Source organism: Strigops habroptila, chromosome Z, assembly GCF_004027225.2.
Source record: "Strigops habroptila isolate Jane chromosome Z, bStrHab1.2.pri, whole genome shotgun sequence".
NCBI lineage: Eukaryota > Metazoa > Chordata > Aves > Psittaciformes > Psittacidae > Strigops > Strigops habroptila.
In genome coordinates this window covers 61,877,405-62,021,583 of record NC_044302.2, presented here as the reverse complement: position 1 = coordinate 62,021,583, position 144,179 = coordinate 61,877,405, and the positions used below count along the sequence as shown (strand labels likewise).

At 40.8% G+C, this 144,179-nt stretch overlaps 1 protein-coding gene across 6 annotated transcripts; it reads left to right on the top strand.

Annotated features, from left to right (window-relative positions):
• The first annotated feature begins 28,885 nt into the window (after positions 1 to 28,885).
• LOC115619717 (transducin-like enhancer protein 4) lies at positions 28,886 to 129,526 on the top strand. 6 transcript variants are annotated; one of them, XM_030512456.1, is made up of 20 exons: positions 28,886 to 29,841; positions 30,287 to 30,384; positions 31,474 to 31,537; positions 32,935 to 32,979; positions 60,530 to 60,592; positions 69,750 to 69,824; positions 83,456 to 83,660; positions 84,088 to 84,104; positions 114,850 to 114,969; positions 115,596 to 115,649; positions 116,308 to 116,460; positions 117,722 to 117,854; positions 118,074 to 118,264; positions 118,455 to 118,531; positions 122,215 to 122,464; positions 123,543 to 123,790; positions 124,758 to 124,905; positions 125,597 to 125,747; positions 126,049 to 126,125; positions 127,799 to 129,526. In XM_030512456.1, exons 1-20 carry the CDS (start codon positions 29,797 to 29,799, stop codon positions 127,904 to 127,906), a joined length of 2,322 nt encoding a protein of 773 aa, XP_030368316.1. In that variant the 5' UTR covers positions 28,886 to 29,796; the 3' UTR covers positions 127,907 to 129,526. The 6 variants fall into 6 exon arrangements, with proteins under 6 accessions (XP_030368316.1, XP_030368319.1, XP_030368320.1 ...); XM_030512457.1 differs by having other exon boundaries at positions 28,916 to 29,841; positions 83,459 to 83,660; XM_030512461.1 differs by lacking the exon at positions 28,886 to 29,841 and adding an exon at positions 30,839 to 30,954 and having other exon boundaries at positions 30,318 to 30,384.
• The last annotated feature ends 14,653 nt before the right edge of the window (positions 129,527 to 144,179 follow it).

Genomic DNA, 144,179 nt, shown 5'->3' with positions numbered 1-144,179 from the left:
TGGTATGCAAATGTCTGCCACTGGGATTGTCTTTCTGTCTTCAGCATCACTTATCTGCCCTACCAATAGCATATTGTTAATTCATTCCCCTGTTTAAAAATGAGATTACATTTTGTGTTGGCTACGTGATAATCACAATCCCCTTTTGTGTTTGGTTTCAACAGACATTTGAATGATTGCCTTTTACTGGCACAAATGGTCATAGAACACATGCTCCCCTATCACATGTAGAGGTATTCAATGAAACTAAATGTCATTTTCGCAAGTGTAAATAATTCTTCCAGAAGTATATGTTTGTTGTGTTCCAGTCCATAAATAGAAAGAATATCTTGTGACTTATCTGGCTCATCACAACTATCCAGCCCAACCAAGTTGTCAAATATCTGCAGATAATGGATTTGGATTAATCTAGAAGGGGTTTTTTTTTTTGTTTGTTTTTTTTTTAATAATTTCAAATAACAAATAAATCTGAAAAACCTATGAGCTGTTTGCAGGTATTCTGTTTGCAAGAAGAAGGAAACGTGTCTGATGAAATATTCATTGCGATTTATTCACCAGTCTCAAACTGCAGTAAATGTTAAGACAAAAGATTTGTAAACTCATCAAGCATTCAAGAAAATTCACCAACCCTGCTACTTTTTTTTTTTTTTTTTTTTTTTGGGTCATGGAATTTCTGTCTATGAAAATATGTTCGTGAATTTGAAAGATCCTACACACTTTACGTTTACTTTCTGAATTAACAATTATTCACCCGTTAAAGCAAATCTATATTATCGATAGATCTGTGCTGCTCTGGTTTACTGCTTCACTTCAAAGACATGTTAGTGTTGCACATAGCTTAATACTTTCCAGAATACGCAGCTTAACTTCTTCCTAACACACATTCCAATAGGAAAGGAGAAAACTATCCAGCGCTTCTGATTTTCAGTAAAAAAAAGAAAGTAGAAAGAAACATAAGCATCAATTTAGTTCAATCATTCTGTTAATTTTTTAGGATGAATTTGCTCTTTTATTTGACAAAAGACAATTCCAAGGTACATGTAAAAGTTTTGTTAATTCTACTGAGTCATGATTTGAGGATATGACCTGTACTCATCCAGGGTATTTGACTATTTTCTTTGGGTAAAACTGTACTGAAGTCGCTATGATTTACATATGTAAAGATAGCTGGGAACTTTCCTACAGAATCTAATAGTGTAAAGACTCAACTACAGAGATAATCCCTATTGCAAGCAACTTAGGTGCACTGTACTAAGTAGAATAGCTATTTTTGGTGATTTTTTTATATTCAAATAGTAGAATATAAAACTGTTGACATTCCACATCTGAAACAGAACTCACAGGTTGTTTTCCACAACAACAGTTTCACCACAAAAAATCTGGCTAAATAATTTCCAGAAGTCTTTATAGGAAGTAATTGTAGTTTACGATAGGCTAGAAAAAGGTTTATGGGGGGTCAGAGACCCTCCTTTAGGGAAGAAATCCAGAAGATCATTTTGAAGATTACTTCTTTAAAAAGAAATCCTGCATGTGGTGAAACACTGACAGCAAACACAGCATTAATTCAACAGAGTAATATCATCCTTTTTTGTAAAACATGCAAAGAATTGTACTGTTTGTCCTCCAGTATTAGTGAATAGCAAATAAAATGTGCTACAGTATATGGAAATATATTCTTAAAAACAATCCATTGTGAATACACATATTTTTCAAACCCCACCCTCAATTCTTCAGAAACATGACTGCTGAAGTCCGCAAATTAAGAGGCAGGAAAAAAAACACTAACTAAATTTTTGGATAGATACTGATAGCGTGTACACAAATCCTAATGCAACAGTAAGTACCTTACCAGATGGTGATAATAGAAGGGGGCTTATCAGGATTGATCTATTGTGTTGGGTTATTTTGTTATTGCTTTCACTTGTGTCTGTCGAAGATGTTCTAACATTTTACTTGCAATGACAACAGCATCCTGGCATCTGGGATCACTTTAGAATTGTTTGCATTTACTAGGACAGATGCAGGCCACATTCCTAGATACATCCAGGATCTCTAACTGGTAAAAGCATCTTTCCTAGCCATCATAGTTACGTGCCAGTGCCAGCCGCACTGTTTCCAGGCACTTGAGCACAGAGTGGATTGGTCTCCTACTCACCCATGCATTCAGATGTATTTATTTGATTACTGTCATCTATAAAAATGAAGCGTTTACCAAGTGCATGTGGAGATCTCAGGTAGGATGAGTCACCTTTCTCCTTTTCCACCTTCAGTGATTCTGCTATTTGACTCATGATAAGCCCCAATTATGAAAATGAGGCATTTGAAAATAGGCATCTAATGATACAGAAATGTGTCTTACTAATTCTGGATTCAAGGCACATGCACATATATGAACGATCATTTCAGCTACACTTACTTTCACTAAGGCTGACTGCTCGTAAATTAAGAAAATGTTGTTTCAAGATAAAAATAAAAAGCTGAATGGCACACTCAGGACCACTCGTATTCTCTGGCTCACCACATCATGTGGCAAGCACCATGGAATACGCTTCAGAGTGTTACAAACAACGTATCCTCCCATCAACTGCATTTCAATGTACTACAAAAGACTTGCTGCTAAGACTACACAGGACTAAAATGAACAGGAAATGTCCTTACAATTATTAGGGTGTCATGGTTTAAACAGAGCCAGTAACTCAGTACCATACAGTACCACGCAGCAGCTCACTCCCTCTCCACCATCTCCACTCCCTCTCCCTGGGGAGGATAGGGAGGAGAATTAAAAGAATGTAAACCCTACAGGTTGAGATAAGAACAGTTTAACAACTAAAATAAAGTATAATACTAATACTAATACTAATAAAGGAAATAACAAGGGGAGAGAATATAAAACTAAAAGGAGAAAGGGAAACAAACAATAAACACAAGTGATGCACAATACAATTGCTCAGCACCCAACGACCGACACCAAGCCTGACCTGAGCAGCAGTTGGTTTTAAAAATGAAGTTTTAAAAATGAACCAAACTCAAGGAAAGATAAGCCATGTCCATGCTATAGGCTGCATGACTATAAGTCTTTTGATCACTACCTGCATGCACAAAGTTGTTGAGTTCCCTGTCATTTTAAAGGCCACATTGCAGAAGTCTCATTAATGCAGTGCGTGGGACTACAAACCAACCTGAGCAAGGGAAGGGTAAGAAAAGATGGACTGGTTTCTCCGCATTTTAGGGAAAAGGGTAATTTCTGGTGCTGGAGGGCTTCTCTCGGGGGCAGTACAGTCTGAGGGTATTACCAGACAAAGACCTAAATGCAGCCACTTCATTGAGCTTGGGTGAATCTGTACGGACAACTGAGAAGACTAGCTCAGGCTGCGGCACAATAGAGTGGGAACAGGAGGATTTAATGCAAGGCCATGAGGTGGTTGCCTCCTCGAGGTGGCATCACAGATGAAATGTCCAGCATCAGAAAACCTTTCGTTAATGTTTCATGTGAGTCAATGGGAAAATTCATCTGCTTTAATAATCAGCAGTTCCTTAAATCCTCTCTTGAAATTGGGTCAATGGATACAGGGAATAAAGGACATGTGAGAGAGAATAAATGGAGAAACCACAGAAGAAATTATTCAATGCAATTATATGCTTTGGTTATTTTATCAAAAGAAACATGCAAAACCAAAACACCCTAAAAATACGCTGTATTTAATTCTTTATGAGTGAGTTTTGTTTGTTTCTTATAGAAATAGGCTGTCCTGCACTATTATTACTACTAGTTTATTATTATTATTTTATTTTTCTTGGAAGAGCACATTTATTTTGTCTGATCCAGGGGGAAATATACTTAGAGGTAAGCTATTTTTGCAATGTTTAGCCCTTTTCTTTATATTCTTCTACTCTGCTGATATTAATGTAAGTATTTAAGCTGCAAAAGGATTTTAGTAGTATGCATATAAAGGTTTCTAGGCTCACAATAAAGATTTCTACAATCACAATTAATCTAGCTCTCAGACTTTCATAACAGCTCTTCTAAGTAGAAAATTTGGAACAAAAAGCCCCCCTGCCCCAAAAATCTTATTCCTAATAAAACACAAAGGAGGAAAATATCACCACCACCCTCCTCCTCTCTACACACCTTATTAGACATCATCAAGCTGGTTTTACATTCTATTTACTTATTTTTCACCAAATCTCTTGGTACTTGTGAATAATTATCTTCAATGAACAGGACATTTAAGTGTATTTCTGTTGTTCTGGCTTTTTGCAGTTGTTTACCTGATTGGATCACATGCTGCTTTGATCACTTAAAAGAGAAAAGGTTTTACAGCAAAATATGCTGGAATGCTTTGCAACAGCAAACTAAGGAGACACACGTATTTATTGTGTCTGTTTTCTTGCTAATGTATCAGTTTTTAAACATCTTGGAGGTTGCAGAATCCCTCCCCACACATGCACACCTTCCAATCTTCTTGACTTTGAAGGTTCAAGGTTAATCACTTCCATTGCATAAAGAATAAATTTTTCCTTATGATGAAAAATCTTCTGAGGTTAATTTGAAAGGGCACTTGAGTTAGGGCCTGCCATGGAGTACTTCAAGTTACACCAGACGTGATCTTAAACCATTAATGTGTTAGTTTGCTGCTAGTCTAGAGTAAGGCAATTTTATTACTGATACCTACAAACAAGACTGGTGCTTTCTGCTTTCTTGGTGGTTTTATACCTTCAGGCTGATCTTCTGGTTTGAGTGCGAATATATGGTTAATTTGATGGAGTTTGCGATAAGCACAGTAACTTGAAAACTGCCTTAGAAATTGAAAGAAACAAAGTTTTGAGCATAAATCCAGGCATACTTTAGGTAAAACAACAGATCGGGATGCTGAAAGCTGTGAAGGCTGGTTGTTTGTCCTGCTTTCAGCTGGAACAGAGTTAACTTTCTCCCTAGCAGCTGGTTCAGTGCTCTGCTTTGGCTTTTGTCTGAGAACAATCCCAATAACACACGGATGTTTTTAATTGTTGCCAAGTAATGCCTACCCTGATCAAGGACTTTCCAGTCTCTCATGTCCTGCCAGTGAGGAGAGCACTCACTGCTGGGAGAAAGCAGAGGCAGGACACCTGACCCAAACTAGCTGAAGGGGTATTCCATACTAAAGAACATCATGCCCAGTATATTAAACTGGGGGGGAGTGACCGACCACTGCTTGGGCCAGGCTGGGTATCAGTCAGTGACTGGTGACCAACTGTATTGTGCACCACTTGAGTTTTCGGAATTTTCGTTTCTCTTTTTTCTGTTGTTCCCTATTATTATTATCAGTACTGTTATTGTTGGAATTATTTCTATTACCACTACATTTTACTTTATTTCAATTATTATATTGTTCTTATGTCAACCCATGAGTTTTACATTCTTTCTATTCTCCTCCCCAAACTGCACGGGGAGAGGGAGAGGGAGGCTGAGAGAGTGGCTGTGTGGTACTTAGTGGCTGGGTGGGTTTAAACCATGACATTGTTATACACCATATAGGGATTTCTTTATGTCTCAACATATGGGAGTGGAAATTGGATTAATTTGGGCTGCTCAGTCTAAAACAACATGCCAGTAGCAAAGGGAAGAGAGCAGAGTCATCTCCAATCTACCATTCCCCCCTCATTCCAATTAATAGACATAGATATTAGCTAGCCATATCCCATAAAATTGCAATCTATAAGTAAGTGTCATGATACTACTTTTCCAACTTGAGTTTTCTAATGAATCATAGAATCATAGAATGGTTTGGCTTGGAAGTGACCTTAAAGATCATCTAGTTCCAAACCCTTTGCCATGAGCTGGGACACCTTCCACTAGACCAGGCTGCTCAAAGCCCCATACAACCTGGCCTTGAAATGAAATAATGAAAATTATATTGCTTTTATTTTAGAAAATTGTTCCACAATCCAGAAGAAGTGAAGGTCAAATTTTAATAAATAGAAGTTGAAGGATCATGCTTGAGAGGTGGCCAATGCAAACCTCATGAAGTTCAACGAAACAAAGTGCAAGGTCCTACACCTGGGTCTACACCTACACCAGGCACAACTACAGGCTGGGCAGAGAAGCGATCCAAAGCAGCCCTGCTTGGATCAAAGCAACACTTGGGGGTGTTGGTTGATAAGAAACTAAACATCCAGCTTCAGTGTGCGCTTGCAGCCCAGAAACCAACTGTATGCTGGGCTGCATCAAAAGGAGCGTGACCAGCAGGTTGAAGGAGGTGATCCTGCCCCTCTACTCTGCTCTCATGAGACCTCACTTGGAGTATTGTGTACAGTTCTGGTGTCCTCAACATAAGAAGGACATGGAGCTATTGGAGCAAGTCCAGAGGAGGGCCACGAGTATGATAGGGGGCTGGAGCACCTCCCAAATGAAGACAGGCTGAGAAAGTTGGGGCTGTTCAGCCTGGAGAAGAGAAGGCTGCGTGGAGACCTCATAGCAGCCTCTTACAGCCTCATGCAGACTTTTCATCAGGGTCTGTAGCAATAGGACAAGCGGTAATGGGTTTTAACTTAAACAGAAGTTCAGCTTAGACATACGGACGACATTCTTTACTGTAAGGGTGGTGAGGCACTGGTACAGGTTGTCCAGAGAAATTATGAATGCCCTATCTCTGGCAGTGTTCAAGGCCAGGCTGGACAGGGGCCTAAGCAACCTGGTCTAGTGTGAGGTGTCCCTGGCAGGGGGGTTCAACTAGATGATCTTAAGGTCCTTTCTGACCCTAACCATTCTGTGATTCTGTGATTCTACGAGCAATGCCCACTTTTTCTTTTGTATGCACGTGGGCATATGGCCACCCAATTGGTACTTGGAGCTTCAGTAGCACAGACAGGCGCTCTTCAATCAGATGTCTGTTTTCACATATGCTGACTCGGAGCCCCCTGCTATGAAATTCTGAATGCTCAAGCATTTTTGATTGTACTCTGTGTATGTGGATATACAACTAATATTAATAATGGATCACTTGAGATTTCTCTTGGGTTGATTCTCTAGGGTGTTTTGTGCGAGCTCTGTATCTAAGCGCAGTGAATCTGAACAATGCTAACAAAACCAGATGGTAGCTTTTTACACTAATTTTGCTCGGCTAGAAGCAACTACTCAAGACAGAGCCAGAGAGTGAATACCAGTGGAATTAGGCCCTCTATATTAAGCCTTCTTTCTCATGGAGTTTTACAGCATTAATTAATTCTCATCAGCCTGCTGTGTGTAGCTAAAAATTTTATTATCCCCATTTTACAGATGGATAAAATTAGTCACATAAAGGTTAAGCAATTTGTGCAAGGTCATGTAGTAACTCTGTAGCAGGGCTGAGAACAGAATTAGAAGTCATAACCTCTGTTACCTTGGGCTAATGATGAGTCCACATGCCACGTGTTATCCTTTCATGAATGACACATATTCAGACAAGGGCTGATTGTAAATTAAGTATATACGAGATTCTTCATATGTCTCTTCATACTGTATGTATCATAAAGGGGTTCAGGTGCACCTGATGAAACACTGGATTCTGCTTTAGTGTGGAGAATTAGCCTTACCCTCTTTAGGTCTATACTTTTCAGCTGGTAACATGCATAGCTGACCAAACGTCATGGGCAAAATGAACTCTATACCAAACGTTCAGTTTATCTGAGAGCTTGTTGAAAATGTCCATGTACAAGAGCCTCGGGAAGAACAAATCAACTGGAATAGAACAGTAAAAACAATTTCCCTGGGAGCGTCTGAAATTAAGTTCTTCCTTGTGTCCTTGAGTGACTATGACTGCCCTGTGCACAACAAAAAACAGCAGTTCTCTCAGGGTCTGCAGTAAGAAGCTTTTCCAAATCTCTGAAAGACTGCAAGTACGTCAAGGAAGTTGTCCATTGCTGCAATACACTTTTTCCTGCAGTTGCCAGCGCTGCTGAAGCAAATGCAACTCTCTGTGGCTATCTCACCTATACAATTCAGCCGCATTTGTATAGCTTTGGGATACAGGTTACACTTCTTGTTGCTTTGGCTTGTCACAGAATAAAAAATGGGTCTGTGTTAAATGACATGGCCCTGACTGGGCTTGTGGTTGCAGGATGGGGAAACCATGACATTCAAGGCATTCATTTATGAAGAAGAGAAATTAGGTTTGTCAGGTTCAGATAAAGCTTGTTGTTTCAACCTTGAGAGAACAGACAAGATACAGATCCCTAATAAATCGGCAATTTAAAGTAAAACAAAATGTGAAGGCAGTAAAAACAGGAAGGAAAATTTCCCTGCTTTAAAATTACTTAAATTGTATTTAAATGCATTTTAAATTAATCATATCTAAAACTGGCTGAATTACTAATTGCAAATAAAGTGCCAGATAGCACTATTGAGTGAGTTATTAGTCAGAAATTAATGACGTGTTTATCTAGCTTGCAGTCTGGTGGTACCCAAAAGGCCATCAAAATAATGAGTGAGTGATCATTTTTCTTTTTTTTTTTTCCTGGTGTGTATTGTATCAGGCACTACAAAAACACACAAGAAGAGCAGCCCCTGCCCGGAAGACCTTACAGTCAAAAATGCCATTAGAGAGAAAATGAATGGGCAAAGTAGTATCTCGTTGGTTCAATTTCCTTCACTTTTAAAAATTCATTTATTGTCATTTTTATTACAGTAACAGGGAATGAAGTAAGTTGAAAATGGCTGAAGGAGATGAAGAAACAGCAGAAAGTTAATTAGGAAGGAAAGAGGACACCAGAGCAGTGGTGTGGAAAGAAGACTGAAAGGCAAAGGCAGAACAGGAGAGAAAGGATGGAGTCCAGCTCAGCAGGCAGGGAGCAAGCTGCAGCTAGAGAAGCATTTGGGAGCAGGTGTGGGGAGGGAGCTTCCCTCTAAAACTTAAAAAGGGCAGGGGGTCTCAGAGGTCTATCTTTCTTTTGTCCGAGCTGCTTCGTCTTAGTGACCAACACCGCTGAATCTGCAACACCAATTAGCAATGCGGGAGAGAATGGCAGAAGCTCTGGATTAGTTCCGATGCTGATGTTTTTGTTCTGCTGGTTGCAAACTACTTTGACCCTTCCGGCATATATACCTATCCCCAAATCACCTGCTTCGACTATTTTTAATGATTGCAGAGATTTTCTATTGTTGAGGTGATTTTATTTTCTTAAGCGGATTTGGTCAAAAATGGTGGGGGGAGAATGGAGTATGATGGGAGAAGGGATGCATGCATTTAATATATTGATGTGAGGCCTGTAAGATCTGAGATAAAGCACTACCATTACCTTCTCATACCTTTGCATTACTAGCCATTACTGAATGACACGGTGCAAAAAGGCTGTTAGGGAAGGCTAATGCCTATACAGCTGGTGTAATGAAGAAATGGAAGGTTTAGGTACAGGAAACCACAGCTCTAACAGAAGGAGCTGAAAAGATATAGATAAGATTAGTGACATATGTAAAGGCATCGATAATGTGTGACAGTCTGCCCAGCTGAATAGGCTGAAGCCAGCAGTAATAGGAAGCCCATGTTCTCCCTAATCCTCCCAGATAAGCTGTTCCATCCAGAATTATCAGCCAACAATCTTCAGGGTATCAGGCTGAAAATGAAGTTTCAGACTGCTTTGATTCCTCATCCATAAATGAGAAAGTGCCTGAAGGATCTTTATTTATTCTCGCTCCCTCCGAAACACTCTTCAAAAAGTGCCAATATACTAGCAACAGATGCATAAAGCCTCGCTTACTTTGATTGACAGAACATGATATAAAGCAACTCTCACTTGACATTTCAGTTTCATAAGGCTCCAAGCAAGTGCATGTGTATGGGGAACTCTAAAACGTCCCAAGAAAATAAAAAAGGGATATATGCAAACTTTATGAGAATGTTTTCTGAATAAGAGTATAACTCTTCCCTTGTTTCAAGATCTTATATGACAAGCAGTTTTGGTATATCATTTCCTAACTATTGTATGATTCTATGATTTCAGTCCTGTATTTATTAAAAGCTTGCAATATTTGTACTGTTGGCTTTTGTAGACTTACAAAATAATTCATATGTATGTCCCCAGGAAATGTGTTTAATTTGAAGAGAAAAGTACTTTAGAACAAACTTTCAAAATATGAATGAGTATGAAAAGGAATACAGGTTCATAACTTCTTTCAAGTAAAATTATCAAAAAGGTGCAAGAAGAATTTTTTGGGCGTTTGTATTGCTCTTCTTGACTATTACATGCAGGGATGAAGGGAAAATACTGGCACTCCTCTGCATTATGCGTGTTTTCCTGATGTAACTCCTTTACTCTTGAGGATGTTGGCAGGGCAATGATTATGAGGATTATTTGCACTATGTCCTCATTAGCCTTTAAGCTTTAATACATTTTTTAATTCTTACATATGGTTTGCTTTGAGCTTCCAATGACACTGTGTTCTGTATACATGAACACTCAGAATACTAACAGTGCTTGCGAATTAAACAATTCATACCTGGAGAGTAAGGAAACTGCTTGAAAGAATCTGTAACCCTCAAGCTTCTACGACAGGATGCATTAGCTCTTCCTAATGAGGAATGCTTTTCACCTCTGAAGGAAAGGAAAAGAAAAAACTCTTGTGTGTCAGTTTCATTGCAGCAAATAATAGAGCCATGATCAAAGGAAACTGGCAGATTTCTTACTTTTTATTTACAATGGACAACCAGGATATTTAACTAAAATACAACTAGTGGAAGAACATTAGAACAAGGAACTTGTTCCTGAATATTAACATGACACTTTTAAAAGAAAGGGGTAAGAAATGTAGAAATTCCTATTTTACTTTCTTGTTCCATTTCCCCTACAATAAACTGTAAATTACCTGCCTCCAAACCTGAAAATGTTTGAAAATGCTCACACCCGTTAATCAAATGTCCAAAAAAGCTACTGATTTCATAAAGCTACTAATACTTCAGAATACTAGTTATGTGATAAAATAACAAATGGTTAGTCTTTTGAGAAATGCTGAAGATTTTAAATTATGGAAGATTTTTTAAGGCACTAGGTTTTCCAATGCTACAAGCACAATTTTCTACTTCCTTGCATTCCTACCCGACCTGACCGATTGAAAATATTATGTATATTTGTTTCCCTGTATATTCTTACAGGGAAAAGAGTAAAACAAAAGAAGTTTTCTTTTAAAGACTAATTGTCAAAATAGTTACATTTTCAGAAAGTCTATGTGAATTTTGATAGTAGTAAGTACAGCCCTGGTTGGTTCTTTCCAGTGTTTTGCATTTTACATTTTATTTTCTTCTATTTGCATGACTGTAAAGAAATTCTATTTACCATATCTACCGGTTAACATACGCTGAAGAATGGTAGCAGGTCATTGCCAAATGAGCTACAAAAATACATACTAAAACCAACACCCACGTCACTGAATGCAGGGACAGGGCTAACAGCAAGGAATCTTAGGGAGAATCTGGGCATTGGGGAGTGAAGCTCAGCTAGTGCAGAGTTGGAATATGAAAGATGGAAAAATTAAAAGACATGTAGGTTGAGAAATGTATGCTTCATCTTCAGAGGCAGATGTAATATGCCGTTCTTGTATTTTCTTCTTTCCTGTCCTTGACTACTGGAACATGCACAACTTTTCTGAGTTCATAAAACTGTTAAGCTAGAAAACAGGAGACCTGTGCCCATCTTTTTATCACAACATGTAGAAAAATGGAAATGTAGTTTTGTTCTTGCATTCTTAACTATAAGAGAGTAGGATAACTCTCCTGTTACTGGATTTCTGTTTGCTGAAAAACAGTAAGAAGCAAAATAAACTAATATTTACATACTTGGAGTCATGAGACAAAATAGGTCCTGCAATGCAAGTCCCACCAAGGTCAATGGGGACTGTCTTACTCAAGCAACATTGGAATTGAATTCTTTCCATGTATCTTTAGCCATGTTATCAACCCAATCAGTGGACTTGAACAGATGTTGACCTTATTAATTCACAGGTGGCAGCACTTGTGAGTGGACTAAAGACAAGCCTGTAGGCATCGCTTTAAGTTTTCCTCAGCCGTAAACGACCCCACGTACATTGCAGCTACACATTTGTCTACGGAAATAGAAAAATGCCTTCAAGTACTGTATTTATTTTCAAATGAATAAAGCCATGTTTTAGAATGGCCTTTGACTACCTTAGAGCAAAGCTAAGCACAGTTGGAAGATGGATTTTTGGGTATCAGCGGGTCGCTACTTTGCCTGTACATCAACATGTTCAAGCGTGTGAGAGAGGACATAACAGAAAAAAGTGACTGAGGGGAAAACGTGCTGAAAAGGATAAGTCGTGTTGACTTTAAACAGCCATATCAGAGCCATTATTTTGGGGACAAATAGGACATGGAAAGGATTAAGGAAACTGTTGTGCTTTTCAAAGGTTTAGGGCAAGGCTGTTTCCTTCACCCATTTGGGTAAGTTAGACAACGAGGTGAAAGCTGGTAAACCTCCACCTGTTTGTACTGCCAAAATTTAATTAATGTAACTGATGTCTCCACCACCTTATGTGTACTGCAAAATGCTTACTTTCTGGAAGTGCTGATGTGCTGGCACAACCTGTATTCCAAAGAGGGAAGAAAAAAAAGGAAAAAGAGGAAAAAAACCCAAGGAGACACTCCAGTGAAGAGCTAAAGAGTTAAAATTATTGGAAATGCCACACAAAGTGCTCCCACAGTTTTAAAATGTTAATCAGTTTTGAAAGTGTAAGTCATCCCCTGCTGGTAAAGAAAATGAACACAGGAACAGAGGAAAAATTGGAGTTTCTGAATTAAGAATTTTTGTGGCTTTTCATCAACACTTGGTAGGCAATCCAAATACTCAAGCCTGTCATCCAGCAGACTGCTGTACAACTCTGCATGTTATATTATACATGCACTTAGAGCCTGGATGTCTACCTGTGTTACTTCAGTAGCCATTTTTATTATGCATGTACAGGGAATGACAAAGGAGAGCACTGAGACGTTCAGAGGTGTCTCTGAACGTGTCTGAACTCACTGATTGCTTTCATTGCCAATTACCATGATTCTAATGTAGATATTCCCAATGGAACTATCATCTACTCTATATCCTTTCCTCTGGCTAATAGGAGTAAAGTGGATTAAGAATGAAGAAAAATGGGAAGTTGTAACTGCTCTGTGGGTATTTGCAGAGAGAGATCCTGGCTCCCTGTCCTGCCACAGATGCTCCAGTGCAGAATGAAGAGAGGATCCTTTAGGTTGTATGTTCCCTAAATGACACCACCTTTACCTTGCAATACAGGTGCGAACAGAGGCTTTGCCACTATTTTGTGAGAGATGGGATTCATGTGGATTTTTTCAGGCTGAATTTGTCTTGGTATTGTTTCCAGGACTTTATAAATTACAGCATGAGGACTTAAGATGCTTAATGCTGCACGGACCAAGCTGATGACAACCATCACGTAAGAAGATCACGGCATACTTCTTTTGATTTGATCAGCTATTATAACAAAGGTGGGAGGAAGGATAAGAATCAGCAAAGATTCAGCACATTTTTCTTCTTTTATTGTAGTCAAGAAGATGCTTTAAACTCCTTACACAAACAGTAATATACACAAAACAGAATTTTTCTCATCTTAAACTGGCATTTGCCTTCTGCTTGTTTATTTTAAATACATTGCATTTTATAAATTCAGAACTTGTAAGCTCAGAGCGGGATGCTTCTTATGGCCCCAAGCAAACATCTCTGATTTTAACATCCTATTATGCATGGATGAAAAGCTAAACTAATAACTAATTTTCACCCTCACAACACAGGCATCTCTGACAAGATTAAAAGCGATTGTCTTTAAGGAATGTTTACTAACATCAGCCCAAAGTGGACAAACGGGCAAGTGAGGAAGCAAAGTATGATCCTGCATTAGAAACAGGCAATTTTAGTGGTGCAAGCAAGAAAATACAGGTTCAAAAGAGAGGAAAAGACACAGGCAGAGAACACATATAAATGCCACATAAGATCCACTGAGGAAAATACTGTGAAGGAAATGCCTAAATGATTGAAAAAATGAGCGTTTAGTTTCATGCTGTCTGTGAATATTACACGATCTTTCTCTGTCTTTTATGCCGAAACTGGAAGTGTTGTGCATTGCTATAGTATATCTGAGAATACATGTAACAAATACACAGCAGAGAGCAAGTGGTGTATCTTTCTCTTCTTCCAGGCATAATGAGCTCAGATACACAAGTTTATCTCTTTATAATGAAATAATGTAACTACCATTTTTCATCTTGATAAACATAAGCCTTTAAGGAGCTATCAATAGAAACTGAAAGCTGCAGGAAATGGTACAGCTGGCCATGTAAACAGTTCCTTTGTTTAACATCTTAACAGTTGCTTTGGGTGAACTGCCTTTGAGCTGAGAGAAAATATATATATTTGTGGTCACTAAAGATATTATGGTACTTTCCAAGGAGATGTTTGTGAATGTCTGTGTCATGGCTAAATTGCAGCTTGGGTATCGAGGTCTACCTAAACTTCCCCATGTGGTTTGCCTGATGCTGTCATACGCTTCCTTTTCGCTCCTGGATTTCTGTGTTCAACTCTGTGCAGCCTAATAATTATCACATTTTGTCTTGTGCTATATGTGGCTGATTTCAGTGGAGAAACTAAAGATTAATAATATCATCCCTCCATGTTTTTTCTGTTTGCTTTGTTTGGTTGATTTTTTTGTTTTGTTTTGTTTTGTTTTGGGGTTTGCTGGTTGGTTGGGTTTTTTTTTTTTTTCTGAAGTGCTGTGCGCATTTAGAAGCCCACCGAGACAACTGGGCTGTAAAAATTCCACTTTCTTTTACTTGTTATCATTACTGGCAACATCAAGATGCTGTTTACATGTAAAGTGAGGCTAAAAATTGTGAATAAGAGAAAATACACCAAGAAATTCCCCTGATAATTAGTGATGACTGCAGCAAAGATTTAACTGTAAGGCTGTCACACAAATTGACATGGGCATTACCAGCCACTATGTGAGTTGTGATGTATCTCTTAGCGGCAGAATAGATAACAAGATCATTTGTGCATTTCAACTGAAGAGACAAGAGGGGTCTCACAAAAAAAAAAAAAAAAAAGGCTGGATATTGTATGACCAGTCCTGAGTCTACACAGTACAAGATGCGACTGCAATTTGTGTCAATGTGGTTAAGCTAGATTTAAATTAACTCTGATTTCAATGGCAGTGTAGCTGCAGCAATGTGAACTTCCAACAGGCTAACGGCATTAACCAGATTCATTTGCCCCTGGTTTGCACCCTTCACCGAACTCCAGAGAGCCACTGCAACACTATTTGTTCCCCAAGCAAGTTTACTCCAAGCAGAACTGTATGTTTCTGCAAATGCTGCTGTCACACCTGGACTGTGACATTTTTTGCCTCTGTTCAAGTGGTATAAACCATCTGGAAAACTAATCTAGCTGGCTTGCTGGATTCCCCATTTGTTAAAGCACCTTTCCAGGTGCGGTCCACTATACCTGACCTTCAGTTATGAGTGATCCCACAGAGTCTCAGGTAGTCAGCAATGACAGAACAGTTTTAGATGTCTCTAATTTATGCCAAACACAGTCTGACTCCTGCCAGTCCCAAAGCCACAGGAGTGCAAATGCAGATTGAAGCCACATTTATCCCACCTTTCCTTGAAGTTCAAAAGGCTTATCCAGCAATTGTGTAGCTGCACAATAACTTAGAGAAGTCTCTTCTTAAAGGATTTAGAAATTGGATTTAAAACTAAAAGGAAAACATTTTATAGTTAGACTATGGTAGCTGGGAACAGAACTCTGAACGCCTAGGAACAGCTAAGACTTGACAGCAACCTTAAATGTACCCTTCTTCCTTTGTTTATTTTTCCTATTACTGAAAGAAGAATCATTTCTCAGGGAATAAACTACACTTACTTATAACACAGTATGTAATCAGTTCAATCTATCCCCTACCCACAGCAACAACAAAACTTCTACTCAGAACACCGAACAGGAATATATTAAAAACATGACATGATCCCTTCAGAGGTTTCCAATTATTAGTTTTCTTGCATTGCACAAAGGTACAAGCTGTCATTGTATAGTGGCTTTTTAAAATGCAGAGTGAAACGGATGTATTTCTTCCACATACAGCCTTCGAGCAGAACCATTGCAAAATTTAAACTCTCCTTCTTTTTAATCTCCTTCCTTCTCTAATAACTCCTGGCTACTACTTAATTCAACAATCAAAATAAAAAAATAGTTTGCATAGATGGAAAATATAACAATGAAAAGCAGCAGAGTCCACAGGGTAGGATATGGACCTCTGGGATGCTCCATTTCTTTTCCAGGCTATGCCATTAGCTCCCTGTGTTGCCACAAGCAGGTCATTCTGTTTGGCTACTGCTGGTTCCCTGCTATGCAAACAGCAATACTCCCACTTGCCCATGTTTTAAAATCTTCTGAGGAAAAAACTTGGATTTACTTGTTAAAAACTTACACAGATTCCCAAATTTGAGACAGAAATCCGTACGAATACCTCTACTGCAAGATAATCCACAATAATAAATATTACTGCTAATAAGAATTTAAATGTGGATAATTATCTACAATTTATTTAGATTAGCACTTCTCTTTAAGTGTATAAAAGACTTATACTACATAACTTTATTTAAAGTTAACAGTAGAGCCAAAGAAACTCATCATCAAAACTTGCTCCTGTTGAAAGCTACATGTCTTTGCAATTCTGCTAGTGTGGTAATGGATTCTAGAAATTGCCTGTTAATACAGAATGTTGGTGATCTTCACCCTGCACATTATTACTTACTAAGGTCTTTGGACTAGGGGGAATAATATAAAAATGAAAATAACCTACAGTCTTTAATAGAGTCACATACCACACTATCATACAGAGAGTCTGGAGATTCTCGCTATGTCTTTAAAGTTGAACAGGTAAAGATGTCCTTAATCACAGTGACTGAGAACAGTCTACTTCTTCTCACTTCCACAGGAGTTTGTACCTCCAGCATAAACTTTTCCAGAGATCGCATAAAAAGGGATTTATCTTGAACTTTTGTAGTCAGCCACTCCTGGGAATATGGTATAGGACATATACCCTGTTTAAAACTCATAAGCTGTATTTTACAAATGTTGCTTTGCCATTAGTACTTTCTGCAATTAGCAAGCAATTCAATGTCACAGAAGTTTAAAAAATTGTATGATGACAGTAGACTACTTAAAAGAATTAGTTCTTTCCAAAACTGTCACAACAGCAAATAGCAAAAATATGAACAGTTCAATACATTTTGTAAAATAATAGCAAATATGCTTCAGGAAAATTCAGTAGAAATTGGTGTAAAAACAGAAGTACTATACTGATATGCTTTCAGCCATATGTTATGTTGTTTTATTTTTCAGCACGTCATCAACAGTTTTCTTTTGATATGATCAAAGAACCATACACATTCACTCAAATAAGGTATAAAGAAATCTGTGCTTCTATTTTTCTTTAGTTTTCAGTCCTTCATTTTTGTCTATTCTTTAAACAAGAAACCTTGAGTGTTCTCGTGGCTAAGATGTGTATCAATTAAAAGTGAACTATTTACTGTGGGAAAGCTAAAAACCTCAGGACCTTTCAGATGTGCGTATCAGTGGTAGAAATCTGATTGTACTCCAGGGAGATACTCTCAGTTATCACAGAAACACTCAGACTTAGTGCTCTAGTGATTAGTGCAGAAAAAGTATATACAAAGATAACTGGATTGAATGTAAGCAACTAATTTTGTCCTAATGAACGAGCCTGTGACATACATATTCTGGGCTTTTGTTAGTGGCTAGAGGTACACGTTATTATGTAGGCCTGTGCTCTTCTGCTACAGGGCTGGGCTACACAATAGTAAATCAAGATGAAAGGAACTTTGATTTTTAAAGGACTTGCAGTAATGATGTAAAAGCTCCTAGCCTCTACAAATGCCAAAAATATTTTGATACAATAAACACACAGCCAGCAGACATGCTGTACCAACTTTTTCCTGACCCCGTCAACTCTCATAAGATGGGAAAACTTTTTAGGGATGCTTACTAGTGATGATATTCATTATAGCCAGTTTGCCCTGGAACACCTCTACCTTCTGCTCAGGAAGAAGGAACAGCCTCATAGACATAACTTCCACATTTTGTGTGCTAAGCTCTGAAAAATCATGACTCGGGCCAAAAGGCTATCTACTTGAGTTAAAAATAATATTTTTTTTTTTGCCTTTGCTTAAATGCCTAATTTAGGTTCTTTTCAGATGCCCTGTGAGCTTTGTCCTTAAGAGGCTGCATGCAAACTTCTTCTCTGCAACTAGAAAATCAAAGCTTAATCTGTGAAAAAATTGAAGACACACTAGCAGATCCACAGCTCTGGATCCATTCCCTAGTGTCCAGTGGAGAAGGTTAGAGGAAGGGAGCGTGAATCTCCCTACTTTAGCTGTACTCGGCACAGTTCAGAACTCTTCAAAAGCACTACTAGAGCTGGATTTGTACTGTGTTCCCTTATATGTCTAGTTCTGGTTTGGCATGGTGACTGTTTCTGTGCTTACAGTAGGGATGTATTTTGGCCATAAAGATGTTTACAACAGCCAATATGATAAAGCAGCCTAAAATAAGCTAGTGGGAAATGGCCCAAATGTCCTGAATATTGCTTTTCTTGGTAATTTACAGCTCCAGTTACTTTAGAAACTTTCAAGTTTAGGTGGAGAATGCACGTCAGCTTGTCTAGCTCTTCCATTACAGAAGTACTGCTTGGTGCTTCTGGGAAAAAACTGTGAGCAAACTGAGAGTATACCATGGCCAGCGCATCCTGGGGACCTGAGGCACCTCCTGCTTTAGCTATGCAAGTGCTCAGCTCATTGCAAGTGCGGACCTTGGTGACTAATGGGGGAGCAAGATATAAGGTGTGGTTGTCTAAAATCAGGATCCACAAAAGTGTCTTCACAGGACATCAAATCTTTTAGTCGATCTTTAGTAGATTTGACCCTGGCACAGGCTTTCTAAAAATGAAGTTGGAAGTTTCACGACAAACAAGACTCAGAGCTGAGAGTATAATAAAAATGCCCAGTACTGCAAGATTGGTGCTAAAACTGTAGGCACTGACAATGTCATGCTGAAGTCCTCCCTTCACCAAGTCAGTGAGAGTTTTATCGAGGACCTGACTGGCTAAGGACTTCATGCCATGTTTTTACGGGCAATATAAAACTATGTAAGTCTTGACCATATCTACTCATTTCAGCCTTTCTACTAGCGTTCTGGTAACTTCTTAAACTTAACATTTTTAAACTGGCACCACTGTTTCAATACAGGTTGCTTAAATGCTGAAGACCAAGCATACCTACATGTGCTTAAATTTTCATGTCCAGCCACTGAAACTACCGTTTTCTTTAACCAATAAGAGGAAAAAAACCCAAAACCCAAAACATTTCAGAATTAAAAAAAAAACCCAAACCAAACAGAAACACAACAACAAAAAAAACCCCACATCAAGTGTACAGCAAAGGCAGACAATAAATGGGTTCTAATATATAGCTTCTAATAAGAACAGGGAAGTTAACCCAAGGATCTTGGCCATTTTCCAGTTCTAATAATTGCATTTTAGCTCTCTAAATTCCCTCTTTAATTTCATATAGGTAGAGCATTCTTCAAGTCCTGTCCAAAGCTGTTGTGCAGATTTGCTATTCATTAATGAACAATGTCATTTTCCAGCCGGGCAAAGCTGAAGTCATACATAAACTATTTGGATTTTATCAAATTAACTATTAAGAAAATGCCCTAACTTCAGTTTACTCACCGCTAACTTCTCAGGTTACCAGTTTTGCTGGTAAAAAGATTTATGGTTCTCTAAAGTTGTACTTCTTCTCTTCAGGTGAAATATCCAAGATTTTAATATTACAATACACAGCAGTGGTATCTTTGAATGCTATACTTCGAATAAAAGAAGGTACCTTATTCAGATGACCACAAAAGGAAATGTATAAATGGCTGTCAAGGTTTGTCAAAACCAGAACATGTATGTGTAAAATGTACATCACTAATGTTCAGCAACATGCATATCTACCAATGCAAAACCAGAACAGCTTTTCCTGAATTTTACTCTGTCATTTAAGCACATTTTTTCTGATGCTTAATCTTTGCTGAGTGCATTATGGGCTTCTCCAGGGAGCAGAAAATGTGTTTTTTAAGTAAATATGAAATGATTTGATAAATGAAAACATTCAAATGAGATTACTATCGGGGAAAAAAAAAAAAAAAAAATTCTTCTAACTGGTGTTCTATTGTTTAGTATAATAGTAAACCCCTTTATTCCAAAAGACTGAAACAGATTTTTATTCATTGTGGCCATACTGCACATTTCTTAAAAACTAAATTGTCATATCAAATGTAAATAGCATATTCCCATAAGCTAATCAGAAAGAAGTAGAAATTGCCTACAGCATACTGAGTGATTGGTATTTTAATGTGATAATTAAAAGAAGCAGCACCTTTCCTGTACAAATACTCCTGTATCATAGCCATTCAGGGGTCTACACTTTTACCTATTCAATAGGAATCAAAGCAACCCACAGTGCAAGTGAATCACCTTTTGAATATTGACCTGTGATAGTAAATTTCAGACCACTGTTTGGAATGGTGCTGGGTAAAACACCAGAGGATTGCTTTTACCTAAAAAACCCCAAACACTTCTTGCTACTTATTACCTTCTATTGTTTTAAATTACTCCTTGGAATGTTACAGCTATGCAGAGATTTGTTTTTATGGAGATAACCCCCCAAATACCTACTTTAATGTAAAAGCCTTATATTTCAGCTTTAAAATAGAGATTACAAGCCTGATACTATAGGCCATATGCACTATTCAGGAAAGCCTATTGAATGCAGTAGGCTCTTTGCAATTAATTTGAGACTGCTCCATAAGTCAAAGATGCAGCATATATTTCTACATAATACAGCACTATAGGTTTTAGCCTTGCTTTGAGAGAAATAAAATGACTAAATACAAGCTACAAGAGTATGAGTCAGACACAGTAGCATTCGGTAAGTTTAGGTTACTAAACAGAAACTTGTCAATGTTTAGATATTTAAAAGTACCTGTGAATACTGCGAAATCTCTTGCCCATGACTGACCTTCAGAGAAATCTAAGTCTACCACTATTTTCAGATGGACCATTTTAAATCAGGAGATCTGATCTCAGCAAGTTTAAGAAAGATATCTAAATCATAAACCTAACGATCTGGTAGAAGTCCAGCAAGGCATTTAGGTATGAGCTTAATTTTAATCTAGTGACTAACTCCACTGAATTGATAGCACAAATCATGGACTTGAATTAAGCAAATGTTTAAAGCATTTTATTGACTTAGTTGCAACTATCAGATCAGCGTTTCTTGGGGCTGCTTCTCAGACATTGCCAGATTTGTAGTTTGTGTGAGATTAAAACAAGTGTTGATGTCAAGGAAACCCCTGCAATTCTGTAAAAGCCAAGGGGCACATGAACTGCATGTTTTTGCAGGGTTTCCTGGACTTACACGTACTAAACTTGGATCCTGTTCCTGAAATAAAATAAATAATTTACAGATTCCTCAGCCCTGTACAATATTAATTACAGCACACTTCTCTAACACACTTCTCTAGCAAAAGTGAAAATAAATTGTCCAAAGCCAGGCAGTGAGTGGTGGAGCTGGTAACACATTTCTAATACCTATTTATTTGCTAACTACTTTGATTTGATATATGATTTAAAGAGCTAGACACTCTGTTTGACAAATCAGACTTTGGGCTGAGGTTATTGCATTTAAGTTAATCAATCCTAGGTGGCGGAGCTGTGAAATTCTTTTTTATTCTTTTTGGGCCTTTAGTTTCCAGGGAGGGGAGCACTTCTTTTTCATTTAGAAAGATACTCTCTGTAAATTTATAGCTAAAAAATTCCCTAAAGTGAAAGAATGGGTTAGAGACAGTGTGCGAGTACAAACTCCCCCCTCACAGATCCACAGACTGCATGCACATCTTGTTTGAAGGGAAGGGTCTTTCTTTATTCAAGTATGCCCCTTCTTCTCTGTTACCAGAACTGCATGTCCATCCTCTTCTCTGCCTGCTCAAGATGCTGTTACCGCTGTGGTGTCAAGAGTACCTACATTCTTCTCAGTACACAAGTTGTGAGCTCTAGCACTTTATAATATGAAAAAGCAGTCTAAACATTAGAATCCAAAGCACTTCTTTATGAATTAATTGGCAGCACAGTACTTGACCTCTTAACTAGATTGTGGTCTGTAATTTGAGGGTTATCATTAGTAGCCCCTGTAAAATTGGTACAATAGATCTGTGAACACTGTTCAGAGTAATAATCTTCCTGCAATTGTGTTCATTGTTGTTCTTTAACTGTGTGGGAAAAAAAAGTATCAATTCAATTAAATGAAACTAGTATTTATCTCTCCCTTGCTATCTCATATTAAGAAATTAAAGAGCATTGTTCATAATATCTGTTTGCTAAAGACAATAGTAAAAGGTTGGTGTAGAAAAGCACATTTTAGTTGGTGTTGGTATAGGACCTTTTAACAAAAATATCCATGACATTTGGTAGGTATAAAGCTTTTATAAACTCCGGTTTCTGCTACGTTACTGTATTAGGAGTCTTAAAGCTTCCTTCAGTTAAGGGTACTTTATTGTTTGTAACAGTGCATACGCCTCAACAATGTAAAGAGCATTTCCCACAGATCAGTTAATAAGATGCAGCACAGAGAAAGGGCCAATGAATCTGTTTGTTACAGTCTACTTAGTGAATCTATGACTACAATACTCAAGTGCTGAAGTCAGTGAAAAGACACCAGCACAACACAATCGAAGGAAAATGCAAGCTGATACAGCACAAAAGAGTCTTTGTTTAAGCGCAGCAGAAATTTCCAGCAACTATCTGTACAAAAATGCACGATAGCAGAGAATGTAATTAAATCACAAAACAAGCCCAAACTAGAAGAGAACCATTATAAACCAGGACAAGGACACTTTGTTTTTAAGTGCACACAATGAATTTTAAAGATCTTTCTTCAGAAGGGGCAATAAAGTATTATGGAGGAGTGACACATTTGATGGATGGGTGGGTTCTGAAAAAACACATTATCAATTACTTTTTCGTGTTTGGCTCTGGTCCAGTAATTTTTATTTGAACAGGCCACACGATAGCATGGTTTTGATTGCAGGAAGTGACTGACTGCTGTTAAAGGGAGTACTGTTCATTTGCTATCTTCAGCTTTACTCTATTCCTTCTTTTTCTCATAGTGACTCTGTTATGGCAGGCACTGTTTCAATACTTCAAAAAAAAAGTTTAATTAGTAAACTACTCCTTGTTTTGTTTTCAGCCAGCTCACATCAAGTTCAACCCAATATATCTTGCATGTTGTTGAGAAAACAAGCTATTTGATTGCCCCTCAAGTTTATTTGCCAGTCAGTTTGACCCTGTGTGTTGTATCTCTTCTCTCTTTTATACCAGTATTCATTCAAAGCAGTGCCATTAAATCTGATGGAGTCACTTGAGCTACAAGCAATTAGGGAGTAAATGCCCAGTGACTGTTCCCTTAAGTAAACTTTACAGAGGTTGGTGAGATTGTCTCATCAAAAGGATTAGTTATCAGGAACAAAACAGCATTGTTTACCTTTGAGACAGGTGTAGGTTAAAGGACTGGCTGATACCTAGACTACCTGGAGTGAGAATCACTGCATGCATATGTAGTTACACAGACAGAAACAGTCCTTCAAATAACAGTCATTTCCCCTACTTTCCTTAAATGTGGATTGTGAAGGTCCATACGCCAGCACCCAGTGAAGAGAAATGCATTGTTTGCACTCAGTTTTCACAGAGACCAGGCTGTGACCCCTGTTATAAACCATACCTAGAACATGGGACAGAATCTTATCACTTCCAGAATCCATTTTGTTCCACTCCAGGAGACTCACAGTAGCTCTGCATCCAACGGAAGGTACCCCTGGACTCCCAGTTGGGCTCCTCTCTGGTATCAGGGGCAGGAAAAGAAAAATATATCAAGGACAAGAACAGCAAGGCTGCACCACGATGATGTAACTCATGCTAGCAGAGCAAGAAGTCTCAGCTCTCCAGATCCAGGTGAACAGGGATAACAGAAAAGTAACCTCATATGCTGCTTTGACACATCTGATGACTTGGCACTACTTTTCACATCAACTCAAAATATGCATATGATCCACAAAAGCCTAATGTTGACCATTTTCTGAAGAAAGGATTGATGACTCTATGGATGTGTCTATGTACATATATAGGGTCACTGTACATTAATCCATTAAACACAGAAACAGAAGCAGAATGTATGCAGGGGTTCTCAAAATCCATTTACAGTTTAGAAGCTTCAATGCTGAATACGCTAACAGTTCAAAACTTCCTGGACTCCCATAAGACAGCAGGAAGTTTACAATGCAACTGATAAATTTACTTGAAGCACACCATCTCGACTATTTCCATTCTGGAAAGGAATTATTCTTCCCACTCCTTGGGAAGGAAAAGTGTATTTAGAAAACGACCCTAGTTGTTCATCGGTTGGAAATACACTACTGTCAAATTAGAGCTTTCCATTGTTTTAGAAGAATAGCTGTATCTACAACAGCTATTTTTTTTAATCACTCTCTGCTAATCACATTAATCTTTTTATGTAGTAATTCCATAGCTACTAGAAGAGGTGTGTACATCTTACTCACGAATGTTGCTCTTAAAAAAGGTGCAAAGAAAATAAAACTGTTTCACAATACGCAGTATTAAAACTCCTGGTTCCCTGTGTTTGCTGAGTCTGCAATATAATGACAGCATGCAGGTTAATTTCAATATATAATTGAAGATTATGAAGATTATTATTATGAAATGGGACTTTGGCAATGTTAAAGAAGAATGTAAAGGCTTCATTGAAAAATAGTTTGTAACATGCAAAACTCTTGCTTTGTGAGAGAGCTACCTATAAATTGACATACAGATTGTTGTATTATACATAGTATCATAAATTCTCCTAATGTGCTTACTAGATACAACATATCCCTAAGGTCACTAATGACTAATTTAGAAAGTTGTAGGGAGGGAGTGTTTTAAAAACATACTGAGACAGGGTCACTTGATAGCACTTGCAAAACATGAGAACATAAACCGTGTGTCATGCTGTTACATTCTTCTACCAGTAAAACCTGGCTTAACACCATAATTAAAAAGTTTTAAGCAGAAGGAACTTGATGCCAATTCAACTGAAAACCTGAGTTTATATTTCTGAAGGATAAGAAGCGCGTTTGTTTCACAGTGCACTTAAATATGCCTACTGGTGTAAGAATGAGGCATTTTGAAATGATTGATTTATTAGTTTAACACTTCATTTTTGCGAGTGAGTGTATGTGCGGAGCACACAGCTGACAAAGCATGGTGACCTAGTAACTTGGTCCCAAAATAAACCGTAATAAGTTGCAGTGCTGGGCACAACTCTCTCGGTCTTCAGCTACAGTCATTCCAGTCAGGAAAACCATGGGGTTACATACAAAATGGCCTCAGGATTGGACCCTTTATTAAAGGTCCTCTGGCACTGATAAATCTCTGTATTAAGGTTATGACTTGACTTAAAAAAAAAAAAGAAAAAAATAAATAAAATCACCAGAGTCTGGAAGTGAGTTAGAAAATCTTAGCTGGAAAACAGTTTCTTCTTCACCTATCCTGTAAAATACATACATAAGCACACATTGTTCTGTTCATTTCAGACCTTAGACTTTGAATGTAAACATAAGCAGATTAGTTATGAATTAGTAGGACTGAAATAATCAGTTGCTTTTCTTGGTAACAGGAGAAAAAGAATGGATATGATGTTTTGCAACCCCTGGCTCCTCTGTGATATTTCATACGGGTTTTTTTACACCAGTCAAAACTCAGCACACTTACGGCACATATAAAACTGCCTAAATATTTCTTGCAGTCGATTCACTTATGAGAAATCTTTAGCAAGATGTGTAAAACATTTAAAAGCTACCTTCTCTACTTGGTAGATAATAGTATGGGTTATATAACCTACCATAAAAGATTTTTCATAAAAGAAGGAAAAAACAAGGAACTTCTTTAAATACAAACCAGCCTATATTTAAAGACCCATCAAGGCTGTGTCAGAAGTGACAAAAGATAGGAAAATAGAATGACATTGACATTCTGATCTTAATTCACATCATTTAAAAGTGGCAAGTTATAGCACACTTTCTCTTAAACTTCTGGGTTTTATGGATCTTGCCAGAATGCTGCAAAACCATGCACACAAATTCACTGAAGACCAAGGGGCAAGCAAAAGTGAACAGTGCTGAAGCTTCAACAAACAAATTGTCCTTCAAAAGAAGAAGGCAGACCGCTTTGACAAAAAACCTGTTTGCTTTTTGCCTTCCAAGGTGTTGAATACTTTTCCATTTGGAGCCCTGTACCTCATGCCAAACTCATGCAACGCAACAAGGAACAACGAATCCTGCTGTTATTTTTAGAATTCAATTTCTTCAGATGTAGTGTCTAATTTATAACCACACTCGTTCTTCTCCAGGTTGGGGATTCCATGAATTCCATAAAATCCACTGAGTGGTGTTTTCATAATTAGGCAGATGTTTTATCTCCAAATCTTGAAACAATATTTAGAGGTTTAAATCCCACTGGAACACTGATTAAGAACTTGGCAAATACGAAAATTTCAGCAGAAACAAAATATGCAAGTGGGCTGAAGGCAGAGTACTGCATACCCAACATGTAGACATTTTCGGTGGTATGAAAACAGAAGGTGACAAGGACACGTTTTGGTGAACCTCCCACACGCCATTTTAGGCAAAAAATCGTTTCAAAAGGATTCAGTATCAGTTGCCACAACCCACTCCAGATGCTAGCAGTTATAGCACTCACCATGGAGAAAGCAGATTTTGGTCACAAACTCTACTTCAGCAAGAGGAAGGATTTCCATCCTGCACCTACTGCAGCTCGGTGTCCTAGGTAGTGCAGAAGTTGTATGTCATTACCACCTTCATCAGCACCACCGCTGCTCTGCTTCAGCCCTGCGCTCCTGACTACTGTACCAATCCTCAGAGGCCAGGTAAGCGAGGCAAAATCTCTACGGCAACACCTCAGTGGCACGTCCCACCAAGGCCTCCAGGTACTCAGCAGCTGCAGGCCTTTGCCAGATATCTGCAGGCAGTAGAAAGAATTTATGACCAAAAATCTAAGTATATATAATTGAGCCACCATCGTTAGGGTATTAATTGCCGAGTGGAAGTTCCGGGACTACAGATTTGGAATACAGGCATCAAAAATGACATGACTAAACCACCATCTATTCTGCATGGAGGTTTAAGCTGCAGCTCATCAGGAGTACAAACTGCTTGAAGGCAAATCTAAGCATGACACGCACAGAGAGAAAAAACTACACAGCCTGAGCCTATCCCTCACGTGTGCGCCACTGCACGGCGTTGCCTGCGGTGGGGCTCGGCAGAACTGTTGTAGGGTCTTTTTAGGACACGGAACCACTAGACGCAGATGCATCTACCTATTTATTTATTTAAAGGTAGCCCTCCCGTTGTAGGTAGCCGGTCGTGGTGGGGCAGCGGTGCAGCAGGCATGCAGCGTGCGGGCCTGGGAAGGCACTCCGGAGCCTGCTCCTCAGCCTGCAGATCATAGAGGCTGCGGCTGGCGTCGCCTGCCCCTTCTTTTCCACGGGTAATTCCGAGGAGCGCTTACCGCCCCTTCAGAAACTGGGCCCTTGGCTCCCGGCCGCCCTCCGCCCGCCCGGTGCCCGCAAAAAACGCCCAGTCGGACGCCAGCGTACCTGTACAGTACACCACGTAAAGGTCAAGCCTTTATGCCTTACTCTGGCTAGTATCTCACACCCGCTCCCTGCAACCGCTTCCCACAGCAAGCGCTGCGTCCCCTAAGCAAATCCAGCAGGGAAAAAAACCCTCACACCGCGCCGCATTAACCGACTATAACGCGGCACCGCTCCCCTGCCCGGGCCACGCCGCTGGGCCCAGGGCATGGCGCGGAGGCGGCGGCGCAGGACACTTCGAAGGGCTGGGGGCTGCCCTCGTTTCGGCGCCTTCCGGGTGCACCGGCGGTACGAAGGGACGCCTGCCCCGGCTCCGCGCGACCAGGGCTGCCCGGCCCGCCCCGGCGAGGTGAGGCGAGGCGGGAGGGCGCCTGTCTCTTTAAGGAGACATTGCCCCCTAATTAGCGCGCGGCGCGGGCGGCCGGCGGTGGCCGCGGGCGGGGCGCGAGGCAGGGGAGGGCGCCCCCCACCGCCCCCCGCTCCCGCCGTGCCACCGCCCCGCCCGGAGGAGGGGGGCGCAGCAGCGGCGGCGGCGGCAGCGACAGCCGACACCATCCCACGTTACTTTGATTGACGGCTGAACAAATGTTTCCCCTGTTCGAACGCCGGCGCCGCGGAACGCCGGCGATCTCGAGGCTCCTCCTCGGGCGGCGGGCGAACGGGCGCAGCGAGGCAGGGGGAGCCTCTTGATTGGCTGCGGGCCCGCGTCGCGTCAGGCGCCCACGTGGGGGCCGAGCCCGGGGCCGTCCTCCCCTCCCTCCACCCCCGGGCCCGCATGCCCATTTGTCAGCGGCGAAATGATGGGCATTAATACAGAACGGCGATTAATGTGCGGCCGCCGCCGATTGGTCGCCGGCGACGCCCTCCATGGGCGGAGCGGCCGAGGGGGCGCGGGAGGGGGGGTACGGGAGGCGGCGCGATGGCCGCCGGGAGTTGAAGTCCTGTGCTCGGTGGCGGGCGGGCAGAGCGGGGAGCGGTGCCGCCGGGAGGACTGCGGCTCCCAGGGTGCCCCGCGGCGGCGGCGGCCCTTCCGGCTGCCTGAATATGTATCAGAATGTTAATGACGAGTCCCGGCTAAATTTGGTCAAAGGAGTCACCGCGCCACAGCCGGCTGTGCGAGCGGTGCGGAGCGGCGGCGGGCAGGGCCCGGACGGAACGGACCGGGCAGGGCTGCGCCGGGCGGGGCAGGGCTGGAGCGCACCGGACCGAAGCGGACCGGGCACAGGGCTCCGTCCTGCGTGGCGCTGCCGCTGCCACTTACCGGAGTTTCGAAAGGCGAGGAGGGGGAAAAGAAAAAAAGACATTAATAAAGCAGCCCGGAGCGTGTCTTCTGCTTCATCTTTCCCGCTCTCTTTATATATATATATATATATATATATATTTTAATTAAAACAACAAATAAAAAATCGACAACAAAAACAACGGGAAAAGAGCGGCCCGACAGCGCTGGGGGAGATGCGGTCCGGCCGGTAGCAGCGAGGACCAGCCCGCCACACAAAAGCGCACCGCACCTCCGGGCAGTCGCCTGAGCTGCCCGCCTGAGCCGCCCTTCCCCGCCGGGGCGGCCGCTCCGCCCGGCACCGGCAGAGCCGCCGGCAGCAGTAAAAGTTTGCAGAAGGGGAGAAAACTGCCGGCGGGGATTTCCGCCGGAGCGCGCACCGGCGCCGGCGGAGGGGCTTTCCCCGCCCTCCTCCTCCTCCTGCGCCTCGTCGTCCACCGCCGCACGGGGCTCGCCGCCCGCCGGAGCCCGCGGAGCGGCGGCGCTCGGGAGAGCCGGTCGGCGCCACCCGCTGACCGCCCCCGGGGGATGTGGCAGCGACCCCTGCGCGCCGCGGACGCCGTCGCCGCCGCGCCCCGCTGCTGTCGGCGGTGCCCCGCCAGCCCCCCCGGGGCGGCGAGGCCGGGGCGTCCCTGCCCGCCACCGCCGCGCCTGCAGTGCTGATCCCTGCCGCTCCGGTCGCCAGCGCCCCCCGAAGCGGCGTGGATGATCCGCGACCTGAGCAAGATGTACCCGCAGACCCGGCACCCGGTGAGTGGTGGCGGCGGCTCCGCCGGCAGCGCTCCGGCGCCGGCACCGCGGAGTTGTAGCCATTTTCTTATTGTTGTCCGCCGCGCCGCCGCCGCCCCGGACCGGGGTTGACTCGCCTGTGTTGCCCCCGCCCGGCGGTCCCGGCGACGGACCCGGCGCCCGCCCCGCGTCCCGCAGCGGCGGCCGGTGCAGTGGGTCCTGGCGGCCGACGCCTGCCTCCTCCCGCACAGGCCCTGCTCCGCCGGCAGCCCCGTCGGGGCAGCAGCCAGGGGCGCTTCGGGCATCGCGTCGCCGGCCCGAGGCGGGAGGGCGGCCGGGGACCCGGGGGGAGCTGCGCTTCCGCGGAGCCGGGGGGCAGCGGCGGGCGGGGGGCGGCGGCCGGGCGGGGGGAGCCACAGGCGGGCGAGAGGGGGCGATTAAAAGACCCGCTATTGCTTGCTTGCAGGCTCCTCACCAGCCAGCGCAGCCTTTTAAATTCACCATTTCCGAGTCCTGCGATCGGATTAAGGAGGAGTTTCAGTTTTTGCAGGCTCAGTACCACAGGTAACGCAGCCTACTTTCCCCGAGCCCCGCGCGGGATCGCCGCTCGCCGCGGCGCCGGGATCCCCCAGCGGATCCGGGGCGCGGAGCGGACGCAGCGGAGCCGGGCGCCGCTCCCAAAGCCCCATCCATATGCCGCCGCCGCTCCCGGCTCCCGGGACGGGGGCTTGCAGAGGCCTCGAGCGGCGCGGGGCAAGCGGGTTTTCTTGTTTTCCCCACGCTCCAGTTTGTGATGTTCGGGGTTTTTTTGTTTTGTTTAGGGGTTTGGGATTTTTGTGGCAGGGAGGGGGTGGTGTTGGGGGTTGATGAAAAAATGTGTGGATGTCCTCTCTGCTTTCCTTAAAAATGCCTCTCAGGACACGCATCTTGTCTGGGCTCGGCCCCCTCGCGCCCTTCATTGACATGTCAAGTGCTGATAACCTGGAAGAGAGGCGGCGAGCTATTTCATTATCCTTAGGTGGAAAAGCCTGTGTCCTCAAAGTGACAAGTGACTTCTGGCAGGATTGCTTAGCGGGCTTCCGAAAACAAGCAAACAAAAAAACCCCAACAGCGGAGGTGTTCGTGTTTACCATGGTATTCCATAAATTTCCTGCCGTGTTTTCCTTGCAGTTCTGTCGTCAGAAAAAAAAAAAAAAAAAAAAAATCCATCAACTTTTTGCTCCTTGAAGTGGTGATACGCGTTTTGATTCCTCTGTGGGTTGAGTGAAAGCAAGAAGTGTCTCTAAAACTCTTCCCAATAAAAACTCCAAACCCCATATTATGGATTTGTAAGTGGCTTCTCAAGCTTAAGTGTTGTAGGTGTGAACCCCTGCGTGCTTCTTCTGTGAACTAGTGTTGGGTTTATTTAGTTGGAGAAAAATACCCTCCCATGTACTGTATGCAGTTTGCTTAGATGAGGATGAGGATATTGCACAGTGTCTCTTGAAAGAGGAAAAGTACAGACCCCACCCTGAACTCCCAAGCAAGAGCTGGAATGTGCGTTTCTGTTTGTGTGTTGGAGAAATGCTTGAAAAGGGGAGTAACCTGTGTTCAGAAGAATGTCGGGTTTGTGTTATGAAGTACCCATGCTTTTCCTTTTTATGTCTTGAACAGTTTAAAGCTAGAATGTGAAAAACTGGCCAGTGAGAAGACAGAGATGCAGCGACATTATGTCATGGTAAGCAAGCTGCATAACAAATTCAAAATGTCTATTAGCTTGGTATACTGAGACCGAAATACGTTCGCATTGCTGGAGGCGAACAGAAAGATTATAGTAGCGCTGCTGTTGTTCAGGTTACATCAGTGCTTCCATTATAAATCCTTAGTTTCAGGGGTTTTTAACTTGTTTGCTGCAGTTAGTTTCTGTGCGAAACCTGCTTTTTAGCCTTTCTCAGCAACTGGGAATGTCTCTTCTGGATGCTAGCAGATTACTTGTCAGCCCTTTAAAGCTGTGAACAACTTTAGTAGTGTACCTGGGGATGATGTTTTCACTTTTGCTGACTTCTCCCAACGATTGTATCTCTGTAAATCGGTTTGGGATAATATTTTTTTCTGTGAAGGGAGTAAGCCAAAATTGCACTTGTACGGATAAAAACCCAAAGCCTACTTCTCAGAAGAACTGCTGTACCTGGGCAGCTGGTTCATTGTTTACCTGAATTCAGAATGGCAGGGATCTCAGCTGTGAAAGGGATTTCCTCAATGGTTGTGGTCTGCCTGGTTAAATAATGTGCATAGGAAGGTATCTCTAAATACATAATTGGATGATGGATCATGATGACTCCAGAGGAGCTCTTGCTCTCTGTTCTCCTGTACATCTATGAGCGATTAGCTGTTTTCCACGTGTACGTGATAAATAATGCTCTTCGTATTCACAAGACGAGTAAATAACCTTGAAAAATTCTTAACCAAGAGCGCAGGCAAATGTTAAGGCTCACAGTTGTCTTTTTGATCCCTAATATACCTAAGTCTTGGGGATTGCTTGGTGCGAACATTACACACTGAATGGAGATCCATGCAATACTCGAGCACAACAGGGCATAGTTAGATTGGTGTTATCTCCTTTGGCTCTGACTTTACGTGCTCTTATTTTTTTTGCAACTTCACTATTTAATTGCAGAATTTTGTGTGTTTAATTTAAAATACTGAATAACCGGTCTGTTAGACATTGCTGATTTATATGTGTGTCTGGCTTCAAGCACTTTGGGTGTTTTTTTGGCATCTTTTATGTGTGCTAGGAAATAAAATCTTGAGCATTTTCTGTGTGGCTTTTTTTCTGCTTCTATCCTTAACTCTGGTTGTGATTACTTTTTGTGATTTTTTGTTGTCTGGGTGTTTTTGCTTGTTTTATGGCTGTTTTTTGTAAATTTTCCACAAAACAATGTAGATAAAGCAAAAAAGTGTGTGTGTGGGGAAAAGGTTGCTGTGAAATGCTCTTTTGAATTCCAGGAACTCTTCAAGGCCAATAAATGTTTGTAAGTCTGTATGTCCTTGTACAGATGATGTTTGATTCAAAGTGATTTTTCGCATAGTTTTCACAATTGCAAGGTCTAATAAAGTAATTTTCTTCTTTCTTAGTATTATGAGATGTCATATGGGCTGAATATAGAGATGCATAAACAGGTAGGTAGATAATTTGTTTTGTGTAAGAATGCTCTATATAATTCTCCTGTCAATCTTAAAACATATGTCTGTTCTGTGTGACATGCTTTAATTGCATGCTTGAGTGTACTGGATATTTTTTTGTACTTAACATGGCGCTGAAGCCTCAGCCTTGTGCATGGTGTACGGGCTCTGCGTAGGTTATCGTCTTGGCTACGAGTTATGTGTTACTTGGTTGACTTTCCATATGCAATCTCCACACCCGCAAGGGATCCTGTACTGCATGGCGAGGGTGTATATGTGTGGGTTTGGGTATGTGGGTTGTGCCTTCAGATCTGTCTGACCTTGAACTTCCAGGCTTTACTTTTTGGGATGATAACGACATGATGAAGGCATATTAGGTGTCAAAGGAGTTGCATTTGTGTATAGAAAAGACTGTTCGCTTTGGTGAACCTGAGCTGATTTAAGCTGGAGCTACAAAAGCAATTGATGCACAGCTATGTTCTTGTTTTCCTCAGGCTGGTACTTGGATCTTTGTCCAAAACCAGTGTCTTGGCATCTCAAACACAAGAGTAAATGAGCTTTCTGCAAGGACATTAGCATAGCATCATAGAATGCTTTGGGTTGGAAGGGACCTTAAAGATCATCCTGTTCCAACCCACCTGCCATGAGCAGGGACACCGTCCACTACACCAGCTTGCTGAAAGCCCCGTCCAGCCTGGCCTTGAACACTGCCAGGGATGGGGCATCCACAATTGCTCTGGACAACTTGTGCCAGTGCCTCACCACCCTCACAGTAAAGAATTTCTTCCTAATATCTAATCTAAATTTACCTTCTTTCAGTTTAAAGCCATAACCTCTTGTCCTATCCTTACAGGCCCTTGTTAAGCAGTCACTCTGCAGCTTTCTTGTAGGACCCCTTTAGGTACTGGAAGGCTGCTCTCAGTTTTGTCCCTCGAAGTCTAGCACTTAGACCAAGATGAGCAGGAGATTAATCAGATGGAACATGGTAGTGTAAATCAGAGTTTATTATTCGATAATGTGTGTTTTTAATCTCTCTAGAGGAGAATTAATTAAATATCTGACCTCTTTTCCAGTGAGGGAAGTTTTTATATGGTGGAGTTAATAGTGACAACTCATTTTAGTGAACCGTTGAGCAATTTGCCAGCGTTGCTGGGGAGTATAAGCTGCAGAAATAAATGGTTGGATGGGAGAAGAAAGACCATCTGAAAATTGGTTCGTATACGTTTCTGTTCAAAGTTAGGGATTTGGAACTTCTCTGGGTTGTGGAAATAGGATTTCATTGTCTTGTTGAGAGCAGACATAGAAGTCAAATGTGGGGGTTTTTCATGTTATTTATTATTTATTATATTTTGTATTCCATTAGCATCCCAAATGCCAGAGTACTGATTAGGGTCATTTGCGCTAGATGGAATACAAATATGAAGACAGTGCGATTTCCTGCCACAAAGCATTTTGCATCTGCAGCTCCAAACTTAGGGGACCGTGTATATATGTGTTATTTTACAGACATGTATGTAGACCTGTTGATTTCAAATGCCCACCTTACAGATACCGTGAAGACTCCACAAGAGCGTTTAACAAATAGTTGAGAGGAGGAGGCTGTGACTGCAGCTGATCAGATTGTACGTACATGATGTCTCTCTGGACCTGATTCAGGTCGCGGGTGTTGGTGGAAAGACTTGTCACTGACTCAGAGGTGTTCGGTCTGTTCTCAAATGAATAGCCAAGATTGTTTCCGGTCCCATTAAAAATAAATACATAAAATCACTAAAGTTGGAGATACTGAAACAATTCCCAAAGACCAGAGTCCTTACAGGCCACCAATGTAGCAAATTCTTACAGGCATTTGAAAGCAAGCATTGCAGTCAAACTTGTTTATATTTCTAGATACCCTGTTTTTACAGCAGTTAGATATATGTAGATGTACGTTGTCTGCACAAAATTGGGTCGGACAAAATCAGCTTGAAAATGCAATGTGGAATTAAATTGTTTTAAGCAGGAGAAAAAAACCCCACAGCAAAAGCCCGTTTAACTTTTAATTTCTGAATGGTTTACTTCAGGAATTGTGTGTGAAGTTATGATGATGGAGTCATCAGTGATATTCTGGAGAAATTAAATACTTAGTTACAACTAAGTGTGGGGATTACAAAGGACTGAGTTTTAATTAAACGCCCTTTTTCATTACTGTTCAGTCTGTTCAAATTAGTAGTTTAAGTTCGTACTTTCATGCAGAGCGCTTAAATATTTTGTCAGATGTTGATTCAAATTAGCTGTGGCTAAGAAACTTGTTCTCTATCATTCTTAAATCTGATACCAATTTCCTATCTCTCTACTCCCCTTCTATTGCCACAGAATTGTGGTTTTTTTCATTTCTCCTCTTGCTTCAGCAACTGCAAAATGTTTCCCATCTTGCCTTATGATCACAGTGTTAGCGTCCAGTTTGGTATATTACATAGGTAGCGTTGATTGCTTCATTTGATTGTGTATGAGGCTTTCTTAGTCTTCCACCTTAAATTCCCCTCTCTTCCTCTTCCATCCCTGAATTTTACTCGGCTGAAAATGAGCAATTCACCCTCTTTTTTTTTCCTATTTTTTTCTTTCTTCTTTTTTTTTTTTTTTTATTTCTCCTCCCCCCAGCTTTCTAAATTCAATCATATCCAAAATCCTGAGGGCAGTTTATCACATTATGAAATACAGACAGCCTTTCAAACCACCTACTTATTATATTTTCTTTCTTTTTTTTCACTTTAGCACAGAGGCATATCTGTCTTTCTTTGTTTTTCTGGGCAGACAGCCTTGGTTCCTCTCAGGTTCTTTTCCAGATGTACTCGCTGGATGCCCTTGTAATGGAAAGCAGGCAATAATGCAGTGAAGTTGCCCTTCGGCGTAATTGGGCCTAGTTCTCAAGATCAGGTTAGGCTTATTCACTTATTAGATTTGCGTCTCAAAGGGTTCAAGAGCCCGACTCCCTGGAGTCCTTGGAAGTACCCTAGTAATTGGTGGCCCTGATATTTGAAACCTTTGTGTATTTTTCTGTTAAAGCTTCTGTTCTTCTTGGCTGCTCCCAGCCAAAGAGTATTTATTTTTAGAGAAATTTTTCACTGGAACAGAAAATGATGGCTGTGATGGAGTCATGACTCTGTGACTTAGCAAATTGATAAAAGGATAAACGTGCAGAGAGCAGTGGTAGTGAGTGTGCCTATGTGTCTGGGGGGCAAAGGGGAGGAGGGGAAGAGCATTTCTTTTCCCACTCCTCGTGTGATGCTCATCATCAGTCATCCTGTGTTGATTTTGATAGAAGACTATTAAAGTGAAACCTATGGAGAATTTGTCATTCTGAAAGGAAAGCTAATGTGATTAGTACCAATTAAAGTACATTTAGTAAATTGGATTTAATCTTAATTAGGCCTGCATAATGTTGCCAATTTTTAACAATTATGTTTGAGAACATAATTAATTTAAATTTTGGTAACTGAGTAAATAGCATTAGACTGGTAGAATTAGTCACTTGTATTTATTTTTTTTTTTAAAGACAAGTGTGGGGTATGTTATGACATGTGGTGTTATAGCCTAAAATACTAAGCTAATTTTTGGTATTCTGTACTAGGATCAATAGAGCTTCAAAACAGAGAGAGTCTGGAAAAAAAGGCAGAGTTGGGGGTTTTGGGGCCGCAGGATGAACAGATACTTCCCTACAGTTTCAAATTTCAATATTAGCATATATATCAATGTTTGAGTGTGGTCTGAAGATGCCCATTTCTTACTAAGTTGCTTTTTTAATGTTCGTTTTTAAGAAGCTCAGCTGGTAGTTTATGAATGAATAGCTGACGTGCTGGTTTGTGTTTCTAATCTACTGTTGCTACTTGGTGGTGGTCATTTGGTTTAATTTCTGAAATAAGGCTGTGTTAATGTTATGGTAAACAGTTTATTTAAATTGCTGTAATCAAACATGCTTGCTGAAGGTTTTAATTCAGCATTGTAATTATAAGTGTCTGTATTTGGCTACAGACAACAGGTATTTGTGGATGGGATTGATGGAAAGCATAAATAGGATACAGCATTCACTTTTTACTTCGATTAAGGTTTTTCGGAGGTGGCAATGCATGTATTCTGAGTTGCTGTTTTTGGTTAGACCTCTGTCTTTAAACTAATTCACATGCTAGAATGTTGGATTTCAGCATTTTTGGGAAAATTCAGGTCTTTTGAGAAACTGGGTATTAAAAAATAAATGAAATGACTTTTTAAGATCACAGTAAAAAAAAAAAAAAAAAAAAAAAATCAGTCCAGTCCATGTAAATTTTATTACAAGACTTGGGCAACAACCATTTGAGTGCTGCTAAAATATTAATTGTATAGAAATGAAAGGGCTCTGCTAGCTGATAGGATATCATAATCATACCTGCAGTAGTCGATGGTAAATGATGATAAATGGCATTAGGAACCTTTTAGCAAACTGTAATAACTACGAGGAGGGAAGCAGTATGGATTTGCATTGTATCTGATACCCTCTAGCACCAAGTGGATTGCCAATACTGCTTGTTTAGCATTTTCTAAGTGCAATAGGATATTGATTTCTGACTTACAAGGAACGGCTCTATTTTCACCATTGAAAAGTATTGCAGGTTGTTAAGAAGAAATTGACTTGAAGAGGCCTGACTGCTGCCCATCATGAACCAAATAAAGCAAAACTGCCGAAGCATGGTGGAGCAGCAAGATGGGGCCCTCAGCAATTTGTTGCTATTAATTTACCATGCTCGACAGCAAATCAATCGGCATCTACTTCATCTGCTGGAGAAGATGCTGTCCAGGGCAGATAAAAGGCCCTGCATGGTACAGGGAATAGACTGGATTGGCCAAACGGAGGCTGCAGTTAACGTGTAAATAAGTGAAATCAAGGCCACTGTTGCCAAGAAAGCTGTTTTTAATTAGGTTGGGGCTTTATAGTGAGCTATTTAAGAAAGTAGTATGGAGAGTAAGGGCAGATTTATTGCTGACTTAGTTAAGATATGGGCTGTATGACATCCCAGCCTTGAGCCTGCTTGCTGCTTAAGCCTTAGTAAATTATTTTGGTAAAGGGGTAAAGATGGGAATCAGTTCATTTAATTTAGGGCAGAATTTTGACCGGTTTTCATCTTCACGGCCATAAAATGCATACATCACAGAGAAGCGGTTTGTGTATGCACTACCTCTGTAACGGAAAAATACTCTTTTTTTCTCACTTTTTTTATTTTTTTTCTCCCCAATGGTCTGGGCTTGGCATGAATATGTTTGCATGCATTTGTGCACATTTGTTTCAACCCATTCAGTAGTTGAGTGTATATTGTCTTCCATTTGAAGAATAGCTGGAGAGCCAGCTAAAATTATACTGGATGAATTTGCTCTCCATTATAAACAGTATGAAAGATTTAATAGAGATACAGGCAGTGGGTAGTCAGAACTGAACTGGAAATCTTCAAAATGAAAGAGATTAGAAGCGAAATTTTGAAGACTGCAGCTCACACAGGACTATTAAGGAGGAAGAGGAAAACAAGTGGCTTTTCCATTAAAGTCGTAAAATGTAAAAAATAGGCCGTCAAATCAGTTTGACAACTGAGGCTTGTTTGTCCCAGTTTTAGGTTATTTAGCCTCTGAAGCCAGCAGAAAAGCTTAGAAGCTTATGAATAGTTAGAAAATGTATTATTCTGCAGTTAAAGCAGAAACCTTTTACTTGATAATAACTGCGAAGTTCTGAAACAAGATTCTGCGGTTTCTTTTTCCTCATGGTACAGATATTAGATAGCCTTTGTGTGGAGAGGTCTTGTTAATTACTGTGGAGTTTGTTGTTGACGCTTCTCTGCGAGTTACTGTTGAAATAACCTTGTTCCCCCTGCAACTGTACAATAACATGCATGTGGACAAGGACTTCCATTTCGCCCTCCTTTTGCTGTTCATAAGCAAAGTGTCGTTTTCTCCCACTTGTTTTGGCAATTCAGACAGATGCTTAAGACACAGGAAGTAGCACAAAACATGCTGAGCAAACTTTTAAATTAAGACATATGCTCTGTTTTTACTGGCAAAAGGCTGTGCTCTACAGTGCTTAAACATAAAAGCATTTCCCTGTCTTTGAAAGAGGCTAATTGCCGTGATGCTGCCTCACTGACTGTGTTAGTTTATGAGTCCACTTGTAATTACAGAGAGGGCCAGTGCTGACTCTGCGGTTAGAGTTGCCTAACACCTTCCCCCATAAAAAGATCTTGCAAGTTGTTTTTTCTTTTTTTCTCTCTCCTTTCTTTTTTCTTTTTGAATGCCAGAAGCTCTCATAAGTGACACCGTTGAGGTGAAAAGCCCCAGCCCCTCTGGAGCAGCGGTGGGGTGAGGGAAAGCAGAGGAAGAGAGAGGTGGTGTGGACCTCCGGGGCGGGAAGCCTCCTCCCGCCTGGCTCGGCTGCTGGCTCTTTGGATTAGCCAACCCGGCTGGAAACTCAGTCATAAGGCTCCCGCTGAACAGTCAGAACTTACTGCCCTCCAGGAGAGGGAAGCTGTGTCACCATTTTGTACATTGTAACTTCTGCACCATTTTGTGATGAGAGATTTGCTTGCCTTTTGAGCGCAAAAAAGAAGTGCTGAGGTCATTCAGCACAGGAAAAAAAACTAATTAGCAGGTAGATTTCAAAGTGAGGTATCAGGATGCTGGGATGCCCGAGCCTTACAGTGTTTGCGTAAGGTTGATCCTGCCCCATTGTGTCTGTGCATCGTGGTGCAGGTTTCAGTTACACACGCACTGATCTCATTACCAGTTTTCCTAGAGGACCTCTTTCAGTGCACGAAATGCATTAGGAAAGTAGAATTAAGGCTGCAGAGGTGACTAAATCTGGCTTGAAAATGTCTGGCTGCTTGGTTTAGGAACTGAAATAACTTTAAACATAAGGATTCAGGCATGTGAAATAATTGCCATTGTAAGCTCCTCAAGGCAGGGATTCTGATTTTGCGTTATGTTACAGAAAGTGAAGGAGTTGCTCGCTCATGTCAGTCACAGCGTATACTGTGCATTAAACCCAGGAAACAGATTTTGTGACAGAAGCTGTCCAAAGTTGAGAATTCAAAATTATCAATTTGGTTTTACTTTTATAGTTTATTTTTTTAATGAGAAAATGTGATGTACTGCTTGTTGATGTAAGAGAGAAGTGGGCTTATCAGATAGATGAGCCAGTCTGTGAACAGTGATTGTGATTGTTACAGAAGTCACCTCTTTTGCTGTCTGCAGATTGAGCACATCTTGTCACTGACTTTCGGAAAACCTATTTAGCCACAAGGTACAGCAGGAGCAGAACAAAGATGATAATGTGAAACACAGGATGTATAAACTGATACTTACAGTAACTAACAGACAATATACTTGAAGCCGAACCTATCTATACTCAAGAAATGCTATTTTATGAAAGAAACTGAATGTTTGAATGAAAAATTAAGAATATCTGTTTGCCTCTATGTTTATCTGTATATTTTTGCACCTTTTGTCTACTTTCAAAATGATATTTTTACAGTTCCGCTGGTATCTTGAAGTACTACTTCTGTAATTTTTTTTCCCCTTTTTATTGTTTATCTTAGTGGTGGCACAAACCCTGTAGGTCAGTGTAGCAGGAAGCTTTTTGGCATAATGTCAAGAGCATGTGTCCATATCTTTTAATAATATTTTTTTAAAAATATAACTGGAATATGTCACAAATAATAAACAGAACTCTAAATAGTGCTTTCTTGCCTGCGTGGATAGGATTTTGACGTAAGGAATCATCTTTCGACGCCCAGGACAGGTACATAATGCTCTTGTATTGAACGCTGTGGTGTTACGGCTGAGAAGTTTAAATGTGCAAATGTCAGGCATGTCAAAGTTATAGTCCCCACAGTAAACTTGAATTGATCTCTTTATGGTTATGTGTTTGTATGGTATGCTGTATTGCCAACTCCAAATGTTAAATCATGCCAGTCCCCAGAAAATCATGAGAGTGGCTTACAATTAATCATGAGATAATAATAAAATTGGGGTTCTTTGTATTTCCCTTCTAATTTTAAGCTGTAAGGCTGTGCTTGGCTTACATTTCCTAGGTTTTCACCAGTATTCTGCCATAAATTTTTTTCAGGGGAGCTGGGTATGAGATACAGCTGGCAACTTTTTGTCACAATTTCTTACTCTTGGGAAATATGTGAGGTGCACCCTCCTAAGTAAAAATAATAATTAAAAATATGTACATATTCTTTCTGTAATTGCTCATGAAGTTTTTGTGGATTATATATTGTAAGATGGCACAGATAAGCTGGTGGCAGCTCCCCTTTCTGTATTAGAAGGAGAGGGAACATAGGACATAGTTTTGAATGGAGATCTTCTAACTTGGCCTCTCTTACTTGGTCTACTTAAATGGTTTCTCTGCAGGATCTTATACTGCCAGGGGTTTCTGACATTTGCTGGATGAGATTCAGCTTCTTCAAAGGAGAAAAACCTTTCAGTGTTATGTTTGGGATGTGGAACATTGGCAAGGAGAATGTGTGCTTTTCTTTTTTGTGTTTGCTTAGAAACCTCAGCAGAACATCTCACAGTTGAGCAGAAGCCAGAATCTGTCCCCTTCATGATATAAAGAATCTGCAGAAAAATAGGTCCTGCCACTAAGTTTTGTTTGGCATGTGTCATATACTGTGTGCATGTTGTGTATGATCATTGAGAGCATTTAGTTCTTAAAAATGCTGCTCTTTCCTCCATCTTAAATGCAATAAATTTCTCTTGTATTAACTCTATCTGCTTAATGTGTTTGGCTTCTTTTAGTGTCTAAGTGTTCAGAGAATTTGCAAGTGTGAGTAAAACCCTCTGGCCCTGTCCTGTGGTACTCGAGAGAGAAGTGATTGCCCTTGGACTAGGTAGCTGATGATGGAATGGTGCCATATTGAGGGCATATGAGGCTGCTGCTGGGACATCACCTGAGTTTCAGTTACACATGTAGCCAGTGATGCAGATTTACTATGACAGAAGAGTAATTTGGAAAGCAAAGGGGCCTCTTTCCCCTTGTCTTTTCTGCTTTGAACCCCAGATTGACAAATCAAAATACATCAGGGCCAACACATGTGCTCTGCAAATACTTTGTGGAAGATAGTGGTACCTGTAGACAGTGACAGCAAATGCTATTGAAATTTAACACTAACAATTTTAAACCCAGGAACAACAGCAAAAAGGTCTAGCCTGGGTCTGTTGTGTCCTCAGGGCAGTGAGTTTCCTCAAAACTCGCTGTGGGATGTTCGTGGGGTTGCAACAAGAGGCCAAGCAGGGAGTGAGGGAAGAGCAGGTAACCTGAAGCACACTGAGCTGGCACAGTGGTGTGATCCCCCCTTGCAGTGGCTGTGGGGAGGCTTGCATGATGGTGCACAGACGTCAGTGTTTGGAAAGTCTGGTTGCAAGATGTTTTTGGCAGTTGCTCAATGGCTGTAGCTGTCACTTAGCACGTTAATCTGACAGCGCTATTTAATCATAGGGAAAATTGGAGTGAGTTTCTAGCTGGGGGTTGAGGGAAAAGAGGCATTTTGATAACTCTTTATTTCTAACGACTCTTTGCTTCTTGGCAGGAGAGGCGGAACTTTATTTTTGCACATTCTTTATAATGGAGATAGGTAACTGAGGGCTTCCAGGTTAAAATATTTGGATATCTGGTTAACCTGTCCATCTCAGTAACTTCTTTCTGGTGGTCAACCAATTACTCCTATTTAGTGTTTCATTCAAATTTTACCTCTTAAAACCATGGGGAGAGTGGAGAAGTCACTGAGGAAAGTTTTTACCTTGGCCAACCACTTTTCCTCATTTCTAACTTTCCATAGTGATGAATAAGGAGTTTTCAGCCATGCCTCACAGCTGAAATGCTCCTATGTTGTTGCCTTATTAAGCTTTCCTATTAATGAATGCAAGGGAGACAAAATAACTGTAGAGTACCACAGCTAAGGCTTGAGGAAGGGGGCGCACCTGGACCTGGCAACGCTTTTCTATGTGTTCTCATGAAAGCCGCTTCCCTGAGGGCAGTGCGGTGCCGGGTTTCTGTCGGCATCTTTGGTGGTGTCTCTGACCAGCTTTCTGTCTGCCTTGGGAGATCCTGTGTTGGGTTCGAGGTGGACCAGCCACCATCTCGCTGCTTGGCAGCCAAGTGTCCAGTGGCAGCATGGACTCTGGACATTTTAATTCAGCAGCTGAGCCAAACTGTGTCGTGGTTTGGCATTGAGAGGGATGTGGGGCTCTGCTGCATGTGTACAGCAGCAGCAGGATGGAGGGGTGTGCATTAATACTCATCCTTCTGGAATCACTGTGGGTCTGCAGGAAAAAGTCAGCCTTGGTATGTGTTCTGTTTTCTGCTCTGGATACGTGCAGGTGCCTACGCAGGGCCCTGTCTGCCTTGGATCTGGGAAAGAGGCCATTTTTAATTTAAAGCATGTGACAGATGATTACCAGTTGTGGTTTCTCTGTCTGCAGGCTCATGCTCTGCAGCACTTTGTGAAAGTCCCTTAACATTTCTGTGCCTTTGTCTCCCTCTGAAGCAGTGATGATACTTACATGACGGGGAGTAATCTGAGATTTGATTTGTTAACATCCATTATTAGATGAGAGGCTCTAGAAAATCACAGAATATTGAATGAATATGTCTTTGCTGTGGAGGGAAGAGGACTCCTTCCAAACCTGTGTTCGCTCTGTAACAAAGTCCAGCAGTTCCTTAACTGCTATGGGATTTCCTTTGTTCCTGTGCCACAGAGGTTACCAGGAGATAACACTAAAGATACTTGAGTTGTCCTTCTGCCTGCTATTCTGTTATTTGTATTTGAAGATAAAAGTTGGAAATAGAGGGTGGTCTTGCGATAACATTTGGAGAAGGAAAGCAAATAGAATAAGGCCAAAGCTGGCCAAAATGCTTATGCTGGATTTTTGGTTTGAGGGAGGAGGCAGAGAACAAGGAATGATTAGAGGGAGCTCATAAATTGGTTTTCTTCTCACGTCTCTTACTTCCCTGCAGTACCATTCACTCTGTATGACAACCATCCACTTTCACAGTGCCCCCTTTGAAAGATGGCACTGTGCTTGTGTAAAAGAGAGTCAGCTACACCACCACTACTGTCTGCTTTCTGTAATTTTATAAAGCATGTGACAAGATACAAAGTAGGTGCCTCTTCTTGAAATACCAGTCCATAGCATTTGAATAACACAAGATTGGAAAGGCTTTCTGCATAAAATACACCCTGTATGTTTGTGTCAGTGTGATAACAAGGGATAGACTGTGTATTCTTATACTCAATTTAACCACTAGGCTTTCTGTTCTAATTGTAGAAAGCTGTTGCAGTCTAAGCACATTGCTTATTTACAGTTTTTATCAGTCCCTCTTGATTTCTGGGGACAAACTGTATGTTTTCTTTCTCAGTCTTGTCCCAAACAACAACTACAACAACAAAATCCAAGCATTTATGAGAGTTTCTGGCATATTTGTTGCTTTAAAACATCATCAGTGAAATAAACACCCGCTTCTCCAAACATCGAAGGACTTTCTATGTCAGAGTTACTTGTTACGTATTTGCCTATATGCAAATATGGAGGTGTTACTCGTGAAAAGTAAATTGTGTATAAGCTCTTGGTTTAATTAATTCAAGAGTGATGTCCTGCTTCCTTTGCACCTCTTCACTTCCATGTGCTTTTAGAGATAGCTATTAAAGAAAACAAAGGTAATAATGGTTCTTCAATGTGGACAACATGAGGAGAAAGGCATTTTCTATGCCTCTCTACAAGATTCTCAGTTCTCCCTCTCACAGCATTCCCTGGTTTATGTCTGCAGACTGGTGACACCAAAGCATGCATCCTGTTTCACTTGTTGGCAAGCGCAAGAAAAAAGTTTTACAATTCTGTGCCTGTGGCATCCTGGAAATTTCTGGGAAATGGTTTGTTTCTGACATGTTTTCTAAAGCCACATTTGACTCAGGATGGCAATTGTTCTTATTCTTACGCTTGATTATGTAGACGGAGATGTAATGAGCAACAGCACTACAAGATTGTACAAGAAGAGAGCCCCTACAAGCACACATGTGCAGTGTTTTTTTTCTGAGGTGGTAGGTTTCCACTTGAAGGTGGGTTTTCAAACATGTACAAGATGCTTTTCAAACTAAGATTAGCAGCCTTGCTATTGCATACTTTCAAAACCTACCTCTGTAGAAAGACTTAAGATTTTCCTTTGCAGATACAAACATCCAGCTGCTTTGCATATGCAACAATTTTTTCCAAATATGGCCTTCAGCCAAATGGACATATAGGCCATGTAAATGTATGAAATGATGATATTTTGTCCTTTGTTTAGTTTTTATTTACTTAGCTCTGTTTTCCACTTGGACCTGAGGTGTGTATTTTTTCTAAAGCAGTGATCTTTAACAAGTCTTTTTGTGTGGGTGAGAAGAATCCTGGGATAATCTGAGTTTACACGTTTTCAAAGAAAAATGCTGCTGTAAGTATGCATTGTATTAAGGTTTGTTTAAACCTGTAACAGAAGCTGGAGAGCCCGAAAATCCATAGAGGCAGGAAATACCTCTCTGTGTTAATGTGAAGCAAAAGCAGAAGACCCCCGGGTGGGTGGGATGCAGCTGCCAGGGTCTGGGGCTTGGAGGGATCCAGGGGCAGGTTTTTGGGCTTCCTGTGGTACCTTGGACAAGCCGCTTGAACCACTGTTGGTAGTGAGACAGGAGCAATGCTGCAGGGCCAGCTGAACGAGGACAGAGCGATGCCTGCGGTGCGTAGGCATGTTAAGGGATTCAGCGTGGAGGGAAGTGTTGAGGTTATGGGTGTGTCTTAAATCTCTCACTGCTTAAAGGCTGAGAAACCAAAGTTGGTGCTGCCAGGACACGCTGCCTTGCCCTGGTATCTCAGAATCAGTGGCACCTAAACTTTATTGTAAAGTGTAAGCATAGTGCACATCTTTCTTAAACAAAAAAATGGACAAAAAAAGCTGCAGAACCAGCACTGTTGGTTCATACTTTTTTGTCTGCTAATGAGACCCACATTTCTTCTCTCCCAGGAGAATGACTGGCATACCCAGCAAAAAACTTTCTGGATTGCATGAGGTCCTTAAATGGTTCAGTAGAGCTGAAAGAGGAGTGATGCATGCTGTGCTTACCCTGGAAAGACTCTGGCCAGCTGGAAGAAGCTGTGCAGGGTTCCAGTCCCTGCCCCAAACCCATTTACATGTTTTAGCCTATGGTGATATTTCATGTACAATGATAAAAGGGACTTTCTTTCTCCAGTGGAAGAATGGGGAGTATTTCCCAACCAGAGTTTACAGAAGTCTGTTTATTAGAGCGGGTGTTCTCCTAGGAGGTGGGAAGGAGAAGTAGAGAAAGAATTAGTGGTGTATATAGTGCTGTCATTAGACTCTTTAGCCACTAACCTGTTATTTAGAAGTCTGCCTGTTCTCCGCTGTTTTATTTATTTTTTCTTAAATGTGCTGCTGCTGTATATCATGTGGAATAATTCTGGCAGTGGTTCCCAGCTCTCCGGGAGACAGGGGTGGAGAAGCATTGAGTTGGGGGAGTTGCAAGAGGAGGGTGTTTGCAGGGCTGAGCTGGATGCCAAAGACCTTCATCTTGTTAAGCCAAAGATTCTTCTGAGTATGTCTGGAAAGGGGACTGAGCAGGGTTGATGGGGAGCTTCAGTGCTGGAGATGGAGACTGCTACATGTTTCTGGTGACTTCAGCGCTGCGTTAGATCTGAGTGGGGAGGCAAGGGAGTGAGGTCTGTAGTGTGGGGTTTTAATTCCTAAGTTCTTGTGGTGCTCTAGCCTTAATAAATGATGTGCCTTTTTTTTAAGGTGCAAAGATACATTTATGTATCTGTGGTAGGTGCCCCCCTGTGCTTAGGAATTCTTGAAAATCTTCTTGAGCGTTTGTCTGTTGCTGACTTTCTGCTTGAATTGCATTTCTAGTCTGCTTAGTTATTTCCTTAAATCCCATTGCATACTTTTTGGAGACTTCACTTCTGGCTTGCAGTGCTGTTCTGTCTGGGAAGTGGAAGAAATACTATTTCCTGAAGCATAACCCTTACCACAGAGGACTGCTTGGAGAATAGCATGTTAAGAAATAGGAGGTGAGATATTATTACGTGGGAGTCACTCAGAAGTGACTGTGTTTATCTCTCTTGATTGTATGATGCTTGGAGCAGGGTGCTCTTTCCCAAGTCAGTTTTGTCCTCGTTTTCCCTCTCATGTAAATTCTACTGTCTTTTCCATCCCAGTTGCAATTGGCATGCTCCAGTGATGTACCTTTCAGCGATAATGGAATCAACGCTTTGATTTGTATTAAGGAAGTTTGCCCTTGGTAATCTATATACCCAGTCTCTGTTCTCCATCTGGAAAATTGGATGATACTCCATTTTCACCTGGGTGGGATTTCTGGGGGAAGACAAAACAAGATTTCTTACCTTGTCATAGAGTGTCCCATTTGATATGGTTGAAAATTAGGCTTTCTCCAGCTCTACTGACTAAGCTAGACTAGACACTCAGAGATACTGTAGTCTTGCTAAATTCACAGCTGTTGTGCCTTCAAACTTGGCACCCTTCTGAGGGAGGGTAACCAAGAAAGGTAGTGGCAAAATGGCTGTCGGATAGAGACAGTGACCTACTTTACTGTCTAAATCCCACTGCTTCACCAAAGGGCAAAAGCAGAGCAGTGTTTCAGTGGAGAGTACCTGCTATCAAACCTTCCTCCTATAATTACACTGAAGACAGCTGTCACACTGGTATTTCTTTTCTGAAGTCCAGCTTGCATTTATGATCAAAACTACATTTACAGCTTCTTGCACGTGTGGCATGTTCATGTGCTGAGGAGTGAAGACTCAACCAAAGCTGTGATCCTCACTGTTGAATACTAAGCTGGTTTGCCTAATCTTGTTGGTGATTTAAAAAATAAACTTTTTCTTCTCTTTCGCTGGCTTTCACCTACACAGTATAGAATGTTGCAGTAGTGAACTGACTTCTTTCAATAAAGACATCAGACATTTTGAACTGCCTTCCCTTTATAGCAAAGGTTAATATTTTCCAACTTACTCTTTCCTCTTCACTGAAGCTCAAAGGAAACACAGTCTGAGACATCCACTAGTCATCAAACGTATTTTACCCACTCCTCCCCAGTGTTTTTCTGTTGTCTTTGTGAAAAACAGATAGTGATTTTACACAAACAGGTTTGCAGACAGTCAGTAGGTAGTTCAATGATTTTAGGGTTTCCTTTCTTGTATTTTGGCAAATTTCTAATGCAAACAGAATAGCACAACTAAGTCTCTAATTGTCATGGGAAGCTACTGTTATGAAAAGGAATAATTATAATAGTTTGTGCAAAACAGTCTCATAAAACAAAATAGGTACAGCCTCTGTGTCTTTTTGTGGGTAAAAATGTTAAGATTTGAATGAGTATTTTTCATATAAATGCTTGCCTGAAACCTTTTTGATTAAAAGGGTGGCAAGATTACAGATCTAGCAGACTAAATATGAAATTAATAAGCCCAGAGACTGCATTTTGGTAAACCATAGAATTACCCAGCGCAAAAAAAATACGCATGGAAATGTGGTTTTGCTGTCTGTCATGCTGTCTGTTGTAACTGACTAAACATACATTGGTTTATGAGTGTGTGTTTTTCACAGTTTTGACCACAACCTTTAATTTCTTCATCTGACCACAGCCGAGCTAGTACATCCACCACTAATGTAAACTAGGTTTTATTTGTTTATTGTTGTGAATTCACTGTGCAATTGGGTATTGGTGATTAGGTTTACCAGATGATTTAACGGATCTAAAGACTAGTAAAACTTGCAGCTCAGCTAGATTGTGGTGCTAACCCGAGAAGTGTAAAGTTTAGGATGTGGTGATAGCAGTATATCTTGGTTGCAGGGTAGTGGAGGAAGTGAAATGGAGTTCCTTCCCATGCCCAGAGAACTATCAGTATCTGTAACAAGATGAGCAGCTAGCCAAGAGTGCTGGCCGAGTGTGGTTTGGTCTCTTAAACCGTGCTCTTGTTTTCTGACTCACAGGGGTGTTCACAAGAAGTCTCAGCCTAGAGATTTTGTGTGTCTGAGACTGCAGTTTTGTGTGCATTTCAAGTGGGCAGAAGGTAGCGTTGGTAATGAATGAGGTAATCCCATATTTGGGTTAACCCCACAGTAAACTGGGTCTGCAATGGGGAGCTGGGTTTTGGCTCTGGTAAGTTCATTGCTTAGTTCACCACATACCCACAAAAATGCTAGCAGCACAAGGCGGGGGGTGAGCAGGAGTAGCTGGATTGGAGGAAAGCCTCTTCAGTGCCTGTTTTTATGCCAATTTAAAGTGCATGTGAAGCTACAGCAAAAGCCTTCTCTTTCTCAAGAGCAGGTACGGCATAATTGGTGGGTGTGTAATCTGTATTTCTGGCCCACGCATCCTTATAGGGGGTCATGGGTGCAAAATTCCGCCAGCTTTATAAAGGAATCCTGTTTGACTGATGCATTTTCTGATAGGAACATGTTTAAGGAGAAAAGCGTTGATATTATCACATGATTAATCTGTATACAAAGTTGATTATTTACCCCTTTCATTTGCTTACATTTGATGTACTTTCCACATTCTGCATGTTTTTATTGAAGTCTGTAGGTGCAGTATGATGAAGAGCATGCTTACCATATGGTGCATCTTGAGCATTTGCCTGAAATTAATGCAGTTCATAGTAGCTCTCCATATAAAGTGTGATCTCTCAAAGAGTTAGAGCACTGGAAAAGGTTTCATGAAATCCACATTTCCCAGCCAGAGAGTTCTCCTTTGCTGCATGCCTCCTGTTCTGCTTTTTATGGCATTTTCTTAAAACTTTCAGTTTCTTTACAAAGTTACCTTGCATTGAAAAGCCAACTGTGTGACCACTAGATCAAGGGAGTTGGTTCTCCCCGACTTGTCTTCTCTCATGAGACCCCACCTGCAGTACTGTGTTCAGCTCTGAGGCCCCCAACACAGGAGGAATGTTGACCTGCTGGGGCAAGTCCAGACAGGGCCACAAAGATGCTCAAAGAGCTGGAGCACCTCTGATGTGGAGATAGGCTGAGAGAGTTGGACTTGTTCAGGCTGGAGAAGAGTAGGCTCCGGGGAGACGTTAGAGCAGCCTTCCAGCACCTACGGGGAACCAGCAAGAAACCTGGAGAGGGACATTTTACAAGGGCCTGTAGTGATAGAATGAGGGGTAATGGCTTTAAGCTGGAAGAGGGGAGATTTAGATTAAATATTTGGAAAAAAATCTCCACTGTGAAGGTGGTGAGGCGCTGGCACAGGCTGCCCAGGGAAGTTGTGGCTGCCTCTTCCCTGGCAGTGTTCAAGACCAGGCTGGATGGGGCTTGGAGCAACCTGGTCTAGTCCGAGGTGTTCCTGCCCATGGCAGGGGGGTTGGAAATAGATGATTTTTAAGGTCCCTTCCAACCCAAACCATTCTATGATTCTATGAATTCCCTGTTGGATGAAGAGTGTTTGAAAACCTCAGTAATGCTGAAGTAATTTAAAGATAAAAGCCATTTAGTGTTGCTTGCCTCAGAGACTGTCCTGGCAGGAGTTTTACTGGGGGAATGCCATTCAAATGAATTGAACTTCAAGATGTACTTAGTATATCCAGCTGTCTTGGACAAGTGAACTTCCTGAACATATTAAGCATGCACGTCTTACAAATATCTTAGCATTTGCTTTGCAAATGTGTCTTCTTAGGAAGGCTAAAATGAGAATTGTAAACTGCCTGATTATTTTAGATGTACTTTGCTAGCGAACTACCAGTTGTTAGGTATTCACATGTTGAAGGATAAAATTACCTGTTCTTTCCTTGTCTTCCTTCACTTAGGGGAAAAATAGCAAGACACCCCAGTGAAATCCAAATAGAGTTACTTGCAGCAGAGGTAGTTATGATCCACAATGGTTGAAATGATGAGCAATGACAATCCATATCAATATTTTCTCCTCAGTAGAAATCAGAGCTACAGGCTGTTTTTTTCTTGTTCTCAGAAAGGCAGCATTTTGCTGCATCAAGAATTGCTTCCCATTGAGCTAGTCATTGCAGCAAGTGTTTTATTTAAAAAGATATGAATATGAATCAGTATCATCTGGCTGGTGGCAGAGATGTGTGAAACGCTGGAACTTCCAGTTTTTCCTTGTTGGATGAATGTGCTCAGTTAACCAGCGCCTCAGTACTGTCTCTCTTACTCTGAGGGCAGCCTGCTCCAGAGAAAAGGAATTGGGGTCCTGACTGGCTGTGTCACCATATGCAGTACCGTATAAGCGCTGAGTGACAAGGCTGGTGATCGTTTGCCCATCCATAGGGTGCTGCAGGTAACTTTCACTTGTTAGATGTTGATTTAAAAGTCAAACAAACAAAACACCAACGAAAAACCCAAAACTCTCAGGTGGAAAAGGGAGAAAGGTGTCTTAAATATCTCAGATGAGCACTTAATTCTCAGATGATCACTTAATTCCAGAAACTGGGACTTGGTAAATATGACCAAGCAGTATGAAACGCTTACTTATCTTCAGAAAGAATTAACAGGTATCATACTTCACTTGGTTTAAAGGTGGAGATAGTAGCATGCTGTATTTGAATTTGTGTCATTGCAAGGATCCAGAATTGAAGATTGATCATAGCATTGCTGTAAAATCCACTTCACTATTCTTTCATCTCTTTCAGGTGTTGTTAAAATCATGCTTTTGTGTACTGGTTAAAAGGAACAGGATTTTTACCTATCATGTCAAATACAAAAATCTGTTACCATAATCTATGGAAATCGAGTCTGAGTGTTGGTGACTTTAATAGTGCAACAAGAAAGTTGCAATGGAAGAGAAGTTAAAATGTTACTTCCTTTGCGTAGACTACTTTTCCTTCAAATAAATACCAACTTTTGTTTTTTGTTTTTTGTTTTTTTCCCCTGGATTTCTTGAGCTAATCGATGGCTATTCACCACGTGGTGTAAAATTACTGGGTAAGAAGAACAGAAAAAGATTGAAGGTGAAACTTGACAAAGTTTTCAAATACTGTATGAATTCTTGTAACCAGACCTAACAAATCCAAGATCAGTGTGCCGATTCCTAGTATTTGTCTTTTCTGGAAGCAAACATAATCAAGTGTGATTATCAATGAGTCAGACAGGCTAAGGGCTCCACCTTCCATGACCTTCAGGGCTGAGGTGGGAAAGAAAACCAGAGGTGGAAGAGAAGCAGTCCTGTTCATGATGCAAAAGGTATGATTCCTGGCCTTCAGATGAATCTGGAGAAAAAAAAAAAAAAAAAGAAAAACCAACCCCAAACCCCCCATAAAAATAGATAAGAGTGTTTGTTTAGCAGTCACATTGCTTTCCCTGTTTTTATGGGGGACTTCTGCTGGCTGCTTTTGTAAGTTTATTGACCACCTTTATGTAGTTCATTAAAGCCTGGAACAGCGCAATACTTGCTGGAGAATCTAATTTTCCGCTTTGTCAGATTATTGCGTGTTACCACTGCAGGTTGCAGAGTTTTCTGCAAGCTTCAAGACTATACAGTATGACTTTATAGATCTAACTGAAAGTGTGGCACAATCATCACAGTTCTCAACCATAATAGTATATCAGCTTCTCAGTGATTAACATTTGGAGCATACTGCTCCAGAGTAAGCACTGTAGCTATAATACAGAGAGTGGTGGTAGGACGGTAGGTTATACGGTGCCTATAGCTACTTCTGGTTTTCCTGTGTGTGTATTTGCGAATGAAAGGTAAGTGCCGATGGGGATCAGAACTGGTCACTGATAGCTCTGTTTTGTAGAGGGAACAATTCTTCTGTTTATTTTGTGGTAATATTCAAAAAGAGCATCAGAACCGTCTTTCAAATTAAAGATAAGCCTATTTTATTTTTCTTCAGTTTTTTGCAAGGTACACATTGAAACTAGTGATCCGCATTATTTCTTTTCTGATTACTTTTCCTGCTACCCCTGAGAAACAGAGTATGAACTTGTGATGTAAATAAATGGGGCATTCTGCATCCAACGAAATTAAAACTGCTCACTAAAACCACTGTGTGCGTATAGTTGCAAGGACAAGCTCAGACAGGCTTGTGCCATTTCCAGCAGACTCAGAAGAACTGTGGCCAGACATTCTGGTGGGATGTGTGAGAGGAAGAATAGAATACTAAGAAAGTGGTGATTGTGGATGTGCTGGTGTGTTTCAGGAAAGATTAAAGTGGGAAATTCTGACCTAATTGCAGCTAGGAGACATGCAAGAGGCTCAACATAGAGCTGAAACTGCCTTAGTGTGACGCCACAGGTTTATAAGCTTAAATAAAAAGTTTGGTTTGGTTTTGTTTTGTTTTTAAACTGTGAAGTCAGATTCCTTCAGTTGGTAGAGTGGTGGAAAATTGTCATTCCTGTGTTATGAGGCTATATTTCACAAAACAAGTGTTGCTGTGGAATGCTGAGTTTTGCTGATAGGTGAAGGGATAGTACCATATAGAGGACCGCAAAGCTCTACAGATGGAAACACCACCTCCTATTGCGGTGTCCCCGTAGATGTTTCTGTCTGCATTTTCAGCAAGAGTTTCCTGCTGTCTTTGAGGAAGGGAGATTGAAGCCAGTGTCTCCCATTTCAGGTTCCACTAGCAGCCCTTTTCCTGGATGGTCTGTAGGTGTTTGTGGTAGGGCAGGATGCAGCTTCCTGCCTGGTCGCCTGCACAACTGAAGGACTGCATGGATCCATAGTCTGTGCATTTCTGTAACTTACTGGTAGGAGTCAATATTAACAAAAAACATTGACTTCCTGAAGTGACAGGCTTGAAACATGTTTATATGTCAGCTTACTTGACTTGCTTTTTATTTTCTTAATCAGGAATGATTCAGTATATATCCTTTCTTGCTCAGTTGAGCTCCTCATGGTTCTTGAGACATTAAATAAAAGCCATGTCTTATCAGTTCACTTCAGCAGCCCACGGATTGGGATGTACATTAGAAAATGGATTTTGAAAATTCTGCCACTCCGATTTATTGCTTATGTTGTTGTCTGCAGTATTTTGTGCAAAATAAGCACCTAAATTAAGTTACAGGGGGTAAGTATCAAGTTTACAGTGCTTCATGAGCTTTGCTGGCATGTTTGTAAAGAAGATTGGTAGAGAAATGCAGTGGAGAACGTACCTGCATTGTTTGGCACAGTCTGGTGGTCCTGCTTGCATTCAACTCATATTTGCATTGCTCAGATTGTATCTCCTAAACTTGAGCAGTTGAAGAAGTTTTCTGTTCAGTATCCTCCTCACCAGAGAATTTCTCCCTCTACTCTCTTTGACTACAAGACTTAGACTCTTCAGCTGTTGCCAAACACCATTCCTTTAGGGCTGAAAAGACATTTGATATTCAGGGCTTGCAGAATTTCCACCATTTCTGTAGAACTTGAGTAAGCACTTCCAGACAGCAGTCTGTGATTAAAACAAAACACATTCTTCTTTATGAAAGAAGAGTTAATTTTCTGTGAAATACTAAGATTAGCTTTTTTGCAGGATTGTGATACATCTCATACAGTGTAATAATGTTTTTTGTTCTCACTAATTTGTGAAATGCTTGTTTAGATGTTATGGGTGTGTGCCTGTGTTCTTGGTAAGCACTTAATAAAGTAGATTGATCTTTTTGGCAAAGGCTGCATTGTGTAGAACGAATTAAACCTGAAATAACAGTTGTTTCAGATTATTTTTCTGAAAATGTAATTGCATATATTTTTTTTCCTACTGGCTGCTAAAATGAGTTTCCCAATAATGTTTTATTATTCTGTTTTATTTCAAGAATTCATATATAGTAGTTTTGCTTCCATTCCACTGACAGACCTACAGCCTCCAATGGTAATTCTTTACCAGCAATTTTTTATAATTGTAATAATTATGGAACTTTGTGAAATACAGTGGAAATATTTTCCTGAAGTTTATATGCTATAAATAAAATCACAATTCTCTTTTTTCTTCTGCCACAAGAGAATGCAAATGGAGCTTTTAAAGGGGAAATAAAAAAAAAAAAAGATTCTGAACTCCCCATGTTCAGAACATTTCTAATTATTTTAATATTTGGAGTTTATATGATTCTTGTTTCTCTTTTAGCTCCCATTTGTGCTAAGAATTCGTACATATGCCAAAATAGTTATCAAGGCACTTAAATACATTTCTATATTTTACCATGTGCTTATGTCCTATTTTAGCTGTGTATGGCAAGGGTAGCTTGAATTAAACCCCTGTGTTGCCATCCTCAGAGGGATTTAGGAGTCTAATGGTGCATCACATGCTCCCCGTTGAGTATAGCTGGTAGCTGTGGAGCTGTGGTGGTATCCCGAGGACCAGCTTTGCTGAGCCCCCTTCAGGGGTTGTGTTACCTCGTGGGACCTGAGCAGTAGCCTTGCCCACAGGGTTGTCTTTGAACATTTTTCATCGTGCATTGTAGGCACTTAAGAACTTAAGGGTCAGGTTTTTAGGCATAGTTAGGTATTTAAGTACCATTTAACCCTTGGCTTTTTTCAGAAAGATTTTTTGGCTGAATCAAGGACCTAAGCTGTTGCTCTTGTGTTGTACCACTGCAGTAATGCCAAGGGACTGTTAACTGATATGGGTCTTTGTTCCTTTAGTGAGATCAGATTCTGGCACAGTGGTTTTTATTATTGTCTATATGCATAACAAAACTAAAAAGTTATTAATATTGTAGTTAATAAATATTTAATCTTTCCCCCTTTTTAAAAATGATGTCACATAAGTGGCTATAAACAGATGTCAAAACTGTTAGAACAGTGTCTTTTTTAGGTGTCTCCCAAAGGATGAAAACAATATACGCTTGCATTAGATAAGTAAAAAGATGATTCCAGCCATAGCCTTCCCTGCCTGCCTGTCCCTCATCTTTTCTAGTTCCACGCTGGTGTGTTTTTATGCAAAACCAAGCACTTTCTGTGTTCAGGGAAAGGAGTAATACAAGTGTCGGTGTTTGTTAACATACTTGACAAACTATGGCAGGAAAAGCTATCCTTTTTACATTTTGGCATGAACAATCACCCTTTTATTGGGCCGTTAATGCTATTTCAGAGCATCATGCTGTATCCACAGGCAATAATTTAGCAGCTGTTTATCAGGAGCTTTCATAAAGCTTTGAATAGTATTATAACATTCAGTAACCCTAACAACAGCATTTCAGAATCTGTGCTTTTTTAAATGGGATATCCGTGAATGTAAGTTGTTCAGGGATGCGTGACCCACATAACCTATAAATTTGATTGGAAGTTACAGTGCTGGCATAGGCTGATGGATAGCAGATTAGAGCCCTGATTAACCATGTGATTCACAGGCTGGGAATATATTGTCCTAAGAAAGATTCATCCGATGCAATCAGAATTTCAAGTGGTCAGGTGAAATTCAAATGCACTGTGGGCTTTTTATCTGCCTCCCAAGACCCACCCTACCTCACCCCACCTCGCCTCCTTACTTGTGCTTTTCTTCTTGGGTTGCCCTCTGTAATTTATTTATTTATTTATTTCATTTCCAGAGCTGAAAAATACTTCTTTGATGAATCTGTTCCTCACCCTAAAGCTGTCTGTCTGTTATTCATCAGAAAGCAGGTCGCAGTTCAGTGAGCAGAAGAAAAGGTTTTAATAGAAGCTGTGCCAAGGGCTGTAATGCATCATTTTAGGGCCCTAATTACATTACAATGACAAATATCAATGGTGACAACAGCAATAACCTACATCCTTTAATGGCTATGCTGGAAAAGGAGTTCGGGCGCTGCGCCATCAGATTAGGCTTGGTTTCAAAACGCAGGCCATTAGAAGTGTGTGTGTCCACAGTATTATTGGCTGATAACCGAAGCCCAGTGGAAAGGCCTGTAAATAAGTGATGCCGCTCTAAAGCCTGGTCCCATGGGACAAAAGAGGCAAATGAGATGACCACGGAAACATCCATGTTTCCGAGGCAGCTTTGGCTTTCCATGTTAGGAATTGGCTGCCTGATTGTATGAAATCATACTTTTTCCTTCTCCTGGCAATTAGGATGATCATGAAAAACCCACTGGCCTGATGTTTAAGAGAAAAGAGAAGATCCTGAACTGATTTTTAAACGTAGGGTTTTAAAAATCTGTATAAGCGTAGAAATGTGAAGTGGGCTCATGTTTTATTTTGTGTCTTTGTACCTGATGCAAAGAAGGAGTTTCCAGGCCACCTCCAATGGCAGTAGGAATAGGTCTTCGAGAGAGTTAACCTCTGTTATGAGTACCTACACCTTCAAGTTTTAGGGAGGCATCGCAAGAAGCCCACTCTAGCTAACTCCTCTGGTAAGTTTTGTGATAAACAGCCAAGCTGGTTGCTGCGGCATTATCCTGCACAGTTAGTTGCAGAAACAGTTGCAGTGTCAAGGCAGAGGGTGCTTTGTATTTACTATGTGAAAATGTCTGCTTTAAGACATTTTTGGTACAGAACATGTTACATCCTTCGTATCACTGTGCACGTACACAGTGTTTTCTTTCCTTCACGCCTTCCTGCTGCGTGTGGTCTCCAAAGGCAGGCGGTCTGCACCTTGGTCATGCTGTGCCTCTGCAGTCCACTGCACCTCAGCTGGGCTGTTCCTTGCTGCCCAAGTGTTGAGGGTGATAAAAATTAACTGTACGCACAACCACTCAATTGGGATGCTCATTGTTGGGGGAAGTGGAAACTGTTTTAATAAGGAGCTGTGTGAACACCTGCTGCAGCGTAGCAAGGGCTTCTCAGCTTTGTTGTGACTGGCTTAGCGGGCCCCTTGCCTGAGCTGAGAAATGCTGCTGGGGAATATCTCGGCATCGTTTGAAGCTATTTTAGCCAGCAGTTTTTTCTTCTTCGTGGGTTGAGCTGGGTGCTGTCTCCTTCAGCTCCCTTTTCCTGCATACAACATGAAAGGACTTGATGTTCTGCACTCCTGTGAGATTGTTATCAAGAAGTTTATTACAGTTGTGTAACTGTTCATATTTAGTCACCTGTTTTCAGTTACTTACAGCTTATTTGGAAGATGCTTTTTAGCTTAACATTTCCCAGGCGCAGGATCTGCCGGAGGTGAACTTTTGTGTAAACACTGAGCAGATACATTTCAACCACTTTTTTGGCCAGAAGAGCTATAGAAGAGAGACATAATTCTTCTGTTGGGGAGGAGGGAGGGAAGAGATCAAAAGAAAAAAATCATAGCTGAAATAGCTTGAAATAGCTAGGGTTGAGTACCTTTATTAAGAAGAAATGCCTCAAACTGAGTTGAATAAAATTGGTTTTGTTGACAATATTCTAGCTGAACTAGAATTTACTGGTTTAATGGAGAAGTTGGTGAAGTTTTACATGCTGTTTTACGTAGGAGGTGAGATAAGACAATTGTAGCAGTCCGTTCTGGCCTTAAAGTCTATGAATCTACAAGCCTTTTAAAATTACATGCTGGGCTCCTGCATGTCTAAATGTTCTATGATTCTATGGCACTTTGAGCCAGTTTTATTCTCGGTTCCTAAGTAAGTGGCGCAGTAGAGGCATACAGCACATGTAGCTGTGGTGGAAGAGTGATCTTCTGAGCACAGCTATGGCACAGGTTCCCTCCAGGTGCTGCGCAGGAGGTGTGTGAGGTTGTGGCACACATGTTTAAAGGTGGGTAGGAGGAGTTGTTTTGCAGTGAAGGAAAACATCACATGCCTTTTTCTTTGCGAAGGCACATATGTGTGTTAAATGGCAGGTCAGGGGGGCTTCAGCTCAAGACAGCATGGTGGCACTTTGAAGTTTTCTCTCGATAAGAAAAAGCCTTGAAGAGCAGGATGTGTGGTTTTCTCCTTGGTTTTAAGGCACGCAGGAGACTCCTTTAAAAAAAAAAAAAAGAGCAGTGTGGCTCAGACCCAAAATTTGGGAATTACTAAATTAATGGTGCCTGAACCACTACAGTACAGGTACTTTGCAGCTGCACATTATATTACAGTCTGCAATTCCTTAATCAAATATTGTTTCTCAAGTAATGTAGCAGCCTCTGTGGCTGAAGCATAGATGCACGCATCTTGTCACTTCCTGTACTGCTCTGTGTACAAGCAGTTCGTAAATCTCTGTGTCAACTAGTATAGTAAACACTGTCTATTTAAAGGGGTATTTAAGTTTTATATTGTGGCATATCTGATATTATAGGCACATATAGTCTTTTGAAATTAGCAGGTAATTTAGCTTTGTGGTGAACAGAACACATTCTCAAGTGTCCTTTAAGGTACCTGTGCTGCTGAATAAACAGAAAATGTGTAATAGGTGTGTTAAAATACATAACTTTAATGATGCGAGGACTTGCATAAACAGTGAAGACCACTAAGAAGATACCAGGACAGCGTAACATAGAAATTGCTGTATAAATAACCTGCAGGAGTTTAGGTAGAGTTCAGAGAAAATGAAGAAACTGTATTGCAAAGTAGAGTGTTAACTCGAGTGTATCGCAGTATGCACAAGGGGGCAGAGTTAGTTTCACATGTACCCTTACCTCTAGTGTACCATGTCTTCTGGTTCCAGAGCTGTATAACAGTAATGTTCCTCAACCCAGATTCATTTTATCTGTAGTTCTGAGTTTTTTACTGGTAGTTCTGAGCCTTTCTGTTCTCTAGGTACTTCTCTAAGCATTCACAATTTAAAAGATAGCATAGCAAAAAGGCCGGAGGGTTGCTGTTAAAAGAAGGAAGCATAAATTGCGCAAGTTTGTATGTCTTTGTCATATGGTTAGAGACTTTGCAAGAGGAATAGCATTCTGTCTTACTGCATAATGAGGAAATGATCCTGGTTACAATTTATTGTAAGAAAGATATGATTTCTTGTAAGAAAGTCTGTGTGGCTTTAAATATTCTGTTTCTGGAGCTGTAATTTTTGTGTTATCTCTACAAATTTCATCAATCTCTATTGAGATTTGCAGATTAAATACACAGAACAAGAATTGATCTCCAGTATGCAAAGAAAACATTGTATATTATTCATTTCTGATCACCATTGCAACGTGAAAGTAACCACTATTAACCTTGGGTTTGATAACAGCATAAATATGATACAAGACTGCAGTACCTCTTTCTAAAATATATGGTAGAATTATTATCAGTGTAGTTGTATATTGTGTTGCCAATGTTCTCATGATATGCAGTGTTAATACCAAGTAACTGTTTTGTTTGTTCCCTTTTCTTATAGTGGCTTTACTATAATTTGAAATTATCCTTCTTTTTGCCCCTTAGGAGAGAGTTTAGTTCAAAACACAGTGTTTTGTTTATTTTTTTTGTTACATCTCCTGGAGATTTTTTCTTTAACTTTTCTTTGTGTCAGTTGTGAGGTGTGCTTTTTAAGGAAAAGTTCTTAGCTAGAAATGATTAGCTTCCTATGTATTGTTTAATTGATGTCCAAATTCTTTTATTATTGGGATAATATGTCCTGGCCAGAGGATGACTAGAGATGAAAAAAAAACTCCAAACAAATGTATCATCATCTGTGTTCATGGGTGACAATTACATCTGAGAATTTATAAAATTGAACTTCATTCTTCTTGTCACTTGCAGGCAGAAATTGTCAAGAGGCTGAATGCTATATGTGCACAAGTCATTCCCTTCTTGTCCCAAGAGGTAGGTAGTTGTTGGTACTGGTGCTGGTCTAAACAATTGCCTCATCGTATCTATTACAATAGTGAGACTTTGTGTTGAGACTGTTACCTTATGAATCTTTTGGTGCTTGTAGATTACTTTCCACTGTGCTGTTGTAACTGTAACTTCGTTATCGTTTCCAACTCTGTTGGAATATAATTTCAGTATATTTATTAAATGGAATGTGTTGCAGTGTGAAAAGCAAAATTTTAGTTGTTTAAATATACTGATGTCATGTAGAATGTGGTTTTTATCAAAATTATGACTGTTGGTCTAAAATCAGAGGGCAGCTTGCGAAAATGCTAGAAAGGCATGATTTGTGCTACATTCCTGGCAGTGGGCATTAAAGTTTGCCAGAAACTTCTGTTTTGGTATACTGAGTAGTGATGTTCAGCACAGTAAGCATACAAATGCAGCTTTTCTCCTGCCTTTTCTCTCTCTGCATCCCAGATTACTTATTACCTTAAATCCCTTTATGTTTTCTACGTATTTGGGAGTATAGACAGAAGATTGAAACTCGCTGTGAGATAATTTCTCTAAGCACTAATTTTCTCCAAATTATTATTTGCTGGTATTACCTTGAATGCATTCTAGATACTTTGAGGGGCACTGGGATTTGGGGAGTCAGTGGGAGCTAGTGAGGGAGCCTTGGAGCCCACAGGCATTTGTGAAGTAAAATGCAAGCGTGGCTCATGAAAGGAGATCTTGAGTGCATAACGGCTTCTCCTGCCTCCTCCGGTAAAAGAAGGTGTCTGGAGACTGGGGTCTGCTGGTGCAGGCTGGCATGCGTCTTTTTAATGCATGGTTTCATTTTACTAGAATTAGTAGCTGAAACGTCAAAGCTGGAAGGTGTATTTCTGTGCATTGCATCTGTAAAATATGCCTGAGAACACTCTGCAACTCTTTCTCCCACCTTTTCAGTTGTTCCATAAAATGCCATTGCTTTTCAGGATTGCTGCTCATCCTGCTGCAAATGAGAGGCTGTGTGCTTGGTATCAGCATTCTGCTAATGTGATGCGTGTGTGCGTGCACATTTGTATCTCTGTGTATCTGAAATGAGAATAATGCTATCAGAACTAGAAGCTGATGATGTTCATGAGTGCTGCTCTATTCTCTGCTTATAAAGATGGATTTGTAGAAACTAAATGATGTGTAATGATCTAGTTACATTGCTGGTGGATCAGAGCTCAAGTCCTGCATGGATCTAAACTGAGAAGCTTTTGATTTTGTACTTGGACTGCTACAGAATCTCCATATATGTAGTCACAGGGTTTTATTTGATGCACAGGAATACCACAGCGTATAAAAATGAGGTGTAAAGCTGATTCATGCTCATGCTAAAGTGAGCACTAAAATGACACGATTTTGAAACAAAGGCAGAGGTGAGTACTTGGCAGGCAAAGCTGTAATTTTGGCAAAGACATGGGATCAGCACTTCCACAGCAGAGAAATCTTCTCTAGAGTATGTGGTACTGTGTTTAGAAACTATGTACCAGTATACTACTGCTACTGTGTTTAGAAACTTTGTACCAGTATATTACTGCTGGTACTGGTACTGCTATTTTCAGCTGAAATGCTAAACAAAACTTTATTACCATACAGACGTCACACTGCTCTGCTTGCTCTGCTTCCACAAACACAGCCCATGTGCTTTCCTGAGTACGTGTTTCTTGCCAATTAGACAAGCAAAAGGATTACATGGGCTTAGAATACATTTGAAAAAACAAAAGATGTGTTTGATTCACAATGACTGATAGATTTTGGCCTTTGATTTTGGAGATCCTGACCTCCACCCTCTCTACATGCTCACATGGAATCGGGGAGGGGGGCAACAAAAAAGACTAGGTTTAGAACTTTGATCTTAGTGGCATCCCACTCAGATGAGCATGGTCTTTCTCTTTTTTTCCTGCTCCCCATGCATTGTGCTCTTCTGTCCCTGGAATTGAATCACCCTGGAGTCATTCTCCTGAAAGCTGGTATTGGTACATTTTAAGTCCCTGCCTTAGATGGAGAAGGCACTGTGAAGGCTACACATTATGCTTCATTCTTTTCTTCCATTGAGGAAAATCTCCCATGTGGTGCTCTCATGCAGTAACTTGTGAACTGTGAGCCAAGAGCCCTGATAACTGTTCAACAACCTCCTGGCCATCAAGCTAGGCATGGAGAGCAGTTTTAAAGTAGTTCTGAACTTAGCCATTGCAGTAGCTTGTCATTAATTGCTAGTTGCAAGAACTATGTAAGTAGACAACTGAGATGATCCAGATTGTAAATTTAGAAAATGATGTTGTCCCACTTCTGTCAGGAGTACAGTACCACCCAGTGAGGACTTAAGCACTCCAGCATCAGAGTGCTTGATGACTGCTGTTTACTTTGTTACTCTTTAGATCAGAGCTTTGAGTTAAGCAGTTTCACATCTGAAAACAGGCTTTCATATGGCTTGTGTGCTAGTGGGAGTCTGCTTTTTAAATCTGTGGCCCATAAAGTTTCCTACACCTGTTTACACGTCTCATTTACCAAGTTATACAGCTCCTCTGCTGTGCATGTTGCCTGGCATTAAAACTCTTAACAGAGGGGAGGAAGAGGTCAAAAAATTCCCAACTTCAGCGTTTTCACATGCATTGACAAAAACGAAAGGGAGCACTTCCAAAAAGCTGGTGTACACATTCATCATGTGTGGAGGCAAGGGTGCTTTTGAGTTCACCTAGCAAAAGCAGGAGGGAGAGCGAAACAACAGAGAGGGATTGAAAGAGGAAGCACAAAAAAACCTTTTCATCTGTCTCGACAGTGCCACTGATCATGGTAGTTTTCGTACTGGGGTTAGGAAAATCTTGGTAATTTTTTGACCTCTGTTCGTAGAAACAGTTCTTAAATGAGTTTATATTGGCACGTGCTTATGAGGCAAAAGAGAACTGATCTCCAGATTTGAGTATTCTGCTAGCCTTGGTTTCTGTCTAATTTGTGTCTTTAAAAAGTAAGTGTCTTAATGGAAGTCTCTTTATTTCATCATCTAGATTAATAGAGAATTGAATTGCAGCATGCTTTTGCTGTTTATGTGTTTTGCATACAGTCTAATTGTGGAATAGTGGCTGAAAAATGTGATCAGGCTCCTTTGTATTGTGCCTGAGGGAAAAATGAACAAAATACAGCGGTTACATGCACTGATGGCAACATTATTGCCTCATAATAGCACCAGGTTAACTTGTCTTATTGCTTGTTAACTTTGTAAGGAATCAATGGCTTGTGATAACTCACTTAGAAGTAAGAAATCGTGGCCAAAATCACTAGAGATCTTGAGAAAAGGATGCAGTTACAATACATCATCCTATTGTGTACTACTGTCTGCTTTGTTTCAGGGGGCAATCCAGTAAAATACTCAGGAAATTCTCCAGGCTTCAGTCAGTTTTACTGTGCTGTACATCATCTAAGCACGTATTAAAAATAAAGTCCCTAACCTGCCTACATACGCAGTCAAGTGTTACCTTGTTTTTGTGTAGAGTCCGACTCAGGCAGGCTGTAAAAAAACAGCACCAAGAAATACAGGCTTCCCATTTTGGTAGGAAAGAGTAACTTTGTGCCAAGGCATGAGAGGGACCTCAGCGGTGATGTGTGTTCAATTTCTGCTGCAGTTTCAGGCTTCCTGTGTTGTAACAGTCATTTTCCACCTCCCTGTGATGGGAGATACTAGTGTGCTTGGAATAGTTCCCATTGTATAAGGTGAAGGGGGTGCCTGCAAGGTTGTAGGTAAATACTTGGAGGTTGTTAGAACTCAGTTAGCATAGTTTTGATCTGCTGCAGCTGGTATAGTTAGTTCAATGTTCACATCATCAAATGATCTAGCCAGTAAAATGCAATTCATTTTGGGTCTAAAGCCATAGATAATGCCTCTGCTAATTGACGCTTCTTCTCAACTGAATTTACCAGCTGCAGAACAGTGTGACACTAGCACAACTCTGCAGCTTTCAAGTTGGGGCTGGTTCCTCTCTGGTCAAAGCAGTGTGTGTGGCTGCAACCTGTGGCCATTGAGGGCTGAACGACCTCATGTGCTGGATAGCAGTACTTGTTCAGTGTGGCTGGAGATACTCATGTATCATGGTTAACTTCTTTGAAGTAAAAACTGACTGTGTATAATATATATGAATATCATGAGGCACACACATGCAGGCTCATTTATAGCTAATGGTGTAGTTGTGGCAACCTGGAGCTCAGCACAAGCTAAAAAGCTGCTTGAGAAGCCAGACAAATGGCTTCTCACGTTATTGGCCCCTGTCAAATTCCACACCACACTGCAAGCATTATGTGGGCTGGAGAAGGCTGTAGTAAACTTCTTTGGAAGGTGTGCTTTCCCTTTTAACTGCCAGTGAACTAGCTAATAACAAGCTAGAAGGATTGCTCTTTAATAGGGATCTTCAGTTTCCCATGCATGGTAGGGTGGTCAAATATACTTAGAAGTACAATGAAATACCAAGCACTGGCATGCACACACGCCAGCAAACATACGAAAAGGAGATGCTGCATGCAGTCTTTTGCTTTCAAGCTCTTTAGTATTAGTTGATGGTTTTCCTTTTAGAAAGGTATGGGCCATAATAGGCTTGCTCTTCTCTGTACATACGTTCCCTAGAGGTGCTTCTAAAGTTCAGTAAATTTGGATGAAGACTGTGAGATGCATTATAGGAACAGAGCAGGAGTCCTTCCATGCTGTTCAAAAGGAAGCAGTTGGTCTGAGAAGTGAGAGGCTGAGAAGATGAAATTATTTTCCTCCATCTTAGACTTGCCCCAGACTAGAGGTGAAACAGTAAGTACGAGGAAGCTGTCAGTATCTGTAATCGTTCTACCAAGGAAGGCATCTTATTAGCAATTTCTGCATATACTGCTAATAATGTTCTTACATTTTTATGAAGTGGTTATTATATCTTGTCTGAGTTACAGTGTCTGGATGCAGTGAATCTGCTGGTTCCTTCTAATTTCTAAGTGTGTGCTCTACTCCATAGTAAATGTGTGTTTGCTCTCTGGTTCTCAGTAGTGTTTTTGGCGTGGCCTCATCTCATTATGCTGCCTCTAGATAGAGCTTTTCAGAATGGCACTGCTTCAGTTCTTAAGCAAGAGCTAGTCTGTACTCCCTCTAAACAGATAACACAACAACAAAATAATATGAATAAAACATGGCAGAGCCTGCTTGCTTCTGCAGAGTGAATCGTTTTTTGCTTTGGATGCTGTTGGCAGTGCTGGAGACTGGCTTGAATTAGGTGTTTCCAAGACCAGCGTCTGTGTGTGCATACCAGGGGGAATTTTGGGCACTTGGCTCTCCTGTCACTGGGAGGTGTTGGGGAGCTCTGACATGGTTTAAGCAGCCCAGGTATTTTCCACTCTACTGCAATGCCAGCACAGGAGCCAGGGCTAGGTGACAAGACAGTGGTGAGACAATGCGATGGGGGAAAAGCCTACACCCTTCTTGTGGTCTCTGTTGTTACTGCCCACTGTGAGACTGAAAGTAGGCGATTTTCCAACATAAGGCAAGTGCAGACGTGCCCCTCATTACAGAAGGCAAAAAGGGGTGAAGAGAAGAGACGGGGAAGAAGTTAAAAAGGAGAAATGATACTAGTCTGCGTGACAGGCAGGGCAGGGTATTGAGTTCAGTGCTCTGGCCTGTTAAATGCGGTGCAAAATACTGTTTTCCCATAACTGAAGAAAGTGGGTCTGTCATTTGCTTGTGTGCACAGTGGAAAGCTAGCATTAAATGTGTGTGAAAGCTGCAACCCTGTCTATATTTGGTTGGGAAAAAGTAACCCTTTATTACTGTTGCTTTTTTACTTGGCTGTAAATCGCTGCATGATCACTTGATGGGCAGGCTAATGTGTACTGCTTAGTTTTAACATAATGCTGCTTGTTACTGGCATGCTGGCCAGGGAAGGTATTCAAGCATATGGTAAGTGCTGGAGTCAGCCATCCTTGGGTACCCCTGCGGACTGGGCCAGCCAGCTGCTCTCCCACTTGGCTACCCACACCTTGGTTTCCAACAGCAGTGGGTCCCTGGGGCCCAGTCCGGCTCCTTCTCTGCATGTAGAGATCTGCACCTATCACTGGAGCTGTAGTTGGTAATGTGGAGCCGCATGCCAGCCCCAGGTTCAGAAACACAGAGGACAGCCAGTGGGCTCCTCAAACCCTGCTTGTCACTCTGCCACACCACAGCATGACTCTGCTTTCCTGTCTCTTTATCCACTGGAGTGTGTGGTTTGCGTCTGTGACTCAAAGTAGCCCCAGGGTCACTCGGGATAGGCTCCCCATGGGCTTCGGGGTGCTGAGTGAGAGTCTGCTCAGCTGCTGCAATGAGGTGGAAGTGATGGAGAGACTAATTATATAGACCATCTATTTTGGGTCTTTTGCATACTATGCCAGTGATTATTAAATCAATGTTAAAGCAGCTAGCAATAGGAGAGTTTTAATTGTCGCTACTGTACCTAGTTTAGGTTCGGTGTTAAAAGGCCCATGGTTTTTCTGCTCTCTATGAAGGCTTGATCCCAAACCTGTGAGAATCAATGAAAGATGCCTTGTGAGTCTGCTTAGGGAATTTCTGTTTTACAGTGCTTTGAAGCAAGAGTCTTAAGGTGAGATTTTGGTACTCAACTCCTCCACCTTCTTTCCCCTCATCTGGGAATGAAATAGTGTTTTTCCCAAATAATCCTGAGAGCTGTTATTTGTATGCTTGCTGTAAAGGAAAGGAAAACACTCAAACTCTTGTGGAGCTGATTTATTTTTCCAAAAACTGGCTGAAAATTGGAGTAATTTCTACAATAACTTCGATGTTTTCAGGTTGGCTTTCTGTAGGTCCTTCAGAAGATTTTTCTTCTGCCCATGGCCTCAGGAATGGGGTTGAAGTAAATGGACATTGAAATTGAATGCTTATATATACAAGTCAAGAGCTAGGTCCTTTTCTTTACCTCAGTGCAAAAAGCATTGCCTAGGAACTGGTAGGAAAGCAGAGCTGACTGTAAACAGCTCAATAAAGGATTTTTTTTTTTTTTTTTAAATAAAGATTTTTAAACCCATTTTGATTTTCTTTTTTTTTTTTTTGACGGCTTGATCAAAAATGCTGTGACCCATTTTTAGTGTGGCTGACCTGCACCAGAAAATGGTGGTGTAATTTTCACGATCACTGTGTTGCCGTATAGAGCCACGTGTCACTGGGCTTTCAGCTACATAATCAATGAAAGCTGTACGTGTCCTTAACATGTGATGACCTGGAGATGATAACACATCACGGGAACTTGAGGCTTGAGTATTGTAATTTCCTTTTTACTGGTTATCTGTGATGGCAGTACACCACTGCATTTTTGCATTTTTATCTTTGTATTTTTTTATTTTTTTATTTTTATTTTTCCTGAATGCCAAGAACACATTTGCTCATGTTCAGCCTGCTTTGTGGTCTTTAGATTGTCTGCTTATAAGTGACAGATTTGGTTTACTTTAGCACTGTAGCTTTACAAAACTCTAAATGGGACTGCTGTGATTCTGTTTGCAACAGTATGTTATTTGCTCTCCTGGCATTTCTTTCTTTCTTCGCTTAAAACCAAACAAACCTTAAAATAATTTTCTTCCTTCCAGGAGTGTTTCTAAATTTCCTCCTTCATTATTTGTGTTTATACGTTTTTTGTAGTTGAGGCCAGCATTTCTTATAGTTATGGGTGGATTTTTAGGTTTGCTTGTCCTCATTCTGAGAGCTTCTATGGGAGAGAGTTTATAAGTGAAAGTGCCTTTTTTGTTTGTGTGTTGCATTGGGAACCGGCAAATCTGAGACTGCCAAGTCCCGGAGGTAGTGAAGCCCTACATTATGGCCCCCTCTCCCAGTGGGGCTGAGAGAGTCTTTCCCAGTGCGTTTCATCTACCTTTGAAGGTGCTGGAAGAAGTCTTGAGGATTTGGGTCCCCACCTTATTGTATGCAGCTTTCTGCCCATGGTAAGGACGTGCAGGAGGTATTGCTGCATGGTCTGTACTTTGGCTCTGCTCTGCCTGTATACACAGATGTGAGGGCAAACTAGAGGCTTTAAAGACACCCATTCAGCCCTTTCCTTAAACTTTGTGTTAAAGAACATCTAGATGTTGGTTTCGATACAGAGCTAGTGTTTCATTGTTAGGTTTTCAGCACCTCTCAAGATAGGCAAGAGCTCACCCCACTTTGTGTTCCACCAGTGGCTATAAATCAAGGCTGACACACTCCCAGTGCAGATCATGCAGATCACACAACCTACTTGCAGTTCTCCCTGACCCCCCACTTGCACCAATTTGTTGTGTGTAATCCCGATCCTGCAAGGCCGCCTGTGTAAATGAATTTGCCACCAGTGGAGCTCCGAATAGGCATGGATCTGGTTGCAAGATGAGGACCTTATTTTATTTGTAGTTGCTGTTTTCAAATAAATATCAATCAGTTTTCAGCATACAGCAATTTTGAATTTACTGCAGGAATACAGTATCACTCAAACTGAGATAATATCACCACTGAAGCCTGTAAACTGTGTTGTTAATTAGACCATGTGTTTTTGATGGACTTTTTAAAGCTGTTAAAATTTACATGTTGGGGATTGAAATAATTAGTTCTCTTTCACATGTTTGACAGAATTGTGAATGGCATTTTAAATTTGTTTCTTACGGTTGAACTGCTTTGAAATGTATCTAGGAGGAGAATCTTTATATCCTTCAGTGATGTGGGTACTATGTGCTTGTTGAAAATACATACCTTTCTTTTTCTGTATGCTTTTACTATTTTTTTTCCTTTTTTTTTCTTTTTTTTAATCAAAAAGTTTCCATGGCTGTCAGGAAAGTGGCTTGCCTTTAAGTTGGAGTGTAAATTCAAAAGCACACTGAACAAAAGGTGAACAAAAGGAAAACAGTTCTCCTTTTAGCCAGGTTGTAAAATAGGTCTTTGGGGAGCAAAAGTGTAATTCCTGGCAAGTAACTGCATAAACTAATCCTCCCCTTACCTGATGCAAGTCTCGCAGATCAACACAGAACATTACTGTCTGTTAGAGAAGTTATTTCAAACCCTGCATGTGTTTGAAAAGCAAAGAAAAATAAATAAAAGGAAGAATCTGTGCTTAATAATTCAGAAAACCAATAATTTTATTTTGTTTCTGATCTTCATTTATAGCATCAGCAACAAGTGGTGCAAGCTGTGGAGCGTGCCAAGCAAGTGACCATGGCAGAACTGAACGCAATCATTGGGGTATGTGGTCTTTCCATTTTACCTCTAATTGCATTTGTAAATAGCTTTTTTTTCTCTCTTGTATGAACTCATTTCCATCAGGTGGGCAAAAGTTGTGGGCAGTAATGAAGTTCAGTAGCTTGATCTGCATAAAAGCTAGTTACTACCTGAAGACTTTTGCTTGCACTGTGCCGAGAAGACTAAGAGAGTAATTAATGTCTGTGTTGTATCCATTCCCTGAAGCTGGGTCTGTATTTGGTTTTTTGTTGTCCTTTTTAAGTAACTTTGCTTCCTTTGCATGCCACGTGCCAGTCTGCTTCTGCAGCTGCGGTAACAGGTAGCCTTCATATGACACACTTGTGCTTTAGAAGGGTTTTTTGCATCCCTACTGCCAGCATCTTTTTGGACAGCAGCTGCTGTGGCTCAGGACTGTGAATATTCACCACACTTTTAATTTTTATATTAAAAAATAGATGTTACTTTAAAAAATAAAAAAGCCCATGACAGGAAAGAAAACAAACCAAACCAAAAAACCAAACAGCCAACCCAAATCAATGACAAAATGATCACCAGTACACTCACAGGTGTGCCTGCTCTTAGTCATCTCAAAACAAGGGTGTGTGGAGCCCCTGTTGTGAAAGCTTGGCGGCCAGCGATATTAGCATGGTAGAGAAGTCCTGTGAGATTTTATGAGTGTGGGCAGCCACAGTGTTTACATTTTACAACTGGAGAGGAAAGCCATAACAATGAAAGCCGTGACTGTTCACACTACATAAAATAAAGGTGAGAAGTCATAGCTTAATAGCACATTATTCACATGGATAATTATGCAGCTGGTGCAAGCAGTTGTTTAAGTTATTCTAATGAAGACACTACAACTGTACTTCCCATCTTCTGCGCCCTCCCAAATGCTTTTTCTTTTGTGTATAGATTATACATAAAAGTCTTTTCCCTTTTTTTATTCATTGTATCAAACACACTTTGAAATGCTAATTATTCCATTTGCTTTCATTAAAATTCAAATTGCTGAGTGAAGATGTGGATAAGGGTCGCCGAATAATCAATCTGAAGTGAAGATATTGCTTCAATTATGCCTCTGTCTTTTAACAAGGAAATCAGGGCTCTCTGATTGTTGCTGACAGTACTGTAGAGCAGTGGTCTGATTGTAGCTTGTTTTTAATAGGTTGTTTCTAACTCTACGTTGTATCCCTCTGACCACAAGAAAACACTGGTAGTCAATTAGAAGATATAAATGGAAAAGAGTAACCTTTATTTCCTCTGAAGTGCCCGTTAGAAAGAAAGGGGTGAACCGGAGCGAGTCGTGTAGAATCATGAATAACATTTGTTGTATGTCTTCACGCTCCAGTGGGGAGAGTGGGAGATGAATAATTTCCCAATTAGTTTTCATTACCTAACCAAAAATATTGCCTTCTATTAACATTCTTTGCATAAAGTAAGTAGCTAAAGGTTAGCTTCTTTGTTAAAAAAGTTTGTATGCGTGTGTGCTCTATGTGCGTACGTAGCGTTTGTGTATATTTGCACATCCCGTTTTGTGTGTGTGTACACACTTGCGTATGAATACTTCACAGTCTACTTGTGTACATTTTTACCAATCACCTTTGTAAATATTAGGTGACTGCCAAAAGCAATTTGTTTTCTAGTAAGACTGTGTTGATTGATGTGATATTATAGATGCTGGCTTTTGCACTGTTACTTAAGTTTATCCTGCTTTCATGAACCACTAAACTACACAGAATAAATATAAGCCGGCTAGATACTTGTCTGGGAGCCTGGCAGTAACTTTTGTTGGTCTTCCCCTACCAGACAGAAGTAAATTTTCTGTTTTGTTTGTTGTTGTCTGAATTTATCTCTTCAAGTCAATTGAAATTCTGCTGCCTCAAATTTTCATAATGTCTGAATTTTGGTTTTGTGCATTAAAATTGGACACCTGTCACCTCCCTGGTAAGACTGATTTTACCTTGCTGTACTGGCTTTTTTGACTCTCAGTTTATATTGACTTAGGAAATACCCTGTGGCTGTCACGTTAGTTTTAGAGAAACAGGAGCGATACAGACTGAAAACTTTGTGTTCATCAAGTTTAAAGAGAAGTAATCTAATCCAATCTTTAAGAGATTCATTACAAAAAAATGAACAGGTAGGACAGCAAATTATCAAAAAAGCTGAAGTTCTGATTGCATGAATACCCACAATAATAATATGTCTGCACTTAGAGAGATTTAAAGTCTGAAAATGTAACATGGGACTAAAAAAGGCTTTTCATGCTTTGTAAAGTGAATACAAATAAAAATAAAACAAAGAACGATTAGAAATCATGGCTTTTCTACATCTCTAATTATGTCGTGTTATATTGTTTTGCTGGTTGGTAAGTCTGATAGAGTTTATGTTCTTTTAACACAGTGATATTTTAAAAACTTCTGAAGTTGTTTGCTCTTTAGAGTTTTTAAAAATGTGTCTTTAGTTACCCATTGAACTGTGTATCAGAAAGACAGAAAAGTGTTTGGGTTTTTGAAGTGCAGCCGTAGCTTAAGCTTCTCTGTGCTTTGGGGGGCACTATTCAGTTCACCTCACTCATACTAAACCCCATTTGGTTCCAACAGGGGATCCCTGGGTTTGAGTTTAAAATGAATTTTACCAGAATGGAGGATGGCACAAGAAAAGTATTGAATGTGTACAAATCATGTGTCTCCTTGTGTTTCACATGTATTTATTTTTGTGCGAATGTGCTCTAATTTAATGGAATCTGATGAAGCACTTTTTAACTTTGCAATATTATTCTATCTTCATTGGTAAATGAATGAAATCACTGATCCATGCAGTTTAAAAGCAAAATACTGAAGTGAGCCTGGAACCCGGAGAGACTGCTTGTTCTCCTGACAACAAGCTAGTTGTGTTTAATGGAATGAAACACAGTTATAATGACTTCTTTCACAGGTCATGTTCAGTTTAAAACTGTTGACGGGCTGAAACAAGTTAAATATCATCTATCTTCTTCTGGAGAGATGAAGGGAGAAAAACTATACCAAAGTTAGGTATCATAAGCATGCTGCAGGAGGACTGTAAATCTGCAGGCATCCAGACTCTGCATCTGGTGTTTGCCATGGACGGTATGGTACAGAGTTCTTGCTCAGAGCAATTTGTATGGCTCATCCAGAGCTCCTTTCCTGGTTGGGAGTATCGGGATGAGCAGTGTGATATTATCCAGCTGATCTTGTCATGTGTCATAGCTGCCATGTTTTTAAAATCAGAATCTACAAGATCACACTGTTGGAACAACACACAAACTGTAGCGTTAAATCAGTAAGATGATCTAATTAGTAGTGATGTTTTCATGTCCTGTATTATTAAATTGAATCGTCTGTCTTAAAATGTTTTTGTTTTGTTTTGGGCTTTTTGTTTTGTTTTGTTTTAATCCATTATACTATATAATCAGAGCATGCTGTGTGAATGTGCTTACGTTTTAATAAGGGAACCAGGGAATTAACTTGTAACTTTACAAGAATTTTATCCGAGTCTTCCCCCCCTACCCCTGTTTAAAATAGTCTGTTTTGAACTGCAGTTAGGTAGTGAGACAGCAATAGAGGCTACTGCTTGTGTGCCTGTTTATCACATGGAAAGAGGTAAATGTACCAAAAACTTAAGAACAGGTATGTGATGGTGTTCAAAGAAAATGCAGTTTAGCACAAGAAATGCTGAACCTCAATTTTTAGCAGTGACATTTTAATGATAGGAAGTCTGCAAAATTATTTGCCATCAATTGTGAAGGCAATAACAAGCCTTGGTGGTTTTTCACACCCTCTGTGTTAAGTGCTTTCAGAATGACAGCGTAAACTGTGTTGGAGAACTCCAAGGAAGTAAAACTGATTAAAATGTTCATGCTTGAATGGTGCTGATGGAATAGTTCATTTGGACTTTCTCTACCTCCTGCAGCTCAAGCTGAAATATTAAAATTCAGTGGATTTAAATCTCTCTCCCCTCAGCTCAGGAAAAAAACATTACATTTTAATAGGTTTTAAACTCATAATTCATTGGTTTGGAGCAGCACTATTAAATCTATTTAAATATTACTTGTATTACTGAGGAAATGATTTAAATTATTTTTCCTCTACCATTCTATACATCTGAGTAAAAAAAAAAAAGGCTTTGGTTTAATTTTTAAGCATTTTGTTTTATTATGTCACTTATATTGTTTAAAAAATAAGCAAATGGCAGTTACTGGAAGAAAGGACTGCTTCTATATTGTCACATATAATCATCAAGCTGTAAAGTTCCTTCTTAAATACACTGCGTGTCACAATTTCTGCCCTGTGTTTGAGGCTGAGGAGCTTGTTTGACCCATCTCGAAAGGTGCATAGTTTTTTGTTGCTTTCAAGCAAGTAGTCCGTTTACAGCTGTGGAGGACACCTGTTTAAGAAATACTGGTGTGCCATCGCAGTTGAGGAAACCTTTGGAAGCGGTGCAGTACAGATACAAGCACACAAGTTGTTATAAAAGCTTAGCATCAGTACATGCTGTCACTGGTGTGGCACTAGCGGTCCAGGGCTCCTGCTGCCAAATGCCAAGGTGGTTTTTTGCCTTTGTGCATAACGTACAGAATCATCTCCCAGTCCGCACAGAGGGTGGGTTGTTTGTGCCTCTGGTCTCTGCTTGTGCTGTGAAGAACAGCAAGGGGCTTTGGTTGAGCTCATGCAGCTGAGAGGAAATGTTTTGATTCAGGTTGCATGGCAAAGTTATTCCTACCACGTGTGTGCATTCAGAAATGGGAGCTTCAGGGAGGATGTGGAAGGGTAGTAGAACAAGCAAGTGTGTGTAGCACAGGGGCTACACAGCCTCTCTCTCCAGCCCTTCTATATTGCTTATTCAAAGGCCTATTTAGATATGGTTAAAGCTTAAATGCTGTAAACCAGGTTGGTCACCTGCTGTATGTTGTACACAGATCATAACAGCAGGAAGCTGGCAGACAAGTTTGACTTAGTGGGTATGTGTTTTGGGTTGTGTTTGTTTGTGTACCCTAAAGAAATGTTGAAATTCCTTTCCATTTAATTGCTCTTGTTTGCTGTTTGTATATTGAGGATGTGTGATCCTAAGGTCCTGCAAATATCTTGATGCTGCCTACTGCCTGAAATTGAATTATAGAAGATGATATTATAGAAGGCTTTTTGGTGAGCGCTTTTTGGGTTAGAATTACTCATCTGAAATCTGGCTAGGTTAAAGATGCCTTGTTCTTTGGAGGGAAGGATGTGTTTTCTAGGGATTTTTCTTCTTCTGCTGTTATTTCCAGGTGTCAGCCTCAGAGAGAGCGTTGCAGGTGAGGCCTGATTTAAAAAATCTCTTCCATATGCAGTATTATTCTGAATTCAAGAAGCTGAAAACAAGGATCATCTTTTTAGAGATTTTTGAGGGAATTGGAATGTAAATAATTCCAGGTTCCATATTTACTGGGAAAAAAAAAAAATGCTCTTGAGGATGGATTTTAAATACTGTTGCTACACTTGGAATGGAGTGCCACTGTTTTCCTCTTTTCCACCTCTCTTCAGTAGCTGTGGTAGCTACTGAATTTGTATTGGTCTATCACTATATGAGCAGTCAGTAACATTGAAGTGTGAAATGTAGACCACTTTATTACATCTCACTGCCAATATGCTCATGCCAGAGGCCCTGCTTGTTATGCTTAAGTAAGTGCGTATGACAAGAGTGTATGGCTCACATACGGTATCTGATCAGGCAGGAAAGCTGACTTCTGCCTCCATGTTTCTCAAGGTTTTCCAATTCCTGGCACCAAAGCTATGTGACCACCTTATCTTTTTTTGAATTATGATTAATCAGTGCAGATAGGAGAGGTCCTGCGGAGAATTTTCTTCATGTTTTACAGCATGAATATATGCAATATTTTATTTATGACTTATTTTTGTATGTTGTCACTAAACACACAGTAGAAAGAAGAAAACACTGTTGCCAGGGTGGTCTGTACTCAAGTGTATGGAAGCTGTCTCTAACCAAACACAGATTTACCATGCTCCCATCAGACTCCTGGTCCATTATGTGCTATATATTGCCTTCAGTGATGGCCTTATACAGGTGCTTTGGAAAAGAAGAAAAGGTGTTTAAAGGATCTGTTTGGTTTTGAAGTATTGTGAAGGCAGGGGGTTCCTAAAAATGCTTCATTGCAAAATCAGCAGTGTTCATGTACTCAGTGGAGTTACCGTCCATATAAGTATGTACCCTTGCTGTACAGTATAGGCTAAAGACAGCTGTGTCATGGTTTGATACCACAGAGTTCAGCTATCACCCCTAAACAGCGTTGTATATTTGTCATCTAGACTTCTTCCCAACCACACTTTGTAGGCAGTTGGCTACAGCTGTGAATGACGACCAAAACTGCATACAGTGGATCAGTTAAGCATTTGTTTTTTTCAGGTACATGTGTAGTTCTTTTGGTGTCTTCAGTCTTAAACATAGGCTAAAGCGAGGGGTTTAGTGCTTAACTGGGATGGACGCTAAAGCGCTGCATAGGGAAGGCATTACAGTGCTCTGCATGGCGCCAGAGCTGCACCAGAAATGTCATGGAAAGACATGGACAGAGAAGACATGGAAAGAAAGAATGGATAAATCCAGGCAACCCAAGCAAAGGCAGTTTGCTGAAATCGAATGCAGTGTGTGTTTGTGTTTTGCAAGCATAATGAAACGTAATGTTAGCACTTAGAGAGTTATGGAGCCTGTGCTTCTCAGTAATTGCTATCCAGAAATTTGATTTGCTAAGGATTGGCTTTAAAAAATGCATTAAAGCAATGCATGTGTGAGATGCATAACATGCATCTCTTTTATGCTAAGACTGCATGGCTCTTAGACTATACCTTGTGAGGAAGCTTGGAAGTAAATTATAGCTGCCACATTAAAAGCTCTGGTGGTAGAATTGCTTACAGATTTAGCAACTTGGGTCTCTCTGTGACCAGTGGTGTTGCTTATGTTTTCTTCTAGCTTTTATTATTTGATTCATTATACATCTCAGATAGTGCTTTTTCCACTTTCCAGTCATGTTTATGTAGCCCAGGGTTTTGGAAACTTTTTCATGTGGGGACCATAGAAAATGTTATTTAGGACTCTGCTGGGAAAAGTATAGGCATCACTCTCATTTTCTAGTTCTAAAGAAAAAGACCAAGATTCAAGCAGACACAAGAGAGACACCATTTTCCTACTGTCAGTCCATAGGAGAGAAAACCTCTTCCTAGTGTCTGTGGGTAGGACATGTGTGGAGTACTTGGTAAATACAGTACTTCAACCAGTGTGTACCTACCTAGCCAGAGCTGATTTTTGCCATCTATTCATCTGTAACAGAAGACACCCAGTTGCTGCTATCGTTACTCTTTTCTCCATATTTGTTCTCATGAAATGGTTTTGAAGCGGAAGTGTGGCATGTGTGGCATGTTTCACGCCACTGGTACTCCATATAGTAAGACCTTGAGCTTAACTTGCATTTGCTTTCTGCCTTCTCTTGCAGGAGATGTGGATTTTCTTTTCCTTAGCTAGCAATTGATGGGGGAGAAGGAAGGAGAAGGGAGCTTAAGTGGCATGATTTATGCAAGAGATTCTGCCCTTTATTGAGTGATAATAGAAGGTGATTCTAAAAAGCCTAATTTTTCCTCCATCTGCCTCCAGAGTGAAATTGGGGTGGAGAGGGGTCCTGTGAGGAGAACCAACTACTGAACTGCAGGATTCTGGAGGCGGGTGCACTTGGCCTTTTGCAAGGAACTAGGTTTTTCCGTTATTAAAATGCTGACCTTTTTTACCACAAATCTCTTATTTGCTAGTGGGTTGTATTAATTTTTTTGTTACTTTTGTTCTCTGTTTATGCTGCTTCACTGAGTAGAGAAAAGTCATAAGGGGGTAAGGGAAGACAAGCGGTGAAACATGTATCCTGACAGGTAGATGTTCCTATATATGTGATTAAGAATGGAAATGTGCTCTGCATATATTGCCTTTTATCTCACAATGTGATTCGGGAGATGACGTTTTGTTCCTAGATCACTTAAAAGATCTGTGAGGCAATTTGTAGAGATATGATTCTGCTAGTTTCTTTGTTATTTATGTAGGAGTTCTAAATGCTCCCCTTCTGATTAATGACAGCTATTGATTTTTTTTCTTCCCCCCATAGTTTTCTCAGTGGAGCTTGCTTTTCTCCTGTAAATCAGCATCCGCAAAGGCAGAAGTCACTGTGTTCAGAGAGTAAGAAGTTTGGCATTTGCTTTTTCTTTTATTTTACCTTTTTTTTTTAGTTTCTTTTATTATTATCATTAGTGGTCTCCTTATTCTCTCTCCTCTATATTGTTTTTCATTCTTTTTCCTAGGTTTTGTCTTGTGCATTCATTCCTCTTTGTGAACAGAAGCAATGTGTTTTCCAGTAGATCAGCTGTGTCTCTGTGTTTAGAGTTCCCACCAATCTCTGATACCTTTCTTTCACACTGAGCACGTTCATTTGCAAAATGATCACTTTCCCTTAAAAGATTAAGGATAGTAGGTAGCTCTACCCTACATCTGTACCACAGTCTCTTTATGGCAAACTTACCATATGATATATATGCATATAGCTTCAGGACTATTTCACCAAAGGAACTCCTGCATGACTCTTTGTACGCTCTTTTGCTGTGTTGTGTCTTAACATCAGAAAAACCTCTTCTGTAATGGTAAGCCAGCAGAGAGAGAACTGTACAAAGGAATTACAAACAGTGCACATCATGTCAGGGATGCGAACAGGCATGATAGATAACAATACATATCATCCCAAGCACACTCAGAACTGCATGTGCCAAAGGACTTCCTTTTCTTGCTGGTCTCTAAACCATTGACATTGGTACTGTGTACTCTTGAGTTGTTGTTTTTATGTCTTTATTTCATCTTCATCTTGGTTACTGTTTTATCTGTACTCTTATCTTACTAAGGTTTCACTCTGAGCAATCCATCACTTCACCTGCCAACTTTCAAACAAACAATGAAGCTATTTTATCCAGATCTTTTAAGGTATCCTTGCAGCACTGCAGGTGAGGGTAATGCGTGCACGTATATAGCTATAAAGTAATTTTGAGACATTAGTCTGTTAACATTAGAAATGTCTTCCGGTTAGAGGAGTATGTTCAGGTTGTTTGGACAATGCCTTTGAGTTTTCAGGGTCTGCAAAATGAAAAGTGGTAGATTACTGCGACACAGAGCTGTTTGGAAAGTATCCAGTAAAAACTTGAACCTTTTCCAGGAAAATAGGCTTTGAATGTGCTGACTGTAACAAGAGAGCATTCAAAGCTAATTCGTTAGTGGGTTTATTATCGCACTTTACTTTAAATTTGATCTCTTAAGACGTGTTGGGAAAAGAATTAAGCTAAGCATCAATATTTAGAATTGCAGTTGTAAAAATTGGTGATACTCAGATAAGAAGCTTTCGCAAAGCCTTTTTGCCCATTTGTTTAGACATGTCTTTGGAGTTATTTTACTCCTTAGGGTAGGCTGCCTAGGAGAACATACAGAAAATTAAAAAAACCTAACAGATTAATAGCAACCAGCTGTTATCTTTATTTGACATGTGTCAATATGTCTTGAAAGTTTTACTTCAGTTTTTACTACTAAACTGATTTAAATAATCATCTTCCTGAACTTATTACCAAAAAGAATGCAGTCTTCTTGTTTGGCTTCCTTCTGATTGCTGGGTTCACCCTTGCTCTTACATTTTTGTGTGTTGGATGTTTCTTAAAAACACTGCAATCTATTTTGCAATTCTGTAGGGCATATTTCTTGGTAGCTAACTGATGCTGGTTTTATTTTTAAATAATTCTGCAAAATGTACAGCATAATAAAGCATGCTGTACTGCCTTTGCAAGTTTTCACCTATTATGCACTGATGCTGGAAATGTATGCTGAAAATGTATGCTTGTCTTTATGCATACTGTAGTCAGCTGTGATGGGATTGTCTAAAGTTAACCGCATGCTAAGAGTTCATAAATAACATGACTAAGGATAACAAATTAAAAGAGGAGATGGAGGAGTGGGAAGTGAAAGCAACATAAAAAAAAAAATTATGTGGTTGCTCAGCTGGCTCATTTTCAGGCTTTCCTTGCAAGTTTTTAAATTGTGTCAGATTTTATAATCTAAATTCATGGTATAGGCAGAAACAAATGTAAACTTTATTCCACAGTAGAATATTTCTGTGTGGAGAGTATCTGTCAGTTGTCTTACTGCTCCATATCTTTGGCATTTTGGTGACTAGAGGAGCCCACTTTTTTTTACCATTTTGTAGCACTAAGCTGATGCCCAGTGGATGAAGGAATTGCCTATGTTTTCGTAACTTTCGCTGTAACCAAGCAGCTGGTGACACCCATGGGCAGTGGAAAAGCAAAACCAAGCTGCAAGTGTTGTGAGCATTTGAATATAGTCATAGATATCAGAGGCCTGGAGATAGCAGTTGGAGATGCTATATCACTTTGCTTTTATCTTCTTGTGTATGCCTGTTAGCAAACAGTGCTTAATTATGTGACCATGTACTTATTTTCCCTGTTTTTGCTCTATCATATTCTAAGAGTAAAAGTCCGCCCAGTATTTCGCTTGAATTCTTGTCATTTCTGTTTTCGGACCATTTCTGGTCCGAAAATAGAAATGGTCACTTTTGCCATATGCCATTGTTCATTGTGTTGGAGGAACTCATAGTCCTTTCCTGTACCAATTCCACCATCCTCCTGTTGTTGAATTTTTAGTCCCACACCAATCTAACAACATACACAACATTACCCGTGTTGGTGTGTCACAGGCATTCGGGGCTATCCTGGAATTTTAAGTGTTGGTTTAGATTTGTTTAACAATCTGTTTTTCATACTGAAGTGTTTTCTTTGTGCCATTACAATGTGACCAAATTTCTGCTGTATCAGTGAATGAACCTTCTGTTACTGCAGGGGTCATGTTCCATGTTCTTTCCAGATTCCATGTTCCCATCATCTTCCATGAGAGAGCTTGATCTCTTTAGAAAAGCTCTCCGTGGCAGGAAGGTTGCGTTTTGTTTTGTTTTGGGTTTGTTTGGGTTTTTTGCTCTTACTCTCTTCAGTTATTTTCAGAGCTCTCTACAATTCAGCTTGCAGTGAAAACACATTGGTTCATGGCCAGGAGGGACTAGGCGAGCCATGCTGTTCAGAGTGTTCTCAAGCCACTATGCACTGAGGATTTGTTACCCATGCTACTCTTAATGCTCGTATTATGCCTGGGAGGCATTAATGGTGTTGAGTACATCCAAAGTGCTCTCTGAGCTATGTAGAGATGTTCCTAACAAACACCAGTAAAAACAAGTATTGTATTTGTAGTGCAGTTCTCTTCGAGCTCTTTGGAAACCATCCTGCATTGATAGAGGTCATATAATGCAGATTGAGTAGGTCAGTAGGCAGATATGTGTGAATTGTACAGTACTGTCAGTGAGTGTACTTGATACACTTTGGTCAACAGTGTAATTAGTTAACAAGGGGAAAGCTCTGTCACTGTTGGAATGCTCGGGCTCTTCTCAAAGCCTTTGCTTTCACTAGCAGAGTCAGGCAGAATCTTCTTGCAATAGTTTATAGGACATTCTCTACAGAAACAGGAAATTCCTTGTTTAAAATGAGACTCCAGAACACAGATTATTTTGTCCATTCCTTTCTTTCTCTTGCTCTTCTCCTCCTTCCCCAGATCAGGCATGCCAGATTGTTCCCTTGCTGCAAGGCAGCCCTGTTCCAACCCTGAAGCTAAACAACACATTGTAGGCTCTTGCTTCATTTTGTTGTAGTTAATTAAAAATTCCGAGAAATGAAGCATCTTCCATAAAAGCATCAAGCAAGCAGAATGTGTTTGATATTTTGTACAAGAAGGAGCACCTGCTGGAATGACATGGGATCGCAAGCAGGGAAAGGATTGAGGTGGAAAGGATTCCACCTGGAAAAATATTCCATTTTTCTGGGTTTTTCTTTTGTTGTCTGTTTTCCGTTTGCCTCCCCCCTCCCTTTCTTTTTGGGTTTTTTTCTCCTTCACCTCCCTTTTGGATCATTCCCCTCTTTTCCCTGGTACTGAGCTGGGTCAGACGACCTGTTCATGCCACCATTGGTCTGATTCCACTGCCTGGATTGTATTTCCAAGAGTAAGAGAATGATCTGCATTTTCACAGGGGGCTGTTGAGGGAGGTGGTTGTGCAGTGTGGCACATGAATTGCCTAGCGTGCTGTGTGTGACTCTCAATCTTACTTTCAGCACACCGTTACGTAAAGATTCATGCTAGGAAGGGGAGGGGAAAAGCAAACGAACAGCGTATTGTCTCTTGATTGGTTAAAGAGATGGTTTGCAAGGTGGAAAGTGAATTTAGGTTCAAATGAAAACCAAACAAAAGTAGGACTTGAATCTTGGCAATTAGGATTTTTAAATGGAATTTTTTGTGCAAAGCAAGTGAAGTTTTTATTTTGTCTTCTTCCAAAGTCCTGTGTGCAGACGTGCAGGGAGGAGAGAACAATCCTAGAGCACTTCTGATTCAATTTACCCTGAGTCCTGAGCACTGACTATTTGAAAACAAAAAGGAAACTTCAGAGCTAAACTAGTTACTGTATGAACACAAATCAGTTCGACAGTTAGTGAGCAAGCCTTAGACCTGAACAGATCTTTCCTGAGATATATTTAAGATAACTTCTTTCACCTGTTTGTTTGTGTTTCCCCCTGCCTTCCCAATGAGTAGCAACAAACAACCTATCTACCCCACAATGGTTAATATAGCACAGAGCTTGATGCAGCCCTGGTTGAGGTCAAGCACTCCAATTCGAACCTCTCAAGGACTTTCTCTATGTGTTGCCAGTGTACTGGTAAAAATGACTTTAAACTCTTGTCAGCGCAGTTACTGGTGCATGCATCACAGTCCCACTCAAATAAACCTGTCACAACACAGAGTCAGCAGCTAGAGAAGAGTATGAGGGCAGGCCTCTAGGTTTTCATTCGAGCATCACTAAACGTGCACAGAGTGCCCAATTATTTCAGCATTATTGAGCAAGCCTACAGGAAGACCCAAGCCTTGCTACATTAGATTTTCTTTAGTAATTTGCTCAAGTACCGCTGAGGACACTTAAAGGGCTTAAAACGGTGGCTGCAACCAGTTTCCTTTTCTGGATTGTTAATTCAGGTTTTCTCTTTCAAATTAACTCTCGCTGCATGCTGTGCAGTAGCGCTGGGAGAACTGTTTAACACTAATTTTCTCAATTTTCAGCTTTTTTTTTTTTCCATTATATAACTGCTTTTATATAGTTACATATGTTTTGATTAGACGTGTACATGGTATGCTTCTGCTAGGAAGAGTAAAATGTAATACCTCTGTCAGAGAAATAAAAATTTCACCGAAACTGCAAAATGCCTTTCCTTTATTCCCTTTTTTTTTTTTTTTTTTTTGGGTTGTTGTTCTTTAAATTCAGCCTGAAGTTTACTGGTTGTGTTGCGTCGAAGCATATGGACATTTTTAAAATGCCAGGATGTTGGTGGCAGTTGATACCTGGATCCATCAGCTGCATCCGTTGATCTGATCGATCATGCTTGATGTACTCCTGTACAAGTGGACAGCCCCCAGCTCCCTGAACAAATTCAATATCTGTGTTTCATTTTTCACAGCAGCAACAACTCCAGGCCCAGCATTTGTCACACGGACATGGTCTTCCCGTGCCGCTCACTCCGCACCCGTCAGGCTTGCAGCCTCCAGCCATCCCACCCATTGGCAGTAGTGCTGGTCTCCTGGCACTGTCCAGTGCACTGGGGGGGCAGTCCCACCTCCCAATTAAAGATGAGAAGAAACACCATGATAACGATCACCAAAGAGGTAGGCATTGCCGCTTGAGTGTGTGCTTTCATTCATTTCTCTTTTCTTCTTTCCTTTTTCTTCAACTTTCCGCCTAAAAAAGCTCTAAAAAACAACAAAAAAAAACCCCACAAAAAACGGGTGGGGGGCAAAAAGGCATTTTTCACAAGAATTCACAAGCTAATTGCTACAGTATTTATTACCTAGTAGTTGCCAAAAATTGTGTTCAAATGCTAGAAATCCAGTTTTATAAATGTGGCTGTACAGTATTAATAATTAACTGTACAGAAAAGTTAACATCTATGCGATTTATTATTTAAGAGACATCAGGATTCTTCCTTCCAAGTGTGCTAAATGTATAATTTTATGTAAACTAACTAGTACTTTTCTCTTTCTCTCTGCCACCGCCTCTTCCCCTCCTTGTGCACGGGGGCTGCTCTCCATGCAGACAGAGACTCCATCAAGGTAGGACTCCATTTCATAGGTGTAAGGAGTGGCTCAGAAGAGCTGCACACTACGGTTTTCTGAAGCATGGCCCAGGGTGGTGGAAAAAGTCACAAAGTGAAACTGGGTTGTGATGCTCGTATTGATTAGCAAAGCCCTGAATAGACTGTCTGTGACACTTAGCAAGTGGCAGGTAGTGGGGCAAGTAGGATTCCAGGCGATGTGCTATCTGATGGGTTAGCTGGAACAGCACTCAGGCTGTTCCTGGATATAGGGAAAGGGCTGCCTGGGGTCTCTGCCAAAGCTTCTGAGGTACAAAGTTTTAGCCAGTAGTTTTAAGTCATTTGGAGGCTGTAAACTGTAGTTCTTATACATCCTGATGAGGCAGTTGTGGAAGGAGAGGTCTGTTGCTCACAGAGGAGAGGTGGAGTGCTGCCTGCTGTCCTTGCCAAAGCAGTTGAGAGGAGAAAGCTGCCATTCCATAGCCCGACAAAGGTGGTACTTGCACTGAGAATTCTACCTTCCTTTTCCAGGAATTAATTTTCGGGCTCTGAATTACTTCAGCATACTTGTGTGCACCATCCTGTGCATGGTAGTATTATAAGTAGCTTTAATACACACCTTGCTGCTCATGTAATTTTGAGCATTCAGTGATGCATGCGACTACAGTTCAGCATGTGTGCCTGAATGCTTGTACATACTGGATAGCCACCAGAGCCCCTCAGAGGCTCCTGCGGTTTTAATGCTCCAAGTGGGGAGGTGCGTGTTGGTCCTGCGCTCTCCTGGGTCAGTCTTCTCTCATCACTGCTGCTGGCAGTTTACCAACTTGCAGAATACCCAGTCGTTGCTAGCTACACAGTTACCTGCCCAGCTCTGGGTAGCTGGATGTAGTTAGAGAGTAGAGCATGAGTGGCTTGCAGAATTTTCGGGACCCTTTTTAGGTGATGGTCAGTGTGAAACAAAAGATAGGCTTCTCTTACAAAGGGCGAGACCAGTGCCCACCTTACTGAGCACTTGCAGCAAATTTGTCAAGTTTTTTGTGGTGCTTTTTTCATGAAGATGTAGAAGAGGTGTTCACAGCATGAGTCTTGGGTGCATTAGACAAGATTACCGGGAGCTTGCCAGTCAGATGTTAACTGATGTGCCTTCGACAGTACTGGGAGGAGCATGGTGCCGGACACACGTTTTGCCCTCACCAGAGACCTGTCTGGCGAGCACTACCACTCAAGGGGCCATGCTTTTGCTTCTTCGTAAGCTCCAGGTTGGAATGTGTCCCCCAGCCTTCCCCAGCGTGCCCATTCTGCCACTAGCAACGCTGCCACCTCCCAGCCGAGCGCAACTGAGCCGATGGTTGTCAGTTTTGCTGTTACCCACAGGGCTCTGCATAACAACCAGGAGCTGACAGGAACTGTCAGTTTTTACTGTGAGCAGCAGAGGCACTGAAGCTGTCTATCTGTCGACATAAGACAACAGTGCATCAGATTTCACATCAGCTTCCTTGTCATGAGGGCTAGAAACTGGGATTATTGCTTTGTGCGGCAAGGCTGGGTGCAGATTAATGATGATTTCGCTAGAACACCCCCTGTTCACTGTGAACAGATAGATTTAGTCCATTCTCTTTTTTCCTGCACTCAGACATGTAAGTACAAGCAAGGCAGATGCCTAAATGTGGGAATACAAACCCAACTGATTTGTTTAGCACATTTGCATACCCGTGCAGTTGGAACCATGAGCATTTCACTCAAGAAAGTAAATGAGGAGAACTGCAAGTATATGCCGGTCGAGTTTTCTAATCAAAATGTGCTAGTCATGTTTCTGTAACGCCTGTGGGATGTTGGGATGTTTATGCTGGCATTGGTGTTACAGGCGGTGTTTATACCAAAAAGGCTGATTTTATCCGGGAATGATTAAAAGGCACTGTTATTCATACGGCTTACAGAGGGAGAGGAGGGCGTTACTACTTTGTGCCAATTTACTTCAAAATGATAAATAGATATTTGTCTTGCACAGCGTTCAGAGTGTGAGTTGGCTTGTATGTCAGCATTATGGGGCTTGCTGCCAGCTTTGCAAGGTGAAATAGTTTGCTAATTTCCTTAAATGTTTTCAGTGATGCCCAGAGTAGCAGTTAGTCGCTTGTTCGATCGATCTGTCCTCCCTTAAGTGGTTCCTGGTTAAGAGAGGCTTTTTATGATTGTCTGCTGTGTGACTTGAGATGGTTTTTGTCAGCCAGAACTTGCCAGTTGCCAGCAGCTGGAGTCTATGTGCTTGTATGAAATAATTTATTCATGCAGGATAACGCTCCTTAACATTTAACAGGTAATGAACGTGACATAAATTTTCTTCTTGCTTTTAATTTTTCCCTTTCCTCTTCCAATGTGCAAACAGGCAGCTTTGGTACTCTAAATAGTAAGTAATTTTTGGCCATCTGTCAAAAGGAAATTTCAATACAAATTTAAATTAATGGTGCCTGAAATTTTTTATAGCTCCTCTAAAAGCCTCTAATGTGCAGAAAATTCTGAGTCTGCTGGTAGTAATTAGTGTAGCATGTAATGAGGATATGGGCAATGTTATACAGCCCCAGTGTAACATTTTGATATGGTAGCAGAATTTTGATTTATACAAGGTTGTGCCTGGGTTTAATTGTGAGAGACACTTTAAAGTGTTTTCTTGCTGATACAGATTATTAAGCAGGGCAGATTTTAGAATAGCTCATAAAGTGTAAATTTACGCTTTAGTGTACTGTTCAGATAATGAGGATACCCTTCCCATTTCTATAAAGAAAGTTTGGCTGAAGTGCCCCACTTCTTGCCACTGCTTCCAGTGCTTTGGATTTGCTGGGCAGTTGTCTTTGTGAAACTTGCTGTCTTTTGGTGTGCTGGTCCTGATCCTCCTCCTGGTTCCGGCCAGGGAAAAAGACAATTTGCATCACCCTTCTAAACATATAGTTTTCTGCCTGGTAAGGCAGACTAGGCTTGCATCCTTCCCAACACCTCCCTGGAGTAGTGAGAACTTCACTGCTGAAGCCAAGTAGTCACCTTACAGGTAATGCAAGTTTGTCCAGGAGCTGTTCCTAAATAATAGATCAGCATCAGCACAGCAAGCTCCATGAAGAGAGGCTTTTGGAACTCTTTGATTTCATCTTGGATTCAATCCTCCAAATCCTTTGCAAAGTTTGAAGTGTGGGAAAACTCTAGATGCGGTAAACTAGGTCATAGGAGCACTCTTTGTGCAGCAGCAACGCTGCAGAGCAGACAAAGGGAAAGAAAGGGTGGCAAGCTCAGGGCTGTGCTCAGAGTGCAGCCCTGGCTTAAGGGCTGTGAGGGAGTATAATGTGTTTAGGCAGAGAGACAAACAGCTCTGCAGTTAACCGAGCAGCTTTTCACAGGGGACTTGGGGTGTCCCCTTTTCAAAGCAGTAAAACTTCTCTTTCTAGAATAAAAAAAAAAGGTATTATTCTGCAGTGGATTCTTGCTCGCTAATTGCACCCCGCAAGGATTTTTCCACCTCCTGCAAGAACTGCTGGTGCAGGAGGCACGTCGTTCTTCCCAGCCCTGGCACTGTCTCTCAGACAGATGTGGCAGAAGTTTCTCTGGTCCCTAACAAAGTCCCTTTTGTAAAGCATACCTTGTGAAGAAGCTGAGGAAGCATTTTGTGTGCAAAAGCACCACCTGGCAGAAAATAGCCTTAGCACTCGCAGTCTCTTCCAGTGGCTCTCGCTGCGGCAGCTGCAGTGAAGGAGCCCCCAGATGCCTGCCCAGGGTAGCCAGGATGATCCTCTGTGGGTTATTGAAGAATTTTGTGAATCGCTGCCCCATGTGCAGGATTCAGCTTATGTAACCTTTTTACCTCATCTGTTGTTAATCCAGATCTTTTGTTCTTTATACTCATGGAGTGTTGCCTTTGTTTGTTTGTTTGTGGTTTATTGGGGTTTTTTTGTCTTAATTGTAAATTATTTGCGAAAGAGTCCTTGCCCATAGTAAGACTTGCCAACACGGTGAGGACTGTTTATTTTGATGCTGGGGTTACTGTTTCAGCAGCAACAAGTGCCAATAATTAAAAGATGAGGCCTTGTGGCAGGAATAAAATCACTTGTTTGAGATTCCTCTGGGGAAAAAAATGTGTATAAAGGTTCTGAAATAACACATCAAATGCAGTTTTGGGGTGAATTTAGGTCCAACATGCTGATGAGCTACGAGAAATCAGTCAGGGAAAATTCAAGTGGGTTTAGCAATAAGATTACGTTCGTCTTAATCTGTGTGAAGGCTAATAATTACACATGTGGCAGATACAGGAAAAGTGGACAGGTGCGATTCCCACATTCCATTTACATTTGTGGTGGCAGGTGCTCCAGTGCTTCTCAATTCAGCTGCTCAAGCTGTTGGCCATACTCTTCATTTGGTGTGTAAGTAAAAGTAAGCAGCTAACTCCTGCAGCTGTGATTTTATACTTAAAAGTAGGAGTGTAACGCTTCTGAAAAGAGCAAGGTAGTTTGAAAGCAAAATGCCCAACATCTAAGACCGTGGGATATTACCAGATGTAGTTACACTGCTCAGACTTTATTCTTCTGCTGGTAGAGGAACACCACATGGTGTTCCAGTGGTCTACTGCTGTGGACTTCGTCTTAATTGTCAGGTTTCTTTTAAATGAGACTTCCTCTAGTGTCATGAGTGTCCCGTCAAATGTCTGCGTTCAGTGTGTATTAAACGAGCCAAAGAAACGTAGTTACCTGTTACACGCCTTAAGAAATCTACAGAATTTATTTCCTGATCATTCTGTTACTTACCACCGTAATACCATTCAGCTGAAAAGCACTTCACAGGCTTGTTAAAATCCATATGTTTCACACTTGTGTCATGGATTCTGCTTGTGCCTTTCTCTGTTTGGAAACAAGGCATTAAATGCTTTTTGCTTTCTGTAGTGATGAAGTGGTAGTTTTAAGCTGAGTGTATTTGAACTAAGTTTTGCTCCACAAGAGTTGTGGTTTTGATCTTCATAGGTGTTTTGGGAGTAGTGTTATCAAAATAGGAGTAACTTCTTTTGGCTTGTGATACAGTAATTTTTTCAGTATTAATTGATATCTTCCTCTGGGCGTGTAAGCTGTGCTGAATGTAACAGGTGCCCTAATTCTAGAAAATGTGTTGTAATTGTTTGTTTGTGGGATAGATGAATAAATATCTGTGGGGCATAGCTGGTCCTCAGGTGGTGAACGTGAGTGGATTAAAGATGTGATTGGGTGAGACATGCTTGTTTGTTGCAGTCTCGTCCGGTAACTGGCTGCTGAAGCAGAACAAATATTAATTAGCAGGGTCCTGTTTGTTGTCTCAGTCTATCTTATGGAGCTGATTTTTTGGCACAGCTTTTTTTTTTTTTTTCTTAATAACCTTTTCATGGCTAGATTTGTAGCATGTCATTCAAGCCCGGTGGTTTTCAACAGATTTTCAGAACACGAAACTGAACCTGAGGTATATGAGAGCGTATATCTTCCTGGTGCATTTTAATTCTTATTTTTAACCCTCCTCTGCCCTCCTCTCTCCCCCCCCCCCCCCCAACGGAGTTTTACATTTCTTTCTTTCATTCAGTGTCACATCATTTGCCTTTTTAATGAGGTTGTCTGGGAATTTTACTTCAGTGTAGAGTTCATATGAAAGTAACAGCCTGTACTCTGGTATCAAAGAATTAGCTGGTTCTGCCAGTTTTGATGGCTTCACCTCCTTTACCCAATATCTTTTTTTCCCACTTCTGTGTATTAACCGTATGCTGGCCTCTTACCTTGCATCCTTTTGCAAGTTACCACAGGGTGACTCTTACTTGGTGGTGTGCCAACATTTGGACAAACTTCCGTGGTGCTTCTCAGTGTCAAACTTTATCCTGCCACTTGGTGATTTAGGGTAACTCAGATGTTCTCTCTCCAGATGCTCTCTTCACTAAGGAGGCAAACACTTACATGGGCTGTAATTTCTAACCTGAGCAGTCATGTCTAATTATTCCTGTGGCAGCAGACGGTGATGTTGATAACACAGGATTATGCCTTCAAGTCGTAGAGTAGGAAGAGGAAGTTTGCTGAGGTTAGGAGGTGGGTGGAAAGGTCTTCTCCAGTGCAAAGGCTTTGACAATGTAATAGCTGGGGAAAAAGAAGTAAAGGAGGGAATTAATTTATTATCTTTTCTGAAGTTCTCCTTATTGTAAGTCTGTGTAATTAAAATCATACTTTGGATGCTGGCATTCATGGCTTACACCAGTTTACTCACGGTGAATTTGTCTGCAATGAAGAACATTTTTCTGGTTGGGTTAAATAGGTAGTAGTCAAAGTAATGGGAGAAAATAAACAATATTTACCAATTTTTGTTGAAGTGGGACACAAAACTATATGGCTGCTTTTCGCCTTACAGATTTCTGTTGGCACTGTGATCCAAATTTTTCGTTGCTGTATTGAGCACTTAGCATTTTGGTTTTGAGTTGTCTTTAAAACCCTCAGGTCCAAAGCCACTTGAAACATCCCTTGTTTTTATGCAAATCAGTGGATTCCTCGGGCATGCTGATTATCTGCTAAAGGGAGGGAAGAAGGACAAATTACGTTCTGGAATCAGTGTCAGGGATGACATGTGCTGAAAGTTTCTGTCCTCTGGCCAAAGTCACTGAATGCTAGTAGTAGGTTAGTATTTGTATTAATATTTGTATTGCTCTTCATTTCTCTTCCCTGGCACTGGGAAAGAATGATATTCCTAGTCAAAGTGTTGTCAGTCTTTTAGGCTGATTTTAGAAGAACTTGAAAGAAATGAGTAGTCCGATTGATTCCCAAGTTATTATGCAAGATTGTTGAGTGCATCATGAATTACAAAGTTTTAGCTGTGCTTTGAGGGAAGAAGCAATTAGGCTAGCCAGCAGGAATCGGCCATTGAGGGGAATTTGCAGGAAAGTTAGACCATGTCTCCCGCCTCTCTCTGGTACAGCTCTAATTGAGTCAAATGATTAATTAAATATCTGAAGCTCGATTAGCCTATTCTGCATAGCAATTTGGAAAGTTCTGTGTTTTCTTGAGCGACATTTGGCCTTTTGAATAACAAAAAACTGGAAATGCTAATGTTTTTCAGCCAACTAAGAGAAGAAAAATAAAAATGTCTCCATAGCAACAAAGCTTCTTTCTAGATGGTTTCCTAAGATATGCCTGAACCAGAAGCAGATGTCTGATTTGAGAATCTCAGCTCCTTCAATGTAAACAAATAACTTCTAGGCAGGTGTTGGAAATAATATGGAAATCCTATTAAGGGGCCCTCGGTTCCTGTCACTCAGGAAGCCCCTGCCACAAAAGGGTTGGTTGTCTGAATAAAGGAGGCAGAGTAAATTCTCGTTAGGCTTTAGCTTTTCCCAGGAAATGATTGTCTCTGCATGCTCTTTCTCCTGTGAGCCTGAATGCAAGCCGTTTCTTCTATTGATCCCGTCTACCACCCTTGCTTTCTCCCTCTCCTCTCCTCTCCTGCTGGATTAGCACTTGATGTTGTTGGCAGCGGCTGCTGCTGCTGCTTGGGACGTTGTGGCATTTGTGATTTTAACCCCCATCCGTTCCCAGCCCTGCCTCGGCCAGTGAGAGGACAGCCGGAGGAGATGCCTGATTCCTGCCTGGAGAGAAGAGAGGAGAAGAGGGGAAGCAGGCAGCAGAGGAGGTGGAGCTGTGGAGTCCTGGGCGACTTATTTCTCCGGCTCGTTTGTGTGAATTTCATAAATGATGTTGCAGCCCATGGTGCTGTGAGACTGAGCATTATCTGGGCCCAGGACTTTCCTTTTTCACAGGGGCCACAGGTTTGGATGGGCTGTAGTAGAGGTTTTGATGTCGCTGGTGTCACTTGCTGGGATGTGAATTGAGAAAGTGGTTTTTATCATAATGTGTCTAGGAAATTGGTGGGCTGCTTTTTTTTTTCCTTCTTTTTTTAATCCCTTCTCTCAAACTTACTGAGAAAACATGTTGTGCCTGCTGTATAGTGTATTAGTGTAATGTGACACTTGTGCTGCCTTTGCACTTGCCACGGCCAGTTTCATCCCCAGGTCCTGCTGTGCTGAGCCCTGCACGGCTACTGCCTGGGGACCAGCTTACCTGTGGCCTGTGGTTGGGAACTTCAGTGCTGTGCAGGCGGGAGCAGGTGCCAAGGATGCGTTTTCCGGGGCTTCTAGGCTGGAAGCAGAGACCATGTGTGTGTGTCTCCCATCCCTGTCTCTGCTCTCCTTGGTGCACCAGACGTGCATAGTGATGCTCTTAATAACTCTCAGAGGGTTAAATGTGGATAAACACAAAACAAGGCTTCTGAAAAGCCTGACTATTATCATGCAGCATTTCTCGGACTATAGCCACCGAGACGCACTTCATAAAGCCGATAAAGCGCGTACTGGTGGTCTCCTGTTGCCCTGGCAACGGACCACAGGGCACCCTGTGTGTGAAATGCATGAACATCTGCGAATTAATCTTTTTTAGTTTGTTCTTTCCTTGGGGCTGCGCTGGCTAGCAGCGCTGGGGACTGAGCTGGAGCGTCTCACCGGGACGACCTGAGCGCCTGGGTCCCTTCCAGGAGCGCTTCCCGCGGTGGAAAGGGTCAGCTGAATGAGGTCTCACTGGGATGCTGTTGGCCTGCTTTTGGCTGCACGGGGGAACGGATAAAGAAATTTTCTCCTGAGTTGAGGCGTTATTGGGCTTGTCAGTCTGCTGTGGAAAAAAAGTAGCATGAGGGCAAAAGTGAAATAGGCACTTGTGTCCACACTGCAGTTTACTGGACCTTGCCACTCCCGTGCTGTGCTCTCGCCAGATTGCCATGAAAGCAGAAGTCGAGGGGTAGCTGGTCTCATTCAAACCGCAAAATGGAGACGTGTGACGAGAATCAGCAGCATGACAGGCGATTTGGCCCCTTGAGAGAGGCACATCCCGATGGACAGTAGTTCTTCCACTGCCTCTCAGGGCAGTTACCAGGTGCACCAGCATGGGGGTCGATAGCTTCCCACCAGCACCTTAGCGGGTGCATGGGCTTCCTTCCGCTTTTCCCTACCGATCTCATGCCAGGCTCCAGGCACTGTGCCTGCCGTTGGCTGAGAGCGCTGGGCTCACCCCAGCATGCTCTACCAAGTCTCCAGGAAGACGGTAGGGGGAACACCGCGTATGCCGTATCACCAGAGAATGCTGGATGCAGTCAGTGTTTTAATGAAGTATTGGAAGTGAAATGCCGCTTTAATCTGCTAATTGCATTAAGAGGATGGCAGATTGCTCTGTATCACTTCTTTCTGAGCTGCAAGCTTATCAAAAGGTACGGGGGTGCTTTTAAGTGAGGTATTGCAGCCAGTCAGATGCTATTTGTTTGCATACGAATATAAGCAGGCACAGCTGTACCTCTGTTATTCTGGCTCTCAAGAGGCAGTGAAAGCTGCTGTGGGGGTTTCCTTAATTCGTACTTATGAGTAAGTGGGGCAGAGGGGAGGGAAAACAGAAGAATTTCAGCACAATTTGTTCCTTTTTTTGTTCGCAGGGTGAGTGGTGTGTTGTAGCTTCTCCATGCAGAGAAGCTGACTCGATTTCAAGCCACTCTATTTTTTGAAAGAGGGCATACTGTATTTTCTTTGATGTATTTGCCAGGACAAAGTAAATAATAACACTAATTTTGCTAGTGGTGTCCTGTTTTGTCAGACCGGTACATGCTGCAGACATGCCACGCAGGTGTGCGGAAGGGCGAGGAGCGGTGCCTCCGAACACAACTGCCCCTAGAAAAAAGGTCATCTGCAGGGGTGCGTGGTTTGAGTTTGGCACAGACCGCACACAACACAAAACTTGGCAGCTAGAGCATCATATTTCTGAGTCCTTTGCTCATTTTATTTTAATAACTAAGTGGCCAGACTATATAGAAATTATTGCTTGCATTGACTTGAAAAGCCAGTGCTGACCTAAATAGCATGAAGCTTTGTCTCGTGATGGTAGAGGAAATCATTGTATTTGGCTTGCAGTAAATATAGCTGTGTGTTTATATTTCTTTTTCGTCCCTGATATGTTTGCTGAAACTATACCTGTTGATGTTGTATTTCTCTCCTACCTCTATATTTCTTTTAAAAATACCCAACTGCAATTTATTTTAGCCCTCGAGGAAATGATGTTTTGCTTTTCCTCCCCTGCTTTGAGAAAAAAGTTTCCTGCAATGACCTGCAAATACTGTTTTGTAAGGAGCTTTGCTGTCCCATACTGCAAAATATGAGAGGAATTCAAAGTCTGAATAATTTTAGAATAATCCCTTTAAAATCAATTACAGTAACCTTGTGGGGTGAGAGAAACCCTTTTTCTGCCATTGCTTGAAGTGTGGCATCTTTCCAAGTGTGCTGTCAGGATGCATAATTGGCGTTAGAGTAGCATAGGCAACCCTGCTTTTAGCAAAGGCAGCCTGTCCAGGGTCAGTTAGGTGCCTTTATAAAAAGTACTGTATGCTTGGCATCTAGGTAGCCTGAAAGCTTTATATCACGCTTAAGGTATTTGAAAGCAATAAAGTATTTAGCAGACCTTCTGTAGGACTCCTGCATGCTTCTTGAAGGTTTTCTGGTAACTGTGCTTCCCTCAACCATGGTAAAGGCTGGAGGTGCCATTTTTGGACCCTTCCTGCTCCAGGGGATGAAGAAGAGGAGACATTTTATTGTGGTGTTGTCTCTCTTACCTGTTCTTTTTATTGTATGCAGCATCAGGCTGTGCAGGTTTTTCCCAGTTAATCTGTGCAAGTTTCAACCCTTTTGATATAAAATGTTTTCTCTGCTATAGTACCTCTCTATGGTGCCTTTAGTCTCCATGGACCTAAACCATTTTGCAGATACTGCTAATGAATGTAACAAACCTGCTCATACTGATAAACTTAGAGTTGCAAATTTTATTTATAATGGTAAATTTAACCGAAGTTTCCCACCAAGTGGAGTAGGGCTGAAATGAGTACCAACAGCTGCAGCAATCACAAAGTGACAGAGCTGCAGCTACGTAGTAGACAAATGTTCATAATTGGTTTGGACAGAAAGAGGAAGAAAACTTTATTTGATTGAAGAAGGCTCTTTATGTTGACAACACACAACTCCCAAGATTGAGAGATTGCTACAGAGCAATCACTGTAAAACTGCTTGTTTTACAAACAAAATATGTGACAGATTCTAATTATAAAAACAAAAATATGTTCTTCAATTTGACATACAGACAGAATTTCTTTTACTATTTTGCTGAGTCTTAAAACTGCCAGGAATTCTCTCTGGAATACTAGTTATTCAGCATGCACGACTGCTACTGTAGATGTCAAAATTAAAATAATTGTAAGTGTATTTGATATTGTGTTCTGGCTCAAGATAGGTATCAGTCCAACACTGCACTGTGATGTATATGTAAACTGGTCTTGGGAAAAACATTCATTCGTATCCAGGGTTGCTCTTGCCAATAGTGAGATTAAACCAAAACAAGCACCACTGGTTATCTAATTTGCCCGTTTTCTTAAAGTTTACTTAAAGTTTAAAAATAATCTGTTAATGCAGTGATGAAGTTGTGGCAAAAGCCAAGAAAAACGAGGAAGCAGACATCTGGAGGTGGCTGTTTCCCAGACTAAAGAGGCAATTGAAGTAAAAGGTGTAATGCTTAGTTCTGTGCTATATGACTGGTTTGCCCTGCTTTTTGAAAGTGTAAACGTGAGCCCTCATGAAACCTCTGGAGAAAAGCATGTGAACAATTCACCTTGTGACTGGAGAGAAAGAAACGCTAAGGCGGCTGATTAAGAGGAGATCAGATGAGCATGAAGGGCTTCAGGGAGGATGGAGAGCACAGGGGGAGAGAGGTGTGGGAATAAATGCATGTTTCTTCTCTTCATCCACCTGACTAACGACTGTGCTTATTTTTATCCACATTTTACATACTCTCTGGAGTGAACTCTTTTACAACTCTCTCAAAAAAAGCGGATGAAAAATCATAGGCAGCAGCCTTGATTATGCTGTATACAGATCAGGCAGCTGGGAGACTGATGCATGCCTAGCGCTTGTATGCTAAAAGCTGTTTGCTCTCTATAGAGTGACACCAGAAGCAAGGTGTAGGATGGCGTTAATCCTCTGAACATTAATGCTTTCCAGGATTGTAGGCTACCACTGTCTCTGTTATGTCAGAATTTGCCTAATGTTTTCTTTTCTCCTGTCGAACATCTGGTGGTTCCTCAGAAATATTTGAAGAGCCATCGTTTAGTAGTTTAAGGGGAAAGCCTTGAATAATTCACACAACAAATGATTAGGCAAGCACTTGTCTATCTAACTGAATTATTCTGCATGTTTGCTGAAGCAGTTAAGCAGGAGAATAGCATTTCCTTCTCCGGAGGGTTTACAGTGGTAGTATTGACCCACCTAGTTATTGGGTTTCAGCTTTCTGTTGACACTGTTGTAAATGAAAGCAGCCTGGACAGGCACTGAGCAGCTGGGCTGGATAATTGTGAAGGATTCATGCTTGTTGCTGTTACCCCCAGTGTTTGTAGTGGGTTGTTTGCTTTGACTTTTGTTGAACTGTTGACAAAAGCATTAGATACAAATGGGAACAAATAAAGTGGTGAGATGCCAGGAGGGCTTGGCAGCGATTGTGGTTTTCATTCCAACTTAAATGGGGAACCTCAACACTTCTCTGGATGGGAAATGGAAGGTGTGCTCAGCATTTGTGTGCTTCCCTCTCCTCTCTCCCTTCCTTTCCTTACTGCTAAATATGTTTTGGCAAACAGGTGAATAAAAGCAGAGCAGAGGCAATTTCACCGCTGCCCTCACTCTTTGGCACCAGGTTTTTGAAGCTGTGGATGTCTTGCTGGGCAAATCCAGTTCCTGGCATGAAAGGATTGAGTATAAAAAAGGAAGGGGAGAAAGGAGAAAAAGAAAAAAAAAAAAAAATGAAGGTGGGAAAGAAAGAAAAGGAAGGGGAGGTGGAAGGCATAGAGTGGAGAAAAGAGAGGATTAAACAGAACAGTATACAGTAAGTAGTATAGCCAGCAAAATTGAAGTCATTTAGTGGAACGTTTTTAATTTGGTTTAAACAAAATACTCTTTTGTATATTCAAATGGGGAGTAGCTCAGCTGTTGTGAAGCCAGAAAATTAATGGTATTTTTAATGAAATAGCAAAAGCATGTCAACAACATAGCTGTGGATGATAATGTTGGCATTTTATTCATGAGGAATTATCAATGCAGGTTACTGGACAACATAGTGTGACTGGAATGATTGAGCACAGGGGGGAAGCGGCTGTCCTTCTGTAAGATGATTTCATTTTGCATTTAGTCGTTTAGGAAGAGAAGAAGGAGAGAAGACATTTAAAAATACATGTCTAAGATGCCTATCCTTGTGGTTTCTGGCTCCTGGAGACTTAACCTTTTTACCTCTGTCTTACTCATGGTTTTGTCACTGCTTCTTTTTTGCTAGCTGTCGTTTCTTTTCAAGTCCATCTTGAGGGATGGCAAAGAACAGAAGCAGAAGAATAGAGTCACTTTAGGATATCATTGCTGAAAAGGCAGTTTTGGCCCTGGAGAAGCTGCAAGTTTGTTGTAGCTGTCTCTGGCTCTTGAATTTTGAGCCTGAGCATTGTTTGCTTGGGACCTTAATGCATTTAATGTGTTGTGAAATACGGTTACTTTGGCTGGTCATGGAGGAAGTTAGTGTATGATCTGGAAGGTCTTAACACTTGGCAGGAGAGATGCTTCACATTTCTAATTCTGGCTATAGCTTTCTTGTAGCAGTCAACCTCAGAGTGCAGGTCAACTGTAAAGTGGCAAACAGAGTTCACAGGGGTGAAGACAGCACTGCGATGAAAGAAGACGTGGGTTTGTGTTGCTGTCTGAAGGCACACAAAGGTATTCCTTGCCTCTGCTGTCATGCGTGCATCTGGTGGTATCTGAGGTACCCACAGGGTTTCTGAACGCTGAAGTTGTCACATGCGGGGATTTTTTGTTGCCTGCCTTCATGTAACTTCAGGTTGTCCTAAAACCAGATGCCACAATACCGAGGTAATGGTGACATTTATGTACCCACTTTGAGCAATCGTCTGTGTTTTCTTTATTCCCCTTTGTTACGGTTGCCATATTGTTCCTGGTCTCTTCACAATAAGATAAGAGAAGCACAAAAAGAGATAAGGAAGAAATCGCTTTTTACTGCTGCCATTGCTAAGGTTTCTTGTAAAATGCAGCATGTTTGTTGTGCCAAACCACAGCCTTGTGGACGTCAGCAAGAAACATTTTGCCCAGATGTTAAATGCTATGAGATCAGGGCCTGAATTTGTTATTAATCCTACAAATATTAAAAGAAAGTGAAGAAATATCAAGCTATTTCCAGCAAACATGTACTGGGAGTGGTGTTACTGTAAATATCAGTTTGTGCATGATGAATCCCCAATCCTTTTTGTCTCTCTCCTTGCGGAATACCCTGAACAATTCTACAGGGGTCTAAAGAAATTATCATAGCAAATTTCAACCTTGAATGAAGGAAAAATGAGAAATGTCTGAGAAGTAGGGACTTAAAGCCCAATCAAAACAAATATAGTCCATAATCATGTCTGCACAGCATTTGGGAAATCCAGTCTTGGATCATCTAAATTGTGTGCAAATTCAGAAAAAAATAACTCATGAATGTTCTGTGGCATCGTCTGGATGCTTTTTAATCACGCTTGGATAGTTTTCTGATTTCATGTGAAATGTACCCTGTACTTGGTCACACAGAGTTAGCTCTTCAGGCTAATCTGCTTTGCTTGCAGACCTGTAAGGAGGGCCCCAAGCTGTGCTTTACTGGGGTAAGGTACGAGTTTCCAGGAAGCCGAAACCCGGAGCAGGAAAGTGCTTCTGGAAAGAATTTGCAGTGGCGTAACAATAACTTTACATGATTAGAGGAGAAAACAGGAGAAAGAGAGGTGGTGTACTACATAGGCTGAGATTGGGTTGGACTTGCCCAAATCACAAAGTGATTATGCATCATGGTGCAAAATTTTTTTGCATAGTCCGCTGCCAGATAGTAGAAAATGGAATGTTAAACTGGCCAGGTAGGAATAAGAGTGGAGATGGGAAAGAACATTCAATAGCGTAGCGTAGGAAACTGTGAAATAAAGAGACTCGAGTAGAAGTATGACGGAGATGATGCCCTAAATCACTGGTGCACAACCTTCAGCACAGAAGGTCTTCACTGGCAACTTGCCATGAGCCAGTGGGCTGCACCTATTTTGCATATCATTTATATCATATTTTAATCAGATCAGCACACACCCTGATTGTTTTTCTTATTTATGGAGTGATCTAAGTACAAACACTGCATAGCACAAAGCAATAAAACACTGTATACTTGGTGGGCTATAGTGAAAAGAGTGACAATAAGAAGACCAGCTCTGCATTTTTTACATCAGGGAGCTTTATTTGACATCTGTCTGCCTTTGAGAAGGCCTTACACATTCTGAAATACAGGTTTGAGTTTATTAGACAGCTGCAACTTTGACTTTGTTCACATTTCAAATACATAAGGTTAATTTGAGAAAAATAATTTCAAAGACAAGCTTGCAGGTAGCACATTCACGGGCTAATTCTGTTGCCCATGGGTAATTTAAAAAACAGCAACAACCACCAGCAGTATTTTCTTCCTGAAATTAAGAGCATTAAGTTAGTTACATCTCAGATGTAGTGGCTTTAGTGTCTCATGAATTTAGCTGACGACAGTTTTACATACGATGCGGAAGTGTTTCCTCTTTTACATTTCCTGTGTCTGTGTGATACAGATTTATGCAAAAAAAAAAAAGGGCTAAAGTTATTATTTGTAGGCATACTAGTTTCTGGAGTTCAGTGTAGGCAGTCTGTTACAGTAGTTGGATTGCTCTAGTCATCTAGTTGTGGTTTTTTCTGATACAAGGAAGAGTAGCTTTTTTTTTTTTTATTTTTCCCTGTGTCTTCCTCTCTCCCTCATTTTTCCCTTTCAGTCTAGCATATTTAATGGATCAATCTGTCTGATACTGGAGTACCTCCAAATCTTAAATACATTAATCCTCACAACAACCCTGAAAGGAAGAGAAATGCTCTCTAGGCTTCTGAAATTATCCCTATTTTATAGGTAGTGAACTGAGGCATGAAGAGGCTTAATTGACTTCACATGATCAGACAGAAGAGCAGACTACTGAACCTAGATTTCCCAAATATAAACACAGTTTTCCATCCTTCCCAGTTTTTTATTTTTTTTGCGTGGGCATCAGCATTACCCTGTGATCCATTTTTATCTAATTTTTCCTTTAAAAACCTCTCGGTGGATTTGAGTCCCATGCATGACAAGAGCATGCATGCTTCTTTCTGGTGGTAGCTTGTGCGAGCTAGTTTGCAAGCTCGGTCTTTTTGGGCTAATTCTGGTTTCAGTTGGCTACTTAATCTCCGTATGTGTTTTCATAAGAGAAGCTTTTGTTGAATTTTCATCCTTCCTTGGCGTTCGGTGGTATGGATCCTTCAGTATCACAGAGGGTTATAGATGTAGCAGAATCGGTGGAAGCCCACCGCGCTGTTGGAAGGGTTATGGCAAGGGGAGCATGTGTGCAATGTCCCCTCTGCGCTAACCACCCATCATGCAGCATATATACACCATGCCACGAAGCACACTGCTGAATCCCTGTGGCTAATGTTACCCTCTTGGTAGCGCACCACCTACCAGCAGCGTGACTGGCAGCCAAACACTGCACCGGAGCTGTTCCCCATGGCATTACTTCTGGCCCAGGACTGCACTAGCGGGGCTTTTCCATACATGAAGCAAAATTTTTCAGCCGTGGATCAGGATTGTCTGCACACTGTTCCGCTGCCATCTAGCAAGGTGCCCAGTGTAGGCTGCTGCACGGCTGGAGGAATCTCCCAGGCTTCCACCAGTGCTGCTGCAGAGAGAGCAGCCCCAGAGGTGGATCTGGGAATGTGATTTTTGTCAGTAGTGAAAGCACCCTGTGGGGGGAGTGTGCGGGCAGGGAAGAAGGATTTCTGTCTGTGGGCTGGAGCTCTGGGTACAATTGCGCCTGCTGTGAAAGAGCTTGTTACACTTTCTCACTGTAAGGGCTCCATCTGGTGCTCTAGGTGTCTTTAAATGGAAATTTACGTTTACTGTCAGAACTAAAAGTCTGTGCACAATGAACTGTCTGATGGTCAGTTCACTGTGTCTTACCAGTCACAACAAAAGCGGAAAGCCTTTCCTTCACCTCCCACCTGTAATACCAGGGTCAGGGAAGAGCAGTGAAATGGAGGGAGATGGATTGGGCAGGTTCAGAATCTGTCCCCATCATAGTGGGTAACGGCAATGAAGACTTACTTTAAAATAAGGAATTTTCTCTGGCTTAGGGCAGGATTTAGCTCATTAATGACAGTAAGCAAGGTGGCGTTGCAAGGAAACTGAGTCAGCAGTTGATCAAACAGCCCAAGATGTTGGTTAGTAACAATGGTGTGACTTAAAACTCAGCATCTTAAATTCTAGCTAGAGACTTGCTAGGGGTGATTTGTGTAGTCAATGTAAAGTCCCCACATTCATCAGGACAAGTGTGCCCTACATTGATGTCGAATTTGAAGATGGTGTGAGCAGAGATCATCACAGTAGTCAAGCCTTGCATTAGGTAACATTTTGCTAGCTATTCTGACTTCTGCCTTGAAAAGTCAAGGTCTTGGCAGCTACTACGAAGCAATGCACTGACAAACTGCTGCAATCTGGGATTCAATAACCCTTACCAACCAAGAAACCCATTTCACAAGTTATCTCATGCATCCTTCCCAGCATCCTTTTTTGCCTTCTCACCATCTAGCTGCTTCAGCCTCATCTGGATCAGTCTTTACAACTAAGATAATTCCTAACTGTGCATAAAATCTAGCTGCTTGGTTAGGTGTCCATTAAAATATGGGTGTTTTAAGATACTCCAAAGCAAGTCCAAAAATGCTGGTCTTTGCTCTGGTACCACCTGAGTGAATGGTAGCTAGAGGAAATTTTCCATACTGAGGAAGGCTGGAGAGGCTTTCCCTTAACCCCGTAATGCCTGGTTTTTAGTGCTGCTCAGGCCTTTGATCTCCACACTCCTAATTGGCTCACAGTGAGGTTTTTTACAGCCAACAAGAAAAGTACCTTAAACTTGTCATTTGAATAAACTTGTTACTTGCCAGCTTCTCTAGAGGCATCCCAAACGGAAATAAACATCTTGCATTTTGTTTTATAAATAAATTTTTAAAATGGTTTCCTAGACAACCTTGATGAAATGTCAACTCCTCCTCAGATCTAAACCCACACCATAGGTATTGTTATCTCCATTCCTGCTGGTTAATTTGTACACTGCAATAGTTTGTTTGGAAACATCCTTCTTGTTTGCTTGTTCTTCTTTAAAATGTGCTTAATGCCAGATGAGAGAACACAAGAATTCTTTTTTTTTTTTTTTTTTGTCTCCTGTTTCCACCAGCTCATTTCTAAACCATTTAAAATAAAGAGCTCGAGCATGTATGGTATTTAACAAACCTTTCACATAATGTTTTTAAAACAGATCAATTTCAGCATTAAAGTGTTAGGAATTCAGCCAAGGAAAATTCAACTCAGGATTGTATAGCTATAATGATAATGTACTATACCCGTCTTCCTTGAAAATTATTGTAACAGTAGAGTTGAACCTAGTGAATTACATAATTTAGGAGTGCTTGCCAGAATGCTGTTTTAGGGCAATTACTGGAGTCTTCCCTTAACAAAAGCAGAGGGAAAGATGGATCGTATTATGAAGTACTTACATGAGGGAGAGCAGTCTTCACAAATTATCTAAGATAACTCATTAGAATAGAACAGAAGGTCACGTGTGTACATGCCAGTTACCACACTTACACTTACACACAGAGTGTAAGGGGAGTATAAGAGGGAGATTTTTGCTTTTCCTCTCCTCTAGCCTGAATTAAAAATGTATTGGCTGCTCATTGCTGACATCAAAACGTTTCTAGCTAGCCTGAAGTTAGTATTTGATTGTGCTTTTAACGTTTAAAAAATTAACAGCATGACCTGTTGAATATAAATAGTGAAAGGTCCAGAAAAGTAAAAGCCATTGCTGCTTCTCTTGGCAAAGCTCTAGGATGTTCAGGAGTTGAAATGCATCTAAAAATCTGGCAGAAAGGACTGTGTGTTTTATTTTTCCAGTCTTCAAAGTAGGTGTTGTACATATAACGTGCTATTACATACTGATGTAACTGCTGTAAGGTTGACTGCAGGATCTGTGTTCCCGCCACTCCTCCATCCATTCCACTTACCAAAATCCTTGATTTGAAGAATGAAACTGAGGACAATTATTTTTGCAACAAGCTGAGGTCCAGATTCAGGGTAGCGCTCAGCAGGCATCTAAAGTTCAGCACATATGTACATTCCTCTGATTTCTTCATCTGCCTTGTGACTTTCCTGAGATCAAAGTGTGTGCCTCAAATCTGGCATCTGCTCGAGTGCTTCTCTGAATAGGAAATGGGATAATTTCCTGAACAAGGATCTTGGGAACACAAGTAAGTGAGTGTAGATGAAGTGAGGCAGATATAATGGGCTTGGATGTTACTTGGGCAGAGAGGCAAACAGTAGCGCTCAAAGATTTCTTTCTGGAAGGTATTTTTATAGATGGTTGAGAGAATGTTTTGCTTTAGAATCAGCATGAACTGGAATTTGCAAAAATTGAATTGCACTTCGACATGTTTTACCCACCTGCACAATTAGGAGACTGGTTGGATAAAGATTTGTGTTTTCACTGGGCACTTAGCAGTGGCTCTGGCTTCCTAAATTATGGAGGATAAGAGAAAAGCATTAAATATATTGTTCCTTCAGAAAATGAAAAAGATCTGATGGGGAAGAGATGAGCGAATTGCCAGTCTCTTGGTCAATACGCGAGAATGAATACGTTTCTGTCGATTGAGGCGATCAGGAGGTGGAGTGAATGTTGCTGTTGAATTTTAGCATGTTTTTGTAATCATGGTAGCCTCTTGAAAACTACCTCTTTCCCTATCACTTTCATACTGGTCATGTCAGGAATGAATAGTATTAAAAATGGGGGGAAGGGAGGGAACAATTCAGAAAGTGTGAAAGGAGATCATCAGCTCTGTTCATGAAGCATTCATTTAAAACAATAATTTTGGTTTTTTGTCATCTCCTAGGTCATCTCTGCAGCAAAACAACTGTAAAATCCTTTAGAGACAAACAGGCAGAAGAAAAGAAAATTAAAGTGGTTTTTCCTGAGGGCTTGATACATATGAATAGATTGGAAGGGAACAGAAATGTGAAAACTCAAAACTGATGCCTTTGCCATGAATATAGCCTAAGTTAGATGTAACCACAATTAAAATGGGGCACAGTACCTGATTGAAAGCAGCTAAACGGAGTGTCTCGTGGGACTGTCTTCAGACATGATCTCTGTGGTTTTAAAGCAACAAAAAAAGGCTAATTAGTACTAGGTTATGTCCTTCTGGTCAAAATGAAGGATTGGGTAGGGAACATAAATCGCAGGAGAAAGTTGTTAGGACCTGTCACATGAAAACAGTCCACTTAGCTATCCCGGAAGAAGGCAGTGCTTAAAGCCTGATCAATGCTAGTTTAGCATGGAAAATCTGTGGGACGTAGGTGTGTGTATTTTTTACCTCCTAACGTGTGTTGCCAGTACTGACAAGACTTTTATAACCCCTGCGGCTTGAGCCGCTGCAGGAAAGTGTTTGCGTTCAGCTTGGCACAATGCCATATAGTCCATTTTAATCACTGTGCAAAGCGAAAGGATAACAGTTTTACTATGGTGCTTGGTCTGAAAAGAGGGTTCTAAGCAAAATCCAGTTGTTCTTCAGAGGGATTTTGTGATTCTTGCAGGTATTTTTTTAACAAAGTGTAAAGCATACTGACACAGGTCTTTAATGGCTATCATAAAACATTCCCTTGTTAAGTGTTTTCTTACTATTCTAAAACCTGAATTACCTTGTATGTTCTGTTTAAATTCAGTCATTACGAAAATGTAATTAGTGTTAATATTCTGGAGATACGTGGGATTTTGGGAATTTTCTGTGTGTGTCCACCATTGCTTTTTGATGAGCGCTGACGAGGCGTTGCTGCTTTTCCTTGCATTGTGGCACACTGCTGCATCAAAGCCCATAATGCAGGCTGTTGATTATCCTGCTCTCTCCCTTTCATGGTGGTGAGCCCACAATTACATTGCTGCATTGAATGGTCTGGCTGGTTGAGATTTTTCTCTTACCCTGTGATTACATGCATTGCCTTGCTCTTTCTTCCTAGTTAACTCCCAGTACTCTCCTCTGTCTTTTTGTTTCTATCTTGCTAGAGCTGCTCAAAAGGTTTCAGGTCTCTTGCTGAAGGAAATGGCATGAAAAATCAGTAATTGGAACCCCAAATAAATATTTGAGGAGAGGAGAGCTGTAGTTTCGCATTTCTTTGGCAGTGCTCTATTCCTCAGATTTCTGAGGCTTATGTTACCCTCAGTTCTTCCAAATCTCTGTAACTTGTTGGTCTTTGATCCTTCCATTTCAGTGTGTCTGATTTTGGTTAAAGTAACATTTAGGGAGTTGTACACTGTGATGACCAGCATGCAGGTTTGTCCCTGATTTTGGCTTTTTTTTTTTTTTCTGTCTAAACTGCCAGAAGCATTTCTTTGGTAGCCTTTCCAGGCTTGCTCTGGGAGTGCTTATCTTTTCTGGGATCATTAGGGACAGAATTCCTCTGCAGCCCACACATGCCGTGGGGCTCACCCACTGTATTGTCCATGCCAGTTGCAATTTGTGCCTTAACACCTTCTTGCAAATCTTTTAATTCTGTCCAAATTACCTGCTCTGCTGTGTGCTGAAGCATGTGGTCTTAGTTTGGGGTCTGTTCAAAGCGGAGGAGATTGAAGTACTGGGTGGTGAATGGAGAATGGTTCAGGTGAATTGCTTTGTGGATTAAAGGGGAGGATGTTTGACAATGCCTGGGCTGTGTTACCATCAATTAAATTCAGTATTTACGAGTTGGCAGATGTGGACAAGAACAGACTTGATGGTAAATGTAATCTGCAAACTTTGAAGCTTCTGTAAACCTATCAGAAGTGTTTAACTCCTTTTCCTGCCCATCTGTTTTTTTTTCTTTTGTTCCCTATTGAAACCAGATCCTTTGTTCAAACTGTCTTGCTTACCAAAGGGTGCTTGTTATTCTTGCCACACTCCTTGATTTCACTTACTTCATGTGCCTGTGCTAAGATATACTTTAGCCTAAACCTGTCTTTATTTTTTGCCTCACAGCTGTGTTCCTCTACTGCTTCCCTGCTTGTACTTAAGCTGCATTGGTTCTTCTCTCCATCTTTTGACCCTCACAGTGTCAGTAGCGCTTAGGCCTTATGTGTGTTATGTCCTTCAGCCAGCGATTACTGGAGAAGCTGTATTTTAAAGGATTTATTGCAAAAATCCATCTGTGAAAGGCTAGCCAGCAGCCCTCACCATTGCTTTAAACACCTACTTTTCTTGCCACCACCATGCACCTGTAGACCAGGAGGGGCCAGAGAAACAACAGCACATGCTGACAGGATTATACATTAAAATTGCTAGGTATCTCCAACTTCTGCTGTGTGTCCTGCTTAGCTTTGACAGCAAATTGATAAGTGTATGTTGAAATACATGACTGGAATTAACATGTACAGCTGTAGTGGCTTATTGCTCATTTTATAACCCAGTTCATAACAACTAGATTTTGATGCTTTTAATTAGCTTAGATTAAATACCGCAGTGGTACCACCAGGGCAAGCAGATTGCTAGTGTAAGCAGTTACATGGATATTTTTTAAGAAATTGCACTCATATAGTCATATACATAATGCTTGTACGTTCCTATACTTCTACGCATGCAAAGCTTGTGAGAACACTTGTGTTTTGAAAATCAGTGGGCCTACACATTCTCTTTATTCTGGACTTCTTTATGGCTGTGTCATTGCTCTTGCAGCAGCACTGCACATCTAGACTTTGATGTTTTTTATGACACTCTTATCCACTAATTAACTTCATTAATTTTGCAGTTAGGGTAAAAATGCTCTATAAAACTTCAAAGTGTGCATTTTAATCATAGTTTGTATTAAAAATAATTATCACAAGCTTTGTCATAGATTCACAGAATGTCATAGAATGGTTTGGGTTGGAAAGGACCTGAAGATCATCTAGTTCCATGGGCAGGGACGCTCCACACTAGACCATGTCACCCAAGGCTCTGTCGAGCCTGGCCTTGAACACTGCCAGGGATGGAGCATTTACCACTTCTTTCGGCAACCTGTTTCAGTGCCTCACCACCCTCACTGTAAAGAACTTCTTCCTTAGATCTAACCTGAACTTCCCCTGTTTCAGTTTAAACCCATTACCCCTTGTCCTATCACTACAGTCCCTAATGAAGAGTCCCTCTCTGGCATCCTTGAAGGCCCCTTTCAGATACTGGAAGGCTGCTATGTGGTCTCCACGCAGCCTTCTCTTCTCCAGGCTGAACAACCCCAACTTTTTCAGCCTGTCTTCATATGGGAGGTGCTTCAGCCTCCTTGTCATCCTCGTGGCCCTCCTCTGGACTTGTTCCAACAGCTCCATGTCCTTCTTACGTTGAGGACACCAGAACTGTACACAGTGCTCTAAGTGGGGTCTCACAAGAGCAGAGTAGAGGGGCAGGATCACCTCCTTTGACCTGCTGGTCATGCTTCTTTTGATGCAGCCCAGGATACGGTTGGCTTTCTGGGTTGCGAGCGCACACTGACGCCGGCTCATGTTGAATTTCTCATCAGCCGACACCCCCAAGTCCTTCTTCTCAGGGCTGCTCTGAACCGCACAGCTTGGTGTCATCAGGAAACTTGCTGAGGGTGCACTCAATCCCACTGTCCATGTCGCCGACAAAGATGTTGAACAAGACAGGTCCCAACACCAATCCCAGAGGGACACCACTCATTACTGGTCTCCAACTGGACATTGAGCTGTTGACCACAACTCCTTGTGTGCGGCCATCGAGCCAGTTCTTTATCCACCGAGTGGTCCATCTATCAAATTGATGTCTCTCCAATTTAGAGGCAAGGATGTCGTGCGGGACAGTGTCGAACACTTCGCACAAGTCCAGGTAGATGACGTCAACTGCTCTGCCGCTGTCCATCAGTTCCGTAGCCCCGTCACAGAAGGCCACCAAATTGGTCAGCAAGATTTGGCCATAGTGAAGCCATGTTGGCTGTCACCAAACACCTTGTTGTTTTTCATGTGCCCTAGCATGCTTTCCAGGAGAATCTGCTCCAAGATTTTGCCAGGCACAGAGGTGAGACTGGCTGGTCTGTAGTTCCTCCGGTCTTCCGTATTCCCCTTCTTGAAAATGGGGGTTATATTTCCCTTTTTCCGGTCATCAAGAACTTCACCTGACTGCCATGATTTTTCAAATATGATGGACAGTGGCTTAGCAACTTCATTCGCCAGCTCCTTCAGGACCCGCAGATGGATTTCATCAGGTCCCATGGACCTGTGCACATTCAGGCTCCTTAGATGATCCCGAAACTGAATCTCTGCTACAGTGGGCCTAAGGTCTTCATTCTCACAGTCCATGCATCTGCCTTCCAGGACTTGAGTGGTGTGGTCAGAGCATTTGCCAGTGAAGACTGAGGCAAAGAAGTCATTGAGAACCTCAGCCATCTCCAAACTGAGGGTAGCCAGTGCTCTCGTTTCCTTCCAGGGAGAGCCCACATTATCCCTAGTCTGTCTTGTTAGCGACATACCAATAGAAGCCTTTCCTGTTATCTCTGACATCCCTGGCCAGACTCAATTCTAACTGGGCGTTAGCTTTCATTACCTGATCCCTAGCTTCCCAGACAATGTCCCTGTATTATTCCCAGGCCGCCTGTCCTCACTTTCACCTTCTGCAAGCTTATTTTTTCCTTCTGAGTTTTCTCAGCAGCTCCTTATCCATCTATGGAGGCCTCCTGGCCTTCCTGCCGAATTTCCTTCTCGTTGAGATGCAACATTCCTGAGCTTGGAGCAGGTGATCCTTGAATCGGCATTCTTTGGATGGAGCGTCACATTTCCCACCAGTCCCTCCCTGTTGGTGAGCACAAGGTCCAGCATGGCACCTCTCCTTGTCAGCTCCTTTATCACTTGCAAGAGGAAGTTGTCTTCCATGCAATGGAGGAGCCTCCTGGATTGCTTGTGCCGGGCGGTACCATCCCTCTGGCAGATACCGGGGTGATTGAAGTCCCTCATAAGGACAAGGAGTGTGAGACTGTTTGGTTGCCAAACTCAATCCAGTTAGCTCAGAAAGGGTCATGTGATATTAAAACAGCTTTGTTCTGTCTATTTCCTAACTAGTTAGTAGCATTTTTCACTAACAATTACTGAGAATTTGTCTTGTATCTGAAAAGGCAGCTGCAGGGAAAAGGCAGTGAATGAGACCAAAAAAACTGATGATGGTGTGGCTGAGTGAAAGTTGGGTTTCAGCTTGCATAAATAGAGAAACGAGTTGGAAAGAGAAGAGGTAAAAATACTAAAAGCTCATCATGACCAGTGATGTATGTGGGAACAATACTTGGCTACCTGCCTCTCCTCCTTTCTTTGGTGAGCCATTTTGGAAGAGATGCGCTCCAGGCTCTACTGCCTGCCTGCCTGTGTCAGCCTGATCATGACTCACTGCATTTATCTAAAGGGGAAGATCTGGTAAGGAAAATCTGCTTGCCTAAGTACAGCAAAGAGGGGATGTTGCGAGATTAAAGAGCAGAAAATCTGTGAGGCTGGAGTGGATACTGGGGTGTAGTAATAGGGGTAATAGTAATGTAGTAATAATAACAACAAAAAGGCATAGTAACAGTGTAGGTGTGGGTGACCTCAGGAGCACAAACACTATGCAAACACGCCATATGGTGTCTATAGAGCAGCCCACAGCGTTTCACACCATCTCCATCAGTTTGGTAGAACTAATGTACCTGTGCCTTTGGGTGTATGTAAATGAATGCTTTTTTTTTTTGACAGATGGGTATTGCCTTGTAGTTAGAGCCCTGCAGAAGGTTTGCTATTCGGAGCTTTTGGTTACAGTTTTTCTCCCTGGGCACATGGTCCCAGAGGCAGGTGCTGGACTGCCCTTCCTCTCTCCCAGGTGTTTCTTATGCTCTGTCCTGTCACCTCTCTGCTTGGACCACCTACCTCATACCACATGTTACTCACCAGAGAGTGTTCTCTGTCTCTTCCCTGGCATGTCAGAAGTCACAGCACTCATTTCTTGTTTTTCCTGGAGCCGTGCCTGAGTCCAGGCTCCGGTGCTGTAATGTCCATCTATAACATTGGCACCAGCCATCCAAGCAGCATTACTGCCTGCTCGTTTCCTTGCAGTGCATATTGTATCCATTTTTATAGTTTCTTTTATACTTTCAACAGACTTTCTAACAGCAATAATATCATTGAGATAATTATACCATAATTGACCTTACTGTTGAGCATCCTTGGCTTTTACTGCAGTTTGCTTAATATTTCAGGATGGTCAATTATCTCATAATTCCCACTTTGCTGGGAATTATTGTTTTAATTATGACACTCCAAATACATCATTTTGGCATAATAGTGAGGGTACACTTGGGAACAGTCATATTCGTGAATGCTTTAAAGAGTTACCAGCTTTATCATGTGGGAGGGCTTTTCATCTTGTCATTTCTAGTCATTACTATTAACACTGATGTCACTTAATTATCACTTAGTCTGCTCAGGCCAGGTCTTCATCTGCAGGAGCCAGCATATGGGGAGTTGGGATTTGCAGGATTCGAGAGCAGCTGAATGGCTGTGCAGTCTGTATTGGTTTCTTTTCTGCCATGTTACAGTGTGAGTCATCTATGTTAATGCAGGTAACTTCCAGCAGAAGCTCGGGGTAAAATGGTGATTTTTTTTTTTTTTTTTTTTTCAATCTTTTCATAGCAATTTGAAGCATGAATGATAAAAAATAGACAGCAAGCCCACTGATGTTTTCTCTGTTACTGGTGAGGATTTTAGGGCTGTGTAAGAGGCTTGTATGGCCCTCTTTTATGTCTGTTTGATTTGTGCCTGTGCGGCACTGGTACTCCACTTGGAGCAGCACCCTGCCAATGCTGGAGGGAAAACAGAGTGGGCCTTGTGGTGGGAGATCTTTTCAGTTAGCACTGTGCTCAGCACTGCCCAAAATAGAGACTGAAGTATAGCATACCATGCTTTGCAGCCTAGTGCAAAAGATGCTGTGGGTCCAGCACTAGAAACACAGTGTTCCACTTCTGAAGAAAATTATGTGAACAAGGCAATGTGCTCAGCCTTTCTGTAAATGTGTATGTTCAGTTGTTTTTGTCAGCATTTTGCGGTGTATTTAACATGAATAAAAATGATCTACCTAAGCAGAATATGAAAAAGTAGTACATTACACTAAAACAGAAACTAAATATAACCTACTTTCCTGTGTCTGATCTAATTATTATATGTAAGCAAACTCATGTGTTGGTTAGTAGGACAATGCTACTTGCTGGTAGATTAACACATTTTATTGGAGAAAACAGCAGTGTGAAAAGACTTTATTCCTCTATAAATTTTAATAGTTACTAAAATGAGGACTCTGGCCCATTAAGTTACAGCCTGCCAAGTCATAATGCTGAATCACTTGGTTTCTTTAAGTAGCTATCCTACTGCAGCTTCTTCAAAGGCAGCTGTTAGGAGAGCCCCAATGTTTAAATCAAGGAACAGCGCGTTTCAATGGACATTTTCTTGCACAATCTGCAAATGTAAGGACCTCTCTTGGAGTATATAGACTTGCACACACAGGATCCAAGGTGTGGGTGGCTACAGGATGATATGTAAGGTGTCTGATGTCAGTGGAAACCGTTAGGACATTGTTATATCCTGGTATTTCTCACTGAAGATAGATCTTTACAAGTGTTTATAGGCAGAAAAGCTATTGCAAAAAATAGTGGGAATCCAGTATGGTAATAATGTCATCCCTTGCACACTGAAAATAGTAGGTGTTAGGTCCATAGGAAGATCTAGACCATAGCTCATTGGCTCTGTACGTGACATATCTTTATTACTCAGCATATGAGATAAATCTTGTCTGTTGGGACCAGTACCAGAAATTCTGTGAAGTCAGAGATCCTTATGTGGCAGGTGCATATGGGATGGGAAAAGAAGCTAGTACTGCAGGGGTATTGATTGACTGGCTCCATACAAGGAAAGGGCTAGGACAGTTAAAAGTGAGAAAGTTTAGATTTATTCTGTAGTAATTGGCTCTTGAGGCAAAATAATGTTAGTCCTAGTACTGGCCAAATTTCACATTGGGAAATGAGATTCTGCCTGCTGCCAATAGATGAGTTGTCTCTGTTTTTCTGCTAATACCAGGTGAGATAAAGATACCACAGCAAGATCTTTCCATATAGGTATCAGGTCTGATCCATCTTTGAAGCAATAAAACCATTAAACAGTGTGCATTGCCCCAACGTGGTGCTCATCCTTTATATGCTACTGATAATTAGCTACTTTATCATTCTAGCAGGGAGCTTTAATTTATTACTTTATTAAGCAGAGAAATCAAAGATTAAAATGGTATCTATGGCACATAGCTAACTAGGTTGTGAAAAATGAAACTATATGGTTTCAAATTTATGAAAATAAATATTTCTATTTAAAAAAGTGCAGTAGTTTAATTCTTTAGACACAACTGTAATTTGTAGTTTACTGGTGATTATTTTTCTTCATTTTAAAGCAAATTACTTTCTGTAGGGTGAAATTGAGAAATAATGAATTGAATTCATATTACAAGCTACTGCCTCCCAAATTATAAATGAATATAAATGTAATAGGAGCGTACTGTTAAAATCTTTTGCAAAATACTATGCTATATTGTTGCAGTAAACAGATATGTTTTTCAAGCCATGAGTTCATTTAGCGTTGCATTTCTACTTAGGACTTCTGTGCTTACTGCCACTACTGTCTTCCAATGTCTTAACATGTGTTGTCTCTTCAGAGCGAAAAATAACATTGTTAGTTTGTGTCATTTACTATAATTGTTGGTTAATGATCTGCTTTAAAGCTGAATCAGTGAATGTATTTTAAGATGTATTTGCTGAGGATGGGAAATCCTAGTCTACCTATTTTATACTGTCAGAGAGAGAGAAAGAGACAGGCAGGCCAGCAGACAATGGGAAAGGCAGAGGCTGTGTTCAGCACTAGCTTTCTTGTAAAATTTCTGTTTCTACTCAGTGTTCTCAGAGGGTAATTAATGATTACCACTCAAAAAGATGAAAGGTTTTTGCAAATTCCACACTCATAAATCTGAGCTGCTGTTCACAAGAATTGGAAATTTTGGAGAAGTGGAGAGGAGGACTTGAGTGTCGGAGCTGGGAGAAATGTTCTCTCACATGATTTGGGCAACAACCACAGCTTAATTTGTGTGGTTCAGTGTTCTTAATGCTTTCCAGAAGTTTGTGGTGTAATAAAGAAAAGAACAACTTTGGTAATAGCGATGGAACAGAAGTTGCACAATGTAAATGCTGATTTCTTGGTTTGCACTCCTGGTAATAGCTATAAAACAAACCTAGGGAGGTGTGCATTGAAAGCCCCAAAACTAATTTGCTGTGTTTTACAGTTTTATGCAGAATAATAGCTCTCTGTGGCGCATGGAGGAAAAACTCCAAACCCAATGCTCTGGATGAATGGGAGATCTAAAATCTGTCAGTAAGGACTTTTTTGGTTGTTGTTCCTCCCACACCCTTGCATAAGGAGGTAGAGAGATGGAAACTGCGGAGTTTCAACTGAGAATTACTTTCCTCTTCATTTCTGTCAGGTCCAATTCTGCAAAATGCCCGAGCACATCCTTACTTATGTACGTTCAGCCATTGACTTCAGCGTGAGGGAATGTTCAGTCCATGCTTAAATGCTTTCTTGAACTGGGGCCAAAAGCTGCTGCTGCTGCTAAAATCAATCCCAGAGGGAACTTTGCATTTTTCCTTACTTCCTTCTTTGTATACCAAGGTACAGGCTCCACCAAACTTTGGAAATACGGTAGAAGTTGATAAATATTGCCTGCCTTGTTTAAAGGAGTAGAGCAGAATTGTTGGATGACAGTGCATAAAAGTTCATAATACGTCTGTTTCTCTCGAGTCCTGTACGTGAGGTCTTTAAAGATCATTACTAAGTGAGGGCTGCAGAATAGCAAGAGACTCACTGAGCCACTGCATTATGTTTCCATCTACTGCAGGCACAGCCTGTAATTGTAACAGCACCAAAATAAAATGAGTTTAGGTGTTTCCCTTTTTCTTTCCTGCTTTGAGACTGTTTAGAAAGAAGGTTGCTTCTTTCTTTGCTAAAAATCTTCATTCACATGTTTGATAAAGTGTGACTTTCCTGGAGCCACTTTGTTCTTCTTAATTTACACTGGCAAATGTACACACATACACACTCTGCCTCTTCTGGGAGTACTGATTTAGCTCTGCATATTGGTAAAGGAAACAAGTTAAAACCAGGCTAACACACAGTATTCGTAAAATGGTTCAAAGTAGCTCTGCATTCATCTCGTTGGCACTGCAGATAGCAACTATGATCCGTCGGCTGATCGCCTTTATCTGTTTCTTGCAATGCATTGCGCACTTTTAATACAAGACACTTACTGGATAGCTATCACTTGATTAAAACTCAAAGTGCTTTCTGTGAGAACAACTCCAAATCATATTATCAGGTTAAGTTGTATTGAGGGATAGTGACAAATGAACCACTGTTCTTAGTGAGCAACTGATGATGTTTTCTTCTTTTCTTTCTAACTGCAGAGCTCTTCGGTATCTCCCTCAGCCAGTTTCAGAACAGCAGAAAAGCACAGAAATTCAACAGATTATTCTACAGATAGTAAAAAACAGAAAACAGAAGAGAAGGAAATAGCAGCTCGTTATGTGAGTAAATTGTCTACATAGTGCATTGTCGAAATTAAGTAATTTTTGTAATTTCCTCTGTAATTTCACCTGATTCCTGCTTTTAAAACTACTTTTAAAAAGAGGCATCAAATTTTTAAAACTACTTTTAAAAAGAAGCATCAAATTTTTAAAACTACTTTTAAAAAGAAGCATCAAATTTTTAGCAGGTTCTTACTGCATCCCTCTTCACATCAGTGCTGGATGGAAGGTTTCAGTGTGTAGGATTGATAGTGTTTTTAATAATACAAATACAGAGCTCCTGGAAGGCATGTGACAAGAGGACTGAGCATTAGTTAGGCTGGGACTTGGTGGATCTGGACTGTAGCTTGGCTCTGTTTCTCAGTGCAGTGCAATTTAGGATGTGGATTTTAATACTGTGTCCTTGTTCACCTGTGTGAAAACTGGGAACAACCTGTGGTTACCTGTTCAGCAGAAGCCCTATAGGTGACCTAAATATTGTGTTACCGCATAAAGCTTGGTAAAAATAAATGCTGTGTTGCATAGTTGTGAGCAGCCTTGCATTTCATTGGTTTATTTTTTCTTAGTACTTAAAAAATGTTGGGATATTAAATAAATATTTTTGACACATTGATTTGTCATTGCAGGACAGCGATGGTGAAAAGAGTGATGACAACTTGGTTGTTGATGTTTCCAATGAGGTATACAAAATGGTGGTTTTTCTACCTTACCGTGTTAGTGGTTAGGGGTGTCTTCAGTGGTTTCTGTGCATATGAGGTATATGAATAAGATTACAGCCTTTACCTCCATAAAGGAGCTTGAAATGCGTGAGGGAATCCAGTCAGGTAATCTTTCTTTAGAATGCAGATCAGATCTGTAACACTTATTTCTACAAAGGACCTTTTTGTTTCTTGTATGAACCAAAAGTCTGCTTGAGATATTTGAAGCCAGCCCAGCACAGCAGGTAGTGGGCAGCTTGTAATGGTATCTGTGTTTTCTTTCACTCTGGCCATGACTTCATTGTGAACTTTATCAGATCTGCCAAGTGCCTCAAACCTTTTCAATCTGTCACCTGACAAATGAGATTTATTTGACAGTTTCAATATCCATAGATTTGGCAATATTTTTCATGGTTAATGGCATCAAATTTTCAGACTCTCTTAAAAAAAAAAAAGAAGTAAAAAAAGTGGATATTCATTATCCATCTCGATTTCACAATTTTATCAGCTAAATCAATTAAGAATGGAAGGAAGGTGTCAGGTTTTATGACACATGTTCATTCCAAAGTGAAAATTGCTCAAAACAAGCACTAGTGGCTAGTATGAAGTTTTTATACTAACCCACATTGCTGATGTTTAGGATCCTTCCTCTCCCCGGGGGAGCCCAGCACACTCTCCACGGGAGAATGGCTTGGACAAGACTCGACTGCTGAAGAAAGATGCACCAATTAGTCCGGCGTCTATTGCATCCTCCAGCAGTACTCCTTCCTCCAAATCCAAAGAACTTAGCCTTGTAAGTGCTTCAGAATGCTCCAGACCCATGACCATATGCTGAAACACATGTTTACTGGATTTCTGACTGGGCACAATTTGGATTTCCGCAGCTAACAGTAAAGCACTGTGAAGCATCAATTTAAAATTTGTTTTATTTATGTCTTCATTGGAATTTAATAACACAGTATGCAGAAAGTCCACAGCCTTTTGTTGGGATAGGAAGAGGTTATTTTCACTGGTGGTGTAGGTAGATGATAGATGTGCTGTGCTGAGAGATGTTTTTCTCCTCCCCCATATGAAAAACTGTCATTCTGAGAATAAATAAAAACACACAGGGGCTCCTTGAGTTCTTTTCCTGTGCTATGGTTTATAGCAAACTCAGTTCCCTGCTTGGATGTGGTTTGGTTGTTAGCTTTGTTTGAATTAACAGGCCATATACAACAACAGTAATTTTTATTTTCTGTCTAAAAAGTAATCTGTCATTTACAAGAGCCTTCCTTGACTTGCATCGCAAATCACAATGCAAAAAAAAAAAGAGCTGATTGCAAGTCAGGGGTATTCTTTCCTTTCCTTTTTGTGACCACAGTTAATCATCTTCCTGAGCTGCACAGAAACTCCCTCTCTGTTCTTCACAGGTCAGAGTACATGATTATTTAAAGAAATAAAATAAATAAAGCTTAAAGTGAATGTAGTGCTCAGAAAAGGTGATGGAATGACAAGTTCAGGCCCGGGAGTCAGTGGTTTGTCTCATGAACAAACTCGTCGCAAGAGCAGCACTGCGTAGTTCCTGACTTATACCCATCACTGTCTCCATCCTGTGTTTCCAGCACCATGTTTCCAGCAGCATGAGTTGTTGGCCAGTTGTATGTGGGGGTCTGCTCTTCTTGTCCACCCAGCAGTGGCCTGTCACAGAAACTCATAATTGTAATGGGAGCAGGTCCGCTATGAGCAGAGTGAGATTTCACCAACAGATTTCACATGTGCTGTCATTTTAATTGTCAGACAGCAATGATTTTCAGTCACTGACCTCTTTCTGGATCATACAGATGCCCCCGACGAGGAAAGCTGTGAGGGCTGTAGATAATTCTCAAAGCCATTCCATCTTTTTCAGTGTCTCTGCAACTTCTCTTTATTGACAGGGACTGTTGAAACCCAAACCCAAAACCTAAATACCACTAATCACATGCATTCTGGTTGTCATCACCTCTCTTTCCAAATGCTAGCTGAAAAAGTAAAATAACGAAAAAACTGTCTTCCTTTTTCTTTTTTTTGGTGATTAGAATGAGAAATCTACCACTCCTGTGTCTAAATCAAATACCCCAACTCCACGGACTGATGCCCCAACTCCAGGCAGCAACTCCACTCCCGGACTGAGGCCAGTGCCTGGCAAACCCCCAGGTGTGGACCCACTAGGTTAGTCTCTGTATATTTCGATGGTGTGAAACAGTGGCCATTTCTCCCTAACGATGCTGCCTTTAAATCTACAGTGATAGGGCAGTATATTACAGCTGCTTAAACTGGATGCAGAGCTGGTTCTTCAGCGCTTTAATACAGCGTGGTTGCCAAACTCATATTTCATTTAATGAGTCTGGGTTGGCTCTCTGACTTCTCTCTTCTTTTTCTCCTCAATAGCTTCAGGTTTAAGGACACCTATGGCAGTGCCATGTCCTTATCCTACTCCATTTGGAATTGTGCCACATGCTGGTATGAATGGGGAGCTGACCAGCCCTGGAGCTGCGTATGCCGGTCTGCACAATATTTCCCCTCAAATGAGTGCAGCAGCTGCTGCAGCAGCAGCAGCAGCTTATGGGAGATCTCCAGTGGTAAGTGTTTGATGCTAGTGCGTTCAGTGTTGAGAGCAGTTTATATTAAACGTAAGACCTGCAGGGTTAAATCTCGTTCAGTCTCTTTGTAATCTGGGGAGTGTGCTATGGAGAACATGAATTAAACAGTCTTCCTTTGACTAACTCTGTCTTTAATACACCTTTTCGTTTTACTTGGGGACAACTATAGGTTGGTTTTGATCCACATCATCACATGCGAGTCCCAGGCATCCCTCCCAATCTCACAGGCATCCCAGGAGGAAAACCGTGAGTACAAACATACAACTTCAAAAGTCAGTCATCTGTTGAAGTTGTGTTCCCTTGCCAGTTGGAATTCCCCTTAGTTACTGAAAACTATTGTTATTGTGAATAGAAATAAATATAGCTATTTGGCAAGGGCAGGAGAAACACTATTTAATCTTAAAGTTGCATTTGTAAATTTGCTTTGAAGACTAATAGCAGCTGGCAAGGACTGCGTGATGCAGAGTAAATGAGACAGAAATAAATGAAAAAAAAAGACCTGAACTTCGAGGTGTTACATGCTGAATCTGACTGGTTTGTCTTCTGTGGAAATTCAAACTGGAACTGAAACAGGATCTCAACTTTCCATCTCTACTGTATTCTGCTCCTCAGTTTAAAAAAATGATTTCTTTGTTCACAAAATCCTTGCAAGTTACTTGCAAATTTATCAGCTGCTATAAGCAGCAGTGTGCAGAGAAAGGAACACGGTAATGTTTTGTTTGATTGAAAATACTGGAAAGAATTATTGTATCGTAATGTTCAGATTCGTCCTTGATGGAACTGATTGTAAAGAGTGATCTGGCCTACCAGGCACCGTTTGTTGTAAGCCTCAGGAAAAGAATTACACAGATACGAAGAACTCTATGCTCACGTCCCTCTTGAGTTAGAGAAGGGAAAAAATAGCTATGCAAACCATATTGATCCAGATCTTATGTGAGGGTCTTCCAGTTATTTTTCTTCTGTGACACTTATGGGAAACTGTGACCAGTTAATACTGGGTAAGAGTTTAAGAGTTTGAAGGGCAGGGGATGTTTATGCCACTCCTTCTTTCACTTTTGTATGTATGAATACGCATGGAAATATATGTGGAGGAGTGGCTGGGGGGTAGTCACATGCTTACATGCGAGTAAATGCATATACTTACCTGTCAGTGAGCTTGTGGATGTGCAAGGTTAGTAGCCTACCGTGGTGACAAGCGATCAGTCCTAGCACCTGTAACTCCTCTTGTACATATGTGTCACACAAATCTTAAACCATGTCCAGCTCTCTTGCACATCACATGCTGGTCACCACCCCAAGTTGACTTTTCTGCTAGTTGCCACGCCCTTTAGGCTGCATAAAACAAGTACAGAAATCCCTGTACAGCAGCTTCCAGACCAGCTGTTTGCATTAAAAATCCTGTGGGGCACAGACCTTCATCCTGTCTGTGCAGCAGGCACATAGAATGTTTGCTGGGTTCAGGTTCATCCTTGGTGGAGTCGGTTGCCCGTAGGGAAGGGTGTCCAGTCTACCAGACTTAGTGGTGGTCTGAGAAATGGCAATACCGGGCCCCCCCTGCTCACATCTCACTTGTGTTAGAAATGGGGAGAATAAAACAGGCAAACTGAAGTCAAAACAGTTCAATTCTGGTGCATCTCCAGGGTTTTTGAACGTTGTTGATGTATTGATGACTGTTTTAAAGATTTAACTGTAACTGTCATTTGTCTGCCGTAGGCCTGAAACCTTTGAGATCTGTGGTCGTTTTAGCATAATCGCATTGATTTTTCTTCATCTTAAGTGCGGTGCTTTTCACAGCTATCATCCAGGGTTTTTGCTTTCTCATTTATTCTTCCTTTTCCCTTAGAGCAGAAGTTGTGTAAATTCTCTGCGCTGTTGAATTTTCTGTCTGTTGAGATGCAGCAGGCAGCGTGTGGCACGTCAAGAATCTTGGCCCCTCATAATGCTCTTTTCACTTTGGAGATATATTGAAACACTGAGGATTGTACAATATATAAATAGAAAAGGTAGATAACATAAAAAGAAGAAAAAAGTGCCTGCCAGGTGTTTATAGTATCAGATATTTAGAGTACTTCAAATAAGCAACATAAGGTGTTAGTTCTCAGAGAAAAAAACAAGAAAAAAAAAACCCAAAAAACACTCAACCACCACAAAATCAAGCTAAGCAACAAAGCAGCAGTTTAATCACATGTGCTGGTATGAAGTAATAAATAGAGGGAGAATAATGTCATCACAGATCACTCCAGATCTAAGCTTTATTTGTGTAATTGTTAAATATGTTCCCCATGTACTTTATAAGCATGCTAAAAATCACTTTGGCTGATAAAAGTATCATACACTCAGTGCTCAACATGGCTCTGCAGAGAATGACTGCATACAGAAATCAAAAAAGATGACAGTGAAGTTCCACTTGTTTTGTTAGAGATTTCAGGAGACCATCAGCTGCTTTTTTCAGTACCTTACTGCAGCAAGCAGGAAGTAGGGAGATAATGAGGAAGATACTTCAGATTTCTGTGGTGATAATTGAACCCTAATTCTACTCATAGAGGCAGTTTGCTGCTTCTGACAACCACAGAAATATGTCCTACCCTTTCCTGAATGTGTTTAATGTCAAAAAATGGAGAATGATTATACGATCTGTCACTCAGACCTGCCAGAACAAGAAACGGAGCGCAGGATGAGAAGAGTGTGTAAAGCTCTGGGAATAGGGCAGAAAGGTGGAAATGCGGTTGCCTTTTGTCCTGCTGAAAATTATTGTTCTAGTGTTAATGAATCTTAAATAACAAATTCAGTAGTTGAATTCTGAAGACTGCTTTCTTCAGTGACTTAGAAGTAACTATTAGGGAAGTGAATACCAAAGTATTCTCATAAAATGATTTTTTTTTTTTTTTTTTTTTTTTCTGTGAGTTCTTCTCATCCCACCATTGGGACAATGGATTTTTCATCAGTGCTATGGTGATTTTTTAGGTCTAAGGAAATTAAAGCCTCCTGTTAGTCGTACCTTGGTATGTGTAGGTGAACCCTCTTATGAAGTTTGTGCTCTTGTAATAGATGTGATGTGTCAGGTAGCATCTCAGAACAAGACAATTTCACAACCTGACTGTTCTCCCTGGAAAATATTTTGAGATGAAGCTGTTGATAGGTTATTCACAGGTGGCATAACTGGCAGTCACACAACACATTCTTTCTAAGTGAGAGCCCTGATTCTGGCAACAGAAATAGGGATTTGTAGCTGTTGTCTCAGATACACATGAGCACAAAAAAAAGGGGGGTGGAGGAGGAGAAAAGACAGCCCCAAAATGGGAAAAAAATCCAGTGCATTTTTGCTGGTCTGTCAGGTCAGATCTCAGCAACTGTGCCTTGAGGACATAACTCCTTGACAGTGAAAGTTTCACTGCACCCTTACGGTGCTGGGCAGTTTGGCTCTAGGAGCATGTGACCTGCAGTGAGTTTCGGCCATCTTGACAGCAACACAGCTGCAAGTGTGCACATTAGAGTCAGTAGTGGAGAAACCAAATGACCCCTGGCACTCTGCTACCCGCTATGCTCTGCACTGGCCAGCCAACTATTTCTGTCTTCCAGGGCGCCCTGACCTGACCTTCCTTCCCTGCTCTGCATGCCCTAAGTTTAAGAGTAGCATCGTGTATCCTCATGCATACCTGAAATCATCATTGCATGAGTTCTTAAAGCTCATTTCATTGGTAGATGGTACTTGACTTTCCCCATTAAAAGAAGAGTACTTAAGTTTATACTTTGATGGCCCAGTTATAGGCAAATAAATAATTTCTTATTCACATTATTCAAAAGATTGCAAAAGCACCTGAGTGCACAATCTGAATGCCTGCAGCGGAAATACATCTTTAATTCTGTTTTCTTAAATAGACTCGAAGAAAAACTTCTTAAATCACCCCTTATCTTTCTTCTACCCTCAGAGCATACTCATTTCATGTAAGTGCAGATGGTCAGATGCAGCCAGTTCCTTTCCCTCCTGATGCCCTCATTGGTCCAGGAATCCCTCGCCATGCTCGTCAGATCAACACTCTGAACCACGGGGAAGTTGTGTGTGCAGTTACCATCAGCAACCCCACGAGACACGTGTATACAGGTGGGAAAGGGTGCGTCAAAGTCTGGGACATCAGCCACCCTGGCAACAAGAGCCCTGTCTCCCAGCTGGACTGCCTGGTAGGTCAACAGCAGCATATGACAGTGGGAGAAGATAGCAGGTTGTGTTAAGATAGAAATGATACTGTTAAGGTGCAAAAACCATTGGCTATTTGAGTGCTGTCATTGGTATCAAAGCTTGGTATTTCATTTGTAGCTTTTTTTCTTTTAGAACCAAGTTTGAGTATGTTCCTTGTCGTATTTCTGGGTTTCCTCCCACCCCCAGCGAGTCAAAACATCTTTAATATCCTAAAAGTGAATTGGTAGGGGGAAAGATCAAAGACAGCACAGCAAATATTATTTATAACTTTGACGTTTGTTGGCAATCCTAAAGCTTGATATCCTATCATGCTAAAAATCGCTGTCTGCAGCTATATTCTTCAAGAATATTTGAAGATTATGTCATGTATTTCGTGTCTGCATATGTGTGTGAATGCATTGCCCTGTCTTAATGTGACAATTAAAAATATCCCTGAGTGTTATTCACAAATTATTTGAATGTGCTAACAAAATGAACCATTGTTAGCAGCTTTTCTGATGTCATTTACCAGTTCTTGGTAAGATGTTGCTTCTTGTTACAGAGGCAGTAAAATGAGAACTGTGCAGCACGTGTAGACATATAATGAATTGCTACAGAAGTTGCTACACAAATGAAGAAGATTGCCCAAATATTTTCCTCTGACATCTAGATGGTGGCAGCAAGTCTCACTGGAACAGAGCAGGGGGAGCATGCAGGGAATTTAGTACTCCCCCATGCCGAGAGGTTAATGTGCTGAAATAAACAGAGTATGAAAATACAGCTTTCTACATAAACTGTCAAATACAGCTATCTTGAATTGTTTTGGGCTGGGTTCAGGTCTTTGCATTTTGATGCTAATTAAGATTAAATATCTTTCACTGCTGAATTTTGTAGATCAAGTTTAAGTACTTCCCTAATGTCATGTAATTTTCTGGCATTAATACACTTTATCATTGTCATAAGTATAAATGGCTCATTAAAACCAGGAGGGAATACAATACTTCTATGGATTTCTGCTCTCATGTTAATGCTGTTTTCCTTTCCTCATGAGTAATCTCTTGATGGCTTCTGTCTCCACAGAACAGAGATAACTACATCCGTTCCTGCAGATTGCTCCCTGATGGCCGCACCCTGATTGTTGGTGGGGAAGCCAGCACATTATCCATTTGGGATCTGGCAGCTCCAACTCCTCGTATCAAAGCAGAGCTAACATCTTCTGCTCCGGCTTGTTATGCCCTAGCTATCAGCCCTGATTCGAAGGTCTGCTTCTCTTGCTGTAGTGATGGGAACATCGCAGTGTGGGATCTGCATAACCAGACTTTAGTAAGGTAGGTCGACAGAGCTGGATCATCAGGTATTGAAGAATTAATTAGACATGGCTTTATGTGCTCTTCTGCATACATATGCTATTTTCCTCATGGTGTCTGCATAGCTGCTTCCAGTATTTCATTGCTAGGCAATAGCCATGGTAATACCTTGACAAAAGTCTATAGAATTTTTTATAAGTTTTGAGAGTTTCATAATTCCAGGCCTGTTGAGCAGCCCATAACTGTAATTTCCTAAGATCAGCTGGTGTTGACACTGCTCTAGGTTCTTTGAACACGTGGTTTTCTTTGTTTCCATGCAATACACTATGCTCACACTCCAATCTCTTTAATCAGTGCTTCAGCAAATATGTCTTGGGTAAAGATGTGTGTAAATCACTGCATTGCAAACTTAGCATCTTAGGAGTATGGGTTGCTGCTCAACACTAAAGTACAGTAAGCTAGGAGCCAGTCATACAGAGCTGCACTGTACACTGCAGTGCGTATGTTGTTTTATGTAATATATCAGTATTGCATATAAAGGCAGACTTTTATGCTGTGATAGACCCATTTATACCCATGCTCTTTTTTTTTCCAGCTTTGTTGGTGGCCTAAGGATTCTTCTTAAACTAAGTTAATTTTGATGATCATGCTACATTCCTTTGAGGGTAGTGGAGTACTTTCAGTCAAATAGTGGGTATCGCACAGTCAGCAGCAAAGATCCCTAGAGTATCTGATTTGTAAAGCGTGCTTTTTAAAATCAAATTAGTGCTTGGCTGTCTGGCCTGATTGCTTCATCAATTCATCACAAAACTCACATGGTTGTCCCAGAGTTTATATTAATCTCAGATTGCTATTGGAATCTACTGTTGCCGTTATCTTTGATGGCTGTTTGTCAGGGACTGAAGGAAAAAGGAGGTATTTTGTATACATGCTCAGAAGCAAGTCTTTACAGTGTGAGAATGTGTGTGTCTTGTTTCAATATTTTCAGGCAATTTCAGGGCCACACAGATGGAGCGAGCTGTATTGACATTTCTAATGATGGCACCAAACTGTGGACAGGTGGCTTGGACAATACGGTCAGATCCTGGGATCTCAGAGAAGGAAGACAGTTACAGCAACATGACTTCACATCACAGGTTTGATCTTAGAAGCTTTGGCATGTTGAGGAAAATCTGTCATAGTTTTCTAAAACAAGCACTTTTGAGTTTTATGGTTTTTTATATATTTTATTTAATTTAATTTAATTTCATTTTATTTATTTTTATTTTATTTTATTTTATTTTATTTTATTTTATTTTATTTTATTTTATTTTATTTTATTTTATTTTAAGCAAAAACAGGCTCAAAGAGAAGTCCAAAGAATTTTTCACTTAGTCTCACACTTTTTCTTTTTTTCCAGGGTGGCAGCTAAACATCTTTCTGGATTATGACTATTTGACAGATTAGTACTTCTCCCATGAGAGTAGTGGAGAATCTTTTTATAAAAGAATTGCCAGATTAAAGTGTTCCTGTGTGCAATCTGTTCCCATTTCTGTAGATTCTTGTTCAAAAATATTCTACAAAAATATTTTTTGATGCTGTCAGACAAGCTGGACGTTAACTTTGATAGCTTGATTCAGTGCGTTACTGTTACAGTTTTAATTGAGCTTTGTTTACATGAACTAATTTATTGTGATTACTATAGTAGTTGGATTATCATGTTTTTAAAATTGTACTAGGCCAAAATGTGGTTTTGTTCAGTGTTAACAGTGTAGTGTTAAAAGAGTTGGTTTTGATACCTGAAGCTCATTCCTCTACTGATTGAAGCATGTGCTGTGCTTATTCCAGATCTTCTCACTGGGCTATTGTCCCACTGGTGAGTGGTTGGCAGTAGGAATGGAGAACAGTAATGTTGAGGTACTGCATGTTACTAAGCCGGACAAGTATCAGCTGCATCTTCATGAGAGCTGTGTATTGTCACTCAAATTTGCTCACTGTGGTAAGCAAATCTTTCTATGACAGTGTTTCTCCTCCTGAGAAATTCATTCTAGGTTACCTTTAAATGAAAGTAAGGATATAGTTAAAGGTTAGATCTTTAAGTATTAAAATGATTTTAAAAGTCTGTATGACTGCTTTTTTGTGTGAACTGCTTATGTTGTGATTAAACATTATAGTGCAACCAGATAAACATGGGACTGTCCTTTGAATATGTGTGAATGCATTGTTTTTTATGATCTGTTTCCTGATGTGCATTCCTTGAAAACAAAATGCAACAATAGCATTTAAACAATCTGTTGCAGGCAAATGGTTTGTAAGCACTGGAAAAGATAATCTTCTTAATGCCTGGAGAACACCTTATGGAGCCAGTATATTCCAGGTAATAGTCTCCTAAAAGCTATTTTCCACATACATTACAGTGCAGTAGAGCGGCACATCTCAGGGTCTGTCATTAGCTTAAGGAGGTTTAAATGGAAATTCTTGGCTAATTACTATATTCCTTTAAGATTTTGTCTGTAATTAGAGATGCACTCTTGTCCTTTCTAACATTTGAGTAATCTAGCTCTTACAATAAAGTGGCCTGTTAATCCGAAATTGTTTTTAATACCCTTCTTTCTCACCTTCTAGTGCATATTGCTCTAATATAGTACCCAAGTCATGTCATTAGGTGAACATTCCTAATGTCCCAAACTTGAACTAAAACAGTGAGAGTCATACTCAATGTGTATTTTTCTTGGATGAGATGTGTAAAGTCAGTGGATTGGGCAGTCAGACTCTTAAGCAAAAGACTGTATCCTTATGGAGGAGCCCTGTGAAGCGTAACTGCAAGTTATAACCTTTATATAGTCTTCAGTCCCTCTGTGCCCAATATTAATGGCACTTCAGTGAGTGCCATTAAAGAAAAGTGGGATTTTTGGCATGACATTCTCTTCTTTCACCTACAGGTACCTCTAGGCTGGGTATTTTTTTATTAACCAGCTGGTGTTCTGGTTTAAATGGACAGGTCTCACCCGTTGTGCTACGTGCTGTGCCTTTTGCTATGGGGACAGCACAGTTTGCCTTGACGTGGAAATGCTGAGGTCTGATATTATTTAGTGGAGGCTATTCACCTCTGGAACCACCTCCCACAGAAAGCCCAAATTATCCTAACAAAAACACACCTTCCTTAAAAGTGATGTTAAAACCCCAGTGTAGCTTTCTTAATGAGGGGTAGAGAAAGAAACTTCCTGTGCGGTGCAGCAGAGGTTTCTTGGAAAAAAACTTACAATGATTGGGAAGTGTTTAGCTCTTGCAGTGACAGATAGAGAAGAACAGGGACATATGTTATGTGAAGAAAACATGCACTGAAACAGCAAGTACAATATGACAAGTACATATACCTCATCTCAGAAAACACAGAAAAGACCTGAGAGACAGAGCTACTGCATCTTGACTTATTCTGTCTCCCATTCACTTGCTGCACACTGTAGTGCATCCTATTCCACCATAATATCTTTTAATATTTTCATCATCCCTGATAATGTAAATTCCTTTGTGTAAGGCACAAAGACTTCTGAGTTAGGGAAATAGTAAGAGGAGATAGAATTACTTCTGTGGAGTCTTTTTGTCTCAGGCCTGTGAGTGAGCAGGGCTTTGTAGTGCTTCTCCGTACGGATTTCTGGTTTACAACAAAAAAGGGAAGGAAGAACAACAAGAATATGGCCTTTCATTCATTTTTATGCAACAGCTCATATATAAAATATTAATAAATGCTCATTACTTGTAAAGGGTGTAGAGAGGACTGCTTCCATTTGTTTGATTGATAGATTATCTCTAGGTTCATAACATTTGCTTCCCTTTCTGCTGCTGTTTTTTGTTGCCATAGAGCTTTAGGTACAACAAGTTTGGAGAAACAGTCTTGTAGCAAAAGCTGCCGCTATGGTACTGATATTTAAATAAGCTTTTGGTGTATTCTCTTTCTATAAACTCTTCCAATTAATCTTCAAGCCCTTCTGGATTGAAGGATTGGAAAACTGTAATTTTTTTTTTTCCTTTTTTTTTTCTTTCTTGTAGTCCAAAGAATCCTCATCCGTGCTTAGCTGTGATATCTCTGTGGATGACAAATACATTGTCACTGGCTCTGGAGACAAGAAAGCTACAGTCTACGAAGTTATTTATTAGAGACAAATCTGAATACAGACAGAACTCCTTCTCCTAGCACTTTGCTGTATATTCCTTTTTTTATTTTCTTTCTTAACTGAGAACTTAAATGCTTATCCATCACAGTTGTGAAATTTATTTTTACCTTCTTAACTTGCTGTTGATTTGTGAATGCTCATTAAGAACTTGTGATACCAAATTGTCAGATATCTATTTGGAAGGAGATGGAATAAGCATACTTAACAGTGAACTTGACTCTTTAATTATGTATTATAGCTGTAATGTATTTATTTTCTTTAAAAAGGCTTTCTAACAATGAACTGACTAAATAAAGCTGTCTGGCCCGGCTTTAGTTTGAAAGGTGCATTGTATACTTTGTGGTTTTGCAGGTGAATAAATTGGGGATCTTGGAGAAGGACGTTCAGGAGATAGTTAAAGTTACACTAAATAAGACTTGTAGTTTCTATTTAAGAAAATAAACTTCGTTATATTTTTTAGTCCTGTTCTTGGATGAGACCTCTTAAGTGTTATTACAGTATAATTATTTGGTGGGAAGATACTGTATCTTAACTATTTTAGACAGTCTTGGAAACTTAGGAAATTACAAACTGTAGCCAGTGATCTACATGCCTGTAATGAATGGCAAATTCAGTTCACATCTAAATTAAATTCACTTTAAGTAAGAATGTGCTAATTTATATATTTGCAATGTTAATATAGCATCTTGTGTACAGATTTGTTCTCAATGCTTTTCTGTTGATAAACATAAAGCGTTTTGGTGTCAAGCTAGGTTTTTTAATATAAACACCTCTCTTTGTTATATTGTAGAGAGTACAATAAGTTGCCTCAAAGAATCACCTTTGTTACTTCTGGAAACTTTTGCAATGTTTCCTTGAAAATGGGGATATGTGTCTTTGGGCAATTTTTCAATTACAAGAGATTATGAAAATATTTGATATGTTCTTTGGAAACTGCACTGAAATAAGAATGGATGCCTACCAATATACAGACTACAAAAGCAATGACCTCCTAGGTAGGATTTACAAGAGTACTCATTCCGACATATAAAAAGGAATGGATTCTCATTGGGATAAGGACTTGCTTTGTTCGCCAGCAGTTCAATCCAAGTCTTGATTGGATGTCCCTAAAATGGACACAGACTGAGCCATTGTGCCAGAGACAACGTGTTATCTTTTTATGTTGTTGTTGTTGCTGTTAAACTATGATCTGTGACTTTTTTTTTTGAATGCTTTAAAGAAAAAATCTTTAAGTCTGTGGATCTGCTGATGTACAGTGCCTTTGCTGCTATGGATCAAAATCAAAAGACCCGTGTAGATAAATCTTATTGTATAAGTAGAAAATTACTTAATTTCATACTAGAAATGGATTGATGCTGCAAGTTAAAATGGACTGTTCATTGAAGTTCCAAATGTGGTAGCAAAAAATGGTGTCTGAAGTGCTTAGTGTTTGATGTCATTAACAGTTTCGTAATACTCTACATTGTAGAAAGATTTTGATACTAAACTGTGTCATTGTACATAGTTCTAATGCATTGTATTGACCACCAGTACTTCTATAATGGTAGAATATTGTTTGTGCATTCAGACTTTTAAGCATTAAACATAAGTAGCTTCTAAGATATATTTTTTGTTTGGGTTTTTTTTTTCTTCCTCCCTCATTCTTTCTGCACATGGTAATTTCAGTTATGTTTGCAGAATGCTGTCTGTAAGGATAAGAGGCATGCATTTGCTGCTACAGATACTTCACAGTATTGTCACTGAGAGACAATGTAGAATTTCACAAAATTTCTCCAACCTAGCAAAATCAATGAACTTATATAGTTTCCCACATCACCTGACTGCAGTGATTCTGAACTCCTGAAGGTATTGGCCACAAGGCTTTGGCTGCATCACCTAGGAGTTTGCCACCTCCTGTTTGTAAAATTTCCCTTCTGGTACAAAACTTTACATTATCCTATACCCAGGAGAGAGAGTGAAATTGGGGATGGCTCCTGCTCCTGCTCCTGTTCCTGCTAAAGTACGCAGAGTTACAGAGGTTGTGTGGAGTGGTGTTGCACTGCAGCATCACTCCTGGGTTTCCCCGTCCAGAGCTAAAACACGTTCATGTCTGTGGAAAGGCTTCTCTTGACTACAGTTGATTTTAGATATGAATTTAACCCAACTTCCATTAAGACATAGGTTAAAGTAAATTATGAGAAATTATTTTATACATTATTGGGGGTTGGAGGTGGAGGAGTTGTGCCATTTATAACAGGAAAAATGGAAAAAATCCAGGGGAAAATTGAATTTAAATCTTTCTCCTATAACCCGTTTCTGAAAAGTGACATTGTGCATGCTGGAAATTCCCAGTCAAAGAATCATAGAATGGTTTGGGTTGGAAAGGACCTGAAGATCATCTAGTTCCAACCCCCCTGACATGGGCAGGGAAACCTCACACTAGCCCGTGTCACCCAAGGCTCTTTCCAACCTGGCCTTGAACACTGCCAGGGATGGAGCATTCACAACTTCTTTCAGCAACCTGTTCCAGTGCCTCACCACCCTCACTGTAAAGAACTTCTTCCTTAGATCTAACCTGAACTTCTGTTTAAGTTAAAACCCATTACCGCTTGTCCTATCACTACAGTCCCTAACGAAGAGTCCCTCTCTGGCATCCTTGTAGGCCCCTTTCAGATACTAGAAGGCTGCTATGAGGTCTCCACGCAGCCTCGTCTTCTCCAGGCTGAACAACCCCAACTTTTTCAGCCGGTCTTCATACGGGAGGTGCTCCAGCGCCCTTATCATCCTCGTGGCCCTCCTCTGGACTCGCTCCAACAGCTCCATGTCCTTTTTATGTTGAGGACACCAGAACTGTACGCAGTACTCCAAGTGGGGTCTCACAAGAGCAGAGTAGAGGGGCAGGATCACCTCCTTTGACCTGCTGGTTACGCTTCTTTTGATGCAGCCCAGAATATGGTTGGCTTTCTGGGCTGCAAGCGCACACTGCTGGGTCATGTTAAGCTTCTCATCAACCAACGCCCCCAAGTCCTTCTCCTCAGAGCTGCTCTGAATCTCTTCTCTGCCCAACCTGTAGCTGTGCCTGGGATTGCCCTGACCCAGGTGTAAGACCTTGCACTTCATGTTGTTGAACTTCATAAGGTTGGCATTGGCCCACCCCTCAGGCGTGTCCAGGTCCCTCTGGATGGCATCCCTTCCCTCCAGCGTATCAACCAAACCACACAGCTTGGTGTCATTGGCAAACTTGCTGTGGGCACACTCAATCCCACTGTCCACGTCACTGACAAAGATATTGAACAAGGTCAGTCCCAAGACCGATCTAGCTAAACATCTTTGTCAGTGACACGGGCAGTGGGAATTAGTGCCTGTCCTGTTGTGAAGTGCCAACCCACGGTGAATGCCAGTACCTGAACCCAGGCCCAGATATTTTTTTTTTTTCAAAATGTTAAAAACAAGGTTTAAGCAGATGAGGTCATTTACCTGTACTATGAGTGACTGGGTAATTGTTGTTGATGGAGGAGAGTGTAGAGGCATGTTTCCCTCAGAGCTACTAGTTTCCTTAGAATGAACTGTGAAGAGTTTTCCAGATGGCCCCCAGAATAATGTAAGTTTTCACTCATTGAGGTTATGTGCTAGTTAGTACAATAATGTTTCATAAAGGTTAACATGATACACATGGTTTCTGTTAATTGTTACTCTTGTCTGAAGAAATGTAATTTACTTTGTATAAATATTATATTAGAGACACCTTTTATTTCCAAAGGCATTCAAAAATTTAGAAGGCTAGGGTGTACTCCATTTACTGACAAAGGAGAAACCACCTACTTAATGTTTGCAGAGGATGTTATATTTTTATGTAGCAGTTCAGGCATATGTGATTACTTAGAACCCCTAGGATAAAGCCTTCCTTCAAAAAGAAGAAAACATTGCATACTTCTGCATTTGTACCTGAGCTAGTTTTGACAGCAAAGTAACACACTTTTAAAGCAGCCTGCCATATATCTCCTTATTAATGTTTATATTGATGGCTTGTAAACAATCTAGGTATTAAATGCTTTAATCCAGGATTACTGCAGTTAAATGTGTAATCATCATAATATTTTTCCCCTCAGTGTTCAGTGCAAGGGAGCGATGGTAAAGAGCTACTTTATGATTTTCAGTTAAGCATGCATAGGGTCACCTTCCTTTTTCATTCTTTTGTTTCTTGTCACTGCAGAGCACAATTTAATGCAAAATGTTTTCTTACAGATAGTTTTTGTGCCACAAACGTGGCCAGCATACTGCTTGTTCAAGGTGTGACGATTGCTTTCTCTGTATTCTTTTTCCCCCCTCAAATGTTATTTAGTGCAACAACACATCAAGAAAGCCATTTCTTTCTAATTTTTCTGACTGGTCACTTTGGACATGCTTAAGAGGAACACTTTACATCAAAATAGTAGTTTCTAAAAATATGCAATTTTAAATTATATTTCTCCTGCTTGTTCTTAGCTGAAAGTGATTTTTCTCTCCTATTTCTTCTTAAGCTTCTTGGTCACCTGAAAAAGAAAAAAAAAGTATTTTACCAGTTGTGACTTTCCTCTATGAAGGATTTTTAAGTCTATACTGGAGTAGCTCAAATTGGATTTTGTGTTTGTTTTTACTCTGGTGTGTGAAACACATAGGAAATTCCTTCTTCCTGAAATGTTGATGGGTGTGTAAGAGAATGCAGGTCTACATGTGTCTAGAGTATCTTCTACAGAAATACAGGCCAGATCCTTTGCACAAAGAAGCTCACCTGTGCTGAAGACAATAATGCTTCTATAGCTTATGCAGCTGAAAATATAGCTAGTGCTATAGGCATAGAGGACCCAATCAGCCCATTTAGATTGGGGATTTTTGTTTTGTTTTTAACAATCTGGTCTTTTGAGCCCGTTCTGGTTTTTTACTAGCACATTTTTTTGTGATCATCCCTATGAAATCCTGGTGTGACTAGCTTCTAATCAAGGATTTATGCTCTGAAAGAATGAAAAGAAAAAAAAAAAAAATAAAATATGCTCAAGTGCTTGTATGTGCAGGAGTCAGGAAATTCAAAGCAGTAGCTTGGGCTGCAACTGTTTCTCATTTGCATTGAATATACTGCATCTTTGTGGCACCAAATTAGCACTGAATATAGCAATACAAAAATATGCGTTAGAACATCAAGTAAGGCTACTGAGAAGAATGTTGCTTTGAATTTTTCAGAGCCAGTGCATCCTGATGAGCTCAGCCAAAGAACTGTTCTTATGAGGGGCATGTGGGAGGAGTGGTTGCATTCAGGACTGAATACTGACACTGTATTTTCTGGTACTAACGTTTTGTAGTGACCATAGTGGTACTGAGGAGGGTTGGGCAGTATGGGCTTGGTGTGCAGCCAGCCAAGTCTGCCGTGTATTTATATGAGAATCTCCTTCCCAGACATAGCAGATGAATCCAGGAGTAGTGTGCTGTAGAAGATCATCTCTGACAAGCTCTTAAATAATGCACCTGCCGCGTCTGCTTTTGAACCAAGAGTTACTGAACATAACCCTTGAGATTTCACATTTCTTCCAGCATTTGGAGTACAGCGTTTCCACCTCACAGCAAGAAATTTTTATGTCAAAACCAATAAATGTTCTTACTCTTACCAAATGATTTTCTGTCCTGGTTACAAGGAAACAGTATTATGGTGTCTTTTTTTATTATTAAAAATGGTGTAGTCTGACATTTACAACATGTCCATAAACCTGCTGTCAAGTGCAAAGAAGCTCTTCTGGGGGGTCACTTCGACCGACATGATTGTGTTCTAAAATGTTGTTGCAGAAATACATTTTGCTTGTTTGAGGGGGAGTAACCTATGATACTGTATGCACAGTATATAGATTAAGGGAGGAACTGTCTGCTAGTTACTTCTGCATCTGTGGTTTGGCTTAACCAATTACCCCAGAATGCTAAAATGCATCTGAAGGATAAAATCAGTAAGTACAAATATTTAAGTATTTTTTTAAAAAATCTGCCGTTCTACAGTAATTATGTTGACCCAAACTGTCTTTTAATGTCATATCAAGGTAAGCTTCTGTATTACACCTTCTTTTCATACTCAGATAAAAGAAGGGGTGGAGGAATTAAAACTAATCTTTACCTTTCAATCAAATCTCTTCTTTAAAAAAATACCCAACACTAGTGCTTGGAGCAGTAATTGTCTTGGCTTTATTGTCTTTATTCTTGAAGAATTTTATAACAAATGTGTTGTGGCACAATCCACAGTAATGCTATGAATGGGGATAGGTGATATGGTTGCTATTAACAGTCAGGTTTGGACAGTGCTATTGACATAAAAAAAGACAGGGTGACTTGGTGGTCGAAGGTATTGCCTCATTTCCTGAGCAAAAGCAATACAGATTTTTGAAAGTATATTTGAATGCATATGGATGTCTGTCCAGTATGGGAAATTTTGAGAGGTTTCAACAATTCTGTGTTGATTTTTTTTACTGTAATGTAAGAGGTGTTTGATGCAAGAAATGGTGCATAGGAATGAGTTGGGTGCCAGGGCCATGGGCAGGAGGTGCCATGTGGAATGGGCTGCTCCGCTTCTGATTCCAGGCTCTGCTCTGTGCTGCCTGGCGTGTAGTGAAATGATTTGCATGAGCCCCATGAGAAGTGTTTTTTACGTTCTTTTGCGTGAAAGGCATTATGTAAAGGCTAGATACATGATTTTTAGAAAAATTTGTCACAGCTGTATTGAAATATACGGAGGCATTTTCAGTTGGGAAAAGAACAAAGAGGACCACTGGGGAATCAAGTATTTCAACCCCCTATCAAGGACTATAAATGTGCAAATGATGCAGTTCCACTGCTGTGTTATAAACTGTCAGTCTTCTGCTGGAGTGGGGAGAAAACAAATCCTAAAGTACATGGTATAAAGGTAATACACTTCCTTGTGTTTCAGCATGGCTTTAAGGTATTGGGTATGAAGTCCGATTTAAATTCCTTTCACAATAAATAAATATGAATCCTCTTGTGATAGTAAGGATGGTATAGCTAGCCATCTTAAAAAAAAAAACAGTGATGTTGAAAAAACAAGGATAGTTACCAGGCTTTTTCCTCTCCCACACATGAAGCAATATTATACAAAAAAAAATCTGCTCATTTTACAGTGTAATCTAAGTGTGGACAGTGATGTTAGTGTTTCAATAAAAAGATTTTTTTCCAAAGCAACATTAATGTCATTCTCCCATTTACCTAGGACACCTTTTTGCTTGATTAGAAAAATTCACACCTCTATTGCAAGTTAGCCTCAGAATAACAATCAGAATAACTTATCTGCGTCATACCGATTTTAGGGGGTTTTTGGGTTGTGTGTCACTCTGCTGCTATTTTCTCATGCCTTCCTCTCTCTCCCAGTGAGAACCTTCCTAAGTCTGTTGTTCAGTGCTCAAGAAATGCTGTTGCTTGTGGCTTGGTCTTAATCTCAGGGGTTGTTCAATGAATGGGAATGGAAAGTGTTCACAGGATTTGTCTGGCTGTAGCAACTGCTGTGACAGCTGTTACAGACTCATTTATGCCTCTTTCTTCCTCTGAGCAGTCTTAAATAAAGAGGTGCGATAGGAGCGGTCCTCTATCTAGCTGACCCTTCTCCTTTACCAAGTTTCACAGGTGCTCATCAGCTGGAAATGACAGAGGAGAAGGAGCTGGGACTCCTAGCTGGGCTCAGCATGCCAGCAGGACACTGCCATGAAAAAGACAAATGTGATCTAGGATGTGTCAGGAGAGACATTTGCAGCAGAGATAGGGAAGTATTGCTGCTATTATACAAGGCACTGGCAAGACCTTGTCTGGAATAGTGAGTACAAACCTTGTCACCTGTGCTCAAAAACTAAATTGAAAATGGGACTGATGATAGGGAGAAGGGCCTACTGGGCAAACTGGAAAATCTAGGGGATGGAGGATGTGTCATGTAAGAAAAGCCTACATCCTTTTAATCTAGCAAAGTGGCAGGCCCAGAGCAGGTACAAATGTCATCTAAAAATGCTTTGAATGTCAATTCATCAAGGGTGAAAAGGTATGACAGCTGAAAGACAATGCTAGCACTAAAAACAAGTGAGGAAAAAAGGGTAGCCTGGAATTAAAGAGGCTCTCATTAGAGCAGGAAGGCACTGGAGTGGGTTTCCAATCCAGAGACCACCGAGAAAAAAGCAGACTCCTTCCAAGATTGAGCATGATGCTTTTATGAAGAGGTGCATGTGATAGCAGGGCATTGGTGTCCGTACCCCATAGGTCTCTTCCAGTTGTTCCTATGTGCTGGACTTGCATATATAATGGTAATGGAATGAAATGTTCATTTTGAAAAAAAGTTTTGTGTAAGAGAGGGAGGAGGAGGAAGACAGGTAGAGAGAGAGAAGAGCTGTCAAACGTAAGACACTCATTTGGAGTGTTTCTCTGCAGCTGAAAAACAAGCACTTTTCCCTAGATCTATTTATTATGACACTGCTAAAACAGTGGTTAAAAAGCAAACTGCACATTGTGCAAGCTCTAATGCAGCATATTCCAGCCTACTTAACTCACTAGGTTTGTACACCATCAACCCAGACAGGTGATCTGGTTTCTTTTATAAGTCAAAGTGTTCTCATTTTTTTGAGCTTGGAGATATGGCAGATGCTTTTCTTCCACCTCTGTTCCTGGTTGCATCCATAGCACTTGGGTTCAGTGGAGTATCCCAGACTGCAGCTATGCAGACTGATAGCTTAAAGGTGCTCAAAATAACAAGGGAAGAGAGGGAAGATGATTTTGGCTGCATAAGAGGAAGGCAAGATATTACGGCTCAGGGTAGTCAGTTGTACTGGCTTCTACTGTGTACTGCTGTGAGAGATGTGGCTTGAGGACAGTGATTGCAGAAGGTGCCTTTACTTCCATGTCAGGAAGGGTAGGGGAAAATGGCATTAAAAGCCAAATTGTTCCATGTGAAACAGGCAACCATGTCACACCAGGCAAAATTTTACCAGCCTTGTCTTCTAGGTGAGGCATTTATTTTCTTAATGCCTAGCAAAAGAAAAACTCCTGATCCTGCCACAAGTATTTGTATACTTCATGCTGGGCAAGTCTGCATCTGGAAGAATGTGAACATGCATGTACAGGTGTCGTGGTTTGAGCCCAGCCGGTAACTCAGAACCACACAGCCGCTCGCTCACTCCCCCCCCCCCCTTCTTCCTCCCCCCGCTCCCGGAGGGATGGGGAGGAGAATGGGAAGAATGTAACTCCCACGGGTTGAGATAAGAGCAGTCCCGCAACTAAGGTATAACACAAAACCACTACTGCTACCACCAATGATAATAACGATTAGTGAAATAACAAGGGGAGAGGATACAATTGCTCACCACCCGCCGACCGATACCCAGCCCGACCCGAGCAGTGATCAGAGCCTTCCGGGTAACTCCCCCCGGTTTATATACTGGGCATGACGTGCTGTGGTATGGAATACCCCTTTGGCTAGTTTGGGTCAGGTGTCCTGTCTCTGCTTCCTCCCGGCTTCCCCTCCTCCCTGGCAAAGCATGAGACTGAGAAAGTCCTTGGTTGGAATAAACATTACTTAGCATACTTCCAAAGTAAATCTAGCTAAACTAGATTTAACCTGGGTAAGTTGTCCTGAGCTGACATGCCCCAAGCGAACTATAAATGTCTGGAGGTGACCTTCACATGAGCACTGAGGCACTTGCGTGAGGCACTGCAGTAAAGTCTGCATTGACACTGCCCAGCATGTGCTTATTCCGTTGTTTTCTCCAGGTTGAAAGTTAAAAAACACAGCACTGCACCAGCTACTAAGCAGGAGAAAAATGACTGCTATAGCTGAACCCAGGACAACAGGCTTGATGGATCACTGTGACAGTTGTTTCGTATTACTTAACACCCTCTCCCTTTCTTTTTTTTTCTTTTTCAAACAAAATATTTTCTGAAGCTGAACGTCAATCCATCAGAGAAATGACTGTTACCCATCCTGCATAGCTTTTCAAAGAACTTTTTTAATGTACCAATATTAAACGGTAACAACAAAGAAAATAGTGAACTGAGCTTTGTGTGGCCTCACACCAGTTTTAGGCAAGAAAAAAAGTACAGTGATGCAAATAAAGTTAGGTACCTGGAATGGTACCCAACTGGAATGCACCCGGTTGGTAGGGAACACCCAGAAGAAATGAAACTAATGAATAGCTGAGTTTTCTTATGTAGAAAATAGCCATGAGGCTGGCTATACCTGCCCTAGTAAAAAAAACCAAAAACCCAAACCCAAAACAAAATAACAAAACCAAAAAACAACACAAAACCCAAACAAACAAAAACAAAGCAAAAAAAGAAACACACAAAAAAAATCCCCAAAACTAAAAAAAAACAAACAAGGAAACAAACAAAAAGGAAAAGAAAAAAAAAAAAAACCAAACCCAAAACAAACCAAAACAAAGCAAAAAAAGCCAAGACTGGCACAGTCCAGGGAAAACTATTTGTTGCTGAATTCCAGCCATTGCTGGACTAGTGGGAGGCAGATACTAAGCAGAGGAAGCATACACACTAGGGGACAACTCCTTATTATTTTGAAAATACAGGTTAGCTACTTCTTGTTGTTAGCAAGGGTGTGTTCCATGGTGCACCTGGTCATGTAAGCAGGTTTTGATAATCCCTCATGACTAACACATTTCGTATCCCAGTCCTTCACACTGTGGCAGTTAGATTTCTTGAAAAGGAAGGGCATGGAATTATTGTGGAACATTTAGGTTTCTTGTGTTATCTTTTACTGAAATATTGGCCCACCTTGGCAGCACTGAAATATTTGACACTTCAGGGACATACCATCAGTCTTTCCTGCCTGGTGGTCCTAGCTGCGTGGGTACAGATGGACTCTGACTTCAGGGTCATGCTATACGGCTTTCACCCTCACATCATCTGGTAATCTTCACCCACTGCATCTCACTGCAGGTCTATGACTTCCAGCCTTAGCAGTATTCCCGTTCATGTGGTAATGGCATGAGAGGCAAGGAAGTCTGACTTTGTCCTAAAAAAGTCACGGCCTGTACTGGTTGTAAAATGGGAGCATTTTGAGTCTTTACAAGTCCTTTGAGTCCTTGCTGGTGGGTCCTTTCCAACTTGAGATCTCTGATTCTAAATTACTGCTTGTTAAAAATGTAAAGAATAAAAAAAAGTCCGCAAATAAACTAAAAGTACTTCAAAAGAAATTATATGATTTTCCTTCATGGAAAACCTCAGATAAGTGATACTAATTCACTTTTTAAATTGAAATTTCTATTTTAGACATCCATTCAGTCCTCTTCTCTGCTGAACTCAGAGCAAGAGCTTGTGCACTGGCTATTGTGATCATTGAAGGCTATTGACCCTAGCTACCTGTCTTTTTCATTGTTTCGTAGGTTGCAGCCTCTCTGGATGTGAGGATTGTCATCCCTTCTATGTATGCAATATGCGGGCCTCTCTTAGATCTTCGTGCTCTACCAGAACACAAATAAAACTGTGTCCTGGTGGCTGGTTCTGGATATCTAGACTGAACCATGAACCTAAGGGTCCCTCAGAACTAATTTCCAATTTTTAATGTGTTTTAAAGTTGGTGGTTATAATAAATTTTCGCATCAGTTGGTTATGGTAGATCTGGGACTCTTTTCCTGTCTTAAGGTTAGGAGATGTAATATCAACTCCTTCAATCCTATTGTGGCCAAACTAGAAGAGCTTAAAAGCATGTTTGGTTTGCTTTCTGTTATGTTACATATTACTACAATTGTAACTTCAGTTGGAGTATGGGATATTAGACTCTGATGTAAATCATATTTCTTTTTTCTATAATGGTCGTAATGGATCAATTATTCCACGGTGGCTCCTAATCAAATATTCTGATAATGTCCTCCATTGAAACCTATGGATATATTTCTATGAGGCTGCTTTAACTCAGATTTTATCCTTTATTAAAATATAGTTGATAATTAAAATATAGTTGATAATGTTTTGTTAGAAACTTTGATATCTTTGGATTAGAAGTGGGAAGTGTAACCATTATCTTTTACTTAGGGATTCACTTATAAGCTACATAACATTATATCTGAAAAATCACGTAAAGGAGAGGAACTAATTTTTAATATATCTGCTTCAGGAAATTTGAGATCAAAAGGCAGGCTAGGGTGAAAACCTGACACATCTATACATATTCCAGAATCCAGAATGCTTACTTTTTGTGTCTCATTATGCAGAATCGTGTATAAAGTGAGGCACCTCTCTAAGGGATATCTCAATGTCTGTCAGTTGGTGTTTGCTGTACACTGTGATGTTACTCTTGGAGATACTAGTCTCTTAGGAGGACTTAATGTAATAGGGAGGCTTGTAGTAATTTCACAGGGAGACCAGAAATTTAAAATATTAAGCTTACTCTGAATCTCTAAACATCCTTCTAACAAATAGATTATCACAACTGGAGTCTCTTTTCTCCTTTTCTGAACCCGCATGCTGGATGGGTGAAATTTGACAAAAGCTTGCATTGTAGTTGAAAGTCTTCTCTAGGCATTGTTATGTGAATAGAGGGCATAGAGCAAGTAACTGTGTCTCTTTATTTCTTTCGGGTGCATCCTTGCTCATCGGTTATAACAACAGGTGGTGGTAGTTATGGGAGTGTGGCTGTTGTATGGTATTTGGAGTCCTGCGTATTTTCTGTTCCTTCAGTTAGGGTAAATGTGGCATTTTCTGTGAATGGAGATGGTTGAAGGTACTTGATGAGCTCTAGGAGCTGGAAAATGCTTCGGTCAATTTGCACCAATATCTTTGTTTGCATTTCTATTGCAAAGCCAGCCTTATATGAAACTTTTTTATGAAATCTGTTTTTATTACAGACATTGTTTATGTAAGGATTTGAGACAAAAATGGTGTCAGCGGGGTAAGCCCTATGCAAAACTTAAAGAAAACACTGAAATTTGCTAGAAACAGTGTTTTTCAAGGTCCCCTGATACTAAAGAGTTTTAAACAGCCTTTTAGTAACTGTAGAAAAATCTATGATTATTTACATAAAAGCATTTCAAGCTCTTCCTATGTTATAAATTATGTGCAGTGAGTAGGTATGTTAATGTTTGCAGTAAACCTCTTTATCATGGTAAGATAAAAGGAATATTTATAATTTCCTTAAAATGTATTTGATTTTCAGTAGATAAAAGATTATGAAGTTATTCCTCTAAAGAGAACTATATTTCTTGCAGTTGTTAAACCACTATCATTTGTATAAAAATAGTTAGCCTGTTTAAGTGTTTCACCAATTCAATAGTCTTTTTGGTTACATGCAGATAAACTACAAATGAATGAAATTATGTTTTATCTTGGAAAAAAAAAAAGGGCTGTAATTTTCATTTGGGGACACCATGTATAGACTACAGTTTCCATTGTTATGTTTTTCTGATGGCTTATTTATGGCTGAATTGCTATTTTTTAATAACTGAAACATCGCAAGGTCATGTGAGCCATTATAATTTAAGAAGTTAAGGTAAAATACTATTTTCTGTATAAGCATATGTAAATTTTGATGAACATAGATTTGAGTTTCTGCAGGATGGTCTATTGGTGGCTTAGGTATTAGCTTGAACATGTGTCTGATAGTTGAAGAATCTGATACTCTTTGTTCTGAGAAGAAGTAACAAAAGCCTGAAAACACTTCATCTCTTTTTAAAGATGCAATCAATTTTAACCTGCCTCTCTCTTTGCTGCAGGCAACCTTATTTTTGCAAGCTACTATTGGGAATGGTGTTTCCTCCTGGAAAGGAATATTTTGTTCCATTTTGCTTTGCCTTGTTTTCTAAAGGACAACAGCTTCACTGAATAAAAACCCACCAGTGCAGACAGCTACCTGTAAAATATGGTGGTGGGTATAACTGTGATGGTCCTCCCAAGGCACTGGTAGAACTTCTGTGTAGCCTGTCACACTCCTGACACTGCATTTTCATTTATGCCAAGCAGAGTAGTTGTGCTGCTGGATAGCAAAAAGGGTTGAAATTTCTTGTTGCTGCTTTTGATTGCTGTGTGTTAAGATCAGTGCTGTCCAAGTGACTGGTGATGTGCTTACCTCTGCTGGGCCCTCCTGCACCTTACAGCTTTCAAAAGATCTGCTGTTTGATACTGAAGTAATTGACACTATAAGTGTTCTCTACAAAATTCTTTTGAAATGAATAATGAGCTAAATCTCTCAAGTTGGGTTCTTTTACATAATACATAAAAGGTGACTACATATAATAATACAGTAGATGTGTTCACTCATTATGCTATAATTCATTTCATGTCCTATTGTGATGTGCCATTTTGTTTAATACCTGTAACTTGCTCAAATGAAGCACAAAAGTAGCAGAGCTGTAACGCAACCATTCAGAGTGATAAAGGATGATATATTTTCCTTAAAGGGACAGTCTTGATTTTTATCTAGTCTCTCTTGGGCAAGTTACCTTTTACTACCATGTACTTTTGCTTAGGGAGAAAGCCTCAGGTCTAGAGGCAAGATTAGAGTAAACAGTTAGGCTTTGTATTCACACTTTTTAACAACTTTGCTCATATGGCTCTGCAATGAATACCTGGGTTATGAAAATGCTTTTGAAAAGTGCCTTCTTTGAATTCTAATATAAACCGTCAACCTCCCCTTCCCTCCCCCTACACATACATCCCAACCTGTTTTAATTTTCACAGAACAACAATAACAACAACAAAAAGGTAGAAAACTGACTCTGAGCTTTGGTTTATTTTCTTTAGAAACAGGTCAAACGCGAGGTACAGTGCAGGGTGGGAAAGGTGATAATAAACCAACCTTTTTCTCTCATAAACTGAAATGTTGGTGAAAGAAGTGCTCAAAAATATAATCCATATGTTATGTAAATATGTATCTGGAAATTCAAAGATACAAACATAGAGATAATACCTGTATACAAAAATCTAGGTCTGCACTCTCCAGACAATAGATGAATGTTTAATTGTAATCAACAGCAAGGATAGATTCACAATGTTAAAAATAATTGTTATAATTGGACTAGTTGTAGGGCAACCAACAACCTTCAAGACAGTTTGATCCATCTAAAAACTTGCCATGACATACTTGAAATACAGAATACAAAAAGACATTCACAGTTAAAGAAGGAGCTCTTTTTTTTTAAGCTAAACATGACTGGAATGGGATTATTCTGTTTATCTGCTCTTCTCTTTCTAATGTCCAAAAAAACCTGTCAAAGGAATGTGGTTTTGAAGCTGCCTTTCTTTATTAAACATTCATTTTTTAAAATAAATACTGCAGACATGCCTAACTGAATGAAGGCCTCATTTGATCAGTTCCCCCTGCAGTATTGTAAACAGTCATTTTTCAGTAGGCCATTTTAATGTATTTTTTCGTGGTGATGGAAGCAGAGGAAGAAAAAGAGGAATGTGAATAGCTCTTCTTTAATAGATTTCACAGACATGTTTTTTCCTTCAGCAGTAGGAGAATGGATAAATGCCACTTATCTGATCTTGTTCCCTGAGAATTCTTGCCAAAGGTCTTAGAGAGTAGTTTGAGGTTTCTCTCTGCATTCCAACATCTACTTATTGATTATGATACGGTGTTTTGTTGTGTGCATTCACCAAGAAACTTAACCTGAAATGCTTTTAAGGTCAAACCAAATAATTCACAGAAACAGCCGAAGATCAAGAGCTAAGCCATGCAAAATCACACTTGTGGTGTGATTAAGTGGCTGGAGCTTAAGAGAATTGAATTTGGCTGCAACTACACGTGTTAACAAAAAGGTATTTCATTCTATTCCTTGTCCTTTTCTTCTACTGGGACAACAGAGACCTAGTGATTGCTAGTGATATGTGATTAAATCAGCTTGAGCGGTTGTGAAAAAATGCTGAGCAATCTTCCCAAAATATGGAGACATGCTTCAGAAGTTACACTGAAATCCTGGTAATTTATTTTCTCAAAATCTCAGGAGTTATGAGCATATAAGTAAGTCTCTTGCCAGATGTTACCAATAACTGGGTCATGTGTTGCAGCAGTAATCTGTCCATTGGAAGATCAATAAAGAAATGTAACAGGTATTTTCTATCTCAAATTGCTCTTCACCACCAGCAAAAAACTCTCTGTTCCCCAGCCCAACTACTACTGCTTTCATACTTTTCTCTGCATTGAAAAAAAAACCCCAAACCAACCACTGAATCTGAAGCTATCCTGAGGTCTATTCCTTGCTAATCGACTGATTTTCAGCCAGTATTGCTGACTGAGAGAGACTGTTAGGGGATATGAAATGTGA

Excerpts from the sequence above, each read along its gene's own strand:
- LOC115619717 (XM_030512456.1), top strand. The coding sequence starts at position 29,797 with ATGATCCGCGACCTGAGCAAGATGTACCCGCAGACCCGGCACCCG. Across the intron at positions 115,650-116,307 it reads TTGTTGATGTTTCCAATGAG|GATCCTTCCTCTCCCCGGGG; the intron begins GTATACAAAATG and ends GCTGATGTTTAG. Across the intron at positions 117,855-118,073 it reads CCCAGGTGTGGACCCACTAG|CTTCAGGTTTAAGGACACCT; the intron begins GTTAGTCTCTGT and ends TCTCCTCAATAG.